This window comes from Accipiter gentilis, chromosome 18, assembly GCF_929443795.1.
Source record: "Accipiter gentilis chromosome 18, bAccGen1.1, whole genome shotgun sequence".
NCBI classification, from domain to species: domain Eukaryota; kingdom Metazoa; phylum Chordata; class Aves; order Accipitriformes; family Accipitridae; genus Astur; species Astur gentilis.
The window spans coordinates 3,188,709-3,310,701 of NC_064897.1; the positions used below are offsets into that span (position 1 = coordinate 3,188,709).

The following is a 121,993-nucleotide window of genomic DNA, read 5'->3' on the forward strand; positions in this document are numbered from 1 at the left end:
CTTTGATATTTGTCGAAGCATGTCTTTGTGTCCTAAAACTCCCTACGAGGGGCTGGAGAGCAGGTGCTCCACGCCTCGAGCCTGAGTCTAAAAAGAGTCATTCTTATTCAGGAGGCAAGCAAGAAAAGTCTTTATCAAGCATTTGTAACCACAGTTTTGCATGATCTTTTTGCTCAGTTCTGGTAATTGCTTAAGGCCTACAGTAATTGAACTCTCTAATAGTGGAGTGACAACAGATCAGTAGCATTGAAGAACTTAGGGAGAACCAAATACAAAAATCATAAAGTCAGAGTTCCAATAAGTTTACATTTAGTACAGAATTAAGACATAGCTACCCGTTAGTGCTTAGAATTTTTTGATACTATTAAAAACATAAATAATTATTTTTAATGTTCATTCAAAGAGTTCCAGTGTCACTGGCAGCTGATGTAATTTTGTGAACGTCATTTTTTTGCAACCTGATAGTGGAGTATTTCCGCCATAGATTTTTGTCTCCCTACCAGTTGTTTTCTCGCTACCTGCTTTCTTAGAAATTTAGGGTTTTGCAGCAAGACTGCTGTGTTCTAGTCAGTGAAGATTTCATTTCCTTAAAAAAAGTCTTTATTTGCACAGGGCTCGGTGGTTTTGTTGTTGTAAAATAGAAAGAAAGTGTCTTTTTCTTTTAAATTCCATGGGAGCTGCAATGCAGTCAGCTTCTCTGATATGTATAACTTAAAACACTTACTAGGAGAACTCTACAACACCCAGGCTGTAGGTTTTTTTTTAAAAAAAAAAAGAGAAAGAGAGAGAAAGTTTCATGTGGTTGTCAACATCACCTTAATCCTGTTGCCCCTTGTTTCCAAAGCAGTTACAACAGCCAGCCAGCCAAAATGCACCATCCTTAGAAGTGTAAGTAGTGGGGAGGGAGTGGTTGTTGTGGTGTTGGTTGGTTGTGGGGTTTTTTCCCAAAGAAGTTTAGATGTGCAAAATGATGCTGTCGTCGTTTGTTGTACTCCACTTTCTTCACTCGTGGTGATTTGTTCTGTTCATTTGCACGTGATGCCATTATTTGCAGGTGAACACCTCTGTCCGCTCGCTACACGTGTTGCACTTCACAAAGCAGCACCAGTGGAATTTGCAATTACACTGCCACACCTTGGTGTACTGGTGTGTGTTGTACCCTCTTCCACAGCACATCATGTCACACCCATCCGCGTTGGGAGAGGTACGGTTGCAGAGTCGTCCCTGGGTACCGACGCTCCCTGTGGAAGCATCTTCCTCACAGTAGTTGGGTGACTTTTCAATGTACACTAAATCCGTTTCCATGGGTTTCTGGTAACTCTTAATCTGCTTGATCTTCAGGAAGGTCGGCTGTCTTAGCCTACTGGCTCGTACCACCTCCACTTGCACTGCAGCATTGTACTTCTCTTTCAAAATATATCCAATCTCTCTGAATTTAGGAAGCGTGGTCCAGCAGGTCTTAGTTGTACAGGAACCTGAAACTCCGTGACACTTGCACTCCAATTTCATTCTCTCTTCGAGAACCTATGTGTACAGACATTTGCATATCATTACTGCAGGAAAACGGTATTGCAAGCTTGCCTAAATCTCAGTCTGTTTAGTTCATATGAATATTCATTACTGCTGATTGAAATTTTTCAAATGCATGCTTATAAGTCTTCTCACCTCCCAGCAGAATGCTCATAACACATTTTGTTTTGCATGGTGCCTGGTCGTAAATGTAGTGTTTTGTCATTTTATTAGAAAACATTTGCATTCTGTCCTCAAATGTGGGAGGATATTTACTTAAATTTCAGAAGACATGTCTTTAGTGCCAAAGTAATTCATGGGACTCCAGTGACTTAAAAATTTTTTCAAACCTTTTTCATTTTGAAAATAGAAAAAAAAATATGTCTTTTTCAAGTGTTGTGAGATTCAGAATAGTTAATCTTAACCGCTTTAAGTAATGTTCAAAGAATGTTTAAAAAATTTTGACCAGCTTTAATATCACAGAACAATATATACTGTGTGGCTGAATAGCATTCACGTTCGCTGCATAATTAAAAGTTTTGCCTATACCAGCAGTGGTAACACCAGCGTACCTATTAACTATTCAACACACAGAGCATACCATCCCCTTTAAAAGCATCACTCCTTGCAGCATCTAGCCCAACTATCAAGAACACGATCAGCCACAAATACGTTTTTTGCACTAGGGCAAGAATTGTGCCATGTTAGAGGAAATAAAATCCACCGAAGGGTCCTGCTCAGCTGGGAGCCAGAGAGGAACGGGAGCCCTTATTATTGCTATTGCTAGAGGAGGTGAATCTAGAGGAGGTTAATCCAGCATCAGACGGTCCCTAGAAGGGGCTCAAACTGGTGGGCTCTGGGGCTTCCACAAGGAGGGCTGGCACGTCCCTCCTTCCCCGGGCATGGAGCGCGCCCGGGGGAAGGCGAGCAGATGCCCTCCCGCTCCGTGTGCGCGGCAGAGAGGAAACCAGCCTCACGGAAGCGCCTCTCTGTTTTTCTGCCCTCGCGCTACCACTTAAGCCTGACCACAATTACACCCACAGTCATCATTAGCTTATGAAAATCAAGGCCTAAGAACAAAGCAAACTGATCTTTCCCCTTCGCAATGGGATGCTAACAAAGAAATATGAGCTACCGAGCTTGTCTTAAAGCATTATTGATGCTGCAGACCATCTCCTGTAGTGGTTTCGTTGCAGATCCCAGAACATGACTGAAATGGGCAAAGGATAAAAGGGCCGAAATCTGAGTACAATGGCATAATGAAGTAGAAGGGAAGTAAAAAATGCTTACTGCTTAAGAAACTGGCCTTAAAATAAAAACTGTACAGATCTGGTTATCCCTGCAAATAGAGGGCACCCTCCTGAGTTGTTCGAGTTTCACTTAAATTGTATGTTTTGTTTTTTCCCAAATTTCTGGGGTTTCAATATTAAAGAGAATATTTGGTTTTGATTCTCCCTTGCCAACATACAGCAGCAAGTACAAGATAGCTGAGCATCCTATTCAAAAATACCTTAGACCTTCTGGAACCACAGGCTTCTCCCAGGTCAAGGTCAAATTAGCCTATTAGAGGCACAAAAGGTGATTCCCCAGAAGGTTTACTGGGTTATGGAAGAAGTTCCTATAGCTGCAACTACTCTGAAAAAGAAAATCAGCGAGGCTGTGATGAGCTGCTTTTTGTTGACACTGGAAAGGTCACTGCCAAACTGTATCACCTTCCTGTCTTCCCTATGGAAAAAAGAGAAAACTTGCCACCTCCTGCTGCAGCAGCAGCATTTCAGTGGCAGGGAGCAGAGGAATGCCTTATGAAATACTCCAGAGTCTTTCTGGGGTCTCTTCTGTCTCTACTTTGTGCCTGTGCAGCAGGACATGATTTTTCAAAGACCCCCAAACAAGATTCCAATCCTGTTCCACAAATCTGGGTTAAAATAATCTATCGGCACTTAGATGTGCATGTAGATATGTATAAAAGCGCTTATAAGTTTTGCTTGATATTGCTGAAATATGGTTTTTTGAAACTAGCCTGTTTCTACAGCTTTCTCAACCGCTGGTCAACATGCAGTTGCAACCACAAGAACTGCAGCAAAATGCATGACAAAAGGTGGATGGAGACAACCTTCTCTACACCTTCACCAAAGAGCACTAAGATCCAAGGACTTCCAGGAAGGCATTACCAATGGGATGGATCTGCCACACCTGATTCATGCTCCTCTCCTCCCTAAGTAGTAAATCTTGGTGAAGAGTACACGTTCTGTCATGTTCTGCGCATGTTCCTGTTGTCTGGGTTTTGGTTGAAAAGGCCAAGTCAGTAACTTGCTCAAAGAGTGGGAGGAGGTGAGGCTTGTGAGGTCCCTTACTCTTGTGTGGACTCAACGCTTTGGCCGCTGCTCCAAGGAGCCTCCGTCTCTGCCATTGATGTGTTTCCCTGTTCAACAGAAAGTGTCATTGTTCCTGAAAGACAAAGATATCACCCATTCTGGTCTCCTAGGTGATATCTTTGTATATTTATGTATGGATGTGTGTGTACATATATGTTTGCCTGCGTGTGTGTATTTGGTTGAGATGCTGCCATTTCTCTACAGCGCTGCCTGGCACCCGCTGTGGTACGATCTCCAGCAACTTTATCCTAAGTCTTGATTTCTTTTGTTGTGTTGTCTTTCTGAAGGTCCAGTTTCGTGAGACATTTTGCTGTACAGAAATCTGATTTCACTGCTGTATTTTGTCAAAGGTTCCCACTGTTTATGATGGTGGAAGAACTTGCAAATGCAAGCCATGCAGGCTCAAAAAAGCAGAAGTTTCAGAAAGTATTAATTCATGATCCTGAAGCCAATCTCACAGGTTTTTTTATTTTTTTGGAGGCTTCTCTCATGAATGTGGAATGCTTGGGGTTACAACACTGAGCACAGGCCCAATCATCAGGTAGTTAAATTCCTGAATGCTATAATTTGTGTGCCCACAGTCAGCTGTGGGTATAAAATTGTGCCCAAAAACTTGGAGGTCAGGGAATACAAGGTCCAAACTAAGCAGATTCTAAGCAACATTTTTTTCCCTCTTTCCACCCAGATGCTGCAGAGCGTTCCTCTTTGCTGACAAGCCAGCACGCTCCAGCTTTCCCAGAGGTACGTCTGTCTGCTTGGTATCTCGAGCAGCTTCCCACTTGCCAGCAAGGTGCCACTGGACCTGGCGAAGGGGTCAGGATTTGACCCTGTTTGCTCAATGCTGTGCATGAAGAGCGACTAACGTTTTTCTTCCTAATTGTCCCTCCAGCTCAATTTTCCTCAGCAAACTTCCCATCAAAGCTTTGACCCTGAGCCTTAGAGGTACTTATTTACTCAAATCTAATACACTATGCCAAGCTAGGTGCCTGATTAAAGATTGAAAATCATTAGCTTGTACGACCCACTCTCTCAGCAGTTTCATTTGTCATGTCAGTGCCTCGTATCTAATCTTGAATGGTTTACAGCAAGATCTACCTCCCAGAGCAAATTCCCATCGTTGGACTGTGCTGCCTCAGACTAATCGTAGGAACATTCCTTAGGTCCCTTTTCCACATACAGGCCCACTCCCACCCCAATATGATCTTGCCAAGTAAAATTTTCTAACTACTGCTACTTTGTTAAATGAATTGTGAAATAAAATGTTAAAGATTTCTTATCCCACATATTTTTATACCTATATAAATCATACACTGAAAATGCAATTTGAGGGTTGTCCGCTGCCAGTTAAGTAGAAAAAGATTTGCAAAGACTGAAATAAAACAAAATGATACGCATGAAAAGAAATTCATTTTTTCAAGTTCCGTATCTAGACCCAACTGCATAACATCAGATACAGTTTCTGTACATATTAAAAATCCTATCTGGATAAAATATGTAAAAACAATAGTAACATTTTGTGTGTTTGTTTTGGCTTGCCTTTTCTGGTTTGTGTTTTCCTTAGTGGAAATGCACATTTTTGGACCAGATGTTGAATGTAACAAAATCCATATTACTTTTTGACTGCAGTATCAAAAAGAAATAGAAGACTTTAGGAGTTTTCCCCCCATCGAATATGCAAGTGATCAACTTTTGTTTGGGGTAATAACTACCAAAAGAGATGGATCCCTGTCGCAAGATGCCACCACCCCTTTGATACTCGTGCGGCGGCAGCCGCAAGAGCCGATGGCTTGCCGATGGTGCGTGGGCACTGGCTACCCCTAGTCTCAGTGCAGCCGGGGGTCCACCAAAATGCTCGTGGAGCCCTCTGGGAAACCAAGTTAGGTTTGTTTGGGTTTGGTTTATTAACTCGGATAGCCAGGAGTGTAACTAGCATTAGTAGGGAGTAATGCTACTCCTCTAATACAGATGTCCGGAAAATATTCTTCATTAATAGCAGATCACAGAGCCCAAAATTGAGCAGTTCGTGCCATGTCTCCTCAGTTGTGCCCAGCCCTGCGAAGAGAAGACATGGAGCCAGCAGGAGAGGAATACAGATGCTTCGGCTGCGTACTTTTCTTTCTGCTCCTCTGGGAGGCTGTTCCATCGAGCATCAAAACAGTATTTACACTCAGTGGGATGGGAGACGAGGAACTGAATTACCATGCTTACTCCTTCTCTTGTCACATCCCTATTTTTCTTATGTTTATTTCGATGGGAGCAGGGAGCCTCTGCTTTGCAGCGGGTCAATATCCAGCCACAGTGCGAGATGGTTTTTCCCTGGCACTGGCCAGGGCTTAGCAGGGCCAGGGACCCTCTGAGGTGCCAAGAGACACCCATTCACCTCCTCCTCCCTAGGTGAAGCACCCTCTCCCGTAGTATCCCCACAGAATGCATTAAAAAAACCTTAAGGCGGCCCACTGCTTCCTTCACCTTAGTTCTCCTCTTGGCTAGCAGGAAAATAAGCCTGGGATTTGGGGACCTGCTGCCCATCAGATGAAAGTCCCTACTATTATGAGGATGAGCTATAGAGCCTAACCCATCCGTGCCTCTTCCCTACCTTCTAGAAGAGCAAATAGCTGCTAAGTTTGAGCAATAAACTGCTGCAATTGGTTACAACTTTCTGAATTTTATATTTACAGTGAAATGTTGCAAAAAGCAAAAATCTTGAGAAGCACGCTTCAGATCACCCCCAAACCAAGTGCGATTGCAGTATTTCACTCTCTTTTCTATGGACATTGCTGTAAAGCTTGAAGGTAAGATTTTAAATATCATCTTAAAGGGTTAAAAATATTTCATTGCTGTTTTTATTCTGCCAGGCAGTATAGAGATGTCAGGTTTGAAGGGGCGCTGTAATATTTTACTAGATGGATGATATCTTTCTTGCATACATTACATGGTATGCATGGGCATGCGCATTTCTAGAATAAAACCATTTAGCAAGTCCTAAAATATTTGGCTATTCCCCCCCTCTAATTTTAAAGCAAAATGTTCAAAAAGTCGGATAGTACCAGATGTAGCTTCTGGCAGTCAATGTTAAGGGTGTGTTTCTGGAAGAAAAAAATAGGCTAGTAAATCCAGCCCAACTGGAAGCAGGAGAACTATCCTCATGAGATTTTGAGCCAAAGCTTGCATATTCAGGACATATGGATAAGCATTAGTTATCCATCCAACCCACCCAAGCTGTAACACCAAACTTTTTGAAATTGGATTTGTATCTGTCTGCAAATCAATTTAAGTGGGAAAGTGGAAAGTATGCCATGAAGCACAACTATCGAAAGCTTTTCTTTCAGCAGTGTTCTCACAAGGGATGTGCAGTGAAATAGTTTGTGTCTCTTAGAGAAAGAAACTTTCAGCAAATGAGGGACCGAAGGCTGTAAAACCTGGAAAATCATATTCTTTAAATCACTGAAATGACTTAGGAAACAAAGTCAGTTTTAAGAATATTTTAGGCTTATAACAGCATAAAATTAGTTGGCTTTCACTTTTGAAACTGGGATTCAGCCTGCAGTGTGACTTCAGAGCATTTCATCCAGAGACTTTTCCTGGGCATTGCTTCTAATCTTTGTCTGTTAGGTGACAGTGAGAGCAGTCTGCAACGTATGAGGGCGTGCTGTGCATCTTGCAGAAGTGAGCTTATTAATTTAAATGTTTCATGTAAGGTGAAGGGAGCTAACACTTCCGTACATATTTTACGCACAGACAACACATATAAATATGTATAAATTTCCATAATTATGTACACACACACGCAGTCTACATATATATATGCGTGTATGTGTGTATGCATATATATAATGAATGGTGACCAACAAATCACCTCATTAGCTGTTCTACAGCCAAAGCATGTCAGCAAAAACCCCCTTCCCAGTACCACAGTCCTGTGGCGCCAGGAACTGTGAGAACGAGCCATGGCTTAGATGGAAATGTTGTCCCAAGTAATTGAATAATCTCTTCCGAAGAGAGTCTGAATTTTTTGTTGTGGGTTTTTTTTTTTTGTCCCCACACTCTTATTGTTTCAAATGTAAAATAAGATGTTGTCATCTTCCAGGCATTCCAAAAAAACAACAAGAAAAACCCATCGACATTACAAAAGAATAAATATTGGGATGGTACCAGGCTGAGTTGCTGGCAGTCAGTGTGATGGGTGTGTTTCTGGAAGAGAAAGAATAGGCCAGCTTTTTCTCCGCATAACCACAGTCATTGTCTATCGTAAGAGCCTAATTGATTGATAAACTGTTAGAAACATTTCTTTTCTTCTTTTTGGTAAAAGCTGTGATCTGCTACCAATTTGTCAGCTTGTTCTTTTAGCTCTCCCCCTTAAAAACAAACAAACAGAAACCCCCATTTTTATAATTGAGATTCCCCACGAGAGACGGTCATTGTTTTGAAGCTTTCAACAAAAAGTTAAGATTAATGGCATGCGTTCCCAGATGTTACTCTTTCTAAGTTCATTTATCTGAGAATAAAGACACTTGTGTCTAAAAATACATGGTAGAAAGCTGTCTCATAAAATAGCATCAAAGCTTACTTGGTTTTGTTAGTATTTAATTTTTCATTACTCTAAAATTTTTGCCCACAGATCTCTCTGTAATCATTCAGATTTGCAACAAGCCATTCTTTCAGTAACATTTGCTTTAGACTTACACTAGTCTTCCTTTGGGAGCTTGTTTTCATTTACCACACTTGTACTTTCCATCCTGCATCATAGTGGCCATTTAAAAACTGATGGTGAAGTTAGCTACTTCGCTCTTTTACACAGCACGGCGCTGTTCTGCCACAAAGCATAAATCTTCCATCAGTAGCGTCTCATGTCACCAGGAATCACTAAGCATTTATTTCTTCCAAATGGCACCGATGGCAAGTTTATTATTTTGTCACTGGTGCTATTCATTACAAATTTATTAGAAACTTCACAAACTTGCCGTTAGCTGAAACAAATCTTAGAAATGCAATGCAGAGCCATTAGGGGATGCAACACGAGGCAATTAGGAGATTCATTCTTTCCACAGTTACCAGAAATTCCCTGAAAAGCCTAAATATCATCTTTTTTTTCCAAGGAGGTACTTTATTAGAGTGTTGGGCTGAACATCTCAGCCCCAGACTGCTGTTAAAGTCAAAGAGCCCCCAGAACTATTTCCCCCCCTCAAAACTTTATTTGCAAAGTTTGTGCAATTATTTCTACAGTGCGCTGTTTATTCCTCAAAGAGAAATTCCTCAGGACTCTATTTTTAAGAACAGTGAAATACCAGCGGGCCAGCCTTTACGAACACCCCTATGAGAGCAGAACATTAAAGTCTAACGCTGTAGTTACAAACGCCTCTGACTCCCAGGCGTGTCTGGGACAAGTGCTGGGAGAAGTTGAGGACGGGCAAGACTCCTGCCCCGGCACATGGAGAAGGCCATGCGATAGTATAAGAGAGCATCCAAATAATTGCTCTGGGGGCAAAACTGGCGGTCAGAGTCCTGGATAATGATCCTAGCAATGAGCTTCTGGCCACCTGGTAGAGGTCTAGTGAGGTCATCAGGGGCCTTCCACTGACTTCAGAGCAAGTTGAAAATAACTGTAGGTGGGGTTGGGAGCTCTTTGCATCCTTTTTTCCTCATGTTTCTCTCTTAGGAGGCTCTGGGATTTCAAGAGAAGACTAAAATGAAGGTAGCAGATTTATTGGCTAAATATTTTTGTTCTTACCTAATTCAAAAAGCCAGTTCGGTATAACTGAATAAGAACTGTGAGCCTTACCATTACAGATGTAAATGTGGGGGTTTTTAGATAGTGAAAATCCTGTGAAATCTCTGTAGGAGGCTACAAAAGCATATATTTCCTTTACTGTCTTAGCATTCCCACCCTAAGGTTGAAAAGATTATTTGAGAACTTCTGAAGCAACAAAGAAGTAAAAAAATAATCTGAGTTGCCTGTGGTCTCCTTCTTACCTTTTATTCCTATTCATAACAAGGGAAAAAATATCCTTACTTTGGTCCTTAATAATAGCAATCATGAACCAGAAGCTTGGCTTCAAACTGTTTCCAAATTTTAAGACGTCGCATGCAGATCAGCAGGATGGTACTGACAGAGTCTTACTCAGAGAGTTACGAGCTTTTCCCAGTTGTGTTGTGAGATTTTTGGAAGGGAAAAGAAGGAAGATGGAGGTTGAGTGTTGTGCTTCAGCAACTGTCCAGACATAAATGCAGTTATTTCTGACTTGAGTGTGAATAAGGACCATGTGGAGTATGTCAGAATGACGTCCACATGTAAGTAAAATCTCCTGGTTTCAGATTTTGTGTCAGGCTCACAATCCAATCCAAGTTTACCCGGGACCCCCGAAACTGCCAAATTTCAGGTGAATGTAGGCCAGACGTCAAGTTTGCCTGGATTCTCAGAAGGGACTTGTGATTTCACGTTGAAATTGTCCAAAACTCTGTGGCTGCTTTTGTAAAAGTCCAAGCCAGAAACAAAGAAAACATATCCTAGTTTCCAGAGTTTTGTTCTAACCTTAAGTTTCAGTCAGTCTCAAATTCAGAATGTCTAATTTATACAAATAGCAGATGATCTCAGATGAACCAAAATCACTAAGTATTATATACTGTACAACTTTGCATATTCATTTCATGGGAATGTATGTCATAACACCAACATTATTTCTAAACATCACCCCCAAACCATCTTTTATATGAGCACATTCCTCAGGATTTGATGGATTCTACTTAAAAACAAAAACAAAAAGCTACACCAAATCCTTTCAGTCATGCTTAGTTTTTGAAAGCAATACAATGCATTAATCATTACAATGAATATATATGGGTGTAAATAACTACTGAAAAATGCCAACAACAAAAAAGTGGGTAAATTCCAAAATATTATTTATAAAAAGGGTATTGGGGAAAAAAACCCTATATGGTCAGTATTTACAAGCCTTTTTATTCCCATCTCAAAAACGTTAAAGTGAGTGTTATCGTTTGTTTTTGCAAGAACATTTGCAAAAAATTAGGTTTTTAGAAATGTTAGAAGAAATGCATTTGCATGAATGCTGCTTCCAGAAATATCTGTAAAAACACACACTTCTTTGGTTTGCTTTTGTCCCCCTGCTTATGAAATTCTGATGAAGAGTAAAAATATAATTTGCTTAATAAGAATCAGCAATGTGGTCTAGTGGTTACTGGGCTATGTTTAGAATTGGGGGACCTGGAATCAGTGTCTGGCTCAGATACTGAGCCGCCTTCTGTCCTTGGGCAAGGGACTTCACTGTTCTTCATCTGTGCACCCACTTTTGCTCTTTTATCCCTCTTTCGCATCTAGACTGTAACATGTTCAAAAGAGGACATGCATCAGCATCTCGGGGCGGGGGGGTGGCACGGTGCCCACCACAGGGTTGCCAGTTTAAGCGGGGGTGATAATACAGCAGTAATAAATGCTCCCTTGCAAGTTTAATGTGTGGCTACCATGTTCTTTTGCATCCAAACACAATGCATGACACCGAGGTGAAACGCCCAGGCTAAGAGAAGTGATCAGATCTGGAGCCGGTCTTCCAAGCTGCTGGTCTTCCAAGAGCTCCTCGTACAGCGCTATGAGGTGCTCTTACACCTGTGGCTGCAAGTTTTGGGAAAAAGGATTGTGCCCCTCTTAAGGATGCTCTTCTGTCTGGCTCTTCAGTCAGCTGTCTCCTTCGCATCTGGAGACCTCAGCATCAACGATCATTCGAGTACTGATCCTGTCTCTACACTTGAGATTATGCCCCATAACTGGTCTCTTCCACCACATTGAATTTATATAGACTTTCTTCCCAATGGATAACTACCCATACACCACCTTCAGTTTCAGTGCACAGCCAACTGCAATCCCCAGGACGTTTCGCTGCATGGACTGAGGGTTAATAAGCAAAATACAGGCAGTAGGATAATTGTACTGCTTCTGTCCCCACCAGTTCAACCACCTCTGCCCACCTCAGCAGCTAGTACTCGGTGCAGGGCTGAAAGCACACACTGTTTTAGAGGAGAACATTTCAGTCTAACTTTCGGGGCATCTCCTACAACACTGGAGGGTAGAAGCAGCATTTTTTTACCTGGGGGAAAACACTCTGAAGGGTATAGTAAAATCTCTCCTGAGGTAGGTATATATTATGTAGAAAGACTTGTTATACTTTTCAAAGGGCAAGCTTTGAGAGCTATGAGGATTGTTATTCAATGGACATAAATCGGTGTAGCTCCACGATGTTTACTGTTTGCATTGCAAGCTACTCAGTCGTGGCTGTAGACATGAAACTTTCTTCTTTCCAAAGTGACACTTATGCAGCTGTTTGTAGCCCGCCAGTGAGAAACGGACAGTTGTGCATTTGCTATGAAGTGTGTACTTCATTGGAGCTGTGGTCAAAGAATTGTTTCGGTTTTGGATGGAATAAAATAGCTGCAAGTGCTGTGAGAGTTCAGCAATGCAGAGACTCAGTCCTGTCCCATCACAAGCCCCAACATCTCTTGCTAGATTTTTTCAACGGAGATGAAAAGCAAAGATTTATCGTTACGCCAAACAGCTCCAGCAAATTCCTCTCTCCTATCAGTGGGACTGGAAAGAAGGTTTAGGAAGCAGAAACGTTTAGGGGAGCACCTATAATACATGGCCAGCTCTGACCAAAAAGAAACAGCAACAAAATGTAAACATTAGATGCCATCGGGTAAGTTGATGTGGGTGTGGGATAAGAGCAGAGAGAGGGGGTAAGTAAGTTCTGGGGGAATGCCTCCTGCCACCAAGCCAGCCTCCCCCCGTCCTCCAGCGCACACGTTTCCCCATCCCTCGTCCTTTCTGGAATACCTTTCTTCCAGCCTCATTGTTGTGCAAGTTCATCAGCCTCCGTGCATTCTTTTTGATTTCTCGGGCATCAACAAACCTCCGGGAGAACTCAATGCCGTATCTGATATCCGCAGAGCAGCCTCCCCACTTCCAGCCCTCCTCCTGGTTGTAGTAGCCCTGTTTCTCTCGGTCACAGCCACAATTGCTGAGGTTGCCCTGGCTGCAGGCGGCCGTGACAGCGTGCGCAACCCCGGCAGCAGTAATGGCATAGGTGAACGCAGCTTCCCTGCTTCCTGTGGAGAGAAGCCAAAAGCTGATGGGTTGGCAGAAAGGCAGCACTTACTTACTAAAGTACACACATTATCTACAGCAATGGTGTCAGGCAGCAAGGTGAGGCGGGCGTTACTGCTGAGTGTGTGTTTCGCATTCTTACAGAATTCCGTACGGATGTAAAATGCTCAGCTCAACTGGGGCGTGTTACCCCAGGTAAGCACCAGCCATACGATAGTCCCACCTGGCCCCCTTCACCAGAGGGGAATTTGGCAATGAGTCTGGACAGGGGTGAATGAGGCAACACGATTTGGTTTTGTACTGTCTAGTCAGGTTTGCAAGCTGACCTTTATCTATTTCAGATTAATAATAAGCGAGTCACTGGCGGCAATGCTCACCGGAAGAACCATAGTTACCTCTAACTGTTGGCGCTGCATGGAAAAAGAAAAACATTCAGATGACGTAAAAAATACCAGACCCTTTCAGATGGGCTAGGACACAAATGGGGAAGATTATTAATCCACCTTTACAAACGCTCCAGTAGCATCCATTGGCGATGCTGAGTGTAAAGCATTGCAAGAGAGGCCTATAAAGGCAAGGGCTGGGTAGGTTTTGTTCTCTTTCAAGGTAAAGTAGAGGCTGCCCCTTTTGCTTGCTGACTTCTCTTGCATATTAGTTTTGCCGTAGTGACCCTTTTCTACTCCCACTCTGACCCAAACCTCTGCATTACCTTGGCTATTGAGCATACAAGGGTGTGGAAGTGCTGTGGCAGCATTATTCCCTCTCCAAAACAAATGAGACAGATATACTGTCATGGAAGCACAGTCTTGTTCAGAAAAAAAGTCTTTTTTTTTAGAAAAAAGTTCTTTTTTTTTTTTTTATGATGCCACTACTTGCCATGGTTCCTCATTCCCAAGTCCATGTTACAGCTGTTGATATTGAGTCTATGAAGAGAGGTAAATAAGCCCCCTTTCTTTACTAGACAGTGGTTGGCTGTGGGTGCACATAAGCAAGGAGATACAGAGGCAGAACGATCAAAAGGGATGCTACAGCCCATTCCTGCTCTCACGTGAGACCACACTCTGTCACTGAGTTAATGTAGGGCTGGATCACGGTCCTTGGTGTTTTGCTGTTCTTATTTATAATGTTTCCTTACAAGTTCCCTTCTTAGCGCTATCATCATTTTCCTCTGTGTGTTTATCTGGTGACAAACAGACAAACTTGTAATACTGCAGCCAAAGAATAACTGTAAAGTATTTGCAGAAAGTTGCTGAAATGCTATAATGACCACACACAGAGCTTTAACATCATTAATGGATTGGGAAGGAAAAAAAAAAAAAGAACAAATTTTCCAGAGAAGAAAAAAAAAAAAAAAAACAACAAAAAACTTAGAAGCTATTTTTAATTTTTTATTTTAGGATTCATAGATATCATAACTGTTCTTGAATGACCAGTGCACAGTGTGGGATATTTTATGTTTTATATTTCTTATTTTCATAGATAGCTTCCTGAAAGGTTACACCACTGCCGGATACAGGAAAGATCCTACAAGAAACAATCATAAACTGGTTTTTGGCACCATTTACTTGTTTCTCCAGAGCAATAAAAAAGAAACTTAAGGTAAGAGAAAAACAAAAGGGTGCTGTGTTCTTCAGGTACCAAGAAGGTTAAACTGACTTGTGTATTTTTTGAGTACATCATGCAATAGAAGGACTGACTTTGCTTTCAGACACAGAAGTGTTTTGTTGGGGTGTACGATGTGTGTAGTCTGGTTCAGTGGTTCCCAAACCGTGGTCCGCAGAACTCTGGTGGTCCAGGAGGCCACGGTAAAGGGTTTGCAGCTAATCCGCAGAGCCATATTAAACGCTGTTTTTAATAGTGTTTTCAATTAAAAGTTTGATGATAACGATGCCTGGTGGTCCACAAGAAATTCTGAGGGTTGATAGCAATCCAAAAAAGTTTGGGAACCACTGTTCTAGTTTCTAGTGTGCTCTCTAAAAGCGTGTCTCAATATTCAGTCCTCCCTTCTTCACCCACCAGCTGAAGTCAAATCTGGGACCCATGTTCTAAAATGTATCCTGTTGACTTGCAGGATTTCTTTCTCTTCATCTTCTTTTGAAAAAAAAATATCTATTCTTAATCTATAAATTGAAAGATTGGAAATATGAGATGTAATAGAAACTATATATATACATATGGTTTCCTTTTCTTCAGGATGAGGGTAAATGAGAATGCAAAATCAGACCCAGGAAAGTTTTTTGTTCAGACACCTTTGAAACACATGTAGAAATGCTTATAAACAAGCAGAAACATATTCCTGTCAGGGAACATAGCAGCTGTGAGCTACAGTTCAGTAGATTTACTCAGAGATTAACCACAGAGAGGTTGCTTATGTTTTATGTTTAAGCTCGATATATTCCACATGTATCCAGAGTAGAAGGTAAGCCATTTTATCATGGCCACTGTGTCTGTGACCTGTCCGTGAATTTTCACATGGTGCTTCCCTTGGTTGGTTTTGTAAAACTAAAGAATATCCTGTCTTTATCTTCCTTTTGCTCCCCCTTGTTCCCATTACACCCCTGATTACCTTCAGGAATAGAGGAAAACATCTTTTCTTCACCCACTTGAGAGCTACAGCAGTGGTGGAATTATCTCAAGTAATGGGATAATACCAAATGGAAAACATATTTACTCTCTGAAGAAATGACTCTTCTGTTTCAATGCAGCTCTAAAATAAGAAGGGCTCAGAAATAAGATCTGGCTTGAAAATCAGATTCCTTTTGCAAGTTAAGTCGTCCTGCTAAGAATTAAGTTTTTTTGGTTCTGGTCTTTTTTAACTAGAGGATGTTCCAAAACTTCCCCTGAACTTCAGTGTAAGCATTACCTCAGCAGTTCTCTAAAGTCCTAGGATCAGTAGAGTCTATCAGAAAATGCTGATGGGGGAGGGAGGGGAACCTCTGTTCTGTGCTCAAATAATGTGTCTGCTGTACACAAAGCTTTCCATTAGCATGTCATCACTTGGAATCAATTCTAAGGAAGCCTTTGTTAGGCAGCTAAAAATATTTGAGTAATGATTGCTGTGATACCTGAATGGAGAACAATAATCTCATTTTATGGAATTTTCTGAGATTTCAGAAATATTCTTGTTCTGCAACAAAACAGAGACAAGTCTTTCCAGAATTGTTCATGAAATGGGGAAAGATTATAAATAGCAGAAGATTTGGGAATTGACCTAACTTTGAAGCTAGGTTTTTCTTTCTCCAGTGAATATCCTGGTCACCTAGTTATTTGGCACTATATATGCTCACTATCTGTGTCTCAGAAGAAAAATTCTTGTTTGACTTCTTAATGTTTTCTGTCATGTAGACCAGAATAATTCTGTCAAGATTTTATTTTGGTGGAGAAGACACTTTTTTGTGTGGCCCTTGGATTCCACTAGTTCCCTCTTAGAAATGCTTGCTTTGGTGTCAAAGACAGTTCTGATTTAATTCCCAAAACATAGAATGAATGTTTTTATGAGTAACGTGAATGTTACTCTGTCTGATCTGATAACTGTTTGATCTAGTAACTCCAGTGGGAGATCACCACCACTGCTAATTGAAATGAAGCCTTTTGTCTTTGGCGAAGGTGCTGAAGGTCACTTCTTGCAATCTGCCAGACCATGAAAAAAGTCTTGCCTGTGGTCTGCTGGGCTGAGTTACTGCCGTTTGCTTGAGTTCATTTGCATTCTAACAGAGAGCTGTATTTTAAAAGTGCTCTAATACCCAGCAGCGCAGGCAGTTGCTGCTCAGACAGACAGGTATTGGATCATTGCTTCCTAAAAGGAGTGATTTCTGGCAGATAAGGTGAGAGGAGCCTATTTATCTGCTGTTGGAGTTGTGTGGAGCAGCCTATACTTTACCCCTAATTTAGATGTCATCACTGACTAAGTTTCAGCCTGCTAAATGAGCACTAAACTTAGTATGGTCTGATGTGGAAATTATTACAAGTTCTATAATTGCTGTAGTTTACTACATTCTAGCATGCACATATTCAGCAGCATATTTTCAGCATGTAACCATAATCAGCTGAGAATGTTATATGCTAAATATATATTTTGATCATTCAGCTGTGAGTGCAGGGTTAAAGATTTAACTGTTCCATAGTTATTAGCAAAGTCATTCACTTTTCTGAGTAACTAGATGAGAATATTACTATCCCAAACATCATTCTGAAATGTCTTATGTCAGCAGCTAGATGAATAAGAGTGCCACTGAATGTCAGCCATTAGAACTGAAATTTAACTTTAAGTATTAAACTGTAGACTATACACTGTTTAGCCAGTAATTTGCTAAATCTTGGATCAACAACGATGGAGAAAAATACTACGTGCTGCTGTTAAAACAAATTTCCCATGTATTTACACCATCTGTAGACACCAGATTGATTATATGACACAATACAATATAGGTCAGTGATAAGAAGAAACAAACCATGGCAGAAGTTTGATTTTTTTTGCCAAACCTATCCTTTTCAACAAGTCATCTTTTGTGAGTGAAAGCTGAGGACACATTGAGTCATTTTTTATGGGCAAAAGACAATAGATATACATCTAGATGAGTGAACTAAAACTCAGACAACAGCAGCCCAAGTAGGGCTGGATGAAGACTTTTACAGACAAGTTTAGTTCCTTTGTAATTTCGTATTTTGTTCAACACGGTCATTAGCAGTTCTCAAGGAAAATAGTACAGGCTCTTCTCTTTGGGTTCCATTCAAGGGCAATACAAGTCAGTGGGATTTTTCTCACTGTCTGGAGCAGATCCTTTCTCTATTTGCATTTTCATTGTAATCAATTTTGGGCTTCTCGGGTTTGTAATCTAAAAGTAGGGATTGGTTTAATTTCTCTATCCCTCTAATTTACTAAACCCCGTGCTGCATGTCAGAACTATAGACCACTGACATTACTTTGTACAAGCAGAAAAACCACCATAGAAAAGCAGGGCTGGCAGGAACCTCAGGAGGGTCTCTAGTCCATCCCTCAACCCTAATGTAGGTTAATAACACAGGTGTCCTTCACGACAGCTTTTTATTTATCCTGTTCTTAAAGTCTGTGGTGGGGATTCCACAGTCTATTCCAGTGCCTCGGGACCCCAGTTGGTACACATTTTACCAATATTAACCTGAAGCTGTCTTTCTGAACACAAACCCACTGCTTCTTTCTCGACAGATGCTAAGAACCGATTGCTCCCTTCTAGCAGCAGCCTTTAAATATTGAGAGATTTCCACCCCTTTCTAGACGTGTCCCGTCGTCAGTCCTCGCAGGGCAGTTTCAGAAGCTCTGGTCATTCCTCTGCTCTCCCAGTGGGCTGGCCTGTGCCTTGCAGTGCGGTGCCGGAGGTGCGACAGAGAGCTCCAGCTGAGGCCCTGCCGGCTCGGGGCTGGAGCAGAAGGAGCATTTCGTATGTCTCACATGCTACACGCCTGTTTACTCATGCCAGCATGGTGTTTTCACAGCAGCAGGACATTTTTGACTGTTACTCAGCTTGCAGTTGTCTTCTGTGCAGCTGTTATCACACCAGATGTTTCCCATCTTGCATTTGTGCAGCTGATTATTCCCACGTATAGATCCCCATGTATTTGTCTTTCTGATTTGCCTCCTCTTTCTTTTTTTTTTTCCTTTTTTTTTTCTTTTTTTTTTTTTCCTTTTCCAGACTGTTTCTCCACGATCATTTTCAGTTTTGACCCAAACTTCCTCCAACTTCCTTACAGTCCCTCCCAGCCCAACATCATTTGTAAATTCAATGTGCACAGTTTATTCCCTTCGTCAAGTCAAAAGTGTAATACTGACCGGTGCCAGATCCAGCACAGATCACAAAGGAAACCCAGTTAGTACACCCTTCCATTTTGATAACTACGCTCCAAGTATAATTTCCAGATAGTATGTACCCATTTAGTTAGCATTTCCTTGGTTTTCTTATGAGAATGTCGTAGAAAGGAGTGTCAAAAGCTTCATTTAACTCCAATATATATGATATAAACTGCTGCTTCTCTGCCTCTGAGGCCCTGGGTGGCAAAAGAAGGAAATTAGATTGGTTTAACATGATTTGTTCTTGACAGATCCTTGCTGACTGTTACTCATCTCCTTGTTCTCAGTTATGAGCTTACAAATGGGGTTTTGTTCCCATATTTTTTCATTTACTGAAGTTAAGCTGATTGGTCCTATAATTCCTTTCTTTTTTTTCTTTCAGACAAAAGCAATACATTTGTCTTTTCAATTCTTCTTAATTAGAGTTCTCCACAACTTTTCAGCGTTAATGGCTGTCAGGACTAATGGCTCTAAAATGGCTTCATTAAATGTTCTGAGATGAGGGACAGCTAACTGGAAAGCATTCAGCCTGGACAAATACTTCCCTCTGCCTAATGCTGTGATGGTATTCCTCTCGATAATATTAGTTCTATCACCATTGACCTTTTTTGGTGAAGGCTGATGCAAGAAGTGCTTGGCCTTCTTGACATTATCCTTGGTTTACACACTCCTCAGGGGTCCACTCCACTGAGTAGTGGACCAGCTTTTTTTCTTCATCTTCCACTCACTACGAAAGTACCGACTGAATGATTACTGTGTAGCCTGTTGTCAAAAAAACAGATATCAACACCCGTGGTCATGAGGGCCCTCTTGTAGCACATGTGCTCAGAAGTGCTCCTGAATGATGAACCTGGTGCAGATCAAATATCTGTTACTCTGGCAGGACTTTCTGGTCAAATCCAATGGAGCCTTCCAATGGTCACATCGGGTAATGTTCTCTTTAAAATTTTTTTTTGTCCCATTTCCTCCCTAAAATCTTTTTTTTTTTCCCTACTACTGTCTAATTAAAATAGTTTTGTTTAATTTTACTTCATCCACATAGAGCTAGAGCAGCAGTTGCACATGATTTCAGCAGCTCCTTCCTAGACTGCTCATGATGTCTGTTTCCGATGACACGTGGTTGGGACAGAGAACATTGCGGATTTCAAAGCCGAGAATGTGTAGTGCTATGACATAACGGTTTATTTACAGATTCTTCTCTTATTCAGCATTTTTCATCTCTAGACTCCCACTAAGTTTTTATGGTTGGAGGTGGCAGAATTTTGGCCATCAGTCTAGAATCACTCTGTCAACTAGACTGTTTTCTGTTGCTTATGTGGGTTTCTCAAATTTTCTTTTAGAATGGGTTGTACGTGAGCCAGATTTATTTCACACTTGCCTTATTGCAGCTCCTTGCTGTCACTATTTATATACTTTTGGAAGCATGTCTATTAAAAAGAGCTATTTACTATGTCTCTGCTTTCCACATTTTTTCAAACATTTTTCCAATTTCATGGTTATTTTCTAAAGATTTGGTGGTACTTTCCACAGTGGTTTCTGTAATGAGGCTTCCAACAATTTACAGGGTTTTTTTACTTAGTTTATCCCCTAAACAGTTAACTCCTGGCAACTGTAAACAATAGTCAGCATTTCTGTTCCAAAGTGAGCATAATTCTGTTGTGTTTTTGACTGTGTTTTGGCAGCATGTGCCTTGGTGGAGTTTTCTGGGACAGCTCCTGTGAGGTTAGCAAGTTAGCTGTGATCTTCGGGAGGACGTTTAGAAATGCCCAGAGAAACATGAAATTTTTGGTCTTTCCCTGTAAAACTATATTTGTCGTAGCAAGTATTTCTTACTAATTCAGCCTTAACAAACAATCTGTATCTCATTCTTACAGAAAATGGGGAAACGACGTTTTGATCCCAAAGCGCCACTGCTTGGTTTTGTCAAAGTTTAATCAGAACATGGTGCTAAGCACTCATTTAAAGAATGCACAAGAGCATGGCTTGAGAAATACACAGTGCACATGAGGTGGTAGTTCCCAGATACACTGTACATTGAGAAAAGCCTGTGCAGTGTCACAGCCGGCTGTGTTTTCACAATGCTACTGCGAATATTGTCAAAGTAGTACGTGGGAAGCAATAGCTGGAGCAGAGAGATCGTCTCCTGCCTGGGTTCTCTTCTTGACCTGCTGACATCCCATTGTGGGACTTAATGATTCCCTGCTGAATGTTTGGTGCTTTTTCTTTTCAGTGATGACTAGTGGTTTGATAAATCGTAATATGTGAAAGCTCAGCTGGAGACATATTGCAGCACACTGGGGTTTTAAAAGGTTCTTTGCACCCCATGTTGGAAAACATGGACTCCTGAAGGCATCTCAGAGAAACTGGGTCCTAAAGTATGCTAAAGTCCTTAAATTAAATGGGGCTATGAGGAACCAGATGTTATTATATATTCTATTCTATTCTGCTCTGTTCTATTCAATTCTAATAATTCAACTGCCTCAATCTATTCACAGTAACAGTTCTTATGTACAGGATTTGCCAATGCATTTTGGTCTTTTTTTTAATGGTATTTCACAGGGAAAAATAAAAAACAATATTTAAGAAAAAGGCAAGGGAATCTATAGCTATGTGGGCTCATATTTGGGGTTTTTTTTAGGTTTGTTCTTGATTGCGTTCTTGCACTACAAGATGACCTGTTAGAGGTTTCTGGGATACTTGTGTGGTGCTCAGCAAGGAAAATGTTGTCTGATTTAAGAAATAGAAAATATGCTTGCCACATCATGGGAAAAAAAAAAAAAAAAAAAAAAAGAAAAAAAAAAAGACACACCAAAACCCAGCAGAAGAAAAACCTCCACTCCAAACCTGTCAGGGAAATGGAGGACAGTACTACCACATTGTTAAAGTAAATTTGTCTTCAAGTCAACTACATGCTCAATTTAGTAGGATAAAACAGCAGGGTAGGTTGCTACCAAACCATTTTAGTCACTGAGATTTTCATGTGAGTGGGTTTTATAAGCTTGAGCCTTTAGTGAATTAATCAGTTCAGAATGGATGTTCTCCTTGGCTGTCAATAGAGGATCATTCCAACCTAAATTCTTCTATGATTCTGTGATTATATTTGACCTTGCTTTGGACCCAATTTCACAAATACTCTGGCATCCCTACTACCATGCTCATGAATATTAAGAAGTCATTGCCTTGCAGAATCAGACCTTCTCAGTGGACTGTCTGCTGGGTCAGTATTTTAATTAACTCGTTTCAATCAATTCAGTGGCCTGACATAAATATACTGTGTTGAAGAACAGCTCTTTAAAAATAAATCTGCACTGCCATTTGCATGAAGTCATCTCTTCCTGTATTATCTTATGTCACTTCTAACCTAGATAACAAATCCCTGAGGGCAGTGGTCATGTCTGTATGCTTTTGTAAATCACCGTGCACACCTGCGCTTTGCTGTAGAAACATGTTAAATAATAACACCTTTTAAAGGGTTCACTGAATTATGAATAGTTGTAAGCACTAAGCTCCTATACCTGGGCATGCCAGAGTGTCTGTGGGTGGGTGTCTGTGGGTGCGAATATCTCTGTACATTGCAGATGAAATTTCAGCTCTTGCTTCACAATTTCTTGAGGCAGTTTAGTTAAATCATGATGTTACCTCAATATATTTTGCAGACCCTATTAGTGGGCCAGTACCACTTTGCCATAATTATTGACTTATAGATATGTTAAGTGATACCCAGCTGAAACTGGTGTTAGACACAAATCTGTTTATGCAAGAGGTAGTCCTTGCCTTAAGAAGCTGCATCTTTCAGCTGGAGAGGGCAACAGAAGAGAGATGCTATTACCTCTCTCTCACAGGGGCACAAGAAGGTTAAGACATTTATCCGTATGGCAGAAGGACCTGTAAGAGAACAAGCTGTCCGCTTGTTGGATTCTCTTTGTGGGGAGGCCACAGAGCAATTTAGCTGTAGACCTCTCAACCGACAACCGACGCACAAATTCAACCCTGTTTTCAGGGAGGATGGCCATGCGGCTGCATGGTGGGACAGGAGAGCTCCGAGAAAGAAGCAGCAGCTCCTGGGACTGGGACTTCTCTGCTCTGCTCTTCCACATCCTGTTCTAGCATAGTATTGAAGTGGTCATCTACTGCCAGAGCCATAAAGGAATTTGGACACAGCAATGCTCAGCATCAGCATGCCTGCCAGAGAACTACACAGCACTTAGAATCCACTCCTAACGTCCTGCACTCACACCTCCTCACATGCCGTACCTGCATGGCATTAGATCCACATCCTTCCTTTACTTTTAATTTGAAAAAATAACTAATTTAAGTGTCTTGCCAGAAGTTTTACTGAGGTTGCATTTGCTTCTCTTTCAGAGAGATGCTAAATGTTTTTATGTCCCCATTTGGAGTTGATGACATTTCCTGACTGCTAGTAAGACATGTGCAACTTCAAGCAGGATCTTAAAAGCTGCCTTCTTCTATTTGTCAGTGTAGACTTTTTTCTCGTACTCACTTCTTATGTTAGCCAACACAATTGTTTGAGAAATATATATATATATACACACATATATATATATGTATGTATTAATCTAGAAACCCCCTTTTGGAAACACATACAAAGCAAGAGCAGTAGCAAGCAAGCCCAGCCCAAGACATTTTGCAGGTATGGGGTACTGCTTTCAGATAAGATGCCAATGTTTACAGTATAAGAAATTAATTACATCTAGAGGGCAAGAGCTAGGCACCTAGAGCTAAATCTCCAAAGGGATGTTGGCTCTAAAGCCTATCTTTTAGATGTTCCTCCACCTAGTATTTTCCATGTGTCCAGAATAGGAATCCAGCCTTACCAAGTATTGAGAGACTTAGACACCAAAAAAGCAAGACTTCCAGAAGCTACCAAGACGCCTGGGGATGCCCCAAAACTGGGAGCAGAAAATGCAAAGAAAGGGAGAGAGTCTAAACTTATCCCATCAGAGAGTTAAGCCAGATTTCCCTGCACAGTGAGCCTTTCCAACTATGCTGGCAGCAGACATCTAAGTGTAATTGCTGAGGGTATATGGTGGTTTTAGAAAAGGAGATCCCACCCTTAAAATATTCCGCTATCAGTCCATTATCCTGTTTTATATTCTTACTGGGGAAAAAAAGATTTCATTACATTAAAAGCCAGAAGATGACTTTGTTGGTTTCACTGATTAGGATAAAGATATTCTACTGAACATAATATAACTTATTCTTGCGTATTTTTCTAGGTTTTTTCGGAGTATCATTGTACTTGATTCTATCATGTACAGAATGAGGATGATTTCATATAAGATAAAGTACTAATTCTACTTAGTCATGACATTTGTAAAATAAGGTTTATGAAGAGCAGCAGTATCTTTTATTAAACTGAATCACATACACTAGGCACCTACTTGGTCTAGATGGGATCTAATAAATAAATATTTATTTAAATTACTTGTCAGATTTTCAAACTAAATCCAGAGAAATATCATAAAATGGCATAACCATCCATCACATTGTAGCTTGGACTGCAACAGCAATACAAGAGGAGTATTATGTCAAATAACTATGAAATAATGACATCTAGAAATACCTTGATCTGCACACCCTTCTGTGGTAATAGCAATAAATATGGAGGAAGTACTGCCCAACCTCAGAAACGGTGACAGCCAGGCTGGGGGCTCTGAAAAGCATTTCAGTCTACTGGTCACAGAGAAACAACTCCTGTGTGTCTGGGATAGCACTTTCCAGGCACAGAAATTGTTAAGCTTTCATCTTGTCTAGTGACTCTGTTCTTCAAGGTGGCCTTAAGATATTCTGCAGAACTGTATAGACATAGGCAAAAGACTATCTCCTATGCTTGACAAAAAAGGAAAAATAATTCGTATCAAATAGTGTACCAGAATGTTGCCTTTTTTTCTGTAAAATTCTGCACAGGAACATAGCAGAGAGGTTCTCATTGCATTTGCTGGCAATTGCTGTTGGATTGTCTCCTGGAGGATAATTCTGCATATTGTTCATTAAGGCTGACCTACAAATATGTTGCTCACATAAATTCCTGGCATGGTTTCTGATGCCTGGCAGGACACCTTAGAGGACCAACTCAATATATCAAATTTCCCAAGCAAATCCATAATGTGAGCACTATCGCTGGTGACTCACCACTCATCCTTTAGGTGAGGGGGCTTTAATGTGTGTCTCTGGTGCATTCTTGGCAAGGTAGGGTTTGACAGGTGAGATGCGGTGAGTCTTGGTGTGGCTGTTTAGGATGTTACCGCTCCCTTGATATCTCCCATGGTAGCAGAAGGACTGTGCCTCATTGGCTTTAGCTTAGAGTCCAGTCCAAACCAGCCCTTCCTTGGTGGTTGCAGCAGAGAAGCTGGGTTTGCAGATTACCAGTACAAGCCTGTATTCTGCTCTGCTAATTGCACTGCGGAGATCACATCTTCCAGATGCAGGGCGAACAGCTGGGCAGTAACCCCGTAAGTCATTGGCATCCCCTGTCAGAGCTCAGAATTTGTGGAAAGCAAATGAGAAAGTTCTGGTGAAAGGGCTGGACTGAAAGTTGCTTTTGAATTTGCTTCATTATTTTCCAAATGCTCTTACACGGCTTGTGTGGTGGCATTCACATTTCTGATACATTTGACTTGCCTGACAAACTTCCTGGGAGGAGAGCAAGGTTCAAGTAACGATGTCTACGCTCCTTGGTGTTTAAAGGGTCTTTGCCTGGTAGTCAAGTTTGTAACCCCAGTGAACAAGACATGGCACAAATCACACATATGAAAGAGATTTAAAAGAGTAAAGAGCTCAGAGGGTTTTGGATAAATACACAAAGTTTAGATTCTGGTCCAAACCTCTCTGGTTTGCAAAATGAGTCTGGAAGCATCACAAGAGCAAAGTCTTTTTTTTTTTTTTTTTTTTCAGTTCTGGAGTTTCTGGTCCTGACAGGAGTTGAGAAGTGACAAAAATTCACGTAAACAAGGAAGAATTACATGAATCTTCTCAGGACTCATGAAAGATACTGAATCGGTATTTAATCTGAACCTGTCCAGCTAATCCTATCAGTCAGGTTATATTATCTAGTAGACTAGTGGTTGTTATTTATTATTTGTGTTCTATTAAGCTTGTGTTTTCCTGGGTACTGGGCAAGCTCACCCTAAAACGGTGATCCACACCTGCACGAGTTTGACAAATGGGCGGATGCTGGCCCTGTGAGTTAGCTGCCCGTTCAGCCAAAAAACCTAGATGTTATGAGGATAAAAAGATCAAATTTCTAGCCGACAAAGAGCTTCCATGTTTTTAAGTGTGATACCCTAGAACTAAAGGATGAGTTTCAAGCAAAGATCAGAAGAAAAATCTGCAGGTTTTTGAGGTACTCCAGCTTCAGACCAAGACCCAGGCTTTGTGACCAGGAAAGGAGGGACAAGTCCCTTTCTGCAGTATAAATACAAGAGTATTTAAATAGATAGATTGGTATTAACACCAGTCTTTGAGATGCTGCTTACGTAAAAGTACTTTTAAAAAACGCTAGCATCTCTACTGCAAATCCACCATTAAAATGAGATATGGGTCTCATTAAATAACCTTTTCAGCCCCCTCTTTATAGAAGCCTGTTTCCAGATCTGAACTTTGAAGCTGACCCCTGGCTTTGTGATGGGCCAAACCAAAAGCCAGAGCTGAACACCACTGAACTCTGGGAAAGTTCAAATCTATCGTTTGTGGTTCAGGTTGAGCTCTAATTAAAACAGACCAGTTAGAAAGGCAAAAGTCTTAAAACCAAACCAAAACAAATGTTTCACGTGAAAAGTCTTGGATTAAGCTATATGGTACCAAGTAGTGTTTTTGTCTATCACATGATGTCATATTTCTCTGGCTAACACAAGCTGACAGCACGCACATGCTGGTGTGTGAGATGTTCCATGCAGACACTTTGAATCTGAGCAGGACACAGTATTCACGGAAATACTTCACGCTGTGCAAAGACCCATCAGCAATCTTACTGCCACTCAGATTTGAGGGTAGTCTGCCAACTTTCAAACTTTCCATGCCCATCCCTAGTAGCACAGTAGTCCGGGGTCTTTTAAAAATCAGTGTCTTCCCTTCTTTGAGCAAAGCTTATGCCTCATTATGTCAGCAGTATGCGGAATATCGCCACTAATCCCTGAAAACAAACAAGAAAGTGGTGCTGCAGAAACTTCAGTTGTGTAAGAGGACAGGGAAATCCCAGCTAACTCTCCTGCTAAGAGCTTCTGTTTATACTGTAGTTAATACTACAGTGTCTGTAATAAAGCAAAATGGTTGATCAACGGACAAGGGAAAAGCAAACAAAAGGGAAGGGAACTTGGTTTCAGCATTGCTGAACTGCCAAAGTGAAAGAAAATGGGAAACAGCAAGGAGAAAAAGAAAGGGAAGGAGGGAGAAAGTGTTCGAGCCCCATCACTGGTGTCAGGATGTCACTGTGCACCAGTAGCTAGAAAAAGAGGGTCTCAGACAGGAAGATTTACTTGAAGAATCACAGCACACATACAGCGAGCATACAGCAAGTAACTAGCAGTTACTGCCCCTGTGAGCTTTATTCTCTCTCTTTTACGTTACATCTAAGTACTGAACATGTAAGTATTTTCTCTTTGTGAAATTTTAGTTTAGGCTCATTGTGGACAACTGCCTAAAGTTTCCAAACTTCCTTCTTATGCAAACTAAGCTAATAATCTTACCAGGCCTATTCTACTGGGATTTTTCAATATGGTCTTTTTTCAGACCTGGACTCGCTTTCTAGAAGACCAAATCCCTTCGCAACATTTCTGTCCTTTGCTTCCTGTTTGGATAAGAAGACTTTAACAGCAATCATTTGTCTTTGAGGATCCCAGAGTACTTCACAAATGTTTAAGTGGATGTTAGTCCACATTAATTAAGCCTTTCAATTCCCCACTGAAATTAGTCATCTTTAGTCTCCAGACAGCGAGGTATGAAGTGACTTGCCCAAGGTCACAAGAAAAGTATATGGCATGGCTGGGAACAGAGTCCAAGTCCATTATCTCCTGGTCCATGCCTTAACCATAAAATGATAGTTCTCACATTGAACTAGGAGCCACAGGGTATGTGGAAAATGAAAGGAAAGGAATTGTATTGAGCTTCTGGAGGTGACATCTTCCTCTCAGCGTGGACAAAGAGAATGCAAAATGATTTTATCCATTCTGAATGAGTACTTCTCGGGTTAAAGAATATTCAAATGTTTTCACTTTTTGCTCACTAGGAAATTTTCAGCTCAGACGTTTCTTTACTGGTCAAGTTGTAAGTAAAAGAACAACCTTTCCAATTAATCATTCTCTAGCAATATATTAAATTCTATTTAGGGCATCTTTTAAAACACAACAAAACAATAGAGAGCAGTAAAGGACACACCTATGCAAAGGAATGAGAGACTCACAATATTTTCTTCTGCATCAATTTTGTAATGTTAATGAAAGAGGATTGCCAGGAACCTAGATATTACTTTAGAATTTTCTTTAAAGCAAGTAGAGTAGAATGGGAGGAGACACCTACTTGTGTCCTACACAAGATAATGTATTGATTTACAGCAAATCTAGTTGAAAGAATCACACAGTCTTGTGACATAGTGACAAATATGGCAGAAAATACATGCTTATCGACTTGTGCTAATCTTTCTCTGAGTATGGAGTACTAAAAGTGCTTAGGAATGAGAAGCAGTCAGAGAATAAAAACCACTTCACTGTTTAGGAAGGTTCACCACCTTTGCTATACACGTAAATATCCTATGTGTTTTCATCTGGGATACTGGCATTGGCAGTTTTCCAAAACATTGACTTATACATCAAGACTACCCTTCAGAAATGCCCTGACCTCAACCTTCTCCCAGCTGACCACCATTAATAGCCAGAACTAGCCCAATTTAATGAAACACCAATGCACAGATGCTCTGTGATGACCATGTTTGATTTTGGAGCCTGCTCATTGCCATTTGCCATTACCGATTTTTCCTGTTCCCAGCCCATCTCTTTTTCTTTCCTTCTCCCTTTACATGCGTTCATAGATCTGCTGTGCTCTTTCCCACTTCCTCATGTCCCTAGCCAGGCAGTTGAAAGGCTTCCATCACAGAGATTGAAAACATACTCCATATTAAATGTAACAGAATAGTATGACTGGCAGGTCCATGTTTCAAACACATTCAATTTATATCACAGCTGAGAATAAACAGCAGGGGAAGCAACTTGATGGGTTGCTGGAGGCTGTGGCTACCCTTTCTTGTGGAACATGTCTCTGTCAGTTGCTAAATAGGTGCACCATCTGGTGGTAATTTTGGACTCCCACTTGTTCTTAAATTTCCAAATAGCAGTGGTGGATTTAGGCCTGTGGTTGCAGCATTTTTTTTTTTTTTTTTTTTTTTTTTGCCAGTATCTGTCTGAAAGTCATCAGCTGGGACAACTTTTACAGGTACTACTAGTGGATGAATACCAAGAATAGCCAGAACTTTAAAGGAAGGTCATGTTTCCATGCCTGCCATATATTAGGTATATTAGAGAATCACATGCTTTCCTGAAAAATGTACATGGAGAGGAGGAAAAATTTCACAGGCAAACCAAAATTAGATATTAACTGGTTTGATACCTAATTAGGGAGTTTAAGCTCCCAGGATAGTCAACTGGGACCTCCAGACAGTCATGCAGTCAAATTAAGATCCAAAGTGCTTCTCTCTCTTCTTTGACCATACAAGGAATACAGGCTGACTAGGTTCCTATCTTAGATATCTCATCCAAATTCCTGGAGCTATGTGGTATGAAAAGCGGCCAAAGGAAAGAAGTGAGGAAGGGGCTCCCCGTTTTTCTGCCTCTGTTGTCTGAAGCCCTTTAGTTCAGCAACAGAGACAGAAACTATTGTCTCTTGTGCCATTCCCCACAGAAACTGCAAGGTTGCATTGACCATGTCAGATGGGACATCACATGGAGACCTCTTCTGAATAGCATGGGTGGAGACTGAGTCAGACAGAAAACGAGTTTCCATGTTGTCATGAAGAAATGAGTGAACAGGTATAAATAAACCATGATCCATGAGTAAACTTTGTTCGTTTTAGCAATTTGAATAGAGCTTTCCAGTCTACAGCAATTCAGTCCATGTCTGTTGAGCTTCTATCTAGAGATAGAAGTGTCTTCTCCCAGTGCACCAGTGAGATTTCTGGGGTGAGTGCAGTCTACTTAAAGACTCCTCAGCCATCTGAGCCCACCTTTTTACACCCACACTGGTTAAGTCTTAGGAATCCTCTTCCTTTCACAGTCCCAGAAATTGTAGGTTGAACTGCTGCAGTGGAGACAGCATTATAGATAGCAACAGGTTACACTTGTGGCTAAAAGTTGTCTCCTAGATCCACTTCAATTCTAAGGCCAAATCTGATCAAAACTGGATAGGTGCAACACTTTTTACTAGCTGAAGGACCCATCATCAGCTCAGTCTTGCATGCTGGCCTTCACTATGACTTCTGTATTCTGCAAACCACTTGGGCATGCATTTAAAGTGAAACACTTTCAAACCCTCTTTTACTTTAATAGGACTTAAAATGCAGGGTTCAAAATTAGGCACATACTGGGTAAACAGAGCATGACTAAAGCTGTTGGCCAGTTCGAACGCTGAAAGAACAGCTACCTTAGCACTACCATGCTAGGTTCATTTTTTCAAGCCTCCAGATAACAGATGATACAGTCCTCTTTCTTGTTTGCTTTAGTTCTTTCATTTTAGTTTGACTCTTATATCAATAACAATAATATTATACTTCACCGTTATGGACATACAATACGTCAGTAAGAAATAAACTACAGTCACGGGTAATTTAATCCAATGCTAAAAAGTCACGCATGATACTCAGGAAGGAAATTTTGTCAATTAGAAAATAAGATATTTGTCAGACGTAATATTTTGGAATATGCCAGCCACTTTATTAGGAAAAGAAATTGCTCATGACTGGAGGCAAGACAGCAAACTGCATGGATCGGCAATCTAAGCCCAAATGTTAAAACATTTGTTTGCAAACCAAAATGTAGAGATCAACAACTGCTGTGTTTTTCGTAATGTTTGTAAATGCCTCTCTGTGCATTTCAAGCTTTTCAATTTAGAAACAGATGGTTTACCAAAGAGAACGTATCCCAAAGAACAGAGGAGGAAAGGGAGGGATGCTGCTACACATGTAACTCTGAAGTCTAATGTTATGTTTAGCCTGTCCTGCTTGATGTAGAGGTTGAACTAGATGACCAAACCTATCATCTGTAATTCTAGGGAAGAGATTTTGACAACATAGTTAACCACAGTAGCAAAGCTCAAGGAATCTCCAAAGTCATTAGAACCCCAAGTTACTACAGGATCGCATACCAGCAGGTTAGCTGCTGTCCCGCGCTACCTGTCATCTTACATAAAGACCTTTCCTTGCCGTGGCAAGATTTGGCAGCACCTGCCTGTTTGTAAGGTTGCTCTGTACTTAAAAAAATCAGATGTCGTGTAGTTGATTTCCATTTAACTAATTAGGTTTTATCTGAGTCCCTGCTATGAATTTCAGCTCCAATATGAACTTCTGCTTGTACCCAAAAGCAAGGAGCCTTTTTAGTGGCTGTAAAATCCTGGCTTTGGTGAAAGCGGTGGCAAAATTTCTACTGACTGCAACAGGACCAGAATTTGGCCCCTGTCATTTTGGATTAAGCCCAACACCACTTTATTTAACTTTAAATGTTATTTGCCTTCCTGTTTTAAGCGTGCATTACTTTGTAAGTCATTGACCAATAGACTGGGACACTGGAAGCAACTAATTCAGCCCGCATGCTATGGATCATTTGTAGCCAGCAATTTTATTACAAAGTGACATGAAAAAATTACATTAAAGGAACATTAACTTTCCAAGCGAGGCACTTGGAAGTAAGGAAATGCCGAACTTAATGTTGCTATGCAGTTAGCCCTGTTGTGTCCAAATTATGGTACAGTATTCAATTAAATAATAGCCTAGAATTTGCATACTATCTTTTCCACAGGACCTCTGACTCACTCATCCCAAGGCAGACCAGTAAAGCAACATGGAAAATTTTATCCTGAGCAGCTAAAGACAAAGTTAAAAGCAACAGAAAATGAGGATTTTTGTTCTGGCCAATGCTGAGCAGGAGATGATCAGCGTTACAGGTCATTACAGACTCTGCCTGTAACGCCACATTATACATAACAGTACCCTTTTCCACTACAGCTAATTACATATTTATTAGGATGATTGCAGAGTGCCAAGAATCATAAGTACCCACCCCTCTCCAAAAAAATGTTTATTTTCCACACTGACACTTAATGGAGCTATTCCATTTAATAAAAACCAGGTCCATTTAGTTTTGAACCATTGAAACAAAGTATTAAACAGTATCCCCATGTCAGTCAGTTGTTTTCTGAGAGACCTGAGGTTTAAGGTCACAGGAAGATATTGTGTCATGCTATCTGATGTCTCTTATCAGGCTATAGGCGGTGTGTTATGGAACCATATAGCTTACAATACATACAGAAGCATGTGAGAGAAGAGCTCATGAGATACAGAGACTTGAGTCTCCCCAGCTACAGCTCCCTGCATCAATCTACATCAATGCACTTAACTAATTTTAAATTAAGTGCACTAACAAACCAAAACAGAGTTGTTTGGGGTCAGGTATATCAGTGTATTGTAGTCTGAAAATGTCTACAGAAAAGCACCCATTCCAAGAAAGTCTTCATTTTTATATGTGAAAATGGAATTAAACAGGATTTTTAAAAGTTAGCACTTCCCTCAGGATGGAAACTCCAGATTTCATTCAGGTCAAAATCTACCATTTCTCATCCAGCTGCAAGCCATGCAGAGTTCATGACGTAATTGTATTAACGTATTAGTGCCATGTTTAGAATAAGGATGTCTGCCTTTCAAAGCAAGCCTTCTGCCAAAGAGGTAAAAATTTAAATGGCAACAATAACTTTTTAATTTAAGAGAACTTATACTTTTCTTTAAACTCATGACCCTTGAGGGAGAAGAAAACACAACTGAGCTGCACTTGAACTAGACAGTAGTACCTTACAAGAAGACTAGAGAGTAGAGAATATAAATTGGGAAATATAAAAAATTGTCTATTCATGGTTGGAAATTATTATGTACTACAGATTATATATGCTAGCCATTTCTTTTATAGGGAGACAAAGAAAAAGAGGTAGAGATGATAAAATTAATGTAGTAAAATTACATTTTTTCTAGTAAAGCCAAACAAAATTTATTACTGTCAACTCATAATTTACAAATTGTACTGTCCATTCATGTTTATCTTTTCATCTATGATTTACAGTATGTTTCGAAAATATTACTAAAGCCTCACTGGATAATTATGAGGCTCTGGCATCTAAGAAATTTTTAAAGCACAGAGCAATTATCACCCACAAAACTGATTCACTAAGCTGGGAAACCTCCATCCTCTCAAAATAGGATGTTTCTTTAACACAACAGTACTTCCTTAGAATAGAAAGATATTTTTATTTTTCTAAAAACCTCCAAGTGACAGAAACCTACTAAAATGAAGAAGAGTCTGAACCTACCAGTCTCACAATAGGCTGACTCCTCAGTTAAAATAATATAAATTCTTAGCACAGTAGTTGTTTCATAACTTTTTTACCAGTCCTTCCCAACCTCAGCTACCACCAGCTGGGAGGTTTATTTTCTTATTCTGGTTTGGGTTACTGTCTTGCTTTGCTATTTGTGATAGTAGAAAACTTACCCACTCTTCTACACTCAGAAAGTATGAACTGTTTGAATCAACTCCTTAATTTCCTCCAAAGATGATAATGCAAACTAAAATAGCCCGCTCACTTACTTTACCTTGTAACTACTAGATTATCACAGCTTTTTTTGCACTGTTTCGCTTTCCATCAAGATGAATTGCCCTGAAAAACTATCCTCGTAAGGCAGCTTGCATGCCTTGTAGTACTTACCTTACAGCCTGTAGGGTAACTAATACAAGTCCGTGGGTCATTAGGTGGAATAGCCCAGCTTTGCTCCAGCGTGGCCTTCCTACCTTTGTAAGGCAACTTGTGGGATAGTCACTGACATAACTGAAATCCCTCTGCAATAATATATATCTAATAAGCTAGAACAAATATACTGGATATCCTTAAGTTTAAGGATATTTTTGTTTCTCCTTCCAGCAACAACATGTCAGTTGTGAAAAGAAATGCGCTATTTGAGTCATTTTAAGAGAAGGCTTTGCAATGAATGCTTGCGGTGTGATAAATCTTTCCTGCGAAATGAGCATACTGAGGATGTCCTCAGATTTGGGGTTGGTTTTTTTCCTCTCTACCAGTTGCCTCTGCCTGCCTGTCAGTTACCCAGCTGGTATGGATGGTGGTTCACTAGGCATGTTTTGGTTTGGTTTGGTTTTTAATTCAGCCTAATGATGAGAAAACTCTCTCTCTAAATAACCAAGAATTATACATCTTATTATACACCACTGTGCTTCTGTTAAAAACTATCCTTGCATAAGCCACAGCTCATTAAATTTGCCATGGTATTTATAGCACCTACTAGTTTAACTAAATCACACTTGCAAATGCAACGGCTCCAGATGACATTTTGTGAAATGGACATTGGCGGTCACTTCAAGGTAGCCATGTCAGTAATAAAGACCCGGGTTGTATTGGTCCTACGTGGTCTTCTGGAAGTTGCACACAGTCCTAGTGCAGCTGATTGATTGAATGCATCCTGTGCACCTCTCTCCTGGCATCCCAGGCAGCCCGCTCCACTAGGAATTGAAAGCTGATGCCATCTCCTGGGAAGCCAGCTCTTACACTGAAATGTTTTTTACCATAACCTAGCACCAATGCAGACATACAGTTCAAATTACTGAAAACAAGCTTCTTTCTGAACAGTTGCTCGAACACTCCAAGGACATTGTTGTCTGGGACCATGCTATATGACAACAACAAAAAAACCAGAAATTTTTCCACGTTAGGTCCAAAAGCCACTGTGCAATTGAGGTTCACAATAACTGACAAATGCCTAAACCAATCATAGCACCTACTGCTACGACAAAAATGATTACTGCCTTTCCGTCCGTGAAGTGTGTACCCTGCTCTGTATCACATTTAAAATAATCTAATTCCAACTCATTTTCCCCCTCCAAATTGTTTCCAGCTGTATGATTTCTTTCTTTCCCCCATATTGTTTTTATTGGATATAACGCAAGTCCGTAAAGATAGATTTTCCCATAATAAATACACAGATGTTAGAATAATAAACATACAGTCAACCTGATATATGAATATTACTAAGCATTAATAAATATATAACTAACAACATAAATCAATTTAAAAAAAATTGGAAAATGAGAACATAAAGTAACAGAGAAAGAAATGGCAGGAGGAAAGAAAGGCAAAAAAGTGAGATAGAAGTGTACTTACTTTAGGCAAACTATCTGGATTCATTTATGGTTCCCTTCATTGATTTGCTGATAGCATTAAAGCACAAGTATGGTTGTAAAGCATTCCTAAGAATGCCGCCTGTCTTCATGTATTGCAAGTTTTCTGCTCATACTGCAAGTCAAGCTTTCCAAGTTGGCCAACTCGTCCCATGCTAGACACTACTGTGCTAGATTAATGTGTCTGCTTGGATGTGAATTTCCATTTTTGGAGAATAATGAGCCTCTCTACTCCTCCCATTTTTGGTAGGAGGTTTTTATGAACATTTGGCATCTCGGTTAAACCACCATCATAGCCCAGAATAAAAATGACTGGATTCATATGTGAGTCCGAATCCAAATTTAATTAAGCCTATATATGGCCTGAACCAAGAATAATTTACTGACTGACACCCCCTCAGCATGTATGATAAGACGCCAACCATTTCTCCATGACACCATCACTTATGTATCTTTCACGCCCAATTCCCCTGTTCTTTCAGGCCTGCAGCTGAAAAGCTGGGATCCAATGAGGACTTAGTTACCTGTTTCCAGTGCAAATACAGAAAGAATCATTTTTTTCATGAGTATCTTTCCTTCAGAAGATGTCTCCCTCCCTTTCTTAATCTTCTTTTTGAAATTATGCTGTCTTCTTAAGCAGTTTATGTGTGCGTGTGTATGAGTGCATGCTTGCATATAACCATGACATTCAGCTTTATTTTCTGACTGTGTTTCTCAAAGTAACTTGTAAAGTCTTCTTCACCTGTGAACTAATAAAATCCATGCACTGATTTCGTTAGTCTTTAAAACTGCAGTTTCTCTCCCATCCTTCCCCTTCTCTGCCTGGAGAGTGGACCACAAGTTGAATGAATAGGTGGCAACAGGAAGCTTCTTAAGATGTTGTTTTCCTAAACCTCCCACGGTAAACAGGGCTTTAACCTCACTTCACATTCATCCTTTCAATATGCCAGAAATCTACAGATCAATACAAAAGGTCAGAGATTTTTTTAAAAAAACTTCAGAACTTCCTTGGGTTTTGCCTATTTATTTTTGCCTGTTTGTTCTTCCCTGTCAGACATGCAGTTCAATGATTTGCCAAATGAATACTGCTAAATCATGAGCATTTTCCACATCATGAGGCTGCCAAAGGAGACATCTACAGATTACTTTTGATATCTTGACAGCTATATTTTTCAAAACACCTCATTTTTGCCTGGATTTAGTACTGTTAAAAGCAGTCTGTTGATAAGCACTTCAATCTGGAGAATTCCAGAGGAAATGGTGAATGCACAAATAATCAGCCAGAATAATTCACTTTCAAAGAACAGCAGTAGGTTTCACGTCCATTACTGATTCTGACTCCATACTTCAAGGGGCTGTACTGCTTACTTCTTGCCTGGAGTTACTTGCTTTCAGCTGTTACTAATGATCTGTAACTTTTAGAGTTACCTACATGATAGATCGCTCCAACCCTCCTTTGAAGGACTAGAGACCAGTCCCTAATGCTGGAGCTCTTTTGCATCCATAACCTGATAGGACCAGAGGCTCTACTCTTCCAGATCAGGGTCCTTGCCTTCAGAAAATTAGAAGGACAATTATCTTTCCTCAATGATTATCAGTAATAATGATATATCATTAACCAATTAATTTGTGAATCCATTTGTTAAAGAGGTAATCTTTAAAGAGGTAATTTGTAAAAGAGGCTTACAGCAAGAAGAATGAGTGGAGAGTACAAAAGATGACTTTATGTGAGGAGCTGGCATGAAAACTAGGGATGAGTGCAGGAAGGTGACAAATACAAGTATGTACAGGGACAGGATGGGTAAAGTGAGTGTAGTAGTGACTTTTCTTTGGGGTTGGCATGATTATGGAAAAGTTCCCAGCTAAAAATATACGAAAAAAAAACTATACAGAATGCTTGGCTAATTCATCCCATGCTACATCCTTTGTTCATGCTACTAATTTGAATCTCTCCATCCCTTTTTATCTCTGGCTGCTATAAATCTTCCACAGCAACACAAATGCCCCATGCCTAACATAATTTCTACAGTTGTTATTCTGTCCTCTGAACTATTCCAATTGTTTTTAATACAGACTCCCATGTATTATATAGGTGGTACAGCCCTCATTCATTGAAGCACCTCTTTGAAAAAATAGCTCAGCACCGATCCAGCTTAGGTAACTTACTGGGGATTCCCCTGGCACAGTAGGATCCCCAGAAGTCACAGGGGTGGACATTTGCTCTTGTGTCGTGCCTTCTGGTTGCTGCTTTGTTGTGGCTGGAAGACACACGTGGTTGGAGCATAATGGCCCCCAAGACGTGGTGTTGGCAACAGATGCGCAGTTGTTGGAGAAACTTCATGTTGGGTGAGTCTGGTGGTTTGCTTTGAAGTTTGAGGTGGGAGTGTTACATCAGGATACGAGTTAGAATAACCGTAAATCTGTGCTTGTCAGTGCTAGTGGTAGAGCCTTGGCCCAGTGGTTAAAGAGTAGGTCCTGTCTTTCCCATACAGATAGAGAGCAATTAATATCACACTATCATAGCTTACTTGCCCTCTCCATCCTGTGACCTGAATAACTTGCCTTGATTGTTCATCTCCCTAAGCAGTTCTGGTAAGAAGCTAGATAAGTTTTCCTTTGGGTCAAGTGAAACACATGCCTGTCTTTTTTAGTCATAATCCTTTCTTCAGTCTGTTCAGGCAGAACAAAATGTCTGGTTTAGAGTTTCTGTATGTGTCAGACATGGATGTGTTTTGTTACACATGTGAATATTTATGCTTACAAGTATTTTGTACCTTTAAGTGTTTTTAAGTGGTTTGGGGTTTTTTTTAAGCTCTGTCCTTTTTTTACTTTCCCCCCCCTTCACTGGCGTAACAAGACCACTTCCTAAACCCTGTCCTTTTCCTAGATACTGACCACATCATCTCTGGGTGCTACTCTACTAATAAAACAAATAAAGACATGTGGATTATGGGCTCCTTTATAGACCTGCATGGAACTCATCTGGCTCAGCTGGCAGGGGTCATGTAAACCTTCTCCATCCGTTAGAGTTTGTGTGGTTTCACACCCAACAAATGTCAAAGCAGAACTCGGCTCTAACTGCCAAGTTTCGTCTGTGTTTGGGTTAAGCCATAAAAGAACCCGCCAAATTCCACATCAGTCATTTCAGAGTTGCAAGAAACCACCCAGGTTCGGTGAAGAGGTCAAGAATCTGGTGAACATTTTGGCAAATATGGCCTGAACAGTGGCTCAAGAAAACCCTGTTTTTTTCAAATTTTGTTTAGTCTGACCAACCTGATAGCTGGTCCATCCTGAAGCCAAACAATTTTTGTTCCCTGTAGCTCTTATTTTGTATAGAAATGTTCAGAATGAAAGCACAGGCACAACTTGTAGTCCTCTTTAGGTATTTGGACTGTGCTCACTTGCAAGGTTCCTGAGGATGAAAGGAGTCTCTCTGGTGAAGAGGGTCGTTACTCATGAGTACAAGGATGGAGCTGATGAGGTGACACAAGATGCTGAGCTTGAAGAGTAGAGCAGAAGTGGTGAAAGCCTTTTCACCAGGAAGCTTAGTGATGACACTGACTCTGGTACAACCCTCTGGAGTGCCTTAAGTGGGCATAAGTGATCTCACAGAAGTTAAGAGGACTTACTTGTCTAAGGGTCAGAGCCTGCCTGCAAGCTTTGGCGGATCAAGGCAACATAGCATGAAGAAGTACAAGGGTGGCATGCTTGGCAGCTGTATATTTTCTGGCAGCAACATCATTGTGGACATCAACTTAAGACAAACAAGCATAAGACCAACCAAGGAGGACCGGACCTGTGCTTCTAATAGTCAAGGCAAGTGATTAGATGTTTTTCTGATTCATTTAAAGTTGAAGATAAAAGTCAAATGTTAGGTTATTTCCTGTGTATGGTATTTTGAGAATATTTGATGCTTTCCACTTATACTCTTTTTAAGAAACAAGTTAGGCAAGAAGTATTATCTAAACAGAATTAGAAATATCTTAGGACAAATATGGGAAGAGACACTGATGAGCAAATTCCTCACTGCCAGCTTTTCAGCATCAAAACCAAATTCTACCAAACTTTTTTCTGAACTTCAAAAAGTTCAGACTTTTCTTTTGCCATTGATTTGGTTTACTGGGTCTTTTTCTTATTAATTTTAGCCCTCTCCAATTCTGTGATTTGGTGTGGAGTAATGCTCACAGAATATGACAGATTCTCCGCAGGTGTAAGTCAGTTCCCCTGATGCCAATGGCTTTATTCAATTACAACACTTCACAGCTAGGCCACTGTGCCCTTAAAAAGCCCAGACCTCAGACTTGCAAGTTCCTTGAAAAAATATTCACTTCCATTGGTGACTTAAGCGTACCTCAGCTTTTGGCGTTCATTTCACAGGGGTGTTGGAAAAAAACCTGAAGCCTTGATCTCCAGTAACAACCAAAGCACCATGTAAGTCTTTTCCTCTTTGCACTGATGGGATGAAACGTTATGCCTTTTTTTCACACGGTTTTAACGAGATCTTTTGTCTGACCACATTCAGTTGTGTTGGAGGCACAAGACTCACCCGAACCATTAAATTCAAGAAAGAGATGTCACAAAAAGAAGAATCGGACACAAGAACAGGCTACAACCCCACTGAGAAGCTGGATGGTATCACTCTGAGCACCCTCGTGAGAGCCACACACTACAGAATATTATCCCAACACTGAGCAGCAGACAGTATGGGGAATGGTAAGTGGGCAGCCCTTGAGGGAGAGAGGAAAGGTTAGGAACAGGCTACTCAGCTGGGTCATGAGGAAAATAATGATCTCAGTGCTGGAGAAAATTTGCATAATCTCCCCTATGAAACAGTATCAGACATAGGGTAAATGGAAAGTGATCAATTTAACTTCTGCCAGCTAACATCTTGTCAGGCCAAGGTTCTGTATTATTTTCTTTGAATAGGTTTCCTGCCTTAAATCACTTGCAGTATTTTCTTTACAATATGATAGCAACACTAAAATGGATATGTACCACTGGCGTATATTGGAAGGCCAGTGTCGTATGCACTATACTTCCATCAGTTGACTGGGACTCTCCCATTACTTAAGCTTTTGGGAAGTCTGCAGAGGGATTTTTTGGAGCTAATTTTAGTTCCCTTTTGATTGGCCATAATATGCACCACAGTTATCACAGCATCCTCTAACAGGATGACAAATGGAAGTATTTTTTCACAGGCTGTGACGACTGTGTCCTTGGATGCCTGTGCAAGCATCTGGGTCATTCCTGGGTATGAAGTGGCACAGATGTGAATGACTTCATCTAGAGATCACTAGAGATTTCATGTCACTCGCCAGTCACTTTTCAACGAGTGAAAGCATACAGACCACAGTTGTTCGTGGAGCATCCCTGTTGAACTCCAGTAGGCAAATACTGGAGGGTTATAAACCTTTGCAGGACTGCAGTGAGAAAGCTAAAAGAAAACCAGCCCCAACGTATTCACTTCAGCACTGTATTAGAGACACCCTTACCTACTCGAAGCTCTTGTCCAAAGACTGTTTTCTCTCCCAGCGCAGAGCAGTTCCACCTCCCGTACCGAAACTGGTACTGGCACTCATTGATTCCCATTTGTGCCCCTTCCCCGATCACAATGATGGCATCAGGGCGGCTCTGGCAGATCGCTCGCTGCCGCGGGGCCAGGCCTGGGATTTTGTTGCAGATGATATTAGCTCCTAAAGCCACCACGGATGACAAAGCTCTGAAGAAAAAAAGCAGAAAGACACATTATAACCAAATTGAGGCCATTAATTGCTTTTGCCATGCGCTGCCGTGTGGCAGGCAAGGCGCTGGGCAAAAGGGGCAGGGTTGGAAGTTGGGTTCCTATAATTATGCCAACTTATCCCAACCTCTCTGGTCTGGCAAAAGAGGTTGGAAATCTTGCAGTAATTCCTGATCTGATTTGTGCCAGAAAAAACAAAGAAATGGAATTTTGGCACTTTTGCTTCCAGTCTTACACACACCCATCAGTTGATGAGATGTGGAAAGCAAGACATATTTAAAAGCAAAAAACAGTGATGATTGTCTGTGAATCTCTGAAACTCCTGTCTGCTTTGAATGGCCTATGTAGATTCAGGCTCAGCATTTTAGTTACTGCAGGCAGTTCATCCATCCCTCATTTGAGATTATTAAGCACAATTTAGAGAATGACTTGATGCTACCAACCTTTTTGCCCACTCTTACACTTGGGGTATTGGGCGATTAATGAAGTTTCAGCAGCTGTGCTTTTAGGTCTGGCAGATACCATGAAGCACATAGGAGTGATCCTTAATATGTGCCATCCAGACTAGAAACTTTTGTAGTTCTCATTCTTGAAGTATATTTTCAGAATTCATTATAAAGTTTGCATAAACTTGCACCTGCCATATGTTTTCACTTTAGAGCATTTATTTTCCATTTTTCAGCTCACTTTTCAACACCTTTACAGGCTCATTTTTCAACATCTTTACAGGCTACGTTTTAAGTGGTAATAGTTTTAAAAAATAAGACAACATGGGTACACCTTCAGTGATGCCTCAGGTCACACCTACCAAGTACCAGCCAGGCCCATGCCAGGATGCTTCAACTGGCTCTGGACAAGTCAGCAGGAGCAAAGAGAGCAGTATAGCTGCACCAGCAAAACAGGCCTTGCTCAGTATAGTGTGATGGACCCTGAGACAGCGATGCAACCAAAGCCTGGAAAAGCCACTGCCACGGTGCTCAGCTGGCTGTCCTGCTCCTCAGCTGGCAAACCGGGGTGCTGAGAGCGTCGATGCTTCTCAGCACCTGCAAGGAAATATCTCCACAAACCCTCTCCTCTCTTCAGCTCGTCCCAGCTTGGTATTGGATCATATGGGTAATTTCATTTTCACGTCAAATGCTGTTGTTGACTGCCTCTGTAATGTACAGATGCTTGCCCAGATCAAGCTGCAGCATCTTGGGTTTAAGTGGAGTCTCACAGTAACAGAAGTCACCACATATAAATAGGTTAGTAACAGGATACAGACTAACTTCCCCATTACTTTCCTCTCCATCTTGAACACTGACTTAAGCCCTTCTTCTTAGAGTTAAAAATTTCCAACTGGAAATACTCCTTCTGGAAAATGCTGACTAAACAAAATTGAAGAATTTTATAGGAATTTATCAACTTCATCACAAAGGTAACTGCAAAATTACATAAATGTTGCATTTCAACAAAATCAGTGTTTCATTTTGCCATTTCAGTAAACTACAGAAAAGCCAGAGCAAAAAGGGTGAAATGGAGAGAACTCTTCCCCAGCCAGAATGAAATACCGCTTTTACTGTGGAATGGAAACTCCATGATGATTCACTCTGCCTTTAATAGGTATTTGTGCATCTTTTCCAAAGTTAACAATCCATTAGAAATTTGCCAATTGTGTTTTTTTATTTATGGCTTGGGGGGTATTTATAGATGTAGAGACAAAGTATTGCAAACATAGAGCATGCATGCCATGCGGTGCTACCTATTAAACAGAAACGAGAACAAAATGTAGTTGCAGCTCCAACCACTCGCAGTGTTTGCAGCAGGAGTGCTCAGATCTGTAGCTTTAATTCATGTTCCTGTGGGTACTGAGCAACACAGCTGGAGTATCAGCTGGAACCAGCAAGTCCCCAAGATTCATGCAGGTTTTGAGCTATGGTTTTGTTTCTGGCCCACCTCTACTTAAACAACTGAATAAAATATTTAAATTAGGATGTCTTTAAATCGGGACTTTCCAAGAGACATGATAATCTTCGAAAAAACATGTTTGATGTAGAGATAATAAGATTCTCTGACCTTTACAATGGCTTTATACACAAACTTATGGCTTCAAAAGTTAATGAAAATCACAGGGGAAAGTATCAATATTTATTTTTTAAAAAAATCAGGCACTTCTCAATACTGAGAAGTGTTGTTTTCTTTCACAGCTCGTGGAGCTTATATCTCTCTGAATTCAGCAACTTTCCACATCAAGTAAGATGTACATTCTGAAAATGTTGCTGTGCTGATTTTGGCTGGGATAGAGTTAAATTTCTTCACAGTAGCTGGTATGGGGCTGTGTTTTGGATTTGTGCTGAAAACTGTTGATAATGCCGAGACGTTTTCACTCCTGCTGAGCAGGGCTTACACAGAGTCAAGGGCTTTTCTGCTTCTCCCCCCACCAGCGAGGAGACTGGGGGGGCACAAGGAGTTGGGAGGGGACACAGCCAGGACAGCTGACCCCGACTGACCCAAGGGATATTCCAGACCACAGGACGTCGTGCTCAGAACGCGAACCTGGGGGAAGAAGGAGGAAGGGGGGGACATTCGGGGTGTTGGCGTTTGTCCTCCCAAGTCCCCGTTAGGCGTGCTGGAGCCCTGCTGTCCTGGAGATGGCTGAACACCTGCCTGCCCACGGGAAGTGGGGAATGAATTCCTTGGTTTGCTTTGCTTGCGTGCACGGCTTTTGCTTTACCTATTAAACTGCCTTTATCTCAACCCATGAGTTTTCTCACTTTTATCCTTCTGATTCTCTCCCCATCCCACTGTGAGGGGGGTGAGCGAGCGGCTGCATGGTCCTTGGTTGCTGGCTGGGGTTAAACCACAACAATTGCAGTAAAACGCAAAGAAAAGTATTTTTCCTTTATAGCTGATGTATTGTGTTCAGAAACATACGCTCTTTGATGACTTTAAATTGCCAGGACCCTTTCCCAAATCCTGTTAGGATCCAGGTCTGGCCCTTCCATGGTTTTAAAGTTACGGCAAGGGAAAGATGTCTCATACAAAGTAACCTGAAGATGCCGCGGGGACATGGGACTCTGCCATTACATCTTAGTCCGTGGTTCTTCTCCCTGAGGGAGGCTGAAGGGAACCCAAGCCAGCCACTTGCTCTCTGCCGGGATGCCCAGGCGGTGGGTCAGCTGAGGAGAGGGTGAATTTCTACAGCCATTCTTCAGAGCAGGGCAACAGCCAGGGCTCCCTGGCAGCAACACCTCCCTGCCTCGGCACATGCAGCGGTTCTCCGGGTGCCTCTCAGGCTGAGCCTCATCCTTATCCCGTTCCTCCACCTGGCTTTGCCCCGTTCTCTAGGACAAAGCAGGTCCCCAAGCGTCTTGCAAGACCTCCCCATCCGTTAACCTGTTTTCCTTGCAGCAGGGGCTGCTTCAGACACTGACCCGTCTAGGAAAACTTAATCCTGAAGGAATCTGGGGTTGTGTTGTAAGAAACAGACATGCACAAGCATTCAAAATTTAAGTTGATGCTTGACACGCGTGCACAAGACAAGCAGTTCTGGTCCCCTAGAAGCCCGATGGTCATTGACTTACTGAGGCCACATGACCAAATTACTGATAAAAAATATATATAAAAATTATTTGTATATTATATAAATGTCTTTTAAAAATAAAAAATAAAAATACTGATAAAAGCTATGCGATAACTTTCTGACATAATTTTTTTAAAAGTGCTGAGCCCCCAGAGTTTCCACTAACTGCTATCTCAAGCTGGGCAGCAAAAACTTAAGACTTTCAAAACAAAAAAAAAGCAAGAAAGAGTTAGCAACAGTATCTATCCCACATATAATTTTCAGTTTAGTTTCTTCCTCCATACACATTGCTACTGTCTCTTAATCAGGTTAAAGAGAGCATTCTCTGGTGTCCCCTTGTTTTTGGAGCAGGCCTTGGTCAAAGTATTTTAATACAGTGGGTCAGTTTATTCATCCAGAAAATAAGCATGATTGTATCTGCCTCGGAAGGTATTGTGAGGATATCGTAATTATTATGTGTTTGTAAAGTGCTTTAAGACATTCCTCATAAAAGTAATTAAACTGCAGTTATTGGGGGTGGAGGGGGTCTTAGTTTTTTTATTATTACTTCCAGGGACTTCCCCCTCTCTGGCCTGAACTTACCAGCATATTCTCTCAGACTTGTTTAACCTACTTTTAAATTGTTACTATAATTGCAGTGCCAAAAGAAATGCTGAATCATGAAACTGAGGTTTTGGAAAACTTTATTTATATTAAAGAAATGCACCCAACAGCATTTCAAGCCTCCTGTCCTCTATTTCTTGTGGCATCCCTCAGTTTGTGTGTCCATCACACATTCAGGAGGGTTTTGCCATGCTCCTGCCCCTTGGCAGGTTGAAGGCTACTTTTTTTTCTTATTAGATGGAGAATGTTTCACTTTATAACTGTCAAAAGGCAGATCCCTCCATGCCACATTTTGGCATCTTCTCCCAGCTAATCTTTCCCTGTGGTGCAAACTCCCTTGGGTCTTATCACAAGGAAATCCTGAGCGCAGCATTATGTTAAGATTTCTGGTGCACTTTATGGTAATTGTCACCATCCCACACCGTGATAGCCCCCACTCCACGCGTGCGCTTCCGAGTTCTATGTTGGGTCATCCACATGGGTTATCCAATTAAATATCATCCACATGGGTTATCCAACTAAACAGCGTTAGTGGAATAATGTCACGTTTCCTAAGCAATTAACGGTAGTGGCTGGCATGTGGAGAGTCTTCACCTCCCTTCATCACTTAGTCATTAATCCAAGGGAAACACCAGGACTGAAGTGGAGCACTAGTTATAAACAGAGTTACATCCAAAGAAAAAAAACCACTGATCTAAATCTGGGCTTGGATAGGACCTTGCAGTTCAAACTTCTGACAAACTAAACCTGAGGACCGATATTTTCAAAGGCTTGGTTTCTGCATCAGAATCCTGAAATGTCAAGTTTTTTGTTCTTTGAAAAAAATAACTATAACTGCCGTCATAGCAAGCACAAGTTCATGGCAGTGGGAGACAAGTTTCAGCCTATTTTCTGAAATAACGCTTGTTTAATTATGAAAACACAGATGACTACTGCTGCAAAAAACATGAAAATTCTCCCTGAAAATATATTTCCTATTATGGTTATGTCTTCTCTTCGGGACCTAAACAATTACAGCTTTCCTTTTCACAAAACTGAAAGATCACAGCCATGAAAATTACTGTATATTCCAAGCAATTCATAGAAGTGAAAGCTCTTTGAAAACACTTCAGAAATTAAACACTGAGGCTTAAAATCATGTCAGTTTTAAGAACATCATAAAATTTAATGCAGTATGGCTTGTCAGAGAGAAATGTAATCCTCATTCATAATTTGCTTTCTTGAGTGTCTATTTTATGTTTGCAAATGTAGGCATTTGCTTAACTAGTCATTTCATTGATTTCAAATGTTACCATGTTCTTGCAACTTCAGGTGAATTTCACGTATAGGAAGGTCATCACTCAAACTGTATTTTGTAGAGGGTCTTAGAGTCTTTGCACAAGCAGAAAATATATAAATATAAAGTAAATCCTTAAAATGGACAGTTGTACAACCACATGCACTACATGAGGAAAATTCTAATTTTTACTGTTGTTAGAAGAATCTGAATTTTGACAGAATTATGAAATAGAACTGCCCACATATAAACAGCAGCAACTAACCAGCCTTCAGAGTTGTCCCCAAGCTGCTGTGCAGACACAGATGTGTACTGAGATTTCTCCAAAGAGCTTAAAATTCAGTTCCATCAAATATATAACAAGAGAAGACGTAAAACAGAGAGATTAAACCAACAACACCTTCCATACAGATGAAGCATTTAACCAAGTTGATTTTAAACTTTTGATTAAAAAAAAAAAACAAAACCCTGTCCTAAAAGTTCTTCTTAGCAGTCCTTGCTCCCTGGGCAAATAATATTTTATTGCAAGCCAGGAGTGGCTTCAGGAGCTACACCTTCTTCTCCAACACCCTCACTCATTTGTATTCCTGGCTGCACAGCAGCACAGCGTAATTTCCCCCTGCGCCGCTGAGCCAGCCTTCCTGCAAGCCCTTTGAATAGGTGCCCGTAAGGTCACCGTGATCTCACCCCTAACCCTGCTACTCGATATTCACCTGAAGCTGCTGTTGGGAAGGGGGTTCATTTTCAGCAAGGAATGAAGGGATTTAGCCGCACGAATCCCATTAACAGCAGAGGAGCTGCACGACTTCAACCTCGGTGCACTGTACCGAAAACTTACCCCACCGTCTCTGATAAAAAAATCCCCATAATGGATTCTTTGTTCGAAGGAGCCACCGACATATTTTGTGATGACACAGCAACACATCTGAAACAGTACACCGCTACCGAACGGTTTACTTAATTAAGAATTCCTAAGTAAATATTTTGAGCGTGCATCAGTTGCAGAAATTGGCAGGAGCGTCCCGGGCTTTGAATGACATCTGCATATGTTTAGGCTTTCAATTTTGTTTTCCACTGCCGGCTTTGGGAAACGGTTGTTCGGCGCATGTCTTATTGAAATGGAAACCCAATAGGGCTGCAGGGTACTGTCCTGCGGTGGGCTCCTCTCTGCTGGAGCTCCGCGCCGAGCCTTCCCACCTGGGGGCCGCAGACAGCAACGCGTTCGCTCCCAGCAAAGGAAAGGCGGAAATTTCTCTGAGGAGGTCATCCAAAAAAGGAGCCCGCTAGATTAGGTAGCGCGGTTGTGGTCAAGAATGAAAAAGTGGTGGGATAGGTAAATTGAGGGACGACTCGTACAAGGGCAGAGCGTGCCTCAGGATAAGTGCCTGCTTTAGGAGTGGGAACAAGGACCCCAACCCTGGATGAAATAGTGATGGGCGGGGGGGGGGGGGGAACGTCAGCAGCACGTCGGATTTGTGCCAGCTGGGAGGCACAAGACGGCTGGTATGAAGCTGGCAGCAAATGATGAGCCTTCAGGAGGAAGGAGGGGAGCAGAGAGGTGTCCCCTCGCCACAGCGCTGGCGTGGCTGTGGGCCGCCTGCGGTCCCCAGCGCCCACCCTCACAGGCCGCACCGCGGCAGCGAGTACCAGCTCCAACAAGGCTCCGTCCTCGGGGCCCGCACGTTCTCAGCTCCTCAGAAATGACGTTTTTATGCAATCCCTGCTGATGTGATGTTTACCCGACTAGTTCTCTAGTGTATAGCAGAGAAAAGCCTACACCGAGAACCAGAAGCAGCAGGGCAGGTGTGAATGTTATGAGACAAAATGGAGGCGGTAAAAGCCCCATTACTCAACAGGGCGCCTTCCTCTACAAGAAGGGTTTGTAGCTTGCACTGTGTCTTTAGTTGCTGTGCAAAACCATAGGATCACCGGCGGTCTTGAGCCCAAAATGGAGGAGAGCTGGGGAGCGGCACTTGCTTTGGCTTCCTAATGCGAGACACTCCAAGTGAAGGCCCAGGAGCCTAATCTAAATAACATTATGGCAGAGTAGGAGGGCTGGTAGTGGTTAGAAACAAAATTTGACTCTCTGAACTCACCAGATGTCACAGATCCCACCAGTGCTTGGTACCGGCCTTTCGATGATTCTTACTGGTCATGCCAGAGCAAGAGACAGCAAATTATCTACGATTCAGGAGCACTTCTGGCACGATGTCTCCTGAGAATTATCCTCAAAATGACAATCCAATCTGACTGTAACTTGACCCATAACTTATTTAGTACATGGCTGATCCAGTGTAATAATTTTTATTCATCAGCCAGTGAGGCAACACTTGATACGTAACAGGATATCTTGAAGACCTGTTACATATCTAGTTTACCCGTATTCAATTCTTTTTACACCAAGGGAAGAGTCACAGAAAACAAAAATGCCTCACAATGTCCTATTGTATAGCTCAGAGTGGCAAATTGGACATTTACATTTACATTGGGCATTTGCTGTCTTACAGCAGGCATTTTGAATTTGCATGGCAAACTACTATATAACAAGCTTTTTCTTTCGTGTCGCCAATCACATTATTCTAGGGGCATCTTGTTATATGGTAGAAAACATTGACATCTTGTATATATAAAAATCAATAAAAGTAAAATAGGATGTTAAAATATCTGAAGTGTGGGAAACACTGATTCGAAAGCAATTTGGGTTTCAAGAAGCGTTTGGTTTGCTAAACCAGAGTAAACTGATAGGCCTGTGTTGGAAGTTGCAAGAAGGCAACAGCTCTCCTGGCATGCATGTGGCAATTTGTGAAAGGCTGAAATATTCCTGCTTTGGTCTTGTCAGTGATGAGTGGTGACACACATGGCATAATTTAACTTATCTGATTAAGTTTAATGAAAAATGGTGTAGATATAAAATGATTTGATTCCTTTAGAAACCCAGGACCTTATCAGATTTAGAAATCAAACTGAAACACTTCTGCTTCATACAATGTTTTTCTTATGGCTATATAAACACAGTTAACAAGAGCTACCATTTCAGTTTTGCAAGCACCCACACACCTGTGTTATGCCCTGCAAAGTACCAAGCAACTTCCACCATCAGTTACAAAAATGTCCATTCCTGAATGCCAGGACGCCTGCTGAGCACTTGCAGTTGGTGTTGATGTCTAGCACTATTATTTGCCTTCCATCCCATTTCTGTTTTCCTTTAGCACTAAAAAGAGTCATGCTGATATCTAACAGAAAGTTACAGAGTTGTTTGCTGAATAGTGATCCACCACAGTGGAAAGCGAAATTACCTTGCAGAATAACTGTGGTGAGATATTGCAGTTCCCCTGAGGGGGAATACAACTTTGAAACAGCAAAACAGCTGGAAGAGATAAGCCACAGATTTTCAGTGTCTACACCAAAACAATTCAATATTATGGAGAAATAAAAATTTCACACTTCAAGTTGTAAAATCCATGCTTTTGTTATATTTTTTGTATAGGGAATAAGAATGAATAAACTCTCTCCATCGGACATGACATATGCGTAGATATGGGCATTTTCCAAACTATTCATTCCAAGCCTTAATTAACCATAACTGGAGTGTATGTTTTGGCTTTGTCCAAAGTTTAGCAGACTGCTCTCCCCTGTGAAAAGGTTAAAAGGGAAAGAGAAAGATGAAGAAGTCCTTCATGCAAAGCCCAAGACTTGGCAAGACCATAACCCACTTAATTTGTGAGATCTGATGAATGTGTGTCACAGTCATGGTGTGGCTCTGAAACCATGGTAGAACGGTTCTTATGCACAGAAGCACATATTCCTTGGTTAGTTTGCTCTAAAATGTCATTCAGTTAATAGCAGGTATGCATTTGTGGGTTTTAAATCTTAAAGATGGGCCATTAGTGGAATCTATTTTAAAATACATACTTTGTTGTATTTTCTATTTAACATTTAAGTATATGATATATCTTAATTTTTTGGCTTTGCATGCACAGGGCTTCCATGGACGTGATACAAAAATTGAAAGAGGAAAGCATGTAATAGTGGGTCTACAGGAAAGGAAGATACCTGCTTCCACAAGGAAATCCTCTGGCCTTACTGCTGTGGTGGTTCATGTAGGAACTCATTTTTGTTAGCGAAGAACAGAGCAGTCAATGAGAATAAATTCTGAGAATCTACTAATGAACCATTATGTTGGAAAATTTAGTCTTTTGTGTTATTTTTAAGACTACACTTGCAATGGCTGTTAAGAAAGCATGTATGTGGCTTTAAGCTACACCTGAAAAGCCGCACAAAGTAGTGTCAGAGGTCCTTTTCAGTAAGGGAGGTTGAGACGCCGTATTGACCACACACACAATGTGCAATTTGGACTAAATGACCACTGGAGGTTGCTATTCGTGCACAGATATATGACCATAAATCAAGCTGTCTGACTGGTCTTGAATTAGCAGCAGAAGAGAAAAAATTAAATTCACTTTGTCAGTGACATTGAATTTTTATACACTGAATACACAGATATACTCCGAGTCATGATCTATTTCTTCTTTTCCTTTCCTTACCACCATTGTCATGGTGGTAAATCTTTGCTAAGGCCATGAGATATTGGGATATGAAATTAAATAACATCCATAAACAAAATTAGAACCAAAACCCCATAGGCTTGATGCTGTCAGGTTTACTCATTGGCCTGTTTCCAGAGCTGGAATGGATGCACTGCTCAAAACAGCGGCAGCGTTTGTTTTTCCCATCTGCTCTAATTGTCCCACTTAAGACCATTGTCTGCCAACAGAGGGGCTGTTGGTAAGGTCTTCTCTTGATTTTTGTCTACAGTTGATGGAGCTTTGGGATGATACACTGTCAGGGGAAGGGCAGACTCTCCCGCGCAAGCGTGCAGGAGGTAAGGAAGCAAGTGTGAGGACGGTGCGCATCCTCAGCAGCGCCCAAGTGTACCAGGCAGATCCTGGTTGGCTCCTTGACATACTCCCAATTTGGTTGCAGAGACTTCTTCCTCCTCAATGGCCCACTTTCACCTTTCCCTCAAATTACACTAGTTGGTGTACACTCATTTATAGTGAACACACTTGGCATTGTTTCCAAAACGTGGGAAAAACTGGGAAAGAAACACAAAGTCCCAGAAGCAGAAACTATTGACCTCTCCAGGTTTGGCACGAACGCAGGTATTCTCTGCCCTTTTTCAGAATAACTAATTACATCGCAGTTTCTCCCAGGTGATCTGCTTTTGGAATCAAGAAATTTTGTCTCTTCTACTATTTTTCTATTGATTTAGAGACCCCGCACCCATCCTGTGGTTTGTACTGTCATGTTGCTACCAGTAAGCAAAATGCCATGTCACATTACTCAGTGGCGGGTTGGCACAACCAGAAAGAGAGTCCACAGAAAATGACACAGGCACAAGCTACTGGAAGCAGCAGAGTGGCATCTGTTCAGTTTTAGGTGACGTAGCAGACACAGCCTCCCTCCCGTCCTTGGTGTTGGAGACGCAGAGTAGTTGCAGACCGGGGTACTTCTGCACCGTCACCCACCCGTGCGCTCAGCCTCATGCAGACAGACCCAGACGAGCTTCAGGTGACCTGTCAGAAGTTGCAGTGAGACCGCCATGGACCCGAGATCGGCACGGGCTGATCGCCTGGGTACTTGTCCTGCTCCTCGGACAGGTTTGGCAATGAGGAGGTTGTGCTACGGCTGGACAGGGAGCTTTAAATGAGCTCTCTAGGCTGGCTGCAACGTGAGCGTGGTCCTCAAACAGAGGTGCCCTGAAAGTCCCCTTCAGCCTGCACAGCTCAGATGAGATCTCGCAAAGCCTTGATTTAAAGAAGGAAAATGCGTTGAGGACCAGCATATGAAATACAAGAGACCTATCACAGATTTCAATGTGCTAGATGCATAGTTGACACCCTTTGTGCTTTCCTGGTCATGTAGCTCAGTTTGCTTCAGTGGGAAATTTGCTATTAAGCTGCAAGTCAGCCTGAGTAAATGTGTCAGAGTATGTCCCTGCACGAAGACTTCACAGTAAACACCAAATCCCAAAATGAATCGAAGAAGTAGAAGCTTTGCACTAAGGCAGGTACCTAAGAAATATGGAGTGCAGAAATGCTGCCTTTGGTAGGTTTTGTATACTTCTAATAAATATTTGTCTAAAAGCAAAAAAAAAAAAAAAAAAAAAAGGCATATTTTTGAGCAAATACCAAACTGAACTGCGCTCGTAAAAATTTTTTTTTAATAGCCTGTTAGTGTGTTAACTAATCTAGCATTTTCCCTTCAGAGTGTGTTTGGTGACCTTTATTTCCCAGTGAGAAAATTATGTGCAGCCTTTCTGCACCATCATAACCAACTGTAAGCAAAACTGCTTGTCGCTTTTATGGAGCAGGCCTGCATTCCTTGCACCCAGTGAAACTCCCACTGGCTCTTGATAATCATGCAAAGAGAAATTCTGATCCATCAGGTAGATAAATTACGCTTAACTTCCTTACATGAATTATCCCATTGAAGTTGTGAGATGGTTTGTCTACGTGAGGTTATTCACGTTAGTAAGAGAAGGAAACAGGGTTTGGTTGTTAGTACACTATGAGACTCATCAGACCTTCAGATCTGTTCCCAGAAGTTGGACATTACAATAAAATGGCTGCAGTTTGAGAAAGCCTTGAGGGTAAAAAAAAAGGGGGCAACCCCCCAGAAACTGTAGAATATAAAAAATATATTTCCTATGCAGATTTCCAAACATTCAAAATGTTATTGTATTCAGCATGTGGGCTTTCTGCGAACAAGAACGCTGTGTTTTATAATCTGAACTGTCAACACTGGCGCAAAACAATGTAACACCCAACAGGGCTATCCATGAATTTCTAAGGTTTCTTTCAGCTGCTTATTTCAAAATTTTAATTTTGAGTGATGTAAGAGCCATGGTAAACCACACAGTAACTTTTCTAGTTCCCTGGCTTGTTGAGCTTATTCCAGGTGTTCAGAAGGATTAGCAAAACCCATTTTGAGTTGTTTTTCCAGAGGGAGTTTCTAAATTTGGTAGGCAGCCATAAAAATAGTGCATCTGTGTTATTATCCCAGTGGCCCATGTTGGGTGTGTCCCTGGCTTTTTGCAAATCGCTATAAGCTTGTGAAAGCAGCTGGATGAAATACTTCTCCTTCTAAAATCTTCTCTCAAAAGATCACACACACACTGACCAATCATACACATGCAAGCATTTACCTGCGTTTTTGTTATGTTGTATATGGACCCCAATTTAGCTGCTTCTTGTCTTCAAACTGAAGATGCTGTGGGCTATAGGCATCTTGCATGCCTTTTTCCTCCAGTTCTTTTTCTAAATCTAATAATTTGAAGAAGTCCCTTTATGGCCTTGTGATCCAAAGAGTGAATGTATTTAAAGAGGTAAGTGATAATAAACGTTTGGGATTCACAGCTGAGCCAGCAGAGGTGATACTAAAACAACTACATAAAAATGAGGCATGTGAAATCTACAGGGTATGTAGGCAGATGGTGTGGCACACTCCGCGGCAGTCAGTGAGCACCCAGGGCAGGTTAAGCACGGCTTAACAGCTACAGCTGAGCCACGCTAGTCTTCATCTTCTGCCAGCCTCACGCTCTTAGATAAATATTCCTTCACCGCTAACAAATACTTCCTCTGGTTTTTTCCCAATGCTGTCATTCTTTTGCCACTGATTTTTTTAACCTTTTTACCCTTAAGTGCAATAGAAATTGATAGGGAAGCGTAACAATTCTCTCTGAATTACATTTAACCATTCTAGAGAAGAAAAACTTAAGCTAACAACAGCATCATAGACTATAATTAAGTCATGAAACTCTCAAATTTTCCTAAAAACCTACCACTTAAATATCATTAAGCCCTATGGTACTTACCCACTACTCAGAAGGTGAGGTCAGTTAAAAAGAGTTGTGATTATAGCCAAGGATAGTCGTGGACATGCTCTAAGGTGTGACATCTGCAACCTGCCTCCTTAGTTTCTCCCAGTGGCTACCCAGATGACATGACATGCCTTTGTATATGGTGTTAAGCCAACCCTGGCAAAACAAAGCGCATGCCTAACTTTAAGTGTAGCAGCAGAATGCGTGTATCGAAGAATCTATAAGTACATGCCAAAGCACTCATTGGACTGGCATCTGTATGCGCAGCAGTGTGCAGAGCTGGCCACTGCGTGCTTACATTGAAAGGCTCCCGTTAGGATATTACAAGACCACAAATGCTGGAGATTGAATGAGCTGCATTCCCCGGAGAGAGTTTTGTGAGAAAGCAATGTGGTAATCACTTCTGTCTGACTGGTGATGGAAAGGCACAGTATTAACAACAGAAGGGAGTAAATAGCACAGAAAGTGACCTTGAGGAGACAGCAGTCCATCCACCTTCCCTGACGCAGGATCAGCTACACCTTTCTCACTCCTGACAGATACTTAGTACTATTTATAAAAACACCCTAACTTAATTTTCCCTAAATTTCTACAATTAAAGCTCAGGGTTTTTTCTCTGATGTCCAGTGGAAACACAATATTTTTTCCCCAGAGGTCTTGCACCATCTTTTACATTTTTTATAAATCTTCTGCAGAGCAAAATAGTCCTCATTCAACTTCTCCTCTCAGGCATGAGAAACTCTGATCATTTCTATTGCTCTATTCAATGTTCCCTCCCACCAGTCCACGTTTTTCTGCACAAGAAGATAAACTGAATATCATGACTAGCACTGAAGGAAATAATACACTCCCCTCTCCTCCTCACAGGGATACAATAATAAGATAACTGGGTTTCCTGCCCCACACATTTAGTGCCATTCTGGATGTTGCCTGTTACCTACTGATCCTGGGCTGCCCTTAGCTCTAGTTTGGGTAATACCTCAATACAGCTGTGACCGGTGGGTATCTTCTATATCATGCTCTCACCCTTCCTTGCTCACCAACATTATGTCCCAAACCAAACCCCAAAGTGTCCCTCCTTCCTTCATCCCACAGTCTGAAAAGGCACGTAGCAGAAAAGGCAGGAGTGCTGCTCCTCTGGGGTTTGGTCCAGCGGAGAACTGTCCTGGATGAGGGGGATGACCGACTCCACCGACTTAATTAAGGACCAGAGACCTGAGGCCATCTGCAATACTGAGGGTCCCTGACTACCCATGCTAGATTGCCCACCACACCCTGGCATAGCTGTAGGTGAGGGGGAATGAGCTGATTTGAGAAATTGTTGGTATCATATTGAGAGTGAAACTTAATATATTGGGTGTATCAAAACCAATACTGGCTCAACACTGAGGTCTTCCTTTGTATTCTTCATAGCGGTATAGGAGGAAAATGAAGCAAAACGCTGCCAAATCTGAAAATAGGTACATGTGGAGGGAGGAGAGAAGCAGGGTTGAGACCTGAAGCAAAGTGACTATGTAGTCCTCATTTTACAGTGAGTTTCCATTGCTTCTGACTTCTTCAGTTCCTGCATGGACCCAGTGTTAAGGCTATCTTGCACCTGTGTCAAATGGGCCCTGCAAAAATATTTTGACTCCTTGAACTTGTGTCTCACCTCCTCATTAGTGGAACAGTAGCAGTTGTGCAATTAGCGTCCAGTTATCAGCACTCCTTTGATTTGCAAATAAGGGGAGATGCAGCATCTGACTTCTTTGAAAACATGGGGCAGATGGAGGGGAAGTACGGTAAAAAGTGTAGAAACACAATTTGCATTGATTATGCTTGATATTTACATTAAAGATTTTAGTCTCTGAGATGGTAAATTCTGGCAAGTAAAAGTATCCTCACTAAATACTTAAGATACAAAAAGGTCATGTTTTAAAAACATCTATTTTAAGAGTCTTAAAAATATTGCATATGTTGGCTCCCACTGATACACAGTCTGAATAAATCTAAACCAAGTTTTGGTGCGGTATTATGTGGAATTACAGCAGAGGAAATGAGTTTCCCAGTAAACCATAGCCAAAATAGGCTTGACCTGTTTTGGTTTCACTGCACTTCCGAGAATCGGAACAACTGCGCAGGAGAATTGCTCTGATCGTAGATCTGTGAACGGTCTAAGAGAAATGAGGTGGCATCGCTTCCAGCCTAACTGGGTCATTCTCTCGTGTCTCAAAACAAAGCCAAAGACGTTTTTGTTGTAAGGAATGACGTGTTAGTGAAAAAGTGTCTTTCAGTTGCAGCCTGAAATGCGGTCTCTCTTTGTTTAATTTCTAGGCCAGTCTGTAGACTCAAGGGGCCCTAGGAGTTAAGATTGAGTCCAAGTTGCTAGATGCTTCTGAATTTGCTATAATTCACGGATTTCCTATAGAATATGGTATCAAACTTTCTATCCAATACCACTTTAAATAAACAGCTCTAGAATTAAGCCAGCGTTTACTTTTTTTTATTCAACTTCTGAGCATTTCATCCCCAGTAAAAATCAAAGTGCCTGATTTTATTGGATTACCATTGCATTATTCCATCAAAGTGAATCCTTAAACTCCAGTTTCTCTAGCTCACACACAAAGCATTTGTGCCATATCCTCAAGCTTTCCTAGCTTAGCCTATAGGTTCCAGGATGAAAGTTTACTGTCATGGCAAAACAAACATATAGCATGGGAAAGACAGCACTGTAATACAAAATTGTGTGGAAGCTGAAAGCCCAAAGCAACTTTGAGAGCTGAGTTTTGGTTTTTTTGGATTTTTAATCCGCAGAATGGTTAGATTTTTTTGTCCAAATTGTTCACCCAGGTCTAATGACCATTGAACAATCTAGCAGGCACTACACGAGATAGGATTAGGAGGTCATGGGTTCAGTCCGTAAGTAGGACCACTCACCCCTGTCACAAATCTACTCAGTTGACAGACAATTCTTTGTGATGAGTTGGCCACCCATTTGGAGGGTCAACAGAAATCTTGCTTATTTTGAAAATTTGACCATGAGACACAAACTGCCTTTCTGTGTGGGGAAGCCCACCCCACAGATGCCCAGAAAAAAAATCACAGTTCATGCTGTTCAAAATCCATCCTCCCAAAGCTCTTCCTGTGGTAGCTAGTGTTTTCCAAGCTGAGTGCTTTTATCCTGACTTCTGATGTGTTCTAAAAAATACTTACAGAATTCTGTAAAAAACTTTATTTTAAAGGAAAATCTAGTGGCAGTAAGTGAACAACATATGTATTTGTTCAGTAACTTTAATAAAAAAGAATGTTTTGAATGCTTTCACAAAAAAAGGTATTATAAAATATATAAATTTTATATATAAAATATAAAATAATACCTTAATGCCATGTCTTGAAGTATACTTTAGACCTCTCTTAAGCATCCTGTTTGTTATGCTTCAAAACTTCCTGTCACCAGAAAGACACACAAAAAAAAAATCCACAGCATTCTTTCGTCTTACAGAAGTACAAGAGTAAAAAAATCATCCCTTTGGGGTTTTTTGTTTAGTGTTTGGAAAACTATAGCTTCATGAAGGATCTGATAACTAACCCATATGGTGTATGATCCTGATAATACAATCCAAACATCACAAACCAACTCCCAAAAGCTAACAAGAATCAATGTCTTTGTTGTAGAACAAAACAATGCGATCTCATGCTAACCCAAAATCCAGTTCCTCTGGAGATACCAAATGCTTAATTCACAATGAAAATACATGGTGATAGATGATGATGCATATCCTACAGTTTGATGTTGCCTCCCAGAGATGAAACAGAGGGCTTGATCTCTTGTGGTGTGAAAAATTCTCTGGCATTTTCTGGAATCAGAAAACTGATGGAAAATCAGATAATTATAATTGTCTGTGTAAAATTCCTGTAAGTGTTAACTATATGTTGTATTGTCCTCTTTCTGTTCAAACAGTTTTTCTGTATTTGTTCTGCACAATGACCATCCTAGCTTTTTTCTGGTAAAGCTGGGGGCAAGAAACCTGCTCATCGCTTGAATAAACGTGATACTCTTTCCTACTGCGTAGCTGATATTTTCGACTTCTGAATTGAATGATTCTACCTCAGAATTTAGACATGGTTTGGTATTTAACTCTTTGGCCCAGTGGGACAACCCAGTGAATGTAGAATTGAGCACACGTGTCAGAGGCCATGCAACTGTTTGGAGACTCCTTCAGAAGAGACAGAAATATCGTACATTCATGACATACATACACAACACATACAAAGGGTAGGTATGTGTGTCTAGCTCAGAAAGAAAAGGTGTATGATTTTGTGTGTTTGTTAGGATGCTTTCTGACTGGAGAAATGAAGTGATGCCAGGATAGATTTTGGCAATAACCTATTACAGAGGAATTGTGGCTGGCAAAACAGCTGGCTTACAGTATGGCCAGACTTCTGAAATAGGCTTACTACTTTTGAACTTAAATCGTGTACTTTGAGGACTCAGGGCTTTCTAGAAATGGCAGTGAATGAATCCACACTGCACAGAAGAGGACGATCACCCTTCTTGTCTTGCTAGTAAAGGAAAATGTGATTCACAGAACTGGAGACTTCAAAGAGGAAGCTTGATATCATAATCATTTTTATACCATAGACCCTTTTTGAACCATAAATGTTATGATCAGTTCTCTAGCCAGTTTGGTTACTTAGCTCAAAACCACCCTTGTGCTATTTCAGCGGAAGACATAAACGTTGACAGTTAGTTTCTTGGTGAAGGTATTATTCTCCATTCTACCAAGTGTTCAGCACGGTGTATCCTCCATCTCTACACAATAACACTGCATAAAACATTAACACAGACAAAAGTTCACCAAGAGTAAGAAATGTTTCCCATGACAAAAAAAATCAGTTACTCAGAAGGAAAATGTAAACCGAAAATAGAAATAAAATAGTTTGTGGTATAAGGTATAAGGCCCAGTAAAGTCACTTTTACTGACTGAAGTCTACAAGCACAACCTGGCTGAAATGCTAATAACTTCCACGAATGAGATAGGAAAGACCAGAAAAAACTGGAAATCTTGGGAGACAGAGACTTCATAGACCAAACCTGCTGCCCTCCATTGTTAGAGTGTCACCTCTGTCCATAACGTGGTCACAGCTGTGACAGCAGCGTGGGAAGATCTATACAAGAGACCAAGCAATGTAAAGAAGGCAGAAGGGAATGCAGTCTGGTCTGAAGAAGCTGTGCTTGATAGGGCTGCTGGTCCACGCCAAGCCCCACACCGCACTGCTAGTTGTACCCAAGCTAAGCAGGGTCTGGTGATACCAACAGCTGCAATATGCAAATATGGCAACCGTGATCACAGAAAAGATGTGCACTATGGCAGAAATGATTAAGCTGCTCGACCTTAGATGACTCAGCATGACAAATACAGGGATTGCAAAGAAAAATAAAACTCTACATAGCCAAGATAAAAAAAGTGATAATTCAATAGTGGGTGTTTGCCTGATGGCTTTTTTCCAGTTATAAAAGAAATTCTCCTCCAGCTCTTCCAAGTTATAGTTTGTGTATTATTTAATTTGAGAACGAGAGGACAAAAAAAATTTTGGCACATTTATTTTAGTAAGTTTCTAGAAACTGATGTTCTCCCTCTATTTCCCTCTCCACGCCCAATGACTGCAGTGCTGAACGGGAAAAACCTTCTCTGAGGGTGAAAAGGTAGTTCCTTTTCTGTAATAATTCAGTCCTTGAATTCTGTGTAGAAACTGTCAGTGAGGCAATGGCAGATAATGGCAGCTGTGATGTTCTGGGCTGCTGGAAATTATCCCAGGGGTGGTCAAACTCATGTCATACAAAACTACTAGTTTCATCACTATCTGATTCAATGGTGTGAAAATAAAAAGCTGTATTATATTTGCCTACAGCAACTTGTCTCGTTGGTCACTGATTCTTTGCAATGCCCTTATGTGTTCATGGGCTTAAAATTCTGCACCAAATACTGCAGATTCCACCAATATCATCCACACTTCACTTCATTCTGTGAACTCACACAGAAGTAAGTTAATATTTTCAAACTGTTGTTACTTCAAGCTAGAGGGGATGGAATTAAACATCCTTTACTCTGAAGCCTGGTGAGCTGTTGGGTCACTTTTGTTTTTGTTTTATTGCCAGACTGTCTTCCTAGTGGCTGAGATCCTTGGGTTTGATTGCAAGTTGTTGACTTGCAAGCTTACAGCTGTCCTGGCCTGTGTTAAGTCATAAGGAAACTTGTGTAAAAAGCAGCCAAATTGAAACCTGACACTGGTATAGATGACTAAAAAGAAAACATAAAGAAGTAGGGCCCTGTGAAGATCTTGTGAGTTACAGCAGCCAAGAATCGAAGCCGGACTTCTGTGATTTCTGTACAGCAACTTTATCAAGAAATTAAGTGTTGCTGCAGCAACTCTACACTTATCCTTGCCACAATGCATTAGTTTCCATTATTTTTTCTTAATTGGCATCAGCTGTCAGTGGGATCCAACACATTCTGAACCTTCCTCTGAGCATGATGAGACACTGTACAGGCAAATCAAACCAGTTTCAAACCTGTCCTGTGTGAAATAAAGAAAAGCCTAGCATCTTAAAAAATCAAGGATTGAAAATCCCTAGCAATAGCAATAGATGGGAAGTGGTACTGTTAGAAATGTGAATACTGAGGCACAGAACTATGCAAAAAACTGTTTGTTTTGAATTTGAATGTGGCAATTAATCCAAAATGTCTTCTGCTTCACAAAGCTTTTAATGGAAAAGCTGGAGAAGAATATCTTAAATGGCTCCCTAACATCTTAACTTGGTGAAATTTTTCACATGTGGTATCTTTGCCAAGCAAACTCTTACTCAACTCCTCTGTGCTTATTGAAACGTGCAGAATTACCTGTTCGCTTTTGGGGTGGAGTGATTACAATCATTACAGCACAATGTAAAAGGAAGGGATCAAAACCCCACACAAGATTCCATAGAAAACTATTAGCTCTAGTTTCCAACAGATGTATATCTTTACATAGGATCAAAACCCAGCAGTTGCTGGACACTAGATTAAATTTTGCTGGTTTTAGTTGTCTGTCTCAATATCCTCCACATTTTAGAGGCTTACAGCTTCTAAATGGCATGAGAAGCCTCCCTGGCATATACTCAGTGCAGTATTTTACCACATTTACCTTCCTGTTGTCTTTCTGAAAGAGACACCTTAGCACTATAATGTCAAATCGGGGAGATGATAGACCAGATGATCCCATAAGTTTAGGATTTGAAATGGAAATCTGAGAGATTGTCCTCTGGAGTCACAGACTCATAGAAAATCAGGCAACGTGACTCAGGTCTCGTGCTGCTCTGTTCACACCTAGGGTATCGGCTCACTTCCCATGCTCACAGCCTGTTGTGAGGGGTGCATCAGCTAGGTGCAGGATATTGAGAGTTTCCTCGTCCTGAAGAGCAGCCTACACTTGCTCTCCCTGCTTACCTATTCTTCCAGGAGGTCCACAGATGAGAGGTGGAGAGCCACTTCTCCACTGGGTGGCTCGGATACTACATCAAAATAACAAGATCTGGTCCTAGTCTTGGCTCTGATATCCTGTGTATCTTTGGGCAATCCATTTCATTGCCTTGTGCTTCTTTTCTGCTTCCTTGCATTCATCTGTTTTACCTTCCTAGATGGTATGTGGGCCAGGATGGTGACTTGCCCGTTCTTGTAATCTCTTCCGCAGTACGGACTCAGTACTAGGCGTTAATTTAGTTGAAAAATTAATTAGAAGGCACATACCAGCTGACTCCCACATAGGTACCACCACTAACAAACAAGCTGACAGCAAAGAAGGGAGGCACTGCAAAATTAAAGAGTGCCACCATTTTTAGTGCTTCTGTCTGCCATCCAATTTATCCTTTTCAAACTCTTTTAAGTGATCCTGATCATTTTTGCTGTAGTTGCTATTATTCATTTCCATAGAAGAAAGATTTGGGATGGGATTTTGTTTTGTCTTTCTAGCTAGGTTTTTTTCCTAGCTGAGCTGATGTTGTTGCCAAAGTAGTAATTCTAAAATAAACCATCATCTTCCCTTTTGCCAAACATATGTCAGTGTTTTCCAGCTGCAGACAATGTACATGAGTATAGGTACAGCAAATCTTAAATGTCTCCTTCAGGTGGCTCAGCAGTACCATCTTAAGGACCATTTTCAAATTCAGCTGTATTAAAATTCAGCTACATTAAACAGACTAACATTAACTAACGTTAGTTACATGCCTAAGATGTTAATGTAAGTTTGTGTATCAATTATCTCCTACTAAAGACAAGGCGGACGTACTGAATATCTCAAATTGTTATCATAGATGCAGCCCAAGTATAAATACAGCAGAAATTTTGTGAATTTGTAAATGCTGACTATGTTGACTCCCCCCTTGGCAATAACACACCTCTTCTCTGCTTCACGGTCCTTTCCTTCCTTGCTTGGTGCACATCCCCCTTGGTCCAGAGGAGCTGAGCTCCTACCAACAAACTGAAGCTACTGCTCTGTGGCTTGGCTAGTGCAACCATGGGACGGCCATACCTGAAGGGCATCTCACTCCTCCACCTTGAAGGAACAAAGTGGCTGCATGCTGCCATCTAAAACTTTGTAACATCACCCACGTCCTCATTTGACCCCTTAAAGAGTTCACAAATTACTCATCTGAGAAACCCAGAAATAAAGCACATGCTGGAAATGATCCCGACTTTACATGAGCATTTCCCAAGGTGAACAGCCCATCACTCCTCTTAGTGGTTTGCTCTAGTGACTCCTGCTCTAACACCTGCTGTCATAAAAAGCTGAATGATCCCATTTTCAGCTTCCAGTCATTGATTCAGACACTAATGTTTGTCACAGAAGAGCACACGACAGCCAAAAAGAAAACTGAAACCTCTGCAGTACAAAATTTAGTTCTGCCCTATGACACTGACAGTAGCATCCTAAAATATGGTTGCTTTCTCTCTCCTCACTAACTAATCTCACTGCTTTTCCTTGAAGTAGGTAAATGCTGAGATACTAAATTTAACCCATTGCTTCCTGTGTTTTAGGTTCTTCTCAGCTGCCCACTCTCTTTGGGTGTTCAAAGGCCAGAGGGTACTACAGTGCTCACTCTACAAGTTTAGCCACAACCTAGGGGCCTCTCAGAGGGAGAACTCTCACCTTTCCAGGCCTGCCTCTTGGCCTTGGGGCTAACACTGGAAATAGGGGTGTTAATTACTGCTAGTTACAGAATTGGCTTGGTGGCACCCACGGGGGAGCTGCTGTCAAGCCACAACATCCATTTTCTCCTCAACGACCCAGCAGCCACAGTGTGATGATGTGTTCCAACCAAAGTTGTTCTAGACAGAATTTGGGCTGATCACCGTGAAGCTGGGGGATCTCTGTTCCATGAGCATTGGTCAAGCTCAGGCCACCACTGTTCTGTTCAAATGTATTCCATGATATCCTGCTTCTACTACCACACTTCTTCATTTACCCTGGCCTAACACAGCCAAGCTGGTTTTCAGGCTACACCTTTTACAAGTGAGGTTTTTTTCTTTAAAAAAAAAAACAACAAAGCAAAACCAGAAATTGTCAGGGTTGATTTTTTCTTTCAAATAATAGTTAACTCCACCTTTGTTACAGATACCTGCACACACATGCACACATACACACATACCTGTGCTCACACACACCCAGCCATTCACCTTGCTTTCCTTCTCTTGCAAAGTGTAATCAGCCATAGAAATTACAGTGTGCTCTAACGTCTTTATCTAAAAACACACCTTGTTTTAATAAGACCTAGAGTTTAAGAGTTAGGATGGATTTAACCAAGAGCTTGTAAGCATGGTACAGTCTTCAGCAAACTGCCGTGTGAAATTATCACTTAGTGGTTTTCCATCAGCTATGTGGCAAAGTTTTCATTTGCCCTGTGAATGGTTCTGTTACTTTGGTAAGACACAAAGTAGTTCTTTTTTTTTGCCCTGCAAGGCATCCAAATATGTCTCTTCATTTACCGAGTTGTTGACACAAAGGTGTCCAGTGTAACAGGCCAAGTTGATATATCTCTTCATTGTGAGCAAGGCTAGCAGGATTAACCTTCCAAAATGAAAGGGGTGCAATAAACCAAATACCAAAGTCATCAGAGTAATATGAGGGATGAATTTGGGCAATGCCCCTAAAATCTCAAACTGTTAAATTCTAGGATTTAACAGGCTTCAATTAACCTGTTAATTTAAAAGTGAGTGAGCCAATATATTATGATATGTCATAGAGGAAGCCTCAGGAAATCAAATGTGGAAAGAACACCTCTCTAAAATGCAAAAAAAAAAAAAGACAATATACATCAGGGTTTCATGTCCTAGTTCATTCTATCAGTCTTTCCATTTAAACCACTGTAAGCATACATAATATTAACTGATAGAAAGGAAGTCTACACTGACATTTTAAGGTCATGAGGTCAAGCACTTGTAAATTAGGAAACGCCAGAACAAGGACTGACAGTGAAACTTTAATTCATCTGTATTCTGTGTGTGCACAGTGATACAGCCTGTAGTTCAACAGCAACACAACCAGTTTTTTCCACAGGACCCTCTTCTCCACTTAGTGCACAGGGTGGACACACTCCCTTGATGAGGAATTGCTCTGTCTTGCTTTCTCCTTGTTCACTGTGCACACCCCGGGCTTTATAAGCACTTCAAACTCCATTTTACTGATGAATTCTGAGCTTGACCTTGGCTTTTGTATAGTGCTGATCAATACAAGGTGTGAGAAAAATCATTTCATAATACCCCTTTGAGGAGAGGAGACATGATTCCTCCCACCTTAGAAATTTAGCAAGATTTGGCTATGAAGTGTTCACCAATCCAAGGAGTTCAGTTCAACAACTCTTAGGACACCAGCCTTCAAAATAATTCTTTTGTCTGAAACACTGATCCTTCTGACTCCTGCTGCAGCTGGGATTGCTCCCCACTTCACCAAGTCACATCCTGGGAACCTGAATCAAGCAATCAAATACAGGGAACAGCTACTAATAATTTAAAAAAAAAAAAAAAAAAAAAGTTTCAATGACTCAGCTAGCAATACACAGGCAGTCAGGCCAGGGGAGGGAGGAAAGCCTACTAACCCAAAGTCACTTTAAGTAAACGCCCCAGAGCACGAGCTCCTGCGGCAGGGATCCTGTAGAAAAATGTGACCGTGAATTAAAGACCACATACTAATGCACACTTAGGCAAGAGCCGCACTCAGGATCCATTGGCAGTTCTCAGGAAAAAAAGAAATAACTACTAAACTGAAATTTCAACCCAAACTTGGGGATTTCAAATGCCAAATTTAGACACAACTCCGATACCAATTACAAATTCTTGTTCAAGAGCACTCCAGAGATTATGAGAGAAACAGTCATGAGGTCAGGGCAGTATCTTTTTTGTAGCCTCTTTCTAAGAGTCTTCTGAAATGTCTTGCCTGAAATGACTAAGGCAGTCACAGAACAGGAAATGTCTCGACACCAAATCAAATGCATAACAATCCCTCCTATAATTTCAGATAAAAATTCTCCCTCCCTGTCTTGGCTTGTTTGTATAGTCCTAACTTACATCAGCTGTGGCCCAGTTTCTCGCCCTTCTATCCACTCTGAATAGTGCTCTACCTAACCTGTAGATGGAACCACCTGAGAAGGTTTGGAGTCCAGCATTGACAATTAGATTTGAAATTCACTGCAATCTGTCCTCCAGAAAAGGAAAAAAATTAAATCACTTCTGCATGTTGGGAATGCCCAAAGTTTAGGTTTGGTTTTATAACATTCTAAAAGAGTCAAAGAAAACTCTATTTTCCTAAGTGTTGTACTGCTGCCTTACCTTCAAAGATACATTTCTATCTTTTTTTTTCACAGTGTCTTTTTTGTTATTAAAATCAAAAAGCTATGTAAGAAGATTGTTATAATGCTTATCATTTCCTTCACCTTCCAATGCATTTTATGAAGAAAGAAGAAAAACGAATCACTGACAGGCTGTTGCACCCCACAGGGCAGGCCCTTGTGAGAGGTAATGTTGTGAAGGAGAAGTAGTACACAGTGATCTCTTGCATTGACAGAGCTCCCCAAAAGCAACTTTTAGAGTTAAAAATATTTCTGCATAGATTGTAAGCCTTGCGTTTCAGTGCCGTCTGAAAAACAAAGCATGCAAGACACATAAAACCAAAATGAAGCAGCACTTTAAAAAAAAAAAAGTATCTTGCAATGCTTTTTGTTCAAAACTTACAGAGCTATGGAAAGAAAGCCACTAGACTAAGAAGGGTTTTTCTTGTATTGTTCGTGCATTCTAGCACCCTTTTAATAAGAGATTACTGGGAAAAACAACACGGCATCTTTCTGGAAAGGCTAATCATCTGACATTGTTGTCCATGCCATATAATTGCTGCTAATCCATATTCCATTATGTCATACTCTGCAATACCCCTTCCCTTGCGTTCACAGTCCTGTTCTCTCATTTTCCTCCACTCGTGTCTTCTGCTCTGGTCCTTCTAACCACAGGAAGCAGTTTTCATTTACTACTTTCTGAGAGTTTGTGGTTGCTAAAACCTTTTAGGTATTTATGATAAATATTATTATCTATAGGATTCAATTGACTCGCACAGCAGCCCTCTGCTCTTTCATGGTATTTGCCTTCCACCCACACTCTCTACCTTCCCAGATTTGAGCTCACTTCTCTTTCTCTCTCTCTCTGTCCCTCCCTGTGACTCACTTTTGCTGCCTGGAAGTCCCAAGCACACTTTGGCAGCTCCAGAGATTGTGTTACCTCTCCCCGAACTGTTGCTGAACCCCTTACCTGAATTAGAAAACAGGTTTGCTCTGCCTCCTCCTCAACTGCACATTGACCTCAACTGTACATGGCACTGATAACCTATAACAAAGGCTGAGAAGTTGTTTTTCTTCAGGAACAGAGGTGTGTTGGTGTAAGTGGGTCTTCGCTATCCCACCTTCAAAGAAATGTTGCTCTCTGTTAGTGCAATCACCCTACTTGGTCCAACAGCCTAAAGAAGGATGCCACTGCTGCGGCACTTCAGGACTATTTTAATTTATGAGGGGCTTTTACAGCTCCCATTCATCAGTCCAAAAATCCATGCAGCACAAAGACTGCCAGTGCTGCATCTTTCCTTACGCTACTCGTGACCCCCACGTATCACAGGTTCATGGGCACAGAGCAGAATTTGGTCCTCTGCCTCTTTAGCACCCATCCCATTTGCTGCTCCCTTCTAACTCTCTTGCATCTCAGCACTCAGGCAGCCAGGCTAGGTCTAATTCATTTTAATGGGAATTAAACAAGGGTGTTTGGTAGCCTTCTTCACTGGGCCCCATTTTCTGTGCCGTTCACAGTGCTGCCAGAGGTGCCTGAGTTAGGCAACCAGATGCCCCGGGTTCCCTCTACCATCAAGGAAAGAGCCAGCCACCTCCCAGGATGATTCAGAACGGAGGTGGATTGAATTACCCCATGGACCTGCCTGTTTCTCCATTAACTATAGGAGACACCCAGGGAGACCAGGCTCCTAACCTGAGAGCATCTCATCGTTGCCTAAATTTGGTTGTATGAATCCACCTCTGCATGTTGCTGCAGATAAACATTCAAATGGATTGCAACACGCCGCTGCCTTTCACAGCTACTTTTGTTCTTCTCCTTGTCTACCTCTTATCATGGAGCAATTGTGGTTTCCGCATATTGAATTTTTCAAAGGAAAAATCCTACACACAAATATGTATTCCAGTTGACTTTGAAAACAACTCTGGATATTAACACCGAGGCCAATTTTCTGCCACTCCACAGCCAGTCATCTCTGAGGAGCCACTCTGGTATGCCTTGGCTTTCATAGGAGCTACCAGCTACGAGCAGAAGCTGTGATATCTGCCATCCTTCTGGGCCACGTGTTAATGCTCGGTGTGCATTATCAGCCACTCCTGGGCTTGACTCAAAGCCTATTGAAAACAGCAGCAGTCTTTTCACTAGATTAATTGGACTGGGAAGTCAGTTCTCGTATCAAAAAGACTACTTTGCATGTTCATCGGTAGATGACAGACAGGTGGGTTTCAACGTTTCATGAGAAAGGGGTCTGAGCTGTGGCTGGATTGAGGTATCAGTTCTCCAAAGATCAGGGGCCGTTTGGGTCCACTGTTACAGTTTCTGGTATCTATACTTTTTTAACGCTGCTGGTGGTGCACTAATCTTCATTTGTTAGGCTGGGAATGACTTGTCATAACACATGAGTGGTTTAACAAGTGAAGATAAGAGCCTTTTCTAACACTAAGCTCTTCCATATCTGCTTCATACAGCATTCTGCATTTGAATAACAGGGCTGTCGAGTAATCTCAGACTTGCGCTACCATTTATGGCTTAGCTTTTGACTTTTATGGAATTAGCAGAAGTGGTAGCATTTATTTGCTTTCAAAGGAGACTATTCCCTCTTTCTCCCTCCCACTGCAACCTCCACACCCTCCCCTTCAATCAGCTGTGTCTCAAACTGGGAGGGAACTGGAGTAATTTGACTCACCGCATTAAAGCAAATGATTCTATCAAACAAAGGTGGCCTGGGCCAAAGTCCGTTTTAAGTCTACCAGAGTCTCTGGGAACTCCGAAGAAATGATTGTCCTCACTGGCAATATGTATATAGGAAACCAGGGTCAGTATCAGCACTTATTATTGTTACTTTAATGTTCCTGTCCTGCGGAGGACCTTGCCTGTGCACACGTTTTTCTCTTTCCTTCCCTGCTAGACCAGGAGATGGGTGGTAGATGATGAATTCCACCGGTGCTGGTGATTGACCCGGCTAGAAGGTACTTTGTATGGGCAGCTGTAGAGCAAAGGTCCAACTTAAAGATAAATAAATGGCGAATGTTAGAAGGGCAATGAGTGGGAAAGGACAACGCTGGGGGAGAAGTGACCGTCCCTGGAGCTGGGGTCCTGCCACGGCTCTGCGCCTGGGCTGGTGGGGCAGCTGGGGGTGCAGCGCTGTGAGAAGAGGCACCGGGAAGGGAACCAGTGCTATATGCATAGCCGGGGAACGCGTCCATCTTCAGTTGGACGTATGGACAGTAGCACAGACGTGTGAGTGAATAAATGCTCTCCAGGTTTTCAGGGAAGGTGATTACCTTCGGTCAGCTTTTAACAGTGCTAGGGATGACAGCAGTGTTAGAGAATTAAAAGGAAATCTGTCCAGCACCCAGATTTTCCAAAGAGTTGAAAGCCAGATTTCCAGCACAGGAGCAGTCTGATTTCCTAAAGAGCTCATATCTCCTCTAGGCATCTACGTGACGTTACACATTCAGCATGTTCCACATGCAGATTTGTCCCTTTCGATTTTGATGATTGCAGGCAGATTTCCCAGAGAGGTTTGAGCTCCTGCGTTAAAGGCAGCTCTTAAAAAGCGATGAAAACTGTCCGAGCAAAAGTCTGAGAGCAAAGGGACAAACTAAACAACCCTGGTCAGGAAAAAAATGTAACTGAAAACAGTCTGGTGAAGCAACCGCCCACCCGGGGGAGCGTGCTGTGACCAAAGCACACACGTCACCAGCGGCTGCTGATGCTACTCAGCCCTTCGGTGTTCGTCCCATGGAGCACACCAGGCTTGGGCTTTAGACATGCTCTTAAGAGCATGTGGAAAGTTTTAAACACACATATGTTCCCACTGAGTTCGAACCAGAGCCAGTGGGATACTCCCAGGCTTAAGTACTTTGGTGAAATTAGGCCACAAAACGTCAGCCTCTTGCTGAACTGAGCTAGGCGGGAACCCAATACAACAGATTGCTTTGTTCAGCACATACATCGATATCACTTACATTGTGGTGATATCAGCTGGTAAGCTGCGGAAATGCCTCCTATGTTACTTATTCTGCACCTCTCGTACTCTCCGTCTATTAACCCTGGCTTGCTGGAAGCACTTCTGAAGCTCCAAACCTAAGCAGCAGTTATAAAACCACTAGCGAATAAACAAACATATTTCACCCCAGAATCGGTATTTCCTACGTCAGAGATGCAACAGTCAGCCTTGGATGATTGACAAGCTTCATGTGTAATATCTGGTAAGTCATTACCACTGGAAAGGAGCATGCTGTACCACTGAGGAGCTAGGAATTATCTTCTGTCCATTTCTAGGTCTTATACGATCACACTTACTGACTCTGGGGCAATCTGCACTTTCATATAGATAGTGACCTCAAGTTGCCTAAAAAGCTCTCCTGTTATGACATGTTCTCATTCACCCTGTGGCCTGTAAAGCAGGAGGCTTTTTACACTTACAAAAATACAACTGGATTTTCTCCTGGTTGCAAATAACTACACTAGATAACAAAATATGCCATCCAGCATTGGGACCAAAGTGAGAGGACATGATGCTGAACTTCAGTTTCCAGATCTACACCAACTGCCAAGTCATTAGGGCAGTGTCAGCTGAAGGGATTTTGCACAACTGGACACTTTCGCAGCTGGACACTTTCACAACTCCGCAGTGCTGGTGCCATATTACAGGCAAGTCCCTGAACTCATAGTATTAAAAACACCTGGCTTCAGAGGGAGATGGGCTTGACCAGTAGCAAAAATAGTATGTTTTAGAACTCTCTTGGGTATTTCTAGGATAAATCTTTTTTTCTGTACAGGACATCGCACAAGAACACAGAAGGCAGGCACTGCTGGGCATCACTCTGGGCACTGTCTGGCTGCAGTCACATCCCAGCATACAGGAGCGCCCACAGGGTCTGCTTGTGCCATGTGTGGGGCTCCAGGAAAACCATCCCTGGAATCCATGATGACAGAGGCAACAGGGCTTTGCTGGCAGAAGCTTCCACACACACCCCAACACTTTGCACATATACTGGCAGGCTCTCACACAGACAGTAATTGGGGCCAACTATATTAACATGTCCTCGCTCACTATTTTGAAGCTGCAGCACGATTCTGATCCTGAGTATTTTCTTAACCAGTTCATTAGCCCTTCAACATACAAACTACTGTAACCTTGCTGTTCCCCTGAGTCTGCAAGGAGTCTGAAACAATAGCTCTGAGAGAAATGTAAGCTGCACGGTTCATGCTACAAATCTGCTTTTCCTGAAATTTGGCGATAATGGCAATTGGTGTGCTTAACCATTTCACTCCTAACAATGTAACCAAAAGCTTTAGGCACTGTGCTCACGGATCACTTTTGGTTGAAGTAGCAGCTAAAAGCGATGCAGCAATGGAGAAGGTTCCTCAGAGCCGTTGTTGGTTGTCAGACTTAAGGAAGGAATTCAAGCTCTGCACCTTTGCATAACAGCCCTGCTCCACCTCCTGTCTTAGAAGATACCCCAAGAGTTCAAGCCACCAAAAACCCTTCCTGTGGAAACTTCCCAAACTCCAAAAGCGCCAACTCCTAGATCCTTGTGTGCAAATCTCTACTTCTCCTCTGACAAGCTCTTGCATTAAGGAGGCATGGGAAAAGGATTAATATTGCATAATTAAAATCTGGAGCAACACAAAATACCATGTATCTTATATTAGAATATATAAATACACAAAATAAGTCTTTTAACAGCACAAGAGGACATGCCCAGCCAGATGTCTTATGAGACTTCAGAGGTATAATTTAACTGCAATGTTACTGGGACACATTTTGCTGGTGCAGGTATAGGCCAGATGAGCACAGCTCCGTTTATTTTTCCTCCCATAAAATTCAAACTTGTTTCCAAAGTCACAGCTCTAGTGAGGTTGGAGGTTTTGATAAAGAACAGCGTCCGAGTTAATCTTTGGAGCTAGTGTAGCTCCAAAGGTGGTGCAATACAGAGGAGGAAAGCAAGAAGACATAAAAATACTAACGAGAATGCACACAGGATCTTAAAGGAAGAGGTGTAGATGAGTATCGTTCTGATATTAGTTTTCCCCCTGCACTCTGCAGGATGGTTAGCAGCAAAGTCCAGCATTTTTCTATCATCTGGACTGAAACATGCCAGCATACTGCCAGACAATTTTTGAGAATTCCCTGCTCCTCAGTAGTTAAATTTTGTCCTTTGCAATTTTCAGATTTCTGACAGAACTGCTGGTGACAGTTGTAATAATATTCTGTAAAATGTTGTGGTGGTGATTCTTTGAATGCCTCTGTGGTTTGCTGTCCAGAGTTATAATAACCTATGTTTGCCCAGATATGTGTTCTCAACTTGGAAGCACTGGAGCTAGCATTTACTCTTCTGCCTGGGTGACTGCACGTGTGTGCCAGCATGTGTTGCTGAACAGATGAGCGAGTCTCTCTCCAGGTATTTGCCAGGTGCTTCCTTGTCCCTGGGAAGCATATTTTTGGGTTCACATCTCAGGGAAAGTGGGTGACTTGAGGTTTATGCCAAAGAGCAGAATCCACCGATAGGGATCATAGGTGGTTTCTGAGCCTTTCAGTTTCCTGTGTTTCTCTATCAGTTATCTCCATCCTTAAACATTTTATTTTAGAAACAATAATGGAGGGAATAGAGGAGAGGGAGAAAAAGAAAAATACAGCTCTGTGATTGTATGACAAGACTGAAACCGGCATAGCTACACTGAGATTAGTTTTGATAAGATAGTTTACTTCAGATGACAATCTTGCTGTTCTTCTCAATGAGTTTAATCTGAGCTCCGCAGAAGGATGAGATAAAATAGCCAGCTTACATTAACATTTGCCTGGTTTTAGGACTATGCATGTATGTCCGTAGTGAAAACTGCTGAGTGAAACTTTGAGAATCAGGCTTGTGAGACGTAGATTGAAATCATATATGTGTGTATGAGGCACCAATTTCAACTAAAACTGTGTGCAACTTTGGAAAGAGGACTCTAAACAAAGCTAAAAAGAGGATCCCCAAACCACTCACAGTCAGTCATAAAGGGCTTCTGTGGAGTCTTTCTGTATCTTATAAACCTTTTATATATATTTGTGTCCATGAAGAAAACAACAGAGAAGAAGAGAGAAATGTGAAATATGTATGGTACTGGACTTAGTTTTATATAAACAAAGATATAACCCAAAAATACTTTACAAAGTAATAAACTAGACCCTAGTAGTGCATGGATGCTATAAAAGCCAAGGTCTCTATTCTGTGCCAAGCAATAGCTCCTATATATATTTTAAAAACTGGATCCCAGTCAGCTGAAGTATTGAAAAGAGTTAGCTCTAAAGATGGGAAGAAAAGAGCTGAATTTAATTTGAGAAGAAAATCCTTCATGGTTTGGCTGCACACAAACAATGCTATACCCCCTGAAATCTTGGCTTTTGAAATGAATTCGTGCACTAGAGGAAGGAAAAGCTAGGCATCCCCTCAGTAGTGATTGTCCCAGTTCAGCCTTGCACACCCGTATTACACAGCGTTTACTGTGACGGAAGAATTGTAATATTATGTATTGCTGTTACGCACTCCAGTTGTGGACTCTCAAGCCAAAGAGTACATTTACCCCAATACTCACAAGTGAAATCCTGTAAAGAGAGCCTTTAATCCATGTCCTTTTAAATTATTAGTATTACAGCATTCCTGAATCTCTAACCTTAAAAGTGTACCTGCATAAGGCTTTAAGTTTTGTGGACGGTAGCATATTGGGACGCTAAAGAGTAAAATTGTAGGAGTTCAAGAGCCTCATCAGAGACCCCAAAATCCCGCAACTGTAAAGCTAAGCACAATTTATGTGGAGCAGCCATGCAGAAAATCTTCTTCCCAAGCCAAATTCTCTTATTGATGTAAACTGCGCTTTGTCTCTCACCTCTTTTACATTCCCTCTCCTGCACCTCTCTGCCTGCCCCCTCCTCAAAAGGGGGATCATCCTCTGCTAGCTGAAATTAGCCAGCTACGAGCTGGGCTCTGTTCTTTGTTGTCTCTCTTCCTGACCAGCGATGGTCAGTCGCATCCTTTCTGGGGACAAAAGACTCAGCAGCACAGCGGGCGTCTCTGGGCTGAGGTCTTTTTCCTGAGTTACTCTGCTCGCGCTTTCTGATCGCATTTCCTAACGCCGCGCCTTGCCTCCTGGTTCCAGGCTACGCTCCTCTCCAGACTCTGCTCCTCAGGCTGAGTTGCAAAAAAGCTGCTCTCAGGTGATTAAATTTCTGACCAACTGATGGGGCCATGACTTGGACCAACAAGACAGGCTGAACGATGATTTGGCTAAACGCTGAACCTCCCCAAAACTGCCTCCCTCTCTGGCAACCATCCTAAAGCCTGTTTGGTTCTCCAGCTCCACCTTCTCTCTTTTCCATGCTTTCTTCCTTCCAGCAGCTGGGCTCCTTCGACTTTTTCTCTTCCTGGTTCTCTCACTCTCCTTTCCTTTGGGTTTTCCACCCCACGCTTCCCTCTGTTCCCGGGGAACACACAGGCCCTGCCCTGGCTGTCTCTCCCTTGCTGCCCATCACTGCCCATCACCTTTCATCTCAAAACTCCTGAGACAAAAAAGTTTGGTCCTCATGCACAGCCAACAGGCTGAAAGGAAAAATCTGACTTACTTATAAACTCATATATACCAATCTGAGAGTTCACTGACACTCTGACACTACGTTTTCAGCTCGCTTTTCATGGGTTTGCTAGTGAAAAAGTAAAATTGAGAGTTATCACCTTGGTTTAGGAAAGTTAAGCATGTGTTGGAATCTCTTTGTGCTCGGGGATACAAGGCTGCTAGGCACTGTACCTGTCCTGTGTTTTCTACGTTTGGGATGTGGTCTGCTTAAATATATCTGTGTAACTACAAGCTCTCTTAAGCCGGTATGCTTACATTTCTCCTTGCGTTTTCTCGAATTTAAGCCTTGGCTGCTATTGAAAGGGAAGCTTCTATTCTGGAAAGAGAAACTATACATACAAGAGCTCCAAATAAGCAGAGAAACTTAAAAAAAGAGAGCTTTGCAGTGATGCATTTATTTTTTTTAAGAGTTAAAGAATTATGATTTCTGTACATATCTATATGACTGCATATAATCTTTCAAACACATTTTTTTTTCCCCTACTTTTTCCATCTTCTTCTATTTCTCTTAATGGAAACAATTTTTCACAGTGGAGGGATACATTGAATAAAATAATTTTTTGTTTATTATTTTAAGCAAAATAAAAGGAAATCCAAAATATATGTTTCACAGTCTAATACCAATAAACCAGTGTGAGATATCTACTGGTAAGATGCTCCTGACACTTTTCTTGTGTGATAGAAAGCAGATTCTACCACAGACTCACAATACCATCAACTCAATACCACCATTTCTTCCTCTCTCTGTTGCGTCTGACCAGCCATAGCTGTCATGGATCTGCTCAGAATTTTCTATCATCTTAACAGTCACTGCTTTGATATCACAGCATGCTTCACTTCCTCGTATAATAGAGAAGAAGAAGGTAGGTGACTCACTGTTCTGAGGAACTAATGCAAGCAAAGTAGTGCCTTCATGCTAGCGTAAATGTAAAATACCCCCAGGAAAGAAAAAAAACAGTCACCTCTCAAGATTTGCTTCAGCTCAAGGGAGAGCTGGTGGCAATATTGTGCAGCTTTGAATTATCCGAGAAAGTCCAGAAAGACATTCCTTCAGCGTGCTAACAATGTGCTTCTCATCCCATGCATTCTCTGAGGCTGGGTCTTTTCTGGGCAAGAGACACGGCCACAGGAAGCAATATTGTTCGTTGCCAACTAAACTAAGAATTTCAGCTGGCCCTAGCTCCACTTTCAGGTGTGCCGAAGAGAAGGACTACTAATGGTTTGGGGACTAGGCTGAGATCAGGGGAACTCCACTCCAGTTCCCTGCCCTGCTGGGCTGTGTGATTCGAGCCAGATGATTTAGTCTCTGCCTCCTGCAGTTCTGCCGCATCTGTGAAATAAGTCATCTCCCGACAACGTGGGGTGCTAGTGGGCATGGACAAAAGTTTGTGGTGGGTTCAGCGGGGACCACTGACAATATAATTAGCTGCTGGGAGAGCTACCAGCAAAGCTGGTTAATGCCACAGATCTGACACAAATATCTAAGTATCTCCGAAAGAACAAGCAAAGGAAGCGATGTGATCTTCAATTTAATGGCAGTTTCCCTGTTGAGAGACTGTGTGATAAGTTTCAAGGTCTAAGTTCAGTTTTAGGTCCATATATAATGCCGACTGAGGTGCTAGAGTGTGTAACCACTACCTCTGAGAGATCATTTTGGATCACACCGCATGGATCTGCCACCTGCCATCTTCCAAAATCTTTCCCAGCATCTGAACCCTCTACAATCACGTAATGAAAATTATGCACCTTAAAGGGCAAATATACACACTAAAAATCAGCAGATCAAAGTAGAATCTAGAACAAGAAATAATGTTTTCCTTCTTTAAAAAAATTATTCCGGGAAATTGTATGGCTCAGGGGATTGGTATTGGGCTATGGAGCCTTTCATCGCTGATCCAAACATGACCCAAGTCAGTAGTGACCAAAAAAATGGTTACCATTTGGCAGATGCTTTGTGGCCTAGAGTATTTGAAATGAGTTGATGGTCTTAATCCAGTTCCCAGTGGACAACTATCCACATCACAGAAACCACCACCACAATTGGCACCCTTATTGGCAGCCTTAGCAGGTTGGCCAAGGATTAAATAAGTACAGAGACTGAGCCACCCGCTTATGCCTAGCTAGAGGTTGCCCCTCTAGGTCATGGATGAGACACAAGGATGGGGTGGAGTGGGGAAGCTCACACACCCTCTGCTTGTGCTCTGCTGGTTTTGTGGGTAAGGAGAGGAATTCATTTTCCAGGGCTGTGATTCAGGCACCCTTCATAAGCAGTATACTCATGTACATGCATTTAAACATGAATTTTAAAAGAAGTCAGAAACAGAGAGAATCTCGGGATTTGCTCGCAAAACATAAGGTGCCAGATTCATTTCTGGGGAACTCATCAAAGTCAGGGTAGTTAAACCAGGGCTGCATTTAACAGAATGCCTACAAGCAACCTGCAAAGCAGCTCTACTTCGAGAAACATTCCTTTTGCTGTGCTATGTTGTCAGTCATCGCTTTAATTATCTCACAAGATGTCTTAGAGTGAACATAATCTATGCCAGCTATTGTCAGAAAGCTAAAGCTGATCTCTAATTAGGTATACAATGGCAACTATCATGTAAGCAAAGATCTGATACACCTCAAAAAAACTTTTCAGTGCAATATGAAGAAAAGCAGGACTTTTGTTAGCACTGCAAGTGTTTTTCATTTTGGGAGAGGTAAAATACACCAATCCCTCTGATTATCTTTACCCAGCATAGGACATCTTCCTCAGTGAGTTGACGGATTTTACCATTTCTTTCCAATGAACAGCACTGTCCTAACAAAATACTGTGAGCTAAATCCCGCAGTTATTCAGGCAATGTTTGGATGGAGCCAAAATTCAAACTTAAACTAGGCAGCACCTAGGCTGGCTGAGTGAAGGGCAAATAGCGCAAGTTTTGCACGTGCTTCCCTGTGTGAAGGCACAGAGAGCTCTTCCTCCGCTTGCAGCCCAAGCGGGCAACGCTGGAGGAGGAACCGCAGCACCCAGGCAGGAAAGGCTTCCCCAAAGTCACACCAAGACCTTGGCAGCACTTGAAGCCACTTCTGTGCTGTTTCATTTTATACCTCTTAGAGTATTGTAGCAGACATGGCAAGCAGTGACAGCTCTGCCCGAGTAAAGACATGGGGAACGAATTCTGCAAGCAGCTGGAGGCCTCCCTTTTCTATTCACCTCTGTGACAGCCAGAACACCTCATTGTCTGTTGGACCTTATTACACCGAGTCTAAAATAAGAAGGCAGGAACCTGTGCGAGTATCTGACTGGTATTTTTCACTACCAGACTGATTTAACACCTAGCTTCCGTACCTATAGTAAGACTGAAATGCAAGCCAGCCAGCAAGGCATCTTCTACCTACAAGAAGGAACTGTCAGTTGATCTTTGCTGCAGTATGGCCCTCCTATGTCTTAGTTTTTAAAACATTTCTTGCAAAATGGAAGTCCAAGGGAGCACAAGTGGCCAACTCTTAAAAGATTCCTTGTCTGTGACACATGAAACAGAGTTCCTTGTCCCAGGGAACCATTTCCATTTGGTTTGGTTTGCACCTGAATTAATGCCCAGATTAGCGGGTCTTTGTGAAGGGAAAGTCCAGGTTCAGAAGTAAGCAAAGTGGTGAGAAGTAGGATCTCTTCCCTGTTAGCTGCAGGAGCACCACTCAACACAGTGCCTTGCCTGACCCTGGACGTCCACATGCTTCCGCCATGCCAACACATGTTAGATGTGAAGAGCACCCTAATAGAAGTACTTGACCTAAACTGAACAAATTTCCTAATTGCAGTAAGACAACACTTGAGGGTGTGGTTACCACAGAAAATCACACCCATGGACAGATTAGGAGCACCTGGCTGCACCTCATGCCTCCTAATGTCCCAGGGGCATGATTATCTCATCAGGTGCCACCTGCCAAGTCTTGTTGCTGAGGAGCTGGCTTTGGCACGCTGCTTGGTTGGGGTGGGGAGAGGAGAGGAGCACACAGGGGCAGGCACACATGCTTGTCTCAAGTGCATTCCTTAAAAGTGAGTATTTACACTGAGATGATGCCTTGGTTCTGCTCAGAAGCACGTCTGCGCTTGGGGGTTACGAAGGAGCAAGCTGTCATTTCTAAATCCTGTCCGGCACCCCCGCATCCTCAGCGCAGCTTGCGTTGTGTGTTACCGGTTAATGAACGTCCTGGAACTTGCCACTCTCCAGCCACGGCTTTTGCAGCCCCTCAGTGCAGCCTACAAGGGTCCCACACAGATGGATGAGCCTGGAAAATTGCTTGGCCAGCAATTTTCAAAATGCTTTGCCCTTTTTCTCCCAAAAGAGAAGAAAGCCAAAGTGAGACACAGGCTTTATGACTTCCAAAGTGCTCTGACCGTGAAAACGGCATGCCGACTTCAAAGTAGATAGCATGTGTCCAGGTGAGGTTACGCTGTGCACATTGCCTCTGCATGCAAGTCCTTCTCATCTCTCCTATTCTCTTTCATCCCCAGTTCAAGGTGTGAAGCCCAACCTCCGCACAGCAATTAGTGGATCATGGCCCAGCAAGAGAAGGCAGACCAAACCACTGCCTCTGCCAGGGCCGTTGAGCTCCTCTGGAGCAACGAAGATCATAAAACACAAGACAAAGCTCTGAGCCCAGAGGTAAGTTACTCTCGGTCGAAAGGATCTGTCTGGGGAACAAACTTTCAGAGATTAGACTAATCCAGAGTCTGATGACCTTTAGGTCATAGTGCAAGAACTTCCTCTTTGATACATCTTTTACAACATAACCAGAGTGACATTAACAACAATAACCTGACCCCATCCCTCCCCTCAGAAGCACCTACCCTGAGCAGAGCTCCCCAGAGACAGAGAATGGAGAAGAACAAAAGACTCCAGGAAGTCTACTAGGTATGTGCCAATTTAATTATTATGGGCAGTGCTCAGATACTGTGATGAGAGGTGCCAATACAAGAAAACAACCCAAAACTGTAAAGCTAGACGGTGTACCCTTTAGGCCATGGGAGTGGAGAAAAAGGAATTTGCTGTGGATCAGATGAAGCCATATTTATTTGCACTCCCACCCTTAGCCCTTTTGATAGCATCAAAGTCCACTGGATTTGAGGCTACTCTGACAGATTTAGCGGTAGTCCACAGCGGTAGGGAACAGATTTAAGCCCCGTCCTTTGCTCCTTGCTCACTGTGCTGTACAGTTGCGCTGTTCTCCATCCAGCAAAATCCTCCTCTCCTTTAAGGCTCAGCACAACAAGTCTGATTCAGAAATGTTCCCCTTCCTCTTCATTCCCCTTGAATTTCTCACCCTGAGTCATTGGACTACAATATAACTTTAATGCGGAAAGTTTTGTGGGTACGTTTTGTTTTCTTTCAACTTCAGAAAAGAAAAGGTACAACCAGAGGGGGAAAAAAAAAGTGTCTCATGGTTGAGAGGACTCTTTTAACCAAGGAGTCACATGGCTCCCTGGCGAGCAGCCAAAGGAGTCATGAGAGATGCTGCCATTCCTCTCAGCGCTCCCTTAACCATGTCCTGCCTGCTATCCGGCCTGCCACCGGCCACCTCGCACCCCGAGGCCCGCAGCTCTCCTCGGCCAAGCCTCGCTCCACTGCGCCCGTGGTGGCTGTCTGGCTCCCGCGGCAGGAGGAGGCACTGTCAGAAACGATGCCCGTGACTTTGGTAAGAGGTGCTTTGCCCCTGCCCTCTCCCCAAGGCTGCACTGGATGCGGCGGTGAAGCGGGCAAGAGCGATGCCATGTTTCAGATGAGACGCAATCATGCCATCTCTGCTGCTTGTGGTCGGAAAAGAGTCGCTGAAAGTAATGACGTGGCACTTACGCCGCATTTTCCGCTTCAAAGTGCTGTGGCAGCTTTTGCTCTCCTGCCCCTCCCCTACCTCCAAGCCGTGCCAGCGTTCTTATTGCCCTATTAAAGGTGTGGGAAACTGAGGCAGGCAGAAGTCAGCATACTGCTATTCAGCATCTCAGGCATCGGTCCAGTCTCGGACCTCGCCTGTCTTCACCGCGGAGCAAATCCCACCTTGGAAAAGCGTAATCTTTGGAGGGGCTGTCCCGCTGTCTGGCCAGGGTCCAGATCGATTAGAGACGCACTTGGGCTTTTTCGGATGCTTCCTCACCTTGCTGCCGGGGATGTTAGGACTGGTGCTGGTCCTGCATGTCCACACAGCTCTGCTGGGTGCTACATAGCAGCTGCTGCATTCTACCCCAACGGCGAGTGAAATGATCCTTGCCCAAGTCACTTGAAATCTGGGAAGATTAATTCACTTACGATCCCTGAATGAAAGAAACTATTATTAAATTGTAGTCACATTTCATAATTACGTCTCGCTTCAGCCAGTTTAGGAGGGTGGATATGATATCTAGTCCCAGTACTGCAGTACTTTTAAATTAAATACACCTCAAATTGTTTTCCAGGCCCTGCTTGCAGGCAGACAGTGGTTTATGTCTTTATGGCTTATACTCACTTCCAGCTTTGAAAGCTGGGCTGCCCCACAATGCCTTGCACGTAGCGAGCAAATGCCGCAGTGCTTTTGAAGTGCTTCTCCCCTCAAAAAATAAATAACATTTTGTTTTTATGTCAGCTCTTACTGGCACCAGAGGCCATAATGATTCTTTCAATAGCCCATAGAACTGATTTGGGGGTTTGTCTGACATGGCCTCCTATTAATATTGCTTTCGCTGTATGTTCTTGGGAAATACGGCCACATTCCCTTTAAATTGTGTAATATGGCAGCCTGTGCCAAGGCTGTACTCGAATGGGTACTGGAAAAACAAGGCTTGTGCTGGCTTTCTGTTTGGTTCTCCTCTCACTCGCACCAGAGTCACTCCGTTGACCGTAGCAGAGTCACTCCTGCTTTATTGACTTGCTAGGCTGTGGACGTAACCCCAGGGGAGAGAAGCCTTAGGCCCTCAGGGCTGAAAAGACAAGATATAAGAGCTTCCCAAAATGCTGCACAGCTCTATAGCGATGGCCATCCAGAAGAAAATGTTTCTGAATGCCTTTGTTGTGGATTCCCCGTACATGCTGGTGGAAGATGCAACTCATCGGCATTGCCTTTGCACCACAAATCTGCCAGTAAAGTCCCTGGAGTTCAAGCAGTTTTGAAAGTGGTGCCACTGATTAGCAACGGGGTGGCTCTACTTCAAATCAAAAATCTGGGACACGCAGTACAGTGACCAGTGGACTCGGTGCCACTTCACAGGGGAAAATTCTTCTGCCACATGTTAAACATCTGAGGCTAGCTTTTGCCCTCATTTGCACACTTGCTATACCACTGGATGTCCTTTTTTTCGTATTACTTAGGAACTCGGGGTGAAATTTGACCTTGGACAAAGAGCCAGAACAAAGACTATGTCACCGTGATGATTAAGTGGGATTTTTGCATAAACGTGAATTTTATCCTTTGTGGGTTCCTGCCACGAGGGAAATCTGATCCACAAGCATAGGCTGAAAAGAAAATAAATGTTCAAAACTAACTACGATGTGGGTACAAACCCTATGCACTATTAAAATTATTTCCAGAAAAAGACACAATAACTCTGATTTAGCCTGTCTTCGGATTTTCTAAAGAAAGTACAGTTTGCTGTAAAATAATTGATAGGTGATAATCATCTTGCTGTCAGATCCTAATGGAAGATTTTTTTTTTACGATGAGAACAACTATTTGGCCTCAACTATCTTAACTTTAGAAAAGCTGCCTATACTCCATTAGAACTGAATGAGGCAGCTAACTTTCAGCTCCATCGCATTATCAAGAAAACTGGCGTTTAGAAAAAAAGCCCAAGAGGAAAGTATGGAAAAGACAACTCAGTGCTTTATCTAAAGGTTTGTCCTAATAACATTTAGGCAGTAACAGAAGGGAAAAGTCGTGGAAATACATTGCATACGGACAGAAAAACCTACTGAGAAAATACTGTAAGTCTCTGTATCTAGAATTTCTTCACATTTGCTCTCGTTGAAGTATTTGCAATGCTCCTTAGGCATGTGTTGTAGCAAAAGCAAATACATAGGAGTTGTCTTGACAAGAAGTAGCCATCAAGTCCTACGCAGCTCTCCACAGTGGAGGGAAAAACGTATCCTTTTACCTTTGGAGGAGGATTGAAGGGAGAGTAAAAGAGAAGGAGAGGGTGCCAGTAACCCTTAAAGGAGTGAAAGACTTTCTCCAGGAACCTGCCTTCCTTGGCTTTTCTTCCAGAGCACTCCTGTGCCTGAGCTCCTGGTCTTTCTTAGCCTCCCAAGTAATTCTGGGCTTATAAATCTGCAGCGTTCGGTGACAAGTTTGTTCAGCTCATTGCCAGGGTATTCACATGTGTGCGGCACAATCCCATGACCCAAAAGCCATGGGGATTTTGCTTTCATACGTAGATATTTTGATCAAGGTTCTCATGACTAGAGGCTTGGCTGGTTCCCATACGACTCTTCCACGTAGCGCACTGCTGTATACTATATAAGTGATATACCTGGGGCAGGTTGGGGTAATGCTGTACAGGAGGGCAGTGAAGACACAAAGAAAGAAACAGCAAAAATAATGAGAAGAACCAAGCAGGTGGACCTGGAGTTGCAAAAAGCCATCTGTCAGGTAGTTAGCAGGTAAAGGTGGTTTGTCAGCATGCATGAAAAACACTGGTGAGAGTCCACTGAGGGTAAAACAACGTGCAAGGGTTATGGGCTGAAGAAATCGGGCTTGCAACATTAACCAGTTCTGTAACGTGTGGTGTCAGCACGTCTGCACAACTCCTTTGATCTATAGCTGGTCCCAGCTTTCTGTCGCTTGTGGTGACTTGGGAGGACTAGAGGGTTGAAATGTATTTTGGGGGTTAGGAATCTCTGACAGCATTTCAGTCCAAATTACGCAGTCCCATGCTCTGAGAAAACACTTGGCACCATTCTACCTTTAGCATGCCATATTGCCAGGTACACATGGTGCATTTTTTCCATTGCATAAAATGTGTTTGTCAGTCTAACTGTATAATTGCAGCTCGCTTTGTTTAGCTCTTTAACACCTCCTTTGAAAGATTGTCTTCTGAGGGATTAGCCTTGTTCTTTGTTTAATATGCAAGCATATCTGCATTTAATCTTACCTACTCATCTGGATATTTCATGTTGCTTTATAGCCACTTGTTACATTACATTAGTAATGCAACATATGTAAGAATTCTATGCTGTCATCCTACAAACTCTGGATGCTGCCACCTCTCCTTATAATTACTTAAGTCATTACTTTTTTTCAATTTTAAGGCATGCTAGACATCTAATTCCAAGAACCTGCTTGCCACAAAGGCTTGAGAGTTGCCTACATCCAAATGCATTTGGATTCAAGGATATTCAGAACTTGAGTGCTTGGCCTAGACCATGGCAGGGAGAGGTGTGGCCAGTCACAGATTTACCAAATCTTTGCTGGTTTAGGCAGGGAATTTTAGTCTGGGTCTTTCAGAGAAATGGTGGACTTTATCTTCTAGAGCTACCAAGAAGGCATATCGCAATCACCCTCCCATCTTTGTGTGGCTGTTTCAATACATGGAAATAGCCTGTGATAGGCGGGTAAGCCAAGTTCACGGTGATTATGTCAGCCCAGCGTGAAATGTTCTTTATCTGTGTTGTTTCTGCTGGACAAAAGCATTAGCTTTAGGTGATTCTGAAAACAGTCAATACCCTTTGGAGGTTCACCTGTTCTGTCTCCAAGCTAACACACATCTGGGGGGACAGTAAATTTGAAGTCTTATGCCAAATACTTTTATAGATTACTATCATTACAGTACTATGTAAAAGGAGTAGCTAAGGATCTCAGTAGAGCTCTCCTCGGGCACAGGACACTGCACAAATGGAGGTCGAGAGAGCGAGCTTGCCCTGAAGAGTACACAGTCTCAGTTATAAGATGAACAAGGCGCAAAAGCAGGGAAATGGCAGATTTACACCGCAGCCCAGAGACTGGGCCAGAAGCAACCCTGTTCCCATAACAGCCAGTTTCATCACAGAGGTCGACACCGCCCTGATCTAAGCGGGAAGGGAGGAGAGGGCCAGGCTGTATAGCCCCGACTGTATCAGCTAATCTGGGAGCATCAGCCATGCTGGTTGATATTAATGGTGAAGCAGTGCCCGCCGTCCCCTTGAAGGGTCTGCACCGCAGAGCAGGCTGGCTGTTCTCTGCTTGTGCAGCTCCCTCCCGCACCGCACAGATTAAGAGACAAGCTTCAGGGACTGTCTCCAGCAGTCCTAATCTTTAGGGATTAGGCATGAGTATTTTCCTGTAGGCATAAGAAAAATATGTGTTCCTTCTAAGCCGCTTCCCACGAGTGTGGAGAAGCCCTGTTGTAAAGGATGTGGAATTGAAAGGACATGGGAGCATCAGCAGAACAGATGCAAAACGCTCAGAGGATTTTTCTTCCTCTACATTTCCTAACCAGCCAGTAATATCTACTCACTAATATAAATTATTTGCCGTATTATGGTGTTAGAATATGTAGCTGCTTTGAAGATTTATGCTGCTATTACTACATACACACACTCTCTCTTACAAGTTATCCCCAATCGCTTTATAGCAAATAACTGAATTAACTGTCTAGGTACCAGCAGATAATCCCCAAAATAAGCTTCTTAAGAGCCGACTCTCCTGTTGCTGGTGAACGCATCCAACCCTAAAGAAGATGAGCAGTGAAAGGAGTACACAAATGGAAAGTTAGACTACCACCATCTTCTTTAGAAGAAAGTAAATATACATATGTGTACAGACCCATGCACACTCGAACACGCACTGCAAGAAACAGTGCCAGACAGTATTATATATAATCCTGTTTTTTAGACATTTATACTAATTACATCGATATTATTAAATGTCAGTTTTATACTTTAAATATGTAATTGGATTACCAAAATATGTCCAGAGCATTTAAATGCATCAATCATCCTACTACCAGCTACTCTAGCTGCAGTCAGTTTTCTTTTTCAGAAAGTCAGACACTAATTGCTTCTGGTTGTAAAAATGTTTGCAGTGTCTCAGCGGGCCAAAGGTTAGTAGGCAAGCATGCCGAAGAAGAATACTTTATCAGATAGCATACTTACAATATAGAAATCAGTCTTGTAAAGGAGTTGCTTCTTTAAGCTAATTTTGGATGTAGTCTACCATAACTTTGGCACACAAAGCACTGAGGGCCCGGTGCCTTTTTCGTTCTGAAAATGAGTTTTCATTTCCTCGTTGCCTTTTTTCATTCTGAAAACCCCATTTCCCCACGATGGGATTTTTGCTTTACAGCTTCTCTAGCAGAGGAGCGGAGCTGCACGGTGCCTTGTCCCCCCCGTGTCCCCCCGCCCTGCCCCGACTCACACGCACCCAGAGACGGAGCACGGATTTGCTCGTCCGCTACTTATTCCCCTGGTAGTTTCGCCTTTATCCCTGGAGGACCGGCAACTCCGAGTCCAAGGAGTCGTTCCCATAGCCAAAAGATGATAGAGATCTCGGGCAAAATTAACATAACCATTGACAGTCCACGGGAGCTGGCTAAATAGCAGCTTGGGAAGCATCCTCCCCTCCGGAGAGCGAGGGTAGCAGAAACAGCCACCAGAAGATAATGCTCGAACAGGCTCTACTCTGCTTTAATCTTCAAAAGCTACCATTAGTAAGCCAGAGAAGTATATTTACCCACAAGATAAACACCACAAGTTCGCTAGGCTACTATCCATTAAGCACTGAAATAACTCCTCGTTCTTTTTAACTTCCAAACGGGAGCGAGGCGAAGCATCGCAGCGTGCCCGGCTCTCCCCGCCGCCGCTCCCCGCGTACCGGGGGCCAAACGGGGGGACACAGCCGGGATGCAGCAAGCCCGGGGGGCCGGGGGGGGCGGGGCACGGAGGGACAGAGGGGAGCGGGGGGGGGGACACAGGACAGGACAGGACACCCACCCGCGGGCCGGCTCTCCCCGCCGGCCCCGGGAGCGCTGCTCTCTCCCCGGGGAGGCAGCCGGCTCCGTCCCTGCGGCGTGATGGATGGAAGGATGGATGGATGGATGGATGGATGCGCTTTGGTTTGGGGCTCCGCTTTGTTGGCTTTCACCTCCTGATCCCTTTCCCTTCTGCTCTGCTGGACTGCAATAGGCACCTCGGCTCCGGCTCCGCGGGTCCAGCTCCCGGTGACCTGCGGCTGAGGGGATGAACTGGGGATGGCCCAGGGAGAGGCGAGGGAGCATTATTGCTCCGCAACAACTTCTCATTGTGGCGGGGCAGCGCTCAAAAGATCCCCAAACAGTTCGCTCTAAATAAAGCAGGCATTGCTTCCCTTGTATTTCCCCTCAGCAGTCGCCTTAGTATTATTATTATACTTCTATAGCTTTTGCTTTCGGACCTTATAATTATGTCACACAGCAAGGGAAACCGCTAGCATCCCAGCATCTGGTGTGCGGTTTAAAACTTTTGTTTCAAGATTTGAACTATTTATAGAAGGAAAACTTTGTAGGATAGTAATTTCCTACGGTTTTGAGAAAAATATGGCTACGCTTATATTAAAAGGCTGTATTTATTTATTTATTACGACTCCTTCCTCCTGTTTTTTTTTGGTTTTTTTTTTTTTAAAAAAAAGGATAGCACTGCAATTTTTTTTTACAAGCTATTGGTCACCTACCAGCAGACATATCCCGCCTGTGAATAGAAACAGGCAGCTCTGGCTATTTGGTTTAATCAATAGCATCCAACCGAATTAAACCTAGCGTGCTTCCATAAATCAAACGCCTTTAAAAATCGGTAGCCAAGGCATGTGTGTTTCATTAAGAATTAAGGATGTAGAAATAGGCGTTTAGTTTCTTTTTATGGGTGTGTTTATTCCTACTTTTCGTCCACAGCGGTGGGTTCTATTTTTCCATAGCCCACAGAAAATACACGCACACACGCACACGCACAGAGGAACACGCACACACGTGCTTGTTTATGTGCATGTGCTCCCGTGCATTCACACAGAGAAAGAAAAAAAAAAAAAAAAAAAACACCCAAAACATAAAACGTACAGATCTATAAACCCAGATATAGTTCAGGGGTAGGAGCTCCAATCTTGCTCCCTCCGGGGTGCAAAAAAGGTCCGAGCTCGGCACGGCGGTGGGCGAGAAGGGAAACCCGCCCGGACCCCACAGCCGAGGGGGAACGCGAGGCCCGGGATACCGAGGCCCGGGATACCGAGGCGGCTTTTCCCCCCCATCACAGCCGGAGCCGAGGCGAGCCCCTCCGCCCGGGCCGGACCCGAACCCCGGAGCTCCCCCCGGCCCCATCCCCGAGCCTCGGCACCGAGGGGCACGCCGTGCCCCGGGGCTGGGAGCGGGGGGGATGCTCCAGGCAAGGAGAAGCCGTGCTCACCCCCACGGCTGCCCCAAAGCCTGCTCAGCTCTCTCCCGGAGAGCAGAAGCCCTTGACAGCTCCCCGGCAGCCCCTCCGGGCTCCGGCGTTGCCGCCCCGGCCCGGCCCGGCTCCCCTCGGCCCCGCGGACAGAGACCCCCGCCCGGGGGAACCTGCCGGAGCACGACGGGGGATATTCTCTCCGCAGCCCGCCCGGACCAGCCCGACCGCTGCTTCTCCACCGCAACGTTAGATACAGATATAGATATTAAAAAAAAAAAAAAATATAAAAAAAAAAAAGAGAGAGAGACCGAAACTCCTTGCAGTCCCACCCACCGACTACCCATTTCCCCCACCCCTACCTCCACCCCCTTCCTCACAAGGAAAAGGTCCCGGAGCCGGCTCCAACCGCGGGACTGGAGATCCCTCCGGAGCAAAAGCAACCGGCTCCGCCAGCGCCTCGGCGGCCGGGGGCTCTCCCCGGGCTGCGGGACCGGGGGGCCCCGCCGCCGGCTGCGGCAGCCCCGGCTCTCCTCGGCATCTCCGCGCAGAAACACGCTTTCCCCCACACACACACACACACACACCCCCACCACCCCCGCCCCGACGAAGCGCGAAGCGATGCCCATCTCCGGTTTGGCAGGAGGAGGAGTCGGGGTCGGAGTCCCCAGGGGAGACGCCGGTCACTCCGTCCCCCCGTCGCCCCGCCGCCCTTCAAAGGTGCGCCGCCCCCGCTGCGGGCACGCCGGGCCCCGGGCCCCGCCGGCGGGGCAGCCCCCGGGAGTTACCTGGCGGTGGGTACCTGCCCCGGGCAGGGTCCGAGCTGCAGCTCCGGCACCGCCACCGGTACAGCACCTCCGCCGCCACCGCCACCGCCGCCGCAACCGCCACCACCACCATCATCATCATCATCATCATCATCATCATCATCCTCACCACCACGCACTCGCACGGAGCTGCCGCCCGTGCTGGCTTCTCCCGGCTCCCTCTGCTTGCTTTGCGCATTGCCCCTGGGTAGCTGCTAGCGGGGTCATTTCAAACAGTATTTTGAGAGAGAGAGAGAAAAAAAAAAAAATCTGGATCACTTACAGGTAACTCCCACTGGTAAGGATGAGGAAAATCTGAGGGTAATACACTGAGAGTAACACACTGCGAGATGAAAAAAGGATCATGGCTGAATCCCGTTTACACTCTTGGAGTTCGCTTCCTTGGTTATTCCTTTCTGGCCCCCCCCGGTCGTAATTCCCCACCCTTTTTGGTGTCAGCTGTGGCTTGAATCTGAGTTGGAATCCAGTCCCTTGGGCTTGGGGGGGCTTTGTCTGTTTGTTTGTTTGTTTGTTTGTATTGTTGTGTCTAGTATTCCCCTGGTGCTAATGCTGCTCCCTGTGCAGAGTATGTGCTGCTGGTGCTGCTCTCGCTGCTGCTGCTGCCTCTGGGCTCCTGCCTGTCATGTCTCAGTGGTTGGAAGTTGTTACAGTGGGTTCTCGTGTTGGAATGAGGATGGTTTAAGGGATTTGGATGGCAGAAAGTGCCTCTCTCTCTCTCTCTCTCTCCCTCTCTCTGTAACTCTCCTGAGACTCGGGGCTGCCATTGGGCAGTCAGTCACTGCAATCCGCCTACTTTTTTCTCTCCCTCTCCCTCTCTCTCTCCTTTTTTTTTTTTTTAAAGGGGAGGATGACAATGGAGAGACACTGATCTAGCCCGGGCTGCACTGAATCCACGCTCCCTGGCCGAGCCCTCTCCGTCCGCCTCCGCTCCCCACCCGCTTCGTGGGGCGGTTTTAAAGCTCTCCCGCGGCTGGCTCCCTCCGGCTGCCGCGGCACCCCTTCAGCTCGCCCTGGGAGAGATCCTGAAGGTGCTGGGAGCTCCCAGCTTCTGCTCTCGGTTAATTGCTTTCTGACGGGCGGCTTTGGCCCAATTTCCCCGCAGGGCTCCGCCGTCCCTCCAGCCTCGGCAGGGGGGTCGGCTCTTGTCGTTCCCCGGTGTTGAAGGGGGATCTTTCAAAAAAAAAAAAAAAAAAAAAAAAAAAAGTATATGTTGTCGTAGCCCGCCTGAGTGAGAAATAGAGATGCAGGCTCGTAGCTTCCTGGCGAGGTTGGATTTCGCGTGAGAGAAGGGGAGGGGGTGAAGCAGCCGGGGTAGGGGGGCGAGCGGGGGGCGTCTGCCGCCGGCTCCCCGCACCTCTCGCCGCTCCCGCAGGAAAAGCTGTCGTCTCCTCTCTTCCCTCTCCCTCTCTCCTTCCTGAGAAGATGCCGGTCCGAAGAAACGTTTCCCGGCAGGTTAGTTGCCTCTCCCCTGCCTTTCCCCCGAGCCGGGCGGCTCCTGCCCCCTCGGCACCGCCGCTCCCCGGGGCGAGGGGATGCTCGACCCTTCCCCGCTCCGGCTTCGCCCCGTGTTGCCCCAAGCGTGCAGGAGACTGTCGCTCTTCCTCTTTGCCTCGTTGGGCGTTTGTCCTTTTTTTTTTTTTTTTTTTTTTTTTTTTTTTCCGGAGGAAAAGGAAAAAAAAAAAAAAAGTTTTAGTGGTGGAAGAGATGGTGGAAAGACGTGCGTTGCGGATGCCGGGGTTAGGGTTTGAAAACGAACCCCGAAAGAGAAACGTGCACCGCAGATACTTTAACACAAACGCAGCCGAAATGAGCAAGAACCAGGCTGCGAAGTCTCCTCGGTCCGTAGGGTTTGTAAATGTTCCTCTCAGGTTAATTGCCTAATGACTGAAGGAGTTTTCTTGGCCAAGAGCTCTTCCAAACGCGGTGGGAACACCTCCGCCAGTGACCCAGTCCCAGCACACGGGTGCAGCTGCCTCCGTGACACAACGAAATATTCCTTCGGATGGAACGGGGATTGCAGGATTGGTGTCAAAACGTTGTCTGCCGCCCAACACGCAATAAAAATCTTCTCGGGGTTTGGTTTCATTTAACCACGTTTATCTACAAGTTCAGTGCAGACGCTGCGATAGTCAACGTCCTTTTGAGAAACGCTAATCGCGATTACCAAGAGACAGAAGCTTAAGCCTTTCAACGATTACTTACATCCCAGAATCGTCTTATTTATAATTCTTTAAGATTCTAAAATCGTCGTATTTATACTTCTGTAAATGTGCGTGTGCGTATGTGTATATATATATATATATACGGACATATAGATGTGAGTCTCCTGTAATGCCCGTTCTCCCTCTCAGACATGCGGGCTGTGGTTGGGGCAGCTGTGCTGAACGTGAACTAGGAGAACGGGTAGCCACTTTTGATGTTTTATTTCTAGCATTTACTCGGCTTCGGATATATTTTTAAATGTACATCTGCTTTTAAAGATGTGCCTGGGGGAAAGAAGGAAAAAAAAAAAAAAAGCGAGTTGTAAAAATGCAAAGTAAATGCTGGCGCTGGAAAACTTCGCACTGGTGCTGGCAGAGTTTGACCCGGTCCAGCTGAAACGAAGACGGTTTACCAATCGCCACAATTTTCGGATCGAAGCAGGTTTTATCCACAGCTTAGCTGTGTTGTGGGAGGAAAGTTGTATAAAATAAACCAAATCGCGCCGTTTCTTTTCGGGAAGTTAAATTTTAGTCTAATACCACGGGCCGGTTATTACGTCGGAAAACTTATGATGATGCCGCTGATGATAAGAATAACCCGCTAAAATCCATCCAAATGGTTTCTATACATATGTCAACCGGGGATAGCGAGAAGTGCACTTGTTTTGTTGACTGAAGCCGAATATATTGCCTTCAATGAAATGATGTGGCGCTGGAGGAGAGGGGTTTGTGGGTGACACCTAATATGGGCATTTCAGCATCCGTCGTTCCTTCTTCCACAAACACGTGTATTTTGGACAAACTAGGGGCAGAACGGCACTGAAATGGTTGCCGACACCATAGTCAGGCAGATGAAGCAGAGCAGGCACGAATAAAGTATTTCCTTTTTTTTTTTTTTTTTTCTTTCATCTGCCTATTCCCAGCTGCGGTTTCTTTCTTTCCCCAAACCTGCAGAGTGTCGGACACAAGAGCACGTCGGAAGCCGGTAAGAGCTTTGAAGGTACAACCGGTAGGCAACACACCGGACTCCTTTCTGGTGGGAACCGGGTATTTCTTGTATCTCACCGAGCTGCCAGGGGAAAGAAGCCGGGGGGAGGCGGGGGGGGGGGGGGGGGGGGGGGGATGAAGAGTCTCTTAAAATGAGCGGGTGTCCGGTTGGCCGGGAGGGAGAGGAGCGGCGGCGGCGGCAGCACAACGAAGAATGCCCGTGGAGGGGCCGGGGACCGTGTCCCCCCGACGGTGCCCGGTCTCCTCCCGGGGGGGGCCCGGCGGCCTCGCCGGGGTTCCCGGTGCTGCCACGTGCTGCCCGCCCTCGAGGCTTCGCCCCAGCCGCTGCCTGCCGCCGGCCCGGGACGGGACGGGACGGGGGGGTCCCGGGCCGGGCCGGGCCGGGAGCCGGGGCTCCCCCCTGCCGGGCAGCCCCGGGGATAGGCGAGGGGAAGGGGATTTCGTTGGCTTTTGCTGCAAACGCCGCAAAAGCCAAGGCGAGCTTCGCCTTAGGGGCGGCGCGGGGGGGGGGTGTCCTCTCCGCTCCCCTTGGCTCTGTCCTGGCTGTTCCCCCTCTTTTTCCCTCCAGGAAAGATAAAGAGGAGAAGGGGGGGGGGGGGTGCCCCCAGAGCCCTGGTCCGGGCACTGCCCGCCGCTCCGTCTTCCCGAGGGTCACATCACGCCTCCCCGGAGCATCCGCTGTGATTTGCGTCTGTGGCACAGCTGTGATTTTTAACTTCCGACGTATTTACTAATTAAACTGGAGCCGAGTGCCCTGCGATCTTCGCAGGAAATATTTCTGTTTCGATCCTGCTGCTAGCCGAGGTCGATATTTGACGGGATCTGTTTTCGCGAGGGGACACACGGAGTCAGCAGGGCTTACGCGTCGGTGCCTGGATGGAAACGTCATCGACAGAAATATCAAGGGATGCTTAACCTCACGCCTCTCTCTCCAGCAAATTCGGCGATAGGAAATAGAAGTGGGAACAACCGGAATTCCCTGAGAGGGAGGACTACCTGAGCGGGATCTTGCTCTCTCCTCCTAACGGGTCATAGCGGGTTCTTTATAGCATCCTGCCATGTCAGCCCATGGGACCCCCCGCCCCGACCAACAGCTAGGTGAATACTTAAGTATTGCGTTACTTTCTCTCCCCTCGGTCTCATGTTTGCCACCTAAAGTGGAGCTTTTAGCACGTTTTATTAAGACATGAACACGTGCTCCGCAGCAAAGCGGAGGGGGAAAAAAAGCCTGCCAAGCCTAATCTCTTTGCTATCGCTGACACAATGGCTCTCTCCTTCACGCTGCAAAATAAACCTAACGCACTGGAAGACAAACTACGTTCTACCTCGCTTCATCTTCCCTCCCTTTTCTACGCGAAGAGCTCGCTCGAAAAGGTATCGTTACACTCAAAGGATATGGTTTCAGCAAAATGGTAGTTCCAGTGGCTGATGAAAGAGGAAATAATTGCATCCCACATGCCTAGCCTAGAAGTAGCCCTGGATCTCAGAGCAAATTTCTCTCCTATTGTTCAGAGAAAGTGAAGTATCCTCGTCGCCTTACAGGCATGGTGATGGATCTGATAGGGTTTCTGTAAGGGCTTTTACTGTTCCTGCTGTCCACTCAGTTTTACTTCCAGGCTCAGTTCGACAGCATTCTTCCGATTTTTGCTCTGAATCCCCTTCTAAACCAGCCACAATCAATTTCGAAAAGAGCTCTGCCTTCCAGACTGTAACATGCGCCCAATCTTCTGTTCCCTTTAAAAATAAAACCGCAGTGAAAGCTAATAGCAGTACCATTACCCTTATTTTGCAAAGCGTTTTCTTTGAGCTCGCCTGCCTCTCTGCGAGGGATGTGTTGTACGAAGTCCTCCAGCTACTGACACGGATGGGGTGCCCCTGTCATCGCTTCGTTTACGGATACACAGCCTCACCAAATTCACTTCTCACCTAAACCCCTGTCAACCTCAGCCCGGAGGACGACGGAGCCCATCGCTGCCGACCACGGCTACGACAAAGGGCGGCGCAGGTATTTAGCCCCGCAGAGGTCAGAGAACAGAAAACACCCTCCTGTCTCCAGCAGGCAGGATATGGGGCTACTGGCCCGGGCGGGGCCGGACGGGGGCTCCTCACCGGGGCAGGACGGGGGGAGCAGCGCGGAGAGCGGCTCCCGCGCCCTCTCCGCCTCCGCGCATCCTCCGCGGCTCTCCCGCGGGGCAGCGCTCTGCTCCGCCGGCCCCCGCGGCGGCACCTGCGGCTGTAGGGGCGGGCCGAGAGCCTTGCCAAAAAAAAAAAAAAGAGAGAGAGAGAAAGAAAGAAACAAACCAACCCGCACCGAGGGATGCAATCCGACCGGTGCCCGCCGAGCAACCTGCCGGGGACCCTCCGGAGGGCAAACCCCGGCTTTCACCGGCGCCCTGCCAACCGGGCAGCCCTGCCCTCGCTGCCCGCAGCTGGGGGGAGCTCCCGGTGGGGGGCACCGGCCCTGCTTGGCCAGCGCCGCTTCCCTTCTCGGCCCCGAGGAGCTTGATTTAATTCCGCTCCCCCTCACCCCCGACGGGTGTAACCTTAAGCCTCGGCTGTCTGCCGGCCTGCCCGTCCCTCCGGGGAAGCGTCCCCGGTCTTCTGCCTTTGGGGGCTGCCCTTTGGCTCCCCCCCCCCCCTCCCCTCCTTCCCCGTATTGATTTCAAGGTGGGAAGCAAGCGTTTTTTGGATTGCAGCTCACCTTATGCATTCTTGATCATTTAAAAAAAAAAAAAATCCCGCAGCTATGCAAAGACAGGATCTTTAAAGAGTTTGTAGCTCGACAGGTAAGGACTCGGCTGGGGCTCAGGAATGTGGAAATTCAACTCAAGTCAGCCTACTGCGACGAGCAATATTAATAAGGGCATACACGTACGGGGGGGGAGAGGCAGAGGGAGAAACTTGGCAACTAAAATAACAGAGTGATCTCGATCGCGGCGATCAAATACCGAGGAGCAAACAGCGGGCTTCCCGGGAGCCCCCGCTGCCAGCCGGCCCGCGGGCCCCCGAGCCGGTCCCGACGGCGGAGCCCGCTCGGCTTCCCGGGCGCTGCAGCGCGGAGGTAGCCGGACCAGTTGTCAAGTTAATTTCAACACGTCCGTGTGATGGATAGAAACGCAAATTGTGTCTAGGCCTGCATAAAACAAATCCCTGAGTGCAGGTTCAGAGCAGGGATTCCCCTCCTCCCGCCCCTTTCGCCTTTTTAATACTTAAGCTCTGCTCTATTGTCCCAGCAGCAGCGGCTGAGTTAACTCTGTCAGCCTGCCTTTTTTTTTTCTTCCTTTTTTTTTTTTTTTCTTTTCTGAGGGTACTGTACGCCAGAGATAATATTTAAGTTCGCTTAAGCAGTACAAAATATAAGGATCCGTCATCACCCGCGACCGGCTCCCTTCCAGGCTCGGCGCTGCCGGAGCGCCCCGGCGCTGAGTGGCCCCGCAGCCGGGCATCGCCCCGCCGGCTGCCCCGGGACCGGGGGGAGACACGGGCGTCTACTGGGGGCTGCCACCGCTTGGACAGCCGGGGGAGCGGGGAGGGAGAAATCATCACCTTCTTCTTCTTTCTTTTTTCTTTTTTTTTTTTTTTTTCCTTTGCAACATTTTGTTCGCAACTCTCTAATAGCGTGACCCAAAAGCCAAGGAGATTTGTTGTGCACAAGGACTTACCCTAATTTGACATAGATGACTCCAAAGCATAGAAACACGTAGAAAATCCACTTCCGAAAGTTTCTGTGCATGATCTAGAGAATGGACTGAGCCATAAAAATTGCACAAAAAGTCGAACTGATCTTGTCGATTAAATCCCAGTCAAGAGCATTGCTGAAGCTACCCAGGAGCAAAGCCGGCCGAACTGTAAAAAATCAACACTGTGCAGATAAGCAGCTCTTCCCAGAGCCATGGTGACCGAAACCGGCTCCGATATTAAAGCTAAAGAGGGAGGAAAAAGTAGAAAGGGCTGCTCAAAAACGGTAAAACAAAAACCCAAGACAGACAGTCTGAGGGAGAAAATGAGCAAGCACTGATCTTGATCAACTGCCTCATAGAGCCCTGAAGTTCAATGTGTTTTTACTTGTTCTGACTTCCCCAGGTAACACTACGTATCTTGCAATCTATGGCTCCAGGTAGGAGGATCTCTCTCTCTCTCTCCCCCCCCCTCCCTGTCTCTCTCTCTCCCCTGCTCTTCCCCCCACCCCGTATGTGTCAGGATCTAATACATATCTTATCTGTCTGTGTGCATGTGCGACTCATGCGTGTGTTTGTATTTCAGAAGGCATGTCCTTACGCCGGAGTGCTGGGGAAAACACATGAAACGTATCCAATAAGGGAAATAAAGGGCTCGTCCTCTCAAACCGAAGCATTTTTTCATTTCCTCTAGTATGGTAACGCGCCTGGATTTGCAATGTATGGACTTCGCGAAAGAGATTGTTAAAACTCCCACCCCCCCACCCCCCCTTCTTTCTAATCAAAAAGAGGCAGGCGTTAACCCCCGTTTGCTTACAGCTCCGTATCCTAAAGGGCGACGTGTGTGTCCAGATTATTTCTCTTCGGCCATCCGACCCTGTTGCACACTTACAAACGCCTGTCACTAAATTTGATCTCATTTTCCACCATAAGAAAACATTCTTCCTCCTTTAAGAAACAGACATACTTGGCTTTTAACACGAGTTTAGGATATTCGGTTTGCTGCTCCTAGGGAGATTAATCGCTGAGACAAAAACTCACTTTGTGTTCAGGCACTAAGAGTCAAGCAAGGCTTCCTTTTCTTTCTGTCTTTTCTTTCTGTCTGTCTTTGTCTCTGTCTTTTCTTCCTTTCTTTCTGTCTTTTCTTTCTCTCTTTCTTTCTGTCTGTCCTTCTGTCTTTTCCTTCTGTCTCTCTGTCTTTTCTTTCTCTGTTTTTTCTTTCTTTCTCACTGATTTCTGAGCTGCTCAGTTTATTCCTGCATTCTGTGGAATTATCTATTCCAGTCTACTACACAATGTGAGCCTGTCTGGAAGCATATATCTGCATGCATATGCACGCTTAAATAGCACTCAAATTCAAGTTTGTGGGCTGTGGTAAGTTATACAGATACGGATAAACCCGTGCACCTATGCCCGCTTATACATTTATATACATGTAGTAGCAGTAAGTGTGGATTGCTCTAGGCATCTCTCAAAAAGAATCGGCTAAACACACACCAGTAAAGGCTGAAAGGAAAGCAGGCAGTGACAAGCAAGCAAAAGAGGCTGAACACAGAACTTCATCGTAAAATATCTAATCCTGACGGAGAAAACAAAGGATTTTTTAAAGCCCAGCCAGGCTGCCGCGGCTGAAGAGATGCGGTGTGAAATCGCGGGTCATTTTTAGATGCCTCCCGCAGCCGCCGCTGCCCGCACCTTGCCATCACCCACCCAGCTCTGGAAAAGGGGGTCCCCAGCCGGTCCCCGGGAAGGGGGAGCAGCAGGGAAGCGGGACAGAGCAGGGCCCTGCTGGGGGGACCCTCCGCCGGGTCCCCCGGGACGGAGGGAGGCGGCCGAGCTGCCCACCCCACGGCGCCCCCCGCTCGCTCTCCCGGCGGATCGGGTTCGCTCTGCCTTTCCCCCCGCATTCCTCGCGTTTTCTTCTTTAATAATCAACGCTCCGGCTCTGGCGGGCAACCGGCCCTCCTCCAGACCGCTTCTGCTACATTTTTCCTAATACTTAACTATGAACAATTTGTCCTTTTCAAACGCTGAGCCTTTCCTTCACACTCTAACCCTCGTATTTAAATGGCCTTTATTCTTTTCTTCCCCGACCCAATACCACTTTTTTTTTTTTTTCCCCCCCTTTTTTTTTTTTTTTGCATCCCCACTACTGTTTCAAGGATCTTTAGGTAAGACGGGGCCATGTTTCCCCTTTGCAAACCCAAGAACCTCCTAACTTTATCCGGAGCCGCCACCCTCCACCCCGAGGGCATTCAAGAAGCAGCCTCCCCCCTCCATACCCCCCCTCCCTTACCGTTTTTGTGTGTGTACACCCCCCCCCCCCCCCCGCTTTTGGAAGCCCTTTGAAGGGGAGCCCCGCACGGACGGGCCGAGCCCCCCCGGGGGTCCGCGGGGCGCGGAGCGGACGCTGCCCGCGGCCGTGGGCGGCGGTGGGAGGCGCGGGGGGGGGGACGCACAGGCCCTTCCCTCCGGCCCGGGCCGGGCGGCCGAGCCGTGCCCCGCGGGCGAGCGGCAGGGCCGAGGCGGCGGCGGCGGCGGCGGCAGCGGGCGGCGGCGGCGGGCGGCGGCGGCGGGCGGCCTCTTGCCTCAGGCCCCGCGAAGGCCGGCGCGGCCCGGCGCCCCGCCGCGGAGGTCCCGGCCGCGTCCCGCGGGGTAACACCGCCACCCAGGGGCGGCAGGAGGCGGCGGGCCGGGGCTCGGAGGGCTCGGAGGGCTCGGAGCGGGGGGCGGAGGGCGCGGGGAGGGCTCCCCGTTGCCGCCGGGCTGTGGTGGGGCTCATCCATCGGCCGCAGTTGCTGAAGGCCAGGCCTCCGGCCTCCACCCCGGGCCCAGCAGGCCGGACCCCGCCACGGCCGCTGGCTTTTAGGGAGCGCAAAATCTGGGCGCTGCCCCTGGGCTGCCTCCCCCTTCCTCTGCACATCCACACACACACACCCCGGCGTGGGCTGACACCAGCGTGGAGGGGCACGCTCCCTCTGTCCGTGGAGCTGTGCCGGTTTGTCTCCGGGGATTGGACTTTTGCTGGGCCGCGGAGGTTAAGAAAGAGCGAGGGGTTCAGCAGCGCGACTGTTAGTTGCCGCGTCGGTTCTCTAAAGATTCCACGAACGGGTCGGTTCGCTTGTTTTCTCACAAAACCCAAAGAAGTAGGACTGCGGTTCAGGTGACCGTCGTCTCCTCAGTGTGACTGCGCTGACCATCAGGCTAGCGCGTCCTGCTTGCTTCTTTGAACTAGTAAGCCTTTTCTGTGTTTCCGTGCAAACCCGAGAAGTTTCAGCAACAGAAACTAAACCGGATTGTGTCTAAACTAGCTTGGACATAGCGTCGTTTAGAGGGGAGAATCTTTTCGTATTTTTGACTCCTACTCCACTGTTACCTTCAGCTAATTGATTTGAAGATGCTGGACTGGGGGAAAATGATAGATTTTTCTTTCCCTCAAATATCAGTGTAACTATTGCTGAAAGCTTAGGCTTAGGATAAGAAGCTAAATAATTCTGTGATTTAAGAAAAAAAACACCTGTAGAATATTAAAATAGGTAATTCTCACATTAGCATTCAGCAATTCACGTAGTTACTTTATAGGGAAAATATGTAAAGCTCGTTGAAAAACTTTAAACAAATACCACCTTAGTAATGCTAAAAGACTTCCTGAAAATAACGTAATATTCATAAATACAAAAGCATTGGTAGATGTGGGTTGAAACCATTTGCTGAATGCTCTTCCAGTGCACAATCATTATTTATGACTCATCCAAAATAAATGGTATGGCAGGTGATATAGTCGATTGAAAATTCAGTAATTCGTTCTTCCAGGCATTGACCTTCTGCTTGACAAAGCTTAACATTCACTCCTCTAAACCCACAGAAGGAAAGGTCATCTATACCACGCTGCTGCCTGGTCCCCATTCCTCCCCACAGCCTTTTGATAAAATGGCACCGTCACAATCCGCCACAAATGGATTTACCTCCACTCCAACTGGAGAGGCTTTTCCTGCACCTAGGGAGGAGAACCCAAGTGACCTCCAGAAGTCAGCAGTCAGGCTGTGAATTTGTCTGACAGCTTAGTCAATGGGAGGGCACAACTCAAGGGTAACTTGGGTGTCAGTCTCTTAAAAAACGGAGATGGGAGTGAGATTCACTGGCCGAGGCATGGGTCTCCTTTTATTCCAGACTGCACATCACCCACACTGTGCCACAAGGGACACGGTGCTGTTAGTTTGACCTGGGCTAACAGACGGGGGACTGTGTCCCAGCAGGACGAGCAATCCTCGCAGTATGCGGAGAGCTTTACAGCGGGCTGTATGTGGAAATGTGAGCAGTGCTGAAGGGGAAAGGACTTTTAAACTGTTGGCCACAGCTCACATCATCTTCCCTAGAGCTTATTTCCAAGCATAGCGTTCAAAATCAGAACAAATCCCGTGAAATTTATGGGGAATGCAGACAACAGGGATAATTCCTCTGCAACAGGCTGCTTTACATGCCTTTTCTTTCTGTACTGCTCAGATCAATCACAGGTAACTAGCATGCTTGTTACAGGTCCCAAAGGCTTAACTACAGGGAAAATCCAGCTGCATTTATCCCAGCCAGCCACTGTCTGGCACTGTTGCTCCACGCAATTGTAGATGAAGCACCACCACCACCACCCCCCCCAACCCACCTCCCCCCCCATCTAACACTAAGAAAATAAAAGTGCAAAAATGTTCCTCAGGGAAAATATAGAGACTAGTATGTGGTTGAAAAAGAAAGAGAGGAAAAGAACTAGAAGAAGAAAAATGAAAATAAGAAGCATACAAACAGAGGTATCTTATAGCTGACCAGGATGTTACACACAATTTACACGTGTTCTTAACAAATGTATATGTTAAATATATGCACTTACTACTGGTCTCTAATATTTTGTATGTATGTTACCGGGCCTTTGCACGTGAAGTGTTCTCTTAAATTACTCTCACTCATTTACCCAACTTCTTCCTAGCTCTAAGATGTCCGTTCTTTTTGAGAGACTACCAAACCCACTGTCTGCCTCTAGAGCTTTTTTTACGGCTCGGCACGTCCTTCAGTGAGCTGCTGATGCTAAGCCCAGTTCTCAGTCATCTGGTCTTTGAGCTTTGATTCAGAAGAAGAAGAGGAAACTCATCTGATGAGTGATTATGCTCTTGGGACATACATCTGGCAAGGTGTCCAGCACAGCACCAATTAATGGCAATAAAACCTTTGCACTAAGGTCAAGGTTTGAATCTGGTCTTATATAGCAGCTAAACTTTCCATTGCCACTCTTAGTTGTTCTCTCACTTGGTATTATGCAAAACAGCATTTGTCCACACCTTTGATTACCATTGGCTTTCGTCTCAGTTCTTTCCTTGTTTTCCATTCGCTGTTTCTCTCCCTCTTTTTCTTTCCTCTCTTTTACACCTCATTACCTGGAATATGTTCTACTTCTCAGGGTATCTGTCTTCCTGTAATTCCTAAGCCTCCTAACATTTCATTAGTTTAGCGGACACCAGATTAGATTAACAAGTAATACAGGTGTCCATGCTCAGTTGCTTCATGTGTTTCACATTTTCAGGTTAATCCTGGTTTGAAAATTTTTGTTTACTTTTTGTTTTATCAAAGCTGTGAGGCATTGTTTAAGGCAAAGAAATGTGTGATTAGATACATTACACGTGTCTGGGGTACTAGCATGAAGTGGAACTAACAGACTTTCTCACTAACTCCTCCCTTGCTAAATGGATCTTTATTGGCTTTGTTGCACTGGTCTTAATATAATTTTAGATTATTTCTTCTGTTTTTCATGAACTGGCTTCTTACTCCATTGACTATGTTAGTATGAAAGATTCTCTGCAGAGGAAGGTTTAGCAGTTAAAATGGAATGTGAGTCAGCAATATCATATAGTTGCAAAAAAAGTTAAATACTCTGAATAAACTGGCATGTTGTATGTATGTGTTGTATGTGAACTAATCCTTTTACACTTTGCAGCAGTAGGAAGCCTAGACTGATGGATGAACTGTGTCTTCTGGGCAGCATACTTCAAGAAATGGATCAACTGGAGGTGACCCAGAGGTGAACAGTAGGAATATTTGTAGAAGACATGATCCATGAAGAAAAGTTGAATCAGCTGTTTGTTTATTTTGCAGAAACACGGACTGAGCAGAGAGAGGATAATAGTCTTCAAATATGCAAAAACACATCACAAAGATGGCAAAGTAAGGAACTGTTACACACAGACACAGGGGATAAATGGATTTGAGCAGCATTTAGAGAAAATTAGTTTAAGAATTAGGGAAAATCTTCCCAAGATTTAAGATCAGGTTAAGTAAACATCTAAAAATTTAGTAGTACAGGATCCTATCACAGGCTACAAGCATCAAGGTCCCTTTTAGACACGATGCTTATGATTCTCCTTTCAACCACCATGCTGTGAAAATTCTATTCTCCTTCATAAGGCATGGTGAGATATAAAATAAACCTTCCCAGCTTACTCTGAAAGTCTTTCAGAAAGCATCTAGCTTAACCAAAGAAGATGTAATTTGTATCCAAGCATTCAGAGGAACACCCAAAGCAGTTGTCTCTAGGGTGTATTTCATGAAGTGACCCATTTCATCCTAATCTTGCAGTAACAAGTGCTCTCACTGGTCCTTTCAAAGAAAATGTCTAATAAAAGGAGGTTTTGCCCATTTCTAATTAGTTCAGCAATTCAGAGACTTAATGTTTGAGACTTTAGGTTTTGAAACTCTGTGAACAACTTTAATTTCATGGTTAAGTAATACAGTGAGACAACCTCATTGAACCCGCCTGCTGTTTGCCTAAGGCAGCCCTAGTAAGGTAGCCCAAATGAATGCAAACTAAATATTGAGTTTAGCAAGAATCAAGATAAATTTAGTCTAGTAATTTAATCTGTAATGAGCACAATCTTCTACTGTTGTTTTTGTGTTAGTTAAAGATGAATCCCTTCTCCTCCCTTTTTGTAGGAGCCATTGCAAGTCTCTAGGTCAACAGCTACCTATGATGCAACAAAGGAAAATCAGGACTCACATGTAATTTTTGTTGTGATTTACATGCTCATTCCTGTTTTCTGATCGTATTCTCAGACATGTCTAGGTGGACAAACATCTTTTTAGTTATCTGTGTTTTCAAATGATGAGTACAAAAGATACTATGGTGGGTTTAGATTACACTCACCCCTTAAAATCATCTTTTGAAAAGCTAGGTGACTGAATAGTTTTATGTGATATATTAAAATTATTTGCCTGCCTATTGTGTGCTGGAATTTTTATAATATTAAAAGGGAAGCTACACATTGTTAAGCAGTCTATAGGAGAGTCTTTTTTCCTAACTGATCATCTTCTATTGTAACCTTACACCATTTGATGCAAAATTATTTTTGGCTTCTATGAGTTGCAAACCAATAAACATTGATAATCAGCCTGTGAAGACTAAAGCTGTACCTATTCTGTGTATTTGGCCTGATGTTTTGTCCCAGGGAAATTGTATGATCATAGATTTCAAATATGACTTAGAAATTACTGTTTGCATCACAGGAACAAACCTTGAAATCTTGCTAGGGCAAACAGCATCTTTGCCTTGGTTCAGATACAGTGAGACACAGGGAGTGTTTGTCACTAGGGCAGCATCCCAGCATAGGTAAGGCCAGAGGGGCCGCAGTGCCAAATTATGGGATGAGGTTGTAGATAGGGAGCACGGCGCACTTCTGCCTATGCCAAGGGGAGATTGCTTCCTTGCAGAAATATGCAAGGAACATTCTGAACCTTTAATTACCAAACAGAAAACTCTACCAGGCCCTACTATAGCCTTTCTGCCACTGCAGCTGTCCCCTCATTCGATGTTAGCTTCATCCCTACTATGTGTAGCTAGATTGTGAATCTAGAGTTGCAGGTCCTTTTGCTTCCTTCTTCAGGTAACCCTGTGCAGAGGTACTTTTCATTGTAAGAAGCTGAGGCACCTTGGTAAGAATCATCAAAGGTATACAGTAGGAATGCTCATTAAAAAAAGAAGTGGGAGAAATATAGGGGGGGGAACCATTAGTGATAAATAAAATAGTACAGTGGTTCTCTCCTCCAGTTGAGTCAGATGTCAACATTTGGAGCTCTAAGATCTAGTGAGGTTTCCACTTACCCTGCCTCATCTCCATCCATCCATGCCCCTGCCTCATGGCTAGACAGTGAGAGAGAATTTACTCATTTCTAGTTTGAACAGTGTGGAGTTTACTCACTTCCCATTGGCTTGACCTCAGCATGGATGAGCTTACCTCTTTTTTCATTTATCAATATATCACTGGTGATACGACTTAATCATGTGAATCTTCTTTAGCAGTTCATCTTATTGCTTTCAAAGGTATTACTCATAATGTCTCAGATAAAGTGTTAACTGTTTCTGTCATCAGAAGAAACACATGCCTCTGTGGGATTGCCACCAGACCAGTATATCATCACTGCAATAAGCATATAAAAATCCTGTAATTTCAATAATTGCAAATAACCATATCAAAGCCTGCTTTTTTTTTTTCTTTCTGATTTCTAAACTACATTTCCCAGAAAACTCAGGTCTAGAGTCAAAATGCACATCCATCTCTTGCTATAAGAGCTCTAGCTATCTGGTGCAGTCTCCTAGTAGGGAAACATCCTGAAAGGTGACCAGTAAGTGCATAAAACTATATATGGGACTGGGAGAATGAAGAGCCACCCACTGTAGGGGAAGATCAGGTTCAAGACCATCTAAGGAATCTGAAGGTGCACAAGTCCATAGGATCTGATGAGATACATCCACAGGTCCTGAGGGAACTGGCAGATGAAGTTGCTAAGCCACTATCCATCATATTTGAAAAGTTGTGGCAGTACAGTGAAGTTCCCACTGACTGGAAAAGGGGAAATGTAACCCCCATTTTTAAAAAGGGAAAACAGGAAGACCCGGAGAACTACAGGCCAGTCAGTCTCACCTCTGTGCCCAGCAAGATCATGGAGCAGATCCTCCTGGAAACTATGCTAGGGCACATGGAAAATAAGGAGATGGCTGGTGACAGCCAACATGGCTTCACTAAGGGCAAATCATGCCTTACAAGATTGGTGGCCTTCTACAACAGGGTTACAGTGTTGGTGGATAAGGGAAGAGCAACTGACGTCAACTACCTGGACTTGTGCAAAGCATTCGACAGTGTCTCGCATGACATCCTTGTCTCTAAATTGGAGAGACATGGATTTGACAGACAGACCACTCGGTAGATAAGGAATTGGCTGGATGGTCGCGCTCAAAGAGTTGTGGTCAACGGCTCGATGTCTGAGCGGAGACCAGTGATGAGTGGCGTTCCTCAAGGGTCAGTATTGGGACCGGTGCTGTTTAACATCTTTGTCAGCAACATGGACAGTGGGATTGAGGGCACCCCCAGCAAGTTTGCTGACAACACCAAGCTGTGTGGTGCGGTCGACACACTGGAGGGAAGGGATGGTGGGTCCTTGACAGGACTGAGAGGTGGGGCCTGTGCAAACCTCATGAAGTTCAACAAGGCCAAGTGGAAGGACTTGCACATGGGTTGGGGCAATCCCAAGCACAAATACAGGATGGGCGATGCATGGATTGAAAGCAGCACTGCGGAGAAGGACTTGAGGTATTGGTGGATGAAAAACTGAGTATGAGCCAGCAATGTGCACTCGCAGCCCAGAAAGCCAACCCTATCCTGGGCTGCATCAAAAGAAGCATGGCTAGCAGGTTGAGAGACATGATTCTGTGCCTCTACTCAGCTCCTGTGAGACCCCACCTGGAGTACTGTGTTCAGCTCTGGGGCTCCCAGTGTAAGAATGACATGGACCTGCTCAAGCGGGTCCAGAGGAGGGCCATGAAGATGATCAGGGGGCTGGAGCACCTCTCCTATGAAGAAAGGCTGAAAGAGTTGTGTTTTTTCAGCCTGAAGAAGAGAAGGCTCCGGGGAGACCTTATAGCAGCCTTCCAGTACCTAAAGGGGGCCTACAAGAGAGCTGAAGAGGGACTTTTTACAAGGGCTTGTAGTGATAGGACGAGGCGTAACAGTTTTAAACTGAAAGAGGGTAGGTTTAGATTGGACATTAGGAAGAAATTCTTCACTGTGAGGGTGGTGAGACACTGGAACAGGTTGCCCAGAGAAGCTGTGGATGCCCCATCCCTGGCAGTGTCCAAGGCCAGGTTGGATGGGGCTTGGAGCAACCTGGTCTAGTGGAAGATGTCCCTGCCCATGACAGGGGGGTTGGAACTAGATGATCTTTAAGGTCCCTTCCAACCCAAACCGTTCTATGATTCTATGATATAATAGCATCTTTTCTTCCTCTCATACCAAGAAAATATTGAAGAGATTTCAGCAACCAGTAAGAAACTTTATAAGAGCAGCCACATGTTTGGGTCATATTCTGTATCTTATAATTGAGCTTTTAAACGTTCATTTTTTCCTAAGAATAACTCATAAAAGGACTTGAAACCATCTCTGCATTAATAATACAGGACTTTATAGGCTTTATTCATATTGAAATTATTCATTTGTTTTATTGTATACTGCTTACTATTTTGAGATAAATCTGTATGAATGTATGCCCTCCTGTTTGGAATAAAAGCATCATCTCTCAATTTTGTGTATGTTGTTTTTAAAAATGACTCTGATGATCCATTTTTATATACACTTGACAGTACGTCATTGCCAGATTTCAAAAGCTAATCGCATGCCTTCCAATGCTTGATGTTTTTAAATAAGAGATGAGATGAGAACCTCTGGATTTTTTTTTCCATATATGTGAGATGCCAAGAAAAACTCCTAAATGTGATTTTTTTTTTTCCCTCCTCCTAGAATCTATGGCCTTCTAAGAAAAGAAAACACACCTAGAATTGCTATTTTTTAAATTATCCTGATTTTTTAAGTGAATCTAATAATGGGAGTGGGGGGAGGGAGAGTTCAGGCATTAGTTTTGAAAGCACAGGATTGATGATACTAATGCTGCCAACCTAAACATGAGGACATTGCTTTGTTTAGCTTCCTGTCTCTTCCACCCAGCCATCATCAAGGAGCATCTAGTGCTTTTACCTAGGAGGGACTGCATTTCATTTAAAGCAACAGTAATGACAGTCCTGAGATATATGTCCTTTCATTAGATTACTTTTTAAGAGTTCACTCTATTACTAGTGTCTTAAATCTAAAAAACCTGCCCCATTAAAGAGGTTCTCAGGTGAAGATGAGGTCTAGTGAGTAGTTTTATAAAGCTGTGCCCAGCTGAGTTCACTATGCTCTTGTGTCTGTTTTGCAATATCTTTGTCCCTTTTACACTGCTATTTTAATCTTTGCCTCTGTGTATCAGGTTTTGACTAACCTAGCTATGCAGTTCTATGATATAATGGCATGGGATATATTAACTTAGTTATACAGAAATGTCCAGACTTTGGAAATAATCTAGAAAGGTTTGCCACTCTTCGCCTTACAGTTTTCAGTGATTCATCAAATAATGTTGTTTGTGTTATGTCCTCCCCCAGGTCACTGAATTATAATGGTCACTTATCTAGAAATCTTTGCTACATTTTCTATTACAGTAAGCCTCTCTTTCATCAGGATTATCAGCAAAAGCTGCAGGATATTTTATCTGGCTGCAATTCAGCTTCATGTGGGGGTGCTCACATGCACCCTGCGGTATTTTGTGCAGTTATAAGCAATTTATGAGATGTTTAAAAGTGCATACTTTACTTTTCAGATTTAACTCTTTGCTTGAATCCAGTGCCTGATTAATCTCAGTACAAGATTTCTGTAGAGACCAGGGTCTAAATCTTTAGTGGTGTTGACTGCCTCTACTCTTTCATCACCTTCATTGGAGCATTTTTGAAGCTTTTTTTTGGATGCAACCCTAACATACCTTACATGCATTATAAAAGATGTTAAAAAAATTCTTTCCAAACCAAACACAGGCTTACTGAGCAAGGGCCCAAAAGGGCAGTAGCTTCCCCGTTATGCCTTTCTGGCATGACACCTGCACTCCTGCACTGGGGGGTTGGATTAGGTGACCTTTAAAGGTCCCTTCCAATCCAAACCATTCTACAATTCTATGATTACCTGCAATCACTGTGTGGCTGCCATAGCTGCTGTCTCTCTCCTGACACAGTGTGCTCCCTGAAAGCTGCAAAGCATGAGGACAGGTTGCCTAAGCAAGCATGCAAGACAAACCCTGTAAGACACTGGGCTAGCAGGTGCTAGGCTCCTGTGACACCTACCGTCCATGATGGCCAAACAAGTAAAGCACGGAGTAGAATCAGTCATTTAATGATTTCAGCAAACAAAGTCTCCATGAGCTTGCCTTAGTACAAAGTCTTTGATTCACTGTGGCTTCTAGAATCAATTTATATTTCTGCTTTTTTAAAAGAAGGGAGGAAATAAGTATTCGTGCCACTGTGCTTGTACCTGTGCACCCGTACCTGTGCCTCCAGAAAAGTGAAGAATTGGGGGATCTTTGGAGAAAGTATAAACAGTTCCTGTAGGACAGACAGGTTTCACACAAGGGCGTAAATGAAATTCTTTCAGGCCTCTTTGGGTGCAGACAATGACTTTTTCCTACATGTTCCTACAAGGGTTAGCAAATTGGAGACTAACTTTGTGACCTTTACATGATACTGTTATATAAACATTAATAATGAATGTTCCTTGTGCTAGTAGCAAATGGTGGGACAATATCATCTGTCCATGGAGATTTTTTATATAAAAGGTGTAGCTGTAAAGTAGCTATGTTCACTCATAGGGTCCTAAATAAAGAAAAACATACTTCCCACCAGTAAAGGTTTTGAAATGGTCTCCGTATAAATGACAATGCATGTAAGCCAATGATAATTTTTCCTTTTTCGAATGGTTGTCTATTTTCTGCTCTAGCTAGAGAACAAATGCAGTCAAGTATCCAGGAATCCTGACTGCTAGATTGTCTCGTTTCCTCTGTTAACCTATTGGACATCCTCTTCCTCTTCCCCAAGCTTGCACCAGAACACAGAATTGCTGATTACCAACCTTAAATGATTAGTCCCCAACATCCTTCCAAATCCAGAGCAGAGCCCCAAAATCTAGGACCACTCTGTGGGAGGTTCCTCACCACTTTACATCGTGTCTGCAGGGTCTCTGGATGCAGGGGAGTTTTATGCTGAGTAAATTATTCCCTCCAAACTGATAGAAAGCTTTATTCACAGAATCATTATGGGTTTGTTTGTGTGCATGCCCGAGCTAATATGGTCTTTTGCCTTTTGCTCTTTGATTGGTATAACAGGGCTCTTTCAAACTGCAGTTGATTGTTAACTATTGTCTACCAAGTCTCCATGAGCCGTAAACTGAGAACGTATTTATTGCTCATACCAAATACAGTCTCTTGGCTAAATGTCTCCTTATTATATTTTTTCCTCTCCCTCTTTTCCTCTTTTAGAAAGTCACAACTTGGTTTGATTCTAAAGGCAATGTCCCACTTTGTCCACAGACAATGTCTCTCACAATCAATGGGGCATAAAGGTAAGGGGGAAAATCCCTCTTTTGGCTGACAGCTGTAGGTGTTCATTTACTTTTGGCAATTAAACAAAAACCCAAAAAACCAACCATGCAATTTTCTACAAGTTTCTTTTCAACTCTCCTATTGTTGTATGGGTGTTTTGCCTTTGTAATGTGGAAACCAAATCTTAATTGTCTGACATTCCTTAGAACTGTATTGTGTCAGCTCTTGTAGAGATTACCCTATTAATAAATCTTACTTTTTAAAAGTAAATCTTACTAATACAGAGCAATCTGTTTTCTATATGTAGCATAAGTATACATACATATATAAGCTCTGAAAGAATTCGATATAGGACAGTAAGTATTCAAAGGGCTTTAAGGGTGGCTATTATACCTACTTACACATTGACATAAAAAAGACTGTAAGAGAACAGAAGATGGGAAATTGGGAAAGAACAGTGATATAAGAGAAAAACGGTGTGCAGAAGAGAGTCAGCAGACAGTGAAAAGAGATGTGTTAATTGGAATAGGAGTGAAGGAAAGAAAGATTTTGGAACCAAATGAAAGAGAAGCACTTTGGTAAAATGAACCATTGTATTAAAAATATACAGGAAATACAGCATTTCTTTGGTATTTCTAAGAATTTGTTTGTAACCTAACAACGATATTTTGAAAATAAAAATGAAAGCTGGTTTTAAGAGTGTAATCGTACAGCAAATGTAGTAATTCTGGAATCCACAAGATCCTGTTTCTGCTAATAATTTCCATGGCTATAGCTCCCTTTTTGAAAGGAGAATCTGTTACCTCTCCTTCAGACTGGTGTGGCTTTTCTGATGGTCTTCCTTGTAGATGCTGACAGACCAACTCAGTTCCAGTTGTTCTAAGTGTATAGCATTGTTTGTCTGTCAAGGCATCCTGCTGATAACATAGTGAAATAATACAACCCTTACCCACAGAAACAGAACAATTGGTAAATGGGCGCCTTCTGCCTTTTAATTCTTTGTCACAGGTTACTTCAACTAGTCGTTGTTCATGTCGTTTTTCATGACATTAAGGAAATTTGAGTATACTGAATTTGACATGCCTAGTGCTAGTCTTCACTGAATCACTGGTCTAGTGAATGACTTTGTGGGTCACTTCCATCACTGTGCCTCCTGCCTCAGCGAGGAGATGGGGACATTCATGCTAGTTCCTTCTCTGCGTGCCTTGCTATCTACTCATAAATAGTGCTATGAAAGACAGCAGTGGTATTACTAGTGAGGCAAAACCTAAATGGATGGCAGTAGATTTGGCTGATACAAAAGAAGCAATAACAAAGCCAAAGGATATAAATATACCACTGCCTTTGGATGTTTGAGCCAGTTTTGCTGAATGGGAAATGTCAAAACTGTGAGCTAGACCTTTGTATTCTTGTCTTGCAAAGAGCAACAGGGATGTTTTGCTGTTATTACTGACAAGATTGTTAACACTTTCCTACATATAAGGCAGGGTATTGGCCAGTCTTGCACAATTTGTAATGAATGCACTTCTTCAGAAGTCATCTGTAGATGCTAGTGACCACATCAGTTGTTGCTCCTTATAGGGAATATTGCTGTTGGTGTTCTCACCTAAGAGGCCTTCCTTTCTTTATCTTTTTGATTACTGATGTGGATGAAACAGGGAAAAATTACCATTTCCTCCTAAGGACAGAAGAAAGTAAGGAGATCAGGCTTATTTTGTTGAAGATACCATATATATCTTGCGAGCTATACTGACACTCGCTGAGTCACTGTTGGCTTGTTCAGGGGATTCTGTGAAAGTACAAGGCCTCTGCTTTCAGTGGCCATTTCTACGCCCCTCATAAACACTGGATACTAAAATAATGATTTACCTATCTTTCCTAAAAGCAGTGAAGTTCCCAGAGACACTGGACTGGGCTTCCTAGAGAGGTGGTCCATGCCCCAAGCCTGCCAGTGTTTAAGAGGCTATTGGACAATGCCCTTAATAACATGCTTTAACTTTTGGGCAGCTCTGAAGTGGTCGGATAGTTGGACTAGATGATTGTTGTAGGTCCCTTCTGACTGAAATATTCTATTCTATTCTATTCTATTCTATTCTACCCTATCCTATTTCTCAGTATGCAAACAGTCTGTATGAAAAAATACTTTCTTTTTTCCAGTTACTTAGAGAAAATGGAAGAGTAGATTGAGTCACGCTCAATTCAACCAAGAAAACAGTAATACTGGTATGTAGATATATCTAAGAGGAAACAATTCAGGATGATAAAGGCATACCGTTGATGCGGAAACTATTTTCACACTTCTGCCAAAAGACCAACTGTCTTTGTTGCATTAAGCACAAAATATTAAAAAAACCCATATATACTAAACAAGTTTCCTTGGACCTTAGAGTATACGCAGAATCCCCTGTTTTACTCAGGGCTCAACTCCAAATCACTGCTTTAAGAGTAAACCATTACTCAGAGGTAAGAGCATGAGAATGGATACACAGTGTCAAAACACACTCTAGTTTATCCACCATTCTGGGTTTTGGTGTTGTTGCTTTTTTTTTTTTTTTTTGCCTTTTGCCTTTTTTGTTTTTTCATTTGGGCATGATTCATTGAATAAAAACTTCACACACACACAGAATTCTCATGGCATAAGACAAATCTCCAGCTATGTAAACCTCAAATACTCATTTAAAGGAGCTCACTTGTATTTCTTTTGATAGGTCTACAACTTTCCATTTCTCTTCCTCCAGTTGTTATTGTTTTACCACTCTCTATGTTCTGCATCTGGGTTTACAAGATGCTACTGACCACACAAACCAAATTTAATATCCTCTATTTGGATTCCTACCAAACCACAAGACCATATATCCTATTATATTTTTGCTAATTTTTTCTGTCTCTCATTTTTTCCTTTATGTAATTCTCAATCTCATAAGAACAAGCCCAACTCTTTCTGTGGTGCTGCACTAATGTAACTGACACTCAGGTTTACCCCTTAGAAATTGAAACTCAGTTTCTTCTGTTGATACCAATAATACTTTGTCCATAGACTTCCTCATTCTCCCACAATTGTTTTATGTTACAGCGGAATATTATTCTAATTCAATCATTTTTCAACCAATCTAATACAGCCCAAAAGTGGATTAGCCAGCAGGCACTGGTAGACTGCACATCCATCAGTTGACAGCTACAAAATCACTGGATAATTAAATCCAGAGAGAGATCCAGAAAGGGAAGGAACAATTCATTTGTCTCGTACTTCTCCATCTGTTGCTGTTCACTCCATACAATTGAAGATGAGCTCCTTGGCCTTTCTTCTTCCAGCCACCCAAAGCTGGAAGTGGCTTCCACCCCTGGGGCAGGAGAAACAATGCTTTGAGAAACTGAATGCAACATAAGGGAGAAGAGGAGATGTCTCATCCCCCCCCACCCCCTTTTGTCCCTAGGCAGGAAGTTTCTTCAGAAGTCACACCAATACTGCAGTATCTACAAAGGGATTTGCACCGTGATGGCTACGTTGATGTAACTACAGCACAGTGTGCAACCCTATCGCTTGCAAGTCCGGAATGTGGGCATTCTGTAAACTATCTGTAAACTGTCCTAAAAGCAGGACAATATATGATACCTTACTGTTATAGTGAAGTAAACAGAATGTCATAATTCCATTACTAAGTGCCGACGGTTTTCATAGAATCATGCCTTTGACTTCTGTGACTTGGGCAGTGTAGTTGGAGCACTTGCCGGTGAAGGCTGAGGCAAAAAGTCGTTGAGTACCTCAGCCTTCTCCATATCCTGGGTAACCAGGTCTCCCGTTTCCTTCTGGAGAGGGCCCACATTTTTCCTAGTCTTCCTTTTAACACCGACATACCTACAGAAGCTTTTCTTGTTGCCCTTGACATCCCTGGCCAGATGTAATTCCATCAGGGCTTTAGGTTTCTTAACTTGATCCCTGGCTCCTCAGACAATTTCTCTGTATTCCTCCCAGGCTACCTGTCCTTGCTTCCACCCTCTGTAGGCTTCCTTTTTGTGTTTGTGTTTGTCCAGGAGCTCCTTGTTCATCCATGCAGGCCTTCTGGTATTTTTGCCTGACTTCCTCTTTTTTGGGATGCATCGCTCCCGAACTTGGAGGAGGTGATCCTTGAATATTAACCAGCTTTCTTGGGCCCCTTTTGCCTCCAGGGCTTTATCCCATGGTACTCCACCAAGCAGATCCCTGAAGAGGACAAAGTCTGCTCTCCTGAAGTCCAGGGTAGCAAGCTTGCTGTGCACCCTCCTCACTGCCCTAAGGATCTTGAACTTTCATGGTCACTGCAGCCAAGGCTGCCCTTGAGCTTCACATCTCCCACCAGCCCCTCCTTGTTGGTGAGAACAAGGTCCAGCATAGCACCCCTCCTTGTTGGCTCCTCTATCACTTGGAGAAGGAAGTTCTCATCAACGCATTCCAGGAACCTCCTGGATTGCTTATGCCCTACTGTGTTGTCCCTCACACATATCCGGGTGGTTGAAGTCCCCCGTGAGGGCCAGGGCTTGTGAATGTGAGGCTGCTCCTTTCTGTCTATGGAGAGCCTGATCCGCTCAGTCTTCCTTGTGGAGTGGCCTGTAGCAGACCCCCACTATAATGTCACCTGCCCCTGCCCTCCCTTGAATCCTGACCCATAAGCTCTCAGTCAGCTCCTCATCCATCCCCAGGCAGAGCTCCATGCACTCCAGCTGGTCATGGACACAGAGGCTGACACCCCCTCCTCGTCTGCCCTGCCTGTCCTTCCTAAAGATCCTGTGTCCTTTCCATTCCAACACTCTGGTCACAGGAGCCATCCCACCACGTCTCCGTGATGCCAATAAGATCATAGCCCTGCAGGCGTGCACATGTCTCTAGCTCCTTTGTCTGCATTTTTATGATGGGCTTTTTTTTCTTTCTTCACATTTCATCATGTTTTGACAAAATAAGGGGGTGAATCAGATTTTTTTGTGAGCTTAATTTCTCTCTTTTTCTCTCCCCTCCTTTCCTATCTCAAGTAAATGCCACTGGAAGATGCAAGCGTGCAGATTCTCTAGTCACGTTTTCTTTTAATCATGTTCCTTTTCTAACCAGTTTTTCTTAAATTGCAGAGGTTATCTTCAGAACAAAGAATGAGCTTGGACTTGTATGTTGTGTTCATAACAGGATGTCTTCCTTCAAGCTGGCTGAAAAACACTATGCTAATACTAATGCCAGTGCTGATTAGGATTAGCATTACTATTTCTATTCTTTGAGAAGGCTATTTACTATTTGTAAATAGTAAATTTATATTTACTATAAATGTATTGCTATATAATTTTCTATATAATTAATTGCATTATGATGTTCATCTAACTGAATGTGACCGGTTATGAAATGTGCAGACTTTTTCCCTGCTGTACTATGGTATCCCCCATGCTGTCTTTTCCTTCTAACATTGTCAGGACTGCCACACTGTGAATGCTGCTTAATCACCCCTCTCGTCAGTGAGTTAAAAAACTAAACTTCAATGAGTAAGAGGTCCATTTCTCCTTTTGGATATCTGCCAGCAGATTAGTTGGTGGGGGAAAGGTGGTTAGGGTTTGGGTTTTCCTTTTCCTGCTGTAAGGAGCGGCTGCTGAGGGAGGCTTGAGGAAGCTACTTTGGTAGGGAGAAGCTAAAATGTTTTGTTAGTTGCCGAGCGTGCATGAGACAGATGCTGTAGTGCATTTTTGTCAGTCTGGAATAAAATAGCTCTTTTAATGGCATGGACCCCTCCCTGCTGCCCAGAGGGTGCCTCGAACAATCGGAGTGGAATGGGAATTCCGGGGGGGGTGGGAAGATGAAAGAATCACGAGGCCTCCAACAGACGCAGGCTGCCCATTCCACAGACCTCTAACTCTTGTCCTAACATTTTAAAATAATCCTCTGGCATTTAAAATAAACCTAATTTTCTTCCCCTTGGACCACGAATAAAGCAACATTACTCCTTAACTCTTCAGATCCAGGTCTTTTGACAGAGGCATACAACTCTCTCTCTCCAACTCCAGAAAGGCGTTTTGTAGGGTATGGCTTTATTTCTTTAATCGATCAAAGGGACTTGTGATTAAGCAGCATCCAAAACAGGCCAGTCCACAAATCTTGACTTTCTAACTCACCACATCTTACAAGCCAGAAGCACTGAAGTGACCGACAGCTTGTAAGCGACCCTTGAAACAGGCGCCGGCCACTTCCCTGCCGCTGCACACAAGATGGCGGCGTGGATGGCCTGGGGCAGGATGGCCACAGCCTGGCAGGGCTCCACCGCTCCCTGCCCTCAGCCTCCCTGTTTTCAGGGCCTTAAGCTCAGTTAAAATATAGTAGTCTGAAGGGTCGGGAGAAGGTCTTTCATAACAAATTACAGTTCTACTGGAATAAGTCATACTAATGACACTTGTGTATCTGGAAACTATACGAGTGTAACTGTCAGCTTTAAATAAGGGATTGCTAATTGAAGTATCTAAGTGTGATTACAGCTGCAAAAATTTTTTGAGATGTAAACAGTGGTCACTGTTGGTGCTATTTTGTGGTACTTCTGACAGCATCATTTATTAAATGATACAGTGCAGCATTTATGTACAGAAGTTGAGCTTCTCCACGTTACAGTCTGCCACCGCTAGATTTGTGTGCTTTGGCACCCAAACCGAGATATTCAACGCCATTTCAGCGTCTGAGCACTAACAAAGTAAGTGGGAACGGGGCAGCTAAATAAAGTGCCACGACACTGTGTAATGAATGCTGCACCTTCTTGGAGGAGACAGACCCCCAACGGAGGCCAGCTCAGCGTTACACAACGGCGGAATTTAAGGGTCTTCCTCCTGCTTCTCCCTCTGATCTCACTCTTCCCAATCCCAAACAGCCTCTGACCTCCCCACTTCTTCAGGGCACACGCTGCGGTACGTCTTTTTGTATGCGGCACTGCAAAAGGAAGGGGACAACGAGCACTCGATCCCGCCAGAAGACATCCTTCTCTCTTGCAGGACAGCGAGCTGTGCCAGCCAGGGGTGCCGCCATGGACTGCGTTCCTCCGCTTACGCAAGGCACGAATCCACCCGCACCCCTTTTTACTCCCACGAAATCCCCAAACCTTTACCATACCATAAAAGAGTATTCCAGTGCATGATCACAGCGTCAGCAACATTGTACATGGTATCAGCTAATCTTTGCTTTTTAAAAGTAAACTTAGAATAAAACCTTGATTACCTGCATAATTAATCCCCATTCACAGGAATTTGCATGCCTGAATAATTAAAGAATTAGGGCTGAAAAATGAAAAAGCTAGCAAAGCCTGCATTTTTGTACTTGAAAAGCTTCAGCGGTAATCATGATAGTTCACAGCACATAAATAATTCAGACTGAGCTTCCTTGCCTTCTTTTTTTTTCTTGCAGAAATCCTCTTAGTGCTTCCTAATTAAATGAAAATATTTTATAAGCCATCATTTTGTGACATCACAAGAATATTTTAAACTCTGGATTAGACAAGCCGGATTTACATTTTCCGTATTTGCGATCTGATATTCAGAGCCGTTTAATGGAGCTATAAACCACCACAAAATGGTGATAAAACGGGCCCGTACTTTTAAAATAAATGAAAGAATTCATGTCGCGCTCATCACCCGAGTTTAGCTCAACTTTTGATTTTATTTGGCAACACAGCGCTTTTCCCTGAGATCGCTCAGGCTGTAAATAAAAGAAATTTGACAAAATCCTGTCAAAAATTGTACAAACAGCAGGTGAGGCGCCGGGGCAGGGGGGGGAATATATATCGCAGGATGCCAAATCAGCTTTGAAAGACGATTTCCCACACGCTCGCGCACACACAATTATTAAATTTTCCATTTTTAACTGTAATCGTCTTCCCTCGGCTTGCCCGGTGCCCCTGAGGGACGGTCCCGGCCCGGAGGACGGGGCAGGACTCCCGTGAGGCGACCCCGGCGGCGGGCAGGGCGGGAAGGACCGGGTCGGGTCGGTGTGCTCGCGGGGCGGCGGCAGAGGGCGCCCTCCGCTCGCCGCAGGCTGTGCCGGCCTGTCAGTCAGCGCCCGCAGAACGTTCTGGAAGGGGCTGTTTACGTCTTCGGTCCGGCGGCCCCTTACCGGCCGTAAGGGGCCGAGCCGCGGCGGGTGGCCGCCGCCGTGGCCCTGCCGACCGGCTGCCCCCGTTCCCCGGCACGGCTTGGGCGCCTCACGCCGTTCCCAAACGGGTTCAGACTAAGCACCGGCTTGCGGAGAGCCGGCGCGGCGCCAGGCGGAGCCCCCCACCCCACCCCCCTCCGGTGCTGCTGCCGCTGCGTGTGGAGACGCGGATTTCCAGCGGCCATGGCGAGCCAGACATGGCGGGGCGGCGGGGGTTACTACACGGCTGCGCGTAGTTGCAGTCTCCCGGTTAAGCGTACGCCACACGGGCGGGGGAGGAGGCTCCCTCGCTCCCCCCCCCCCCGGCGCCCCCGGCAGGAAGCTCGGGTCGCTGCGGTGCCAGCCCGGCCCCCGGTCCGCCTTCGGAGGCGGAAAAGAAACGGTGCGCCGCTCCTCTCGCCCGGGGTCCCCGCTCCGAGGCTGCCCGCCCCGCCTGCCGCCGTGCAGCTGCGGGGTGCTGGCGCAGCCGTTTCGGCTTTGCCCGGGCCCCGGTGGCAGCCGGCCCGGATCCCGCCTTCCTCCATTTTCTCTCTCTCTGCCCGGCCGCACGCAGGCACTGACAGGACGCGGCCGCCCCGAGCCCGCCCTTTTCCTCCGGGCCGGCGAAGGCAGCGTGCGGGCTGTCACGGCCCCGGGGGTGCCGCGGGAGGGCGACGGGGCCCGCCAGGTGCCGGCCAGCGGAGCCCCGGGCTTGCGGGGCCCCGGCCTTGCGAGGCGGAGGCTCGCTGCCCCCCTCCGCCATAGGAGGGGGGGAGTACCCGACGGCAGCGCGCAGACATCTTTATTTTCGGTCCTCCCGCCTCTCCGCCGGGCTGGGTGACGGGCTTATTTTCGCGGGGCGCGGGGCTGTGACTGCCTGTCCGCCTGTGCGGGAGCCCGGCGGCGGTGTGGCCATCCGAAGGACGGTCATGCCCCGCTTCTCCCATCGCCGAGCCTTTACGGTAACCCCGCAGGCAGGACCGTGCCTTCCCCACCCCGGGCAGAGCAGTTACTCGGCTTCTTCGCAGTCCCCAAATTAATGCTTTTATTCCTATTTGATGTAATCCCATCCTCCACTGTCCTTTTTAATGCGCAGGAACCGGGGCCTTCGTGGTCACTGTTTAAAATGGCGAGGATGCCTGCGTGCTGCTTGTGTGGAGTGACCGTCTGTTCCTGCTTCTGGTCTCCTTTCGTTTTGTACTGCCTTTTTTCTAAAAAGAAATGGCCAAAATGCGAACATCCAGAGTGCCCCGGTCTGCCCTTTGCCTCCCGAGTAGTTGAACACGTAATGTGCAGGGCCCTCGAAGTGTATTTTGAAGACTTGAAATCATAATAATTCTTTAGAAACAATCGCGCCGATTATTTAATGATATATGCACTGCTCCCCTGACACAATTTTTAATGAGAGTTTATCGCTACACCTCCTGAACTCTGCATTTTTTACTGGTTGTGAAGAGGAAGGTCAGTCCTGGGATTTAAAACTTTCCCCGGGTTACATGGTGCATTTTAATTCTGGCAGCCAACCTCGCGGTCGTTAGTCACGACCAGAGGTAATAACCGGGGAGTGTACCATTATAAAATAATCCGGAGGTATTACGTAGAGAATGGTACGGTCATATTTTATCACGGTGGTTTATCATACTGCTTAGATTCACCGAGGGATCGTTCTGTTTAATCCATTTTACTAAGCACTGTATAAACCAGACATAAAGACAATGCCTGGCTAGAAAAGCTGCTTCTGTTTACTGACTTTGCATTACCTCGGGTCTAATTTGTTCCCCGATATATTTAAAGGTGCAGGGGGTTTTATAAAATAAATGTCAATCAGGGTATCTCAATCTCGGGCATATCCTTTATTTAACGCCGCACAGTTCTAGGACGTTGTACAAGGCCTAGCGCAGAGAGACGAGATTGCTGCCTCGTGCAGAAAAGACAAGAGACGTTGCAGGGAGGAAAAAAAAAAAAAAAAAAAAAAAAAAAAAAAAAAAAAAAAAAAGGTTGATTCCCTCCGTGGTGGGAGAGTCGGGGAGGAAAACCGGAGCAACAGTTCACTCGTTAGGATCACGTCGTGCTGTGCTGCTGACCGCCCCTCCTAAGCTTTTATTTGGGCTTGGGGTTTTTTTGTTGCCGTTTCGCGTATTTTTTTCTTTGCTTTATTCAAATCGCAACAATGTTCTGAATTTAGGTCTGCCGTAATTCTTTTAACTGTTTCTGTTGCTAATTTAACGATCAGGGGACGAAGCGTGCGAGCCCGATCCCGCAGCCCTGCCTAGCCCCACCGGCGGAGAGTCCCAGCTGCCGCCCGTGTCCCTGGTCGTGCCGTGGTTTCCTCGCTTCACGCGTGGGCTTAATCTGTTCCACTGCGTCTGAAGGCTGCGAGCTAGGCGCAGGGCTAGGTTTCAGACACAGCACCGTTAAGTTTTAGGGGACTGAGGGGGGTTTTTTATGCCCCCGCCACGGAGCAAAAATCTGATCGGTTGCAAAGGCCGGACCCGGACGAAGAGAAATCGCGGGTGTCGGGGGGCATCACTCGGTTCTCTTCCCCCGGCAGTTTTGCTGCAGGGTTATTAGTTGGTGTCCCTTGTTCCGTAAATACCCCCTCCGCGGGTCGGTGCCGGTGCTCTGGGGACTTACAGACGAGTGTAACGCTGCCGATATTATTAGGAATGGCGGTGGGAATGGACTGGCTGTGTTTCCAGAGGGAATGAACGAGTTTGCAGACCGGGCTCTGAAGTGCGGCTGTCACTGTGCTAACATCCCCTAAAATAATTTTTCGTTTATGATAGCCTTTTTTTTTTTTTTTTTTTTTTTTGGCTTTAACTTTTGCACACTGTTTCCACAGTGCTCACGTCTGTTTATGTCATCTTTGGAGCGTGGTACAGTGAATTGGGAAATGAAATGAAGTCGTAGGGCTTCTTGTTTGTTAATGTAGGTGCTTAAAGTTAGGCTATTTAAATCCATAGTTAGGCCTTTATTGAAAGATGGCCTGTTTTCTCCTAAGGCTTCAGTACCCAACACCTTCCAGGGAGATCAAGAGGAATAGCGAGTGCTTAGCAAGTGGGAAAATATTTTTATTTGTAGTGAAAATGGAACTCGGAGCCTAAGTGTTCGTCTTGCAATATGTGGGACTAACTCGGTGTTTTTCTATTTGAGAACCCTCTCGCTTTCTTCTTGTAGCGCGTATTATACCCACGGGAAGCGGAGAGTGACTGGAAATTGCCATGAAGTTTCAAATAAATAATAACTTTCATGGAGCATTGGTGATTAAATAACATGGGTCATTAAAACAGTTAATGGGTCGTTAATAAAATAATTTATTTGAAACGTGAATGAAAGCAGAATATCGCGGCGTACTTGATAATGCACTTTAAGCCCCTTTCACTCCGCCGCGGAAAGAACATTTGCAAAGCCCCTGGCTTGTTTCTGCTGCGTGGGAGCACTCGCTCACCGAGGAACTAGCGAGCCCGCCGGCTAACACGTCCGTCAGTCGGTCTCGCTGTCCGCAGGTCCTGCTCCGGCTCCCTGCAAACCGAAGCGGCAACCCCCCGACAGCGGGCAGCTGCCACGCGTGTCCCCTTTCCCCTCCCCACGGCCGCGCAAGGCGGGGATGCTGGCGGGGCGAGATGCGGGGGAGCTTTCGGAGGGGGTCCCTGCCCGCAGCCCTCCTCCCCGGCTCCAGAGCCCTTCCCTGGGAAGGGGCCGGCGGCTCCAAGCGCTGCCGCTACGGCACCGTGTCGGAGAAGAGGTTCTTGTGTATTCGGCGTCCGTCTCTTCTCGCAAGGCTGAAGGGAGAAAGGAAAATAAAGCTGGCTCCTGCGCAGGGGACACCCAGCAGTAATTCTCGTAGGGCCTCATTCTGTTCCCACGTAAGTCAATGGAAGGTTTGTCTTTCACTTCATTAAAGAAGTACAGTCAGGCCCTCCTTTTTTTTTTTTTTTTTCTTTTTTCCTCCCTTCTGGAAATTCTTACTAATGGTAATAAACATGGACACAATGTGGGCAATAAAAAACCCCAAAACCCAATAAAAGCCCGAATTAAAAAAACAAAACAAAACCAAACCCAAAACCAACCTATAAGCAAAAAACCCGAAACCTTGTTTTGTGAAGTCGCTGTTGTAAAAACAGTTAATTAAAAATCAATTATTTCTAACTAGGGAAAATGAATAACCATCGTAGTCTTGTTACCTAAAATGCTTACTTCTTAAACTGTTACGATCATATTTTAAGTGTTCCCTACGTCTGTGATAGCCTGTTACTAAGAGATCTTTAACATCTACGGTTTCAGCCAGTATTTAGCTACAAAAATAAAAATCAGGTGATCGGGATTTTTAGAAACGTATCGTGTCTCGCCTTCTAAGCAGGGGGACAGTGGTTTCTCTCCCCGCCCTATTTTTTGGCCGCCGACTATCAATACTTCAGCATCAACAAGCTTCCCTGGAAGGTACTGACAGTTTTCGGGAATGGTCTGTTATTTTCCAGCCATTTCCAGATAAACTCCGATGTGGTCTCATAATTAGTTCCTGTATTTATATGTTTATGATTTAAAACTAATTGCGGCAAAGCCT

At 43.8% G+C, this 121,993-nt stretch overlaps 1 protein-coding gene across 2 annotated transcripts; it reads right to left on the reverse strand.

Moving 5' to 3' along the window:
• Nucleotides 1-904: 904 nt before the first annotated feature.
• WNT7B (Wnt family member 7B) lies at nt 905-95,920 on the reverse strand. 2 transcript variants are annotated; one of them, XM_049821719.1, is made up of 4 exons: nt 95,820-95,920; nt 40,758-40,984; nt 12,724-12,995; nt 905-1,524 (listed from the first exon to the last, which is right to left on the reverse strand). In XM_049821719.1, exons 1-4 carry the CDS (start codon nt 95,888-95,890, stop codon nt 1,045-1,047), a joined length of 1,050 nt encoding a protein of 349 aa, XP_049677676.1. In that variant the 5' UTR covers nt 95,891-95,920; the 3' UTR covers nt 905-1,044. The 2 variants fall into 2 exon arrangements, with proteins under 2 accessions (XP_049677676.1, XP_049677675.1); XM_049821718.1 differs by lacking the exon at nt 95,820-95,920 and adding an exon at nt 89,211-89,293.
• Between the last annotated feature and the right edge of the window lie 26,073 nt (nt 95,921-121,993).

Excerpts from the sequence above, each read along its gene's own strand:
- WNT7B (XM_049821718.1), bottom strand. The coding sequence starts at position 89,293 with ATGATCCTTTTTTCATCTCGCAGTGTGTTACTCTCAGTGTATTACCCT. Across the intron at positions 40,985-89,210 it reads CTTACCAGTGGGAGTTACCT|AGCTTTGTCATCCGTGGTGG; the intron begins GTAAGTGATCCA and ends TTTTTTCTTCAG. Across the intron at positions 1,525-12,723 it reads ACAATGAGGCTGGAAGAAAG|GTTCTCGAAGAGAGAATGAA; the intron begins GTATTCCAGAAA and ends CTGTACACATAG.